The sequence below is a fragment of the Chelmon rostratus genome, chromosome 15 (assembly GCF_017976325.1).
Source record: "Chelmon rostratus isolate fCheRos1 chromosome 15, fCheRos1.pri, whole genome shotgun sequence".
NCBI lineage: Eukaryota > Metazoa > Chordata > Actinopteri > Chaetodontiformes > Chaetodontidae > Chelmon > Chelmon rostratus.
Window position 1 is genome coordinate 8,797,694 of NC_055672.1, and position 142,096 is coordinate 8,939,789.

General features: G+C 43.7%; 8 protein-coding genes across 11 annotated transcripts in view; 5 read left to right on the forward strand and 3 right to left on the reverse strand.

Annotated features, from left to right (window-relative positions):
• Window positions 1-17,462: 17,462 nt before the first annotated feature.
• Window positions 17,463-29,030, reverse strand: LOC121618678 (SLIT and NTRK-like protein 3). The gene is made up of 6 exons (XM_041954225.1): window positions 28,815-29,030; window positions 28,375-28,626; window positions 28,049-28,164; window positions 26,854-27,777; window positions 25,245-25,464; window positions 17,463-18,599 (listed from the first exon to the last, which is right to left on the reverse strand). The coding sequence occupies exons 1-6, from the start codon at window positions 29,028-29,030 to the stop codon at window positions 17,463-17,465; spliced, it is 2,865 nt and encodes a 954-aa protein (XP_041810159.1).
• Window positions 29,031-37,511: 8,481 nt separating this feature from the next.
• LOC121618040 (nardilysin-like) lies at window positions 37,512-60,017 on the forward strand. The gene is made up of 31 exons (XM_041953285.1): window positions 37,512-38,346; window positions 38,909-39,146; window positions 39,853-39,934; window positions 40,796-40,949; window positions 42,428-42,501; window positions 42,688-42,783; window positions 42,977-43,099; window positions 45,646-45,703; window positions 46,458-46,531; window positions 46,821-46,890; window positions 47,548-47,625; window positions 48,763-48,883; window positions 49,943-50,001; window positions 50,338-50,392; window positions 50,481-50,585; window positions 51,010-51,133; window positions 51,469-51,555; window positions 52,920-53,039; window positions 53,165-53,216; window positions 53,621-53,771; window positions 54,758-54,885; window positions 55,056-55,218; window positions 55,434-55,465; window positions 55,715-55,853; window positions 55,939-55,986; window positions 56,070-56,122; window positions 56,715-56,798; window positions 57,037-57,127; window positions 58,141-58,257; window positions 59,287-59,376; window positions 59,487-60,017. The coding sequence occupies exons 1-31, from the start codon at window positions 38,147-38,149 to the stop codon at window positions 59,700-59,702; spliced, it is 3,282 nt and encodes a 1,093-aa protein (XP_041809219.1). The 5' UTR covers window positions 37,512-38,146; the 3' UTR covers window positions 59,703-60,017.
• A 15,465-nt stretch (window positions 60,018-75,482) lies between these two features.
• Window positions 75,483-77,202, forward strand: LOC121618954 (protein FAM163A-like). Its single transcript, XM_041954600.1, has 2 exons — window positions 75,483-75,575; window positions 76,825-77,202. Exons 1-2 carry the CDS (start codon window positions 75,483-75,485, stop codon window positions 77,200-77,202), a joined length of 471 nt encoding a protein of 156 aa, XP_041810534.1.
• A 3,733-nt stretch (window positions 77,203-80,935) lies between these two features.
• Window positions 80,936-85,633, forward strand: LOC121618354 (rab GTPase-activating protein 1-like). Its single transcript, XM_041953818.1, has 8 exons — window positions 80,936-81,398; window positions 81,966-82,046; window positions 82,156-82,266; window positions 82,872-82,976; window positions 83,058-83,141; window positions 83,239-83,310; window positions 83,580-83,819; window positions 85,121-85,633. The coding sequence occupies exons 1-8, from the start codon at window positions 81,288-81,290 to the stop codon at window positions 85,334-85,336; spliced, it is 1,020 nt and encodes a 339-aa protein (XP_041809752.1). The 5' UTR covers window positions 80,936-81,287; the 3' UTR covers window positions 85,337-85,633.
• Window positions 85,634-85,825: 192 nt separating this feature from the next.
• On the forward strand, window positions 85,826-91,186 carry ebi3 (Epstein-Barr virus induced 3). Its single transcript, XM_041953819.1, has 6 exons — window positions 85,826-86,118; window positions 87,063-87,177; window positions 87,289-87,388; window positions 87,906-88,023; window positions 88,120-88,283; window positions 90,738-91,186. Exons 1-6 carry the CDS (start codon window positions 86,016-86,018, stop codon window positions 90,891-90,893), a joined length of 756 nt encoding a protein of 251 aa, XP_041809753.1. The 5' UTR covers window positions 85,826-86,015; the 3' UTR covers window positions 90,894-91,186.
• Window positions 91,187-91,279: 93 nt separating this feature from the next.
• Window positions 91,280-93,499, reverse strand: odf3l2a (outer dense fiber of sperm tails 3-like 2a). Its single transcript, XM_041954577.1, has 5 exons — window positions 93,451-93,499; window positions 92,999-93,109; window positions 92,766-92,888; window positions 92,195-92,336; window positions 91,280-91,625 (listed from the first exon to the last, which is right to left on the reverse strand). Exons 1-5 carry the CDS (start codon window positions 93,497-93,499, stop codon window positions 91,280-91,282), a joined length of 771 nt encoding a protein of 256 aa, XP_041810511.1.
• A 3,592-nt stretch (window positions 93,500-97,091) lies between these two features.
• Window positions 97,092-113,926, reverse strand: crlf1a (cytokine receptor-like factor 1a). Of its 2 annotated transcripts, none has more exons than XM_041954178.1 (9): window positions 113,555-113,926; window positions 109,144-109,422; window positions 107,735-107,864; window positions 106,516-106,685; window positions 101,371-101,528; window positions 100,195-100,269; window positions 99,589-99,682; window positions 98,194-98,382; window positions 97,092-98,083 (listed from the first exon to the last, which is right to left on the reverse strand). In XM_041954178.1, exons 1-9 carry the CDS (start codon window positions 113,625-113,627, stop codon window positions 98,067-98,069), a joined length of 1,185 nt encoding a protein of 394 aa, XP_041810112.1. In that variant the 5' UTR covers window positions 113,628-113,926; the 3' UTR covers window positions 97,092-98,066. The 2 variants fall into 2 exon arrangements, with proteins under 2 accessions (XP_041810112.1, XP_041810111.1); XM_041954177.1 differs by having other exon boundaries at window positions 97,095-98,083; window positions 98,198-98,382.
• Window positions 113,927-127,282: 13,356 nt separating this feature from the next.
• The window catches only part of keap1a (kelch-like ECH-associated protein 1a), an 18,374-nt gene continuing 3,560 nt past the window's right edge, over window positions 127,283-142,096 (forward strand). The window contains exons 1-9 of one of the 3 annotated variants that reach the window (XM_041954150.1): window positions 127,283-127,713; window positions 134,293-135,156; window positions 136,374-136,540; window positions 136,748-136,904; window positions 138,451-138,543; window positions 138,827-138,973; window positions 139,178-139,284; window positions 140,425-140,554; window positions 140,716-140,912. In XM_041954150.1, the coding sequence (XP_041810084.1) occupies window positions 134,944-135,156; window positions 136,374-136,540; window positions 136,748-136,904; window positions 138,451-138,543; window positions 138,827-138,973; window positions 139,178-139,284; window positions 140,425-140,554; window positions 140,716-140,912 (1,211 nt within the window). In that variant the 5' untranslated portion in view covers window positions 127,283-127,713; window positions 134,293-134,943. Of the gene's footprint in view, window positions 127,714-132,899; window positions 133,020-134,292; window positions 135,157-136,373; window positions 136,574-136,747; window positions 136,905-138,450; window positions 138,544-138,826; window positions 138,974-139,177; window positions 139,285-140,424; window positions 140,555-140,715; window positions 140,913-142,096 lie in introns of those variants that run through there. The other 2 variants (XM_041954148.1, XM_041954149.1) reach the window with 2 other exon arrangements.

Here is a 142,096-nt window from a genome sequence, read left to right on the forward strand (position 1 = left end):
GCCAACCAGAGTTCAACCTGCCCTGCACCACCAGAGAGCTGGGAGTCGTGTGGCAAACTTCAATATTTATCTCCTGCCTCGAACAAAAGTATCACTGCTTCAGAAGAAGTTAGTGAAACATTTTAAAGGCACACTGAGGCCTCTAAAGTTCACTGTACTGCTTTTATCCTTTTTTAGCCCTCGGCCACGTTTTTGTTCATCGCTCCTCGCAGTCAGATTTAGTTCAGCGCCGTCCGGTCTGGCGTGAGATGGATCCGTGCACCAGATGAATTTCATTCGCTCTTAAGCTACAATTTTATCAAGGATTTCAAGACACGTGTGGCTGCTGCTGGCACAATGGTGCTTTATGCTAGTTGCTAGCATTAGTTTAGTGGTTCGTTGGTCCAATAAGCTTCATCCTCTGGTAACTCTGGTAACCGTGATTTTTTTTTTTAATGGCAATCCAATTATTGTCAACAAACAATCAAAAAATGCTAGCATTGGTTAAAAATGTGCATTCCACAAATTATCATATTGAGTATTGGAAACTAATGGGCTGCTCATCAATTTTCACTTTCTTATCGTGCAATCTTCGCTGTTGTATTCAGGTCTCATCTTCAATGTTCTTACAGTTTTACAGATTCGATAGTCATTTTATTGTGGAAATACTAGATTTGGTTGTTTCTTTGCCTGAGGCTGTCCTCCAAACTTCATGAAAATCGTTTCAATATTTTTTAAACATATCCGTCCTTGGTGGAGGTAATAAAAACTCTCTAGATAACTCTCTATACTCTACTTTCTAGTCTACCCACCACTCAAAGCCCTTTACAACACAAGTCAGCATTCACCCATTCTCACACACACACACTCACACACACACACAGTGATGGTAGTAATTTGGGGTTCAGTATGAGATCAAACCACCGACCTTCTGTTATCCTGTTCTGATATCCTCACACATGTGGTACAAGACATGAAAACCTGGCCTGCACTCGACTCATATTCAAGTAGCAAACACATTTACTGCAGATCTGACTCCTTGTTAATAAGGTGCATTTCAAAGATTTCAGAGATGGTTTGGTTTCCACCACACAAAGATTTAATTTGAATCAAACCCCAGCAAGCCTCGTCAGCCTCAGAGCGGCTGCCACTGAATGAATTATTCATCGAGTTCTAACCTTTGCACCACATCAGAAATGTGTTATGTACAGAATGTGGAAAGACTACATTCAACTTTAAAAGACTTCTGAAAAACACATTCAGACAAGTCGCTGCTTTCAGCGGTTAGTGCTAACTTAGCCTCGAGCTAATTCCACTGCAGTTCTTGGGGCTACAGGTCACCTGCATTATTACTCAATGATGCAACACTGTCGCTGTTCAGTAGAGCGTGTATCAGCTGTCTGCTGGAGATACACTGGAACTGTTGATGATCACCACAAATTTTAGTACTGCTTTCATCCTGTAAGAAAGGTTTATAGGTAGTAACTAATGGCTTTATTAATGGCTAATAAATCATTTACTAATGCTATGTAACAATAATCTAGCTACTGAAGAGGGTGGAGCTCAGATTCATCAAGGTGATGTTGGGTACTTCCACCCACAAACCAGGATCGAGCAACATTTGAATAAAAAAGCTTCAACAGTTGTGTGGTTGTTTGCACATGTTGCCACGCCGCTGCCAGTCAAACCTGGTCCAACCTCGCTGTTGCAGTCCTAATGTCGACTTCTTCAGTGTTAATTAAAATTACAGAAAAATGCTAAAGATTTGAAAGTTTTCTGGGGCTTTGAGAATACGAATGTCATTATTAGTTAGTACTACAAAAATCTATCTTGGTGGTTAATTAAGGGGCAAAAAAGGCCAGCTGCTGGAGGAAGATGATTTTTTATGACTAATAAATATAACAGCTCATAACAGATGTACAAAGTGTTTGTTAAGCATTAGTTGAACCATGTAAACCATTTATAAAGAGTTCCTTATTAGTGCTAAATATTTTCTTGACAAAGTTTCCATGTTTGCCTGCAGACAAATAAAATTGAATACATTTTTAAAGTTAAAAGGCCTGCTGCTGCTCACCAAAAAACTCAACTCTAGACCAATTTAATAATTTCAGTGATCATCTTGCGTCTCTTTTTTGCTGCAGCCGACAACTGATTTTAGCAGAAAAGCTCTACAAACCGGCAGTACGCTTCCTGGCCAACATCGTGGGTAAAGAGAGCCGGATATTTCTCCCAGGAGCTGGTGGATACCAAAACCGGAGATAAAAGGAGAGGGTGTACTGTTTGCTAACACTTTCACCATATTAAGCTAAAAGGTGACAACATCAGTGGTCGCAGCTTGTTTCCACTGCCCAAGTGGATAATACGACTGTGCAGAAGATTTTCCCACACAACAATATTGTGTTTAAAAGCTGTTACTCTATAACTGTGGTTCCTATGATCCTCATTAATGATTTATAAGATATGCTCCGCAGGGAATTGTTGATAAAAAGTCGTATTGTTGTTAAGCCTGAACCATTATAAACACTTATGATCTACGCTTTGTACAGCTATATGCTGTTCACTGGGTACAGCTCACCGTGTGATCCTTCAGAAGAGCTAATTGCCTGTCTGAGCGACAGTGAAAACACTGTGAATACCTACGAGGACATAAACACATTGCTGCGACAGCAAATGTCAGAGGTAAAAAAAAAAAGATTGAGACTTGCCAAGAGAGAACACTGCGAAATTAAACTGTTCCTCAAAGTGAAATGTCACATAATTTCTAGTCCTCATTCAGGGCTTCCAAAAAGCATATTGGCAAGAGCATCACTTCTGTGCATAGAAATGTACAGACAGTGCAGCAAAAGATGATATTTAATGCTAAGATGCTTTCTGGAAACTGAGCCAAGGACTCTGAAGGGAACCAGAAGTGGTGCTGCTAAGTGGATTATCGCGGTCAGTTAAAGGAAATGAAAGTCCAGTCCGGTGCGAACGGGCCGAGCTCACCCCAAAGATCAAGTGTAAACAGGGACTCAGCGTCCAATTCAGCTTCTTCTTCTTCTATTTTCTTTCTCGATACCTCGTTTGATCCTCGGCGCAAGAGAACGACTTCAAGTGCGCGCCTTAAAAGAGAGTGAGGTAAATAGAGTGAGGCGGACGGCGAGAGGGAGAAAGAGAGTGTACGGTTCAGTGTTTCTAGGAGGCTGGGACGAGAGAAGGAGCTCGGAGGCAGTCAGGTGTAATACAGCAATAATCGAGTGATGAGAAATACTCGTTGAACAGGTGAGACTGAGTGGTCTTGGAAGAAGAGAAGAAGAAGCCTCTGAAATGACATTGCTGGTAAAACTGGGAGTCGTGTGTGTGTGTGTGTGTGTGTGCTGCTTCATGACCAGCCCGTTATTTGAGCAACAGAAGGCACAGACATGCAGAGCTGCCGACGTGCTAATGCTGCATTTACATTGCAACATTTATAAAGCCCTTCTGGGTCGGAATGAGTTGAACAGAGCAGCACATTCTGCTCTGCTGAGTCTGCTCAGCTGTGCAGCTTTCCGGTAGTTTGCTGCATATTTATTCAATTCAACAATTGGGTATCTGCGGCCGTCTAACCTCTTGCGAAGTCGCAGGGTAATCGTACTTATAATTGCAAATTCACTGTCATAAGAAGTTTTGTCGAGCTTGAAAAATGCAGAATGGAAATCGGCGCAGCATTTTGGTTCAGATCTGGACGGCTTAATATATTTTGAAATGATTTACTGCAGCATCTTCAATTGCTGCAGTCAACATCGGCAGCGCCCTGGTCTCCCATCGTCTCTCATCATCGTGGGAATGAGCGGAATTCATTTTGCCATCAACTGTCCACATGTGGCTGAAGTATACGAGAGCTGTTTCTATAGAGGCAGAAACAGTGGGGGTGAGGCAGAAGAAGGATGTCCCGTGGAGTGACGGAATGAAAGAGGAAAATAAAAATGAGGGCAAACGCAGCAGACTCCAAAAAGCATTTCCAAACAGAAGGTTTTACACCTTTCAGAAACACCTACAGCGTCACTCTCATCACTTCTCTCATCAAAACAGCACTGTAATCAAGACATATGAGCTTACTTATATCATTAAAGTTTTAAGTGCTTGGTAGTGATGAAGCAAGAAGCTGATTAAATAATTACTCAACAGAAAATTAATTGCTCACAATTCAGTTCATCAGTTGTTATGCACAATTGCTGGGTTTTGCACAGAAAATGTATAAATGTCACTGTGGACACTATTTCCTGACATCTTATTGGCTGAAGTGGTGGTTCTCAAACTGTGGGTTCTTGGTGCCCGGACTGGCTTCAAGCGGAACGAAAGATGGCTGGATTTGTTCTGTCACAGCAATAAGCAAACAGAGTGCTTCCACGCCGGCGGAGCCATCAGCATTCAGGTGAGCGAGTGTCATTCAGACAGCAAAACAACGTGTAAAGTGCAAGATGGACAGATTCTTGAAAGCATAATGTGCAACATTAAAAACAGCTAGACCTGTTTTATATCATTTGACTTGTGTTCTCCAACAATGTTGAAACGCAGAGAAGTCTGTTATTTTATTCAAGGTAATGGTGCATTTCATTCGGTCGCCTGTCAGTGCCGTCACATCCACTTTAGCCCTCTGAGAAACACAGGAAACACCGGGTGAAACTAGCTAGCTCACCACGTTTGTTGACTACTGTTTGTAGTGCTCACCTGGATGGAGCACGGATCCTCATTTGCATTGGAAGCGGCGGTTTATTAACAATGAGGACAACTACTCCCATGATCCCACACTACTTCACCACGTCATCAAACTCTGTCTCCTCTTATCGTTTCGATTGAGAGACCCCCTCGCAGCAGAGATTAATGAATTAATTAAATTAGTGGATTCAGCCTGGAGGCTCATCAAGCACTGATGACGGACGATGGTGATCAGTCAGAATCAAGTTCAAGAAAGCAGCCCGGAGAAGCTTCTCGCTCACCGACTCACTCTCAACGTCACAGAAGAGGAGGAGAGACCTCCGAGGCAGCGTTCAGTATGAGACCACATAAACATGAATGTGAAGACGACGCAGGAACGCTTAGGTCACATCCAGATCGACTCGAGTCCTGCAGCCAGTTTTCCATGCCATGGCGACGGCTCCACCAAAAAACATTTTTAAAAAACACGTTCCTGTTGGATTACTTTGTAACATGAAGGCTGTATTTCCCTACTGTTTCCTTTACGATCATTATTTCGAAAGATCAAATAGTTGTCACTGCGTATAACAAACTGTTTACTGTCTGATAAGAGTTTACATGCATGAATAGTATTTCACTGTCTCACAACCCCACCGGCACCGCCTCCTGCTGTTTTCATGGTCAGCTAATCTGTCAGTTATTTTCTTGATTCAATGATTAATCATTCGGCCTATTAAACATCAGAAAATAGCGAAAAATGTCCAAAACAGTCCAAAACCTAAAGTACTCAATGTATATCACATCAGACTTAGAAAACAGGCAAATATTCGAAAAAGAGAAGGTGGCACCAGAACAGTTGATGCAGTTTGCTTTTTTTAAAAAAAAAAGCCAAACGATGAATCAATTATCAAAATTCTTGCTGGTTAATTTCTGTTGAATGACGAATTGATTAGTCAAGTAATCATTTCAGCTGCAGAGACATTACAACCCAATTACGCCGGCGAGTCGTTTAAGTTGTTTCGGAGAAAAGCCGAGCTGATGGAAAACGGCGAGGAAATGTGCGTGTTCGTGATGATGTTGTTTCAATAAAATCACGTTTAAACTTAACTCATTAGCACAACATGAAAGGTTGATTAAAACTTCAATTACTACAGTGGGTTGGGGCCGGGGCATGGCAACCGCTGGACTGATCAATGACTCTATCAATCAGAGAATAATTAAGAGATTCGTCAAATCTGGGAATAAAAGTTTGTTGCTGCACGTTGCTCAATCATTAAGAAACTGACAAAGAGGACATCCGGCATCAAGATTTCAATATTCAGATGGAGGATTTAAGCAAGTCATCAAACTCATCAATCACATGTTCGCAAGCGAGTGTGCAGGAAGGAGCAGCCCGAGGAGGAACCCTGCACAAGCAGCGGCAGTAACATCCAGCTCATGAACTGCGAACACTCCCAGCCTCTGGGTTGTGTTTGCTATTGTGGCCCCCGATCCCATTGTCCCACCACTGTTAATGATAATGTCAGCGGTGACGGGTGTGTGAGGTGTGTGTGTGTGTGTGTGTGTGTGTGTGTGTGTGTGTGTGTGTGTGTGCTTTACAGTGTGTTTGCAGAGTGCGCAAGCCTTTGTGTGCACAGTGTGTAGCAGAGCAGTGTGTATGAGAGGTGTGTGTGTGTGTGTGTGTGTGTGTGTGTGTGTGTGTGTGTGACCAGAGGTGACCCAGTGGTGTCCCTGCTGGTCCGGAGCAGGGATAACACTCTCTGGAGGCGACGCTCATTAATCATCCCATTCAAAACCCACCGAACGTAATCCATCCTCCCATCCTCTCCTCCTCCTGCTCCTCCTTCCACCTCCTCCTCTTCCTCCTCCGCTCCGCAGCACCCGGCGCTCCGTAATGGGGTCACTGCTCCCATTTAACAGAGACAGACAGAGGAGAGAGAAAGGAAAAAGGGGGGAAGGGACGGAGTGCGGAGGGGGGCAAAGTAAAAACGAAGTGAGATTAAAGAAGAAGTAATGCGGGGGGACGGACGGCGAGGGAGGTAGAAATAATAAAAAGAGGGGGGAGGGAGATGGGGGAGAAAGGAAAGAAATAATTACAGCGGGAGGTGTTTAAAAGTAGGAGCGATTAAGAGAAGAGGGAGGGGAGAATAAGTAAAGAGGGGTAAAAAAAATGTGCTGAAAAACAGTAAAAGTCTTTCCTCCTGATTAATGTCGCACAAGAGAAGCAAAACATTGTGTTCTTTGGAAATGCGGAGAAGAATCTTTGGAATATGCCGCCGTGGGAACCCAGCACTAATTATGTGACTCTGTGTGTGTGTGTGTGTGTGTGTGTGTGTGAATCATTCTTGAGCTGGAGGACAAGCATGTGTACATAACCAGCACACACAGAGATGCACAAAAGCTGGTAGATGCACATAGACACACATACACTAGCTAGCGAGCAATGCCAGGGGACCTCGGTAGAAGTAGGTTCCTCCTCCTGCTGCATTATTCTCTTTGGAATGTTGTTTTTATTTCCTGGTTCGAAGCTGTGGTGCATTGCATCGCCCCCGGTTATCCAGCATCGCACGCACACATACACACACACACTGGCGTGCTTCACTCATCCTCGTCCCTGAACCACTTTCGAGAAAACAGCCTCTGACAGATGCCCCAAACAAAAAGGAAACTGGAGGCCAAAAAAACATCTGAGCCTGACAAAGAGCGTCGCTTTCTCTCTCTCCGTGTGCGTGCCCTCAAAATAACAAGTTCATTTTGTTTCGTGGTGGAGAGCGGCCCCCGTGAGAGGAAGACGCCCCTCTGATGCCAGAGCAAAAGTTAGACAATTTGGGAAATTCGCTTATTCGCTTTCTGGCAGTTAGATGAGAGGATTGATATCGCTCTGATGTCTGTATGGTAAATATGAAGCTATAGCCAGCAGTCATTTAGCTTAGCTTAGCTCAGTTAGCACAAAGACTGGAAACAGGGGGAAGCAGCTAGCCTGGGTCTGTCCAACAGTAGCAAAATCCGCCTGCCAGCACCTCTAAGAGCTGGTTCACACCTGGTACTAACATGCATCCTGGGTGATCCAATCACGAGTGGACAGCTTTAAGTGTGTCAGTTCACACCTGGCATTACAATGTGTCTCCACATGCATCTCGAGTGACCACTTGTGATTGGTTCTCAACATCCCTGCTCTACATGAAAACAAACAAGTATACCTCTCAACTTGCAAAGACCAAATGCATTGCTGTTTTTAACCGGCAGCTCAACAGAAGTGGCTGCACTGTGGGACAAACAGACACAAGGTCCTTCACACAAAGAAAGAAAGAACTTGACGTTTGGGTGATTCTCAGTCATCCAGGTCATGGTTATCCAAGGAGGGTTGAATCAAGAGCACCTGGACTTTTTGCCTCTCGTCTGAGGGCCTTCCTCGGCTCTAGCTGGCTGGCAGGGAGTCTCAGGTATTTCAATCAGGTGAACAAGTGAACGAAGCAGAGATAATTGTTTATTATGACAGACGATATGTGATAATTAAGTCTTATCGGAATGTCTTTGCCGCTTCGACTCCACGGGGAGGTTTTGTAATTGAGGGGCATCGCCCTGAGCAGCGGCGAGATAAATCCCCCCATGGAGTTGATGGTGGTGGTGGAGGCTGATGACTCTGCTGACTGACAGGCTGATGCGGGTGATGAAATGACGAAGCTGAAGATCTGTGAAGACCGGGTTGGTGATGGGGAGTTGGATGAAAGCAGCATGAAAGGACTAAGGCAGAGAGAGAGTCATATTTAAAAAGACAGCAGCGAGATGATAGGCTCACGGTGAGGGCGTGTCGCTGTGCTATTGGATAGATGTGACCAGCTGATGACAACAGCTGATATCTCAACTGACAGCACCAGACAGTGACAGCAAAGAAATGATGGGTGAGCATGCATGAGAGGAGGAGGGTTTGAGAAACAAGCTACAGGCCTAAGCATGCAAAAAGAAAAGAAAAGCTGAACTGAACTTTAGCCAGAGCTTCACTTAACCTCTGCAGAGTCGTGGGTGACGCTGGCTGTGTGAATGACAGTCGATAAGGTTGTCGACTGTGAAAGGCTGTGAAATCACCCGGGATGGGATGGAAGATAGTGAAGGAGGCCTAGAGAAAGCGTCCCTCAACAATCCCTGACTGCAGTTCATTCAGTTTTTTTCTAAAACAAGCTGTCACTGCGCTGTTTGAGTGAACTTCCATACGTACATCCGAAAGAGACACGAATCAGATGACGCATACGCCCAATGTTCAGCGCTGCTTCTTAATATAATTTTAATGGCTTACCAGCCTATTATTTAACGCTGATTTATCGGATTAGGATTGTTTCTGTGGTCTTTTAATAAGATTTTAACGTGGAAGTAACAGCTGGGTCGACAACAGCGCTCTCCATCACCAGCGAGGCGAGCTCCACTGCTAAATGTGATTGATTCTGTCAGCGACAATCAGCATTTCACTTTGAAAATTCATCGATATAGATTCGTTCACACGTGTGCTGAACGCCTCTAGGCGAAGGTGCTGCATGCGGTTAGGGGACAGGTGCATGCTGGTATTCTAAAAACAACAGGAAGTTAATTTGGTGGCTTATCAACACGGTCAATAGTTGAAGCTGCGGCAGCGTCTCTCTAACACAGCTCATGGAGGCAATTAAGCTTCTTTAAAACCCTCCTTTAGCGCCTGACTGCTGCAATTTGTGTCAAAAAATAGCACTCATAACTCAGTCAAATCTGAGGGATGATATCAATAATATCAATAACGGCATTAAACACACACACACACGAAACACATATTTTTAGATTCGATGTGACTTACACTTCCTGAAGATATCATTATCTCTGAATGTGCGAATAAATGCCCATAAATCCGCTTAGAAACCATAGAAAAGAGACACTCCAGAACTTTCCTGAGAACCTTAATGTTCTGAAGTTTTCTTCAGAGCCAAAGTAACCCAGAGATAGTTGTCTGTACATCCAGTGGTAGAGTGTAAACAAGAGCTGCTAATGGCTAATTTGGCATACTTTTAATGGTACCAATTTGCCAAAATGTGGACAAATATAGGCTAAAAAAGTCGGGGCTCATGTTGTGGCACATAGTGCAAATGGCAACATTATACTTTAGAGGGGAGCCAGACTATTTCTTGGCAGTTGTTCAGCAGCCAGTGAAACTCAAAAAAGTGACCATGCCTGGTCAATAAATAGCCTGGTACAAAACCCCTCATAACACAGCAAATTATCGGCTTTTACACTTGGTTTTGCCAGAAAGCGAATAAGCCTTTTTTTCCCCAAAAACGTTGAACTATTCCTTTAAGGTGCTGCAGCCGAGGAAAAGATCATGGCTGCTCCTTGTAGTCGCAGTGATTCCAACCAAGTCAGAGCGGAGAGGTCTGGGCATTCGGTGTCGACTCAGAAAGCTCTGTCTGCCAGAGACGAGGAAGCTAATTTATATAAGAATGGGATGGAGATTAAGACCTCTGAGGGTATTATGGATTTGGGGAATTAAGCATAATGGATTTCATGTAGGGCTTTCTTTTACGAGTCCCCCGTTGGAGAGAGGTACGCAGTCTTGAGAGCAGATCTGATTCATTCCACGGCTGGAGAACTGGCACGTGCATGTACCAACCAGCTCTCATTCACTAAAAACACAAACACACACACACATGCACACACACACACGTCTTTTCTTATGCCCGCATTCACACAAACAGCAGCTCCCGGGATGAGCCATGGCTCCTTAACTGTCAGAACTAAAATGCCTTTTGTCATCCCCAAGTGTATATTTATGAAGATTTTACACTTCTATTTCACACTGCTCTGGTTTTTGGAAACATGGATTGGTGGAAATCATCAAAACCACAAACAAATAAAACACACAGTGTCCCGAAAACACTGCACAATGGCTGGCAGCAGTCAGAGACAGGATTTTAAAAGTCTGGAAAGTTTCCACTCCAAGACGACCGTGAGGTAAAGCTTTGATATATGCCATTCATGTTGCAAAGTAATCGAATGGGAAGAGAATCGGGCAAGATTTTTCTGTAAACAGCCTTTAAATTGTTTCCCCCAAACAGGTTTTGAAGGCTAACTGTTAAAAGACAGAAGGAGTCGGACACAATAATATGAGTACCTGCAAAATCTCATGCTACCCAGTGCAGCGACATCACAAACCGAACCGTTACGAACTTGTAAATATTACCGATGAACAGTAAATGGTACTTACATGTGACGTGTGTACAAAGCATACTGGTGTTCACAAACACACACACACACACACTACTCTGTAGAGTAAAATAGATGAGGGAGATAAGGGAGAATTTGCTGTTTTCTCGAATTCTCCCTTATCTCTCCCTTATTCTCATTGTTTTAAGGACTGTTTTTTTACTGAGGCTTACAGCAATATGTCATGATTTTCTTGGCCACTTGGGGGCAGTAGAACAAGCTGTAAACACAACACTGACGTGATCACCATCGGCACGTTGATGTGGCGAATGTTAGCAAACAGTTGCCTGTTTACACATCCAGCAGACATGAGAAAACGCTACCATTCATTTTGAATCGTGTCTCTGGCCACCTGATGAATTTAAGACCAATATTCAATCTATTTTTAGCTCTAGTCTTGCTTCTATAAACTCCTGAGGGAAATATCAGGTTCTTCCGCTGCTAAACGCTCCGCCGCGTTCATCAGCTAGTCAATAACTTTGTCTGTCTGCAGTTTGGCCGTGCACAGAGGGTTTATCAGAGCTTTTTTCGCTGGAAATAGCCGCCTGCTGCTGCTGCTGCTGAGACTGAAACAAAACAATAAATTTTCGGGTCATAAAATCAAAACAATGAGCTTAAAGACGCTAAGAGCTGAGGGAAACTGCAGAGTCTGGTGATAAATTTGCGGGCTCATCACTACCTGCAACTCCTTTCACATTACACAAAGTCATTTGACCAGTTGTTAATATAAAAATATTGATTGGTGCAGCTTTAATGGTTTTGTTTGTGTGTGTGTGTGTGTGTGTGTGTGTGTGTGTGTGTGTGTGTGTGTGTGTGTGTGTGTGTGTGTGTGTGTGGTTCGCTAACTGTTTGGTGAGAGCTACATAACTCCAGCTGATGTCAATATTTTCAATCGATTCACTTGTTACTACATTATGATGGATAGGTTGATAAAACAGCAGCAGACCAGACAATGTTCCTATTGTGCTGTTGCACTGTATGCGTTTTAGATCTGTCACCGGTCATTTCAACAGCCGTGTGTCTGTGTGTATAAATAAGAGTCAGCTTGTAAAAAAATATTGAGTTTGGGGTATCATGAATCACGTAACCATGACATCTTAAGTTGTAGCATGTTAGCTCCCTGCCTCTCCTTCACTTCCTGTCTGCCTCTCTGCTGTATGCCATCAAAATAAAGACAACATAACCCAAGTAACAAGAAATAATGATTCACAGTACTCATGTCATTGTTTGCCCCTGCATCATCTTGACAGCTACAGTATGTGCTATTAGGGTAACATACCATTAAGAACACAACCCAAAGGAGATCTTTCTAGATGTGTGCACTTTGCATTGTGGCTGGGCGGATTTGGACGCTTGATGCCATCGCTCGGGCGAGAGAGGCCCCAGAATTCGACTCATAAATCACAGCTGCACCCCTGCACCCAGACACATAAACACAATCGCACTCCCCAATTTCAGAGCGGCACTTGGAGGGAGAGAAGATATTCTGGGTTATCTCAGCGAGCGGGTGCCTTCCCCTGGCTCCTACTCCACTCGCCTTCCCCGCCAGATAAACATGTTGTTCCAAACACTGGTTCAACACACGGCGACGGGCGGAGATTAAGGCCGACTTAAGTTTATCATAAATGAAGAGCAAAGTCGACAGTTGTGTGGCCCACTGCCTCTCAATACTAAAACCACCAGCTGGGGTATTTAGGAGGTGATGGGAGCTGTGCAATAGCAGCCACCAGGCATTCCAGTGCTGAGGTAGGCTCTAATCCTCTGCTCCTGGCTCACTCCTGACAGGGGAGGAAAAAAGTACAGGGAGACGTGTTCACAAATCAGAATTTCTGGTGCCATCGACGGTGTCTTGTAGTTGTTTCAGAGAGACACTGATCCTGAGGCTTTATGGTTTTTGTCGTAGCTCTCAATCCAGCAAATAATTCCTGCATAGTTCATATTTAAAAAGTGGAAAATTGAATAGAGAAATCACTCATACCAATATCCCAGTGACAATCTGATTTTGGAAATCCATTTGCAGCATAAAACATCTGTCGTTTAATCATTTATTGTTTTCGTATTACTTTTGGAGACGCACGATCAGCAGGTCATACACATTTCGCCCCATTTTTCTCTTCTGAATGCAGCAGGAAACCTGAGGCGAGTAGCGGCGTCTAGCAGCAAACTCAACACCTTTCGGATGTGTGGGGACTGAAAATCTGTTCGAAGCAATTCTTTCAAAAAGTATTCTTCAGAAAATCAGAAGAAAAAAAACAAAACGAGAAAAAAAAACGCCCTCCCTGGTTCTTCCATCCTCTCATCCATATTCTCCTTATTCTGCCTGTTTCTGATCTACGAACCTTGAAACTCACATAAACGCACACAGAGATATAAAACCACACGCACACACACACTTTGAAAAGTGCAGCGCAAGGCCCGTAAAGCTCATGTGATGTTTTCAACGTCAGCCAGTCCCGGTCCCTGCCATCTTAGTGTCTCCACACCAGCTTACTGCAACAGCAGAATGACACAGTAACAGACACATATCAGCTTACTATAATAACACCTAGCCAACACGCAGAATAATCCGCCATTTTGCTTCAAGACGCTGTAAATAAGTATTGTCATGTTACACTGGGAGGCACGGCAATCATCGTCTTCTGACCGTAACTGTTTGGCAGAGGCGTAATTGAGCCTTTTTTGGAGATCATGTGGGTGGCGTCGCGTGCCGGAGAGCAAAGGGGGGCCCAGAAATGTGTGGTTTCGCAGTCGGTCTGTGCCGGTTTCACACATCTACTGTAAGTTCTCCTGCGCCTCGCTACCTACTGTAACTCTCCTCACGCACACAAATTAACAAGTCCTCCAGCAGCCTTAAGCCTGGAAACACCCGCGCACTGATCTTTCTCCCCTTCTTTTCATCTCCTCCCATCCTCCCTCAAATCTCCCTCTGTCCTCTTTAGTCCCCTCTTTCCCTCCCTACCTTCTCATCATCCTCTCCCTTCCAGCAACCTCCTTGTACCCCCCCCCCTCTCTTTCTCTCGCTCCACCTCTACGTCTCTCTCGCTCTCTTTGTAGGCATTTCCCTTGCTGATGTTGTCCATTGAGAGCCAGCGATTGTCTGTGGGTGAGAGCGGAGCAGAAGAGCGGAGCCGATTACTGCAATGCAGAGCAACCAAACAACATCGCGGCGCTGCAGCAGACGCCGTGTGTTTGCATGTGCGCTCGTATGTACAGCTTGTGTACATATTTAAATGGACTTTGTTTACTTGTGCATTTGTGTTTGGAAGCGCGCACACATTTGCAGCTCTGATATGACGATGTAAATGTTTATGGGTGTGTGTGTGTGTGTGTTTGTGAGTGATGACCAGCTCTACCACAACTATTTGTCATGCCCAAACACCAAAGCTTCTGCAGCTATGCACCATGACTTTTAAATAGATCTCTTTTCACTGACATCAAACTATGCCCAACTGTGCATTTTTAATACCCCGCATGTTTATGCAGAGAAGAATATGGTTTCACGCTTTCCACACACGCACACACACACACACACACACACACGCTCGCTCAGAAAGGACCCGCCTATCGCAGCTCAGGCTAAATCTATTATGCAAAATGACAGTGTTTTAATCAGGCTAATTGTCCAGCTCCTCACCATGTCTCTGCCATCTCTACTTAACCGATGCCACAGCCGCACTGTTTTTTTTTTTTTTTAAAGGAATAAATGACACGGCGGTGGAGGAAGAGCGAGAGGCAATCTAAGCCACAGAGGCCCACAGGCGTTTGAAGTCTAAAGACTCTTTCATCCTCGACTCTGGGAAATGAATGATTTTTTTCACACAGTGACAGGACAGCTCTGACAGGACCCAAACACATGAACCATGGCAAAGCTGTCAGATAGTCAAACACACATACACACAGACGCATAGAGGGAAACACAGGCGCAAAATGCATACACACACACACACACACACACACACACACAGCTGGAATGAGTCCAGAAGAGAAAGTGTTGCAAAAAAATCAAGCGAGGAAGTGAGAAGGGAGCGTTAAAGAGTGAGAAAGAGGAAGAGAAAAGGACGGAGAGAATGATGCTATAATTAGTCGTTTGTTGCTTTAACTGGCATTTAGTTTTAACTGGGCTCCTTTGTCTGTAGACACAATGGGGCTGATGTGGCATGAGTGAACTACACAGCTTAGAGGATTAAGGCTGGACTGAGGCTGTGGCGCCGCACTCGCTCCCTCCGTCACGCACACACAAACAGACAGACTGGCACTCAACTAGCTGCACAAACACCCAGCTTCACACACTTTCTTAAACACACACACCTACAAACAAAGGCACACCCCTCTGAATACACACACACACACACACACACACACACACACACGCACAGACGCAAACGGACCCACAGGGGGATTATCTGTGCAACAGAGTTCTGAACACTGAGAGTGAGGAGGCGTCTGAAGAACTGCACTCATCACCGAAGGATGGAAAGAGCACAGCAGAAAGAAACACACACACACACACACACACACACACACACACACACAGGAACGAAGACACACCTCAGTGAGAGCTACCTGTGTGTTGAGCAGCATATAGAACAGCATCTTTCTACGTCTGTCCTGTGAGGCTGAGCTGACAGCCGGAGCAGCGCGAGAGAGAGAGGGAGGGAGGGAAGGGGAAATAGAGGAGAGAAGAAAGAACAAAAGAGAAAGGTGAGGAGGAGAGAGGAAGAAAGAGCGAGCAGCAAAGGAGGAGAATCAGATGGAGAGATGAAAGTGCAGGAGAGAAGGACGATGGAGAAAATCATTAAGACAGAAACAGAGCTGGAGAGTGATGGGGCGAGGCATAACCTTGGCCCCCGGGGGCCACCAGCCTTACTTGTCCTTATTTTACAAATAGATTGCATTGTTTTTGTGCTATTAATGTGGCAGATTTCACACTATTAGCCTTCATCTCCACCCTTTAGTGTGTGAGGAACCCTGCAGGCTCTCAGCTTTGCTCAACTTTCATCTCATCTCTCCAACACGCTGCGTGGACGAGCTTACAGGCTTAGCATACCTCGAGCCGCGGAGATGGAGAAAGTGAGTGCACATTTATGTGGGTCAGGGTGTGTGTGTTTGTGTGTGTGTGTGTGTCAAATCGCAACAAACTGTAGTAGCTGCCATCGCAAGGTTTTTACGTAGCACCCTTTATTGTATTTCGTGGGTCGGCGGTAAGAAGGCTGAACCAGATGCAGAATCATCCTATACATTAATATAACATGATCCCTTACAGGAGAGCTTCAACACGCAAAAACTAAGAATAAATATATTCACAACTGCCTCTACTATTGGTAGGAGATGAAAGCATAAAAAGGTACCTCCGTAAAAGATAATAATTGATAGTTGATAGAAGTGTCTGTTTTTTTTGGACAAAAAAAAAAGCCTTCACGTCCTGGTTTTTTTGTCCATTCATTTTTTTTTTTTTTTTTTTGCCATTCAATTTTCCTCTGAGAAATGCTTCAATTCAATACAATAACCTCTGTGCCTTTGTCCCGTGAGAGAAAACGTGGTGCAGAGGTCCTTGTGGCCACATTTAAGTGTGGCTGATTAAGAGATCCAAAACGCATCCATTGCCACAGTGTCCTTCTGTATGTCGGCCTTCCTTTGTTTTGTCTTGCATTAACAAAAATAATTTCTGTATCCTCTCCTCCGTAAAACCAGAACCTTTTATATAATTCTCACACAGCAGACCAACTATTCCTGGAGAAGTCCCTCATCTAGCCCTGTAAAAATTCAATCAGATAAGCAAATCAAGTTAACTGGATGAGATGAAAATGAACTGAACTGCATACAAACAACTCCAATATTGACTGGGTATATTATTATTTTTGGCTCATCCAGGGAATGCAATTATTCGGCGGCTTTGATTGGTTTCAGTCTCAGTCGTCCATCAGCGTCCCATCCGTTGGTAGTCAAACCTCTTTGTTTAGATAAATAGATCTGTATTCATAGAAAAATAAGCATTGACCACACTGCTGGCTGTTCATTGCTAAGGCACTTGGCTGTTTTCAGTCATTTCTCTCCCTCTCGCGTTGTCTCCACCTCACATGTCCGCCCAGCTCGCTCCACACCTTCCGGCTGTCACAGTTTATGACTCTGTGTTTGATGTTGCAAAGAGCTGGTGTGTTTCACCTCCGCGCAGGTCTTCCGAGAGCAATAATTTGAACATTAACACCCACCACCACCGCAAACCACGCTGTCTCCCGCTCAATGTGGCGCTAAGTAGAAAAACGGAGCCTCAGTGTTTTACGATTGTGAGGCGTAATTGAGGGAAAAATTCTGTAGTAGCTGCAGCTGAAGTTTCGCCTCCAGGCAGATATCTGGGATCAGCTAATCCTCGCCAAACACCAACCTATACGCCAGTAGTGGGGAAAATACAAAAACTGACCTCAGCTCGTTATCCAGGAATAAACATAGTGTGTAGTGTAGTGCCGCTCCCCCACAGGCTCCTCTCAAAGCCACGCCAGCCTCTGTACAGGAGTCATTGTTACTGGATGATTCATCACCAGAGAGGGAGATGATGAGGAGACAAGAGAAGAGGGGTAGCAGGAAGAGGAGGAAGAGGGGAAGGAGGCGTGTTAAAACTGGTAAGAGCGGTCCAGCACCTCCATGTAGTCTGGTGTGGTCCTCAGTCTGGCTCTCTGCTCTAGTGCCCCCTGCTCGCCCTGGCTGCTGTTACCACCGCCTGCTGTGGAGCTGGCGGTGGTGACCACGAGCGTTTGGTCGGGTCTAGCATCCTGCTTGGAGTCCTGGGGGTGGGGGTAGCGGGGCGGCGGCCTCGCGTACCTGTCTGGCAGGTCTCTGAACTCAGGGGCTGGGAGTCTGAAGAGGCAGTCCACCAGTTCGACCTTGGGGGTGGGGCCCTGGCTGTCGATCACGGTGGGGCAGAGGATGCCGTTCCCGTGGAGGCCGGCGAGCGGACCCATTGCTCCCGTGACGGTGTTGATGGGAGATGAGGACACCTCCAGAGTCCACTCCCTCTCCTTCTCTGCTGCAGAACAGTATCCTCCCTCGCTCTCTTTGGAAGCTGCAAACGTCTGCTGCTGCTGTGGTCGCTGTGTCACCGCTGCATCCTGCTCCTCTTTGTAGATGGGGTTGCTACACATGTGCGAGGCCGCGGCGGGGTTAGGACCTTTCGACGCAGCCTCCGGGGGCAAGATGGTGTCGTAGACGTGGTTGTGTTCGGGCGGCGGTAGGGGCGGCGTCTCCGGGAGGCCGTGGTGATGGTGGTGGTGGTGGTGCGTCTGCTCGGTGAAGATTCCACACTCCATCTGGATGCCGGCCAAGTCTACCTCTCCCTGGCGACGGAACGGCAGCTTGTCTCTCCTCCTCAGGGCGTAGGCGATTAGTGCCGCTGCCGCGAAGAATGCAGACACAAACAACACCAGCAGGCTGAGCACTAACACCGACAGAGGGATTGAATCCTTCCCTGGAGGGATCAGGGGCCCCAGCCCTGACCCGGGGTAGCCAACCGATACACTGTTGTCTGCGGCTGTGGAGGTGGCCGTCTGCTCCTCCCGCTCCTGGTCCTCCTGGGGCTCCAGCTCAGGGCAGAGCAGCTCCATGGAGAGGGAGCGGAGGTCCACGCCTTTGGTCTTTTCCGGGGAATGGCAGACCACCTCTCCCATCACCACCACTGCACTGAGCCCCTCCAGCCACCGCTTCAGCGGAGCTGCTTCACAGTTGCACTCCCACGGGTTCTGCTGCAGGTCCACCTGGAGAAACACATAACACCACGGCGGGTTGTCATTGTGTAATAGTAAACTAATTACTGGCCTTCCATGCAATGCAAACTCATGAATCTCACTGTGGAATGAAAACAAAAAATAGATAATTTAGGTGACATTCTTGTGATATATATTAGCAACTTGGTAACTGTCTCTTGTTTTGAAGAATAAGCCGGTAGCGAGCACTCTAATGAGATGACAACAAGAAAAATTGTGTTTTCTCTGCTACCTTTGCCTTTCACCAGCTAGAATATATGGAAAACGAGTTTTCCAGCATTTGCATAATAGAACACAGCTCTCCACGACGGCCAGCATTTTTAAATGATTTTTTGAAAAATGCAGGCGATGTAAAATACTGATGAACATAAATAATTTCATTATAGGGTCATCAGAACGTTGAAGTGCCTACATTTCCTGAATGGCTGCGCACAGGCATGATATATTCTCAATAATAGAGAGCGATCTGAGCAGTGACCAATTCAACTTCTACCACCCACAAGCGCTCTCTTTAAAACCTGTTCACACATGCACTACAGAAGGTTATGGGAATATTTCAGTTTACAATAAAGACCACTCAGAGTTTACATAAGTGGTTATTGACAAAACTCACCGGCAGGTTTTGTGTGACGAGCATGTGAGAGTATCGAAGCACTTTGTTTTCAACAATAGACAGGATGTGATGCAACTCTCCCTTGTGCTATAATCCAATAGGTATGTGCATAAATCCATTTTCTGGTTGCCAGCTAGTCCTATAACAAACTCAAATATTCACTTTGCATTACTCTGAAAAGGCTAAAGCAGATTATGCACAAAGGGACTCACTTACATCACGTAGTATTGTCTGCAGAACTGATCTGTTCCATATCTTTAGCAATGACTTTGGCAATGAAAGCTGATATTCTCTCTGTCACACTTTCAATGGGCTTGCACAAATGTTGTCATGCTAATTTGGTTAGGCCATCTCTCCGGCTTGCAGAAAGAGATGGATGCTTTTTGAGATGATTCAGCATTGCTGTTGTGGGAGCCATGGAATGACTACTTCCCCGTGGCTCACGCTGAACAACAGGATGCTCCTACACTTTATTGGAGTTAGCCCACTGTGGGCTTTTGTGTGGCTTCGATAATGACATAATTACGAGCAGAGGGTGAGTAGAAACAACACTGCCGCAGTCTTGACTCAGTTTGACCACCGAAGGTCCACTGAAAAGTGGAGTTTTCCATGTTTCAGCATGATTGTGACACAACTGGGCTGTAATTCAGCATGAATGCACATTAAAAAGGTGACATTTAGAATAAACACTGTATGACCAAAATGCCAGCTTGTTTTTGCAGTTTCATGACTTTCATAACTATAATCTTCCATCTGCTTGAAATTCTTGAAGCATTTTATTCCAGGTATTGTTTGCTTTCACAGAGATCCCAAGGGCTCTATCCCCTTCTCTTTTGCAAGCATCTGTCCAACATGTCCAACACCGTTTACAATTTATACGCCTGGTCACCTAGTGTGTGATTTGCTGTCAAGTTGTCAATCAAAGCTCTGTTGTGAGGGGAAATTACAGACCCTCAGTTAGCCCGACAGGTGCTGGTGGCAGAGAAAATGTGAGTGCATAAAACCATTATATATTCTTCTGTGAACAAGACAGGTTTTAGTAAAGTCCTTCCACTTACTTACAGTATGTTAATGATACTGTGCAGCCTCATTAACATACTGTACACTCAGTATATGCCAGCCAGCTTGAGTCTTGTTTAAATGTTACAGTTTTGAGTGCAATAGTCACTGTTTTGATGCTGCTTGTGATCTTATTCAGCAAGAAAATCATGAAAAACACGCAAAAAAACCCCCTCTTCTGTCAGACAATATATTTAGCCAGACTGAAATAATGCCATCAGTTTTGGGGGGAAACTGCCACGCTTTCTCCGCAGAAGAGTAAATTTTCTCTTGTGGGTTTTTATCATTATGACAGAGATCAAAGATCAAGCAATAGTTGTCCAAAATTTACTTGGGAGCTATAAAAAAATCAAATCAGGGGATAAATTCAGGAGGTTCTCAACGAGCCACATGTCTTATAATTGATCGCTTCGCCCAAACAGCAATATTCTGCCAGTCATCAGAAATACAGTCAATAAAAGCAGGTTTTGGACGTTCTGGTGCAGGGATAATGCTGTAGTCCCTGGTGATGAGATGCCCCAGAGCTTCAGTTTGCCAAGCCCTTCCTATACTGATGAATGTGCTTCATTGTCTTTTGAATAATACACAGAGATAAAATGAAAAGAAGGCATTAGAAGAAGAATCTGCAGCATGTGCAAAAATTGAGATTCTCTGAAAAATGTTTATATTGGAAAACTGTCTTCATGGATATAGTATGTTTTAGATGTTATACATACAAAGCTAGAGTAATGCGTCAAAGTAATTCACTCATGGACTCTCTTACACTGTTTTTATCAGTCTGTGATGTAGAGTGCATTCCAGGAGAGGTTTTTTTGAAGTGTTGTAATTCACTTTCGTAGTGTACTCACGCTCCCTTCGCCTGCCTCGTCGACTACCTTAGATAGTGATTTCCCATATTTCTCAGAGCGGCTTCAGCAACCCCTTGAGAGGGGGCATGAACTTGTTCTATCCAGCAGTTTGTGTTTCATGTAGGTGGAGAAAGACTGGTAGTAATAGCAAAGAGCAAAGAGCAAGACATTCTGGTCCATTGAGGCTATTGTCAGTAGAGAAATTGGCATCTCTGCCTCTGTGTGATTGCTGAACATCAGTGCAACATGGTGAGTCTGGAAAGAAGCCCTTGATCTTTTATTCTGAGGGAAAACAAATGCTGACTTTCAATGCTGCTGTATTAGATATCTGGATTTTCTGTGTTCGAAATGTGTCGAAAAGTGCTGTAGAAGTATGTAAACATGACATGATGAGTTTGTTTGCTCTGTTACTTGCAGAAAAATACCACGCTAGACAGCAAAATGAGCACAGGACTGGAGGTGTCTCAATCTCAACAGCATGACATGTTAGATATATCACAAGATATTGTCCCTTTAAAAACAGAATAATGCTATTAGAGACATTTACTCAGTGGAATAAAAAAATGTATTTAACTTTCATTTTGAATACTTTAGTAGATACAGCATCATAACATATTGATATATAATGAAGACTTCAACAATAAGTGCAATATTAATTGTGTGTGTATATCATCCACCCTAACATACGATTGGATAAAAGTGGTTATTAATACTAAATTATTGAAGAAATCCTGTTTGTTTTGGAAGTGCAGCAGCGTTTTGTGTTGTCAGCTGACTATATTGGCATTTACTAAATTAGAAATAGCAAGACAGATATCAATGAGACTGAAATCCATCTTCTGTCCTGAAATAGAAAATAAATTAGTATGCTTGCCAGAAGACTGGTCAACTTCCACAACTGCTAAAAGCCTGGTATTTCAGGGGCCTTTACTGAGCTAATGTTTTTATGTCTAAAACACTTATACTGGTCATATTTTTGCTGTGCTGTGCAGCTTTAAGGGAAATATTGGCTGATATTCCAAAAATATGTAACCACTGGTTTGTTTTGTGTTCAGGAGATATTTTCTACACAGGATACAAAAGAGCCAAATGAACATAACGGCTAAGAGAAGCAAAAGGGGTCCTCATCATCTTTTGATATAATTAGTCTCTATGTTCTGGTCAGGACAATAGTGATTATAATCAACTCTTAATTAACTGTATTACCTAACTATCACTTGAGTTTTAGATTCATATCAGCATTAATACAATTAAGCCCATGCTCAAATTAGCATAAGCCTACTGCAACTGTCCTAGCTACTTCCAAGCTGCTAGCTACATTAGCACCACTGCTACATTAGCACCACTAGCCACATTATAGCCAAATATTTGCTTTAACAGTAAAACTCTAAAAAGTCTAGTTGTGACATTCAGCAAGTAAAAGTAGTGGAAGTAGGTGGAGGTTTTTATCGGTTTTGTCAAAGCTTCATGTCACAAAGAGCAGAACAAAGTTTGTTAATTGTTTTTGAGCTAAGCGACAGCATCAACATTGATTGTTGGCTGTTCAGTTGAGTACAAAACTATGCAAGCATTGTTTATATGGCTAATAGTTCAGCAGCCACCCAGCTGCAACAGACTTATAACATCATGATGGTTTCTGTGGCTTTCATGGCCTTTAAATAAGCTTTTAACCAGGAAGTCATTTAGGCTTACTGTGTATCACAGCTCAGCAGCTTTGCTGCTAAAAGCTAATGGCTCAGTCAGTGATGATAATTCAGAATAGTCAGTTTAGCTTGAAGATTAGACAATAGTGCAGTGTTGCTGTTTTTAAACTCTATTTGTACTGATTAAACAAACCAGATATATATAATATATCATTAGTGGGCTTTTGGAGGTGCTGATTTTGTTACCTTTGGATAGAGCCAGGTTAGCTGTTTCCAGTCTCTCTAAGCTAAGCTAAGCTAACCAGCTGCTGGCTGTAGCCTCATATTGAACCGTGAGAGTGCTATCAATCTTCTCATCAAATTTGCAAGGAAGCAAATGTATTTCCCAAAATGTCAAACCAGTCCCTTAAAGATTTGTTCGTACCAAACACCTTTAAAAAGTTTTTGTCACTGATGCAGTCAAACTGTAGTGTACATAGGCTGATAAAGTAGGAACTCAAGTAAAACGGACAGCCAGGTGAATAGAACTTGGGCGTCACATGCTTTCCGGTCAAACCTGCCCCTGGTGAGTGAATACTGTGTTGTTTTCATCAATCTTTCCGGTGTGCCCGTTGTTTTTCTATCCGACATCACCCAAGGTGAGATGTAGCTGTGGGCAAGTTTCTCCATTGCAGCTGGCAATGATGAGAGAGTGAGCTGCCCTGCTCCACAACATGTTCTTTGCATTTACTGAGAGAGACATATGTATTCCTGAACTGTACATATTTCTGGCATCCACTCAGATGCTGATACACCTAACATGATTTGCTAATATTCTTTTCACCGATTTTCAAAGGGAAGACTCCTGCTCTGGTGTTGCTATGAATACATTAGTTTAAAGACATTATAAGACACCATAGCAATTTTAATTTTCTCTGTAATGTCTCGCTAATGGTTATTTTAAATAACAGTGACATCGGGGAGGTATTTTTCTAAAATATCAGTGCATGTAAGTGGGTGTAACTGCATAATCCTGTTCTTGATGGTGACAATGACTTTAAGCTATACATGCTGCTGCTTTATGATAATCAGAACGGACTGCTTTTTACAGCAGCTGTGAGCTTCACCCTGCCTCCATCTGTACTACCCTTTGATTTTACTGTGCAAACTCTGGCTCCAAAAACACACGACAGTGCCCAGAAATACCGCTTCCCCAGCTTCAAACAGGCCAGCAGTAAGTCAACAGGTGATATCATTGTCACATTATTTTCTGCAGTCCATGGGCAGTGCTAATGTGGCTTTGTCAGAGTAATAACAACCCTGGTAAATGAATGAATTCAATTACTGTGCTACAGATTCTGAGCACTACAATGGTGATACCGCTGGGCTTTATGAATATGGCCCACAGTGTACTTCCATTTGGTGAATGCTTTAATGCTCTTGGACATCAGAGGCGTATAACAGCACAAAAACATAATACACTTCTACATGGTTCCTCCAGCTCCATAAACCACTGTCGCCCTTCCCCTGAGCAAACATTCAGAAGCAGCCTCTGAACTGCCAGCCTCACCCACACTACCTAGAATCGGGAATTTTTCATGGCGCAAAGTAAAATGGAAATTCACAATGACATTCAGGCTAATCCACACCCACCATACCTCATTCTACTCTGGCTGTCTAAGAAAAGCCTGGTATACTAAATTTGCTGAAGTGAGAGGAGGCAGGATAAAAAAATGTAATACCTCGGGTTCGGTCCTTATCGGCGCATTGTATACAGCAACCAGTCACATAATGCTGCAGTCAAATATGCAAGGTAAGGTCCAACACCAGGTAAGGTCGAATTTAACACATACTGTCGTTTATACAGTCTATTTACTAAGAGGTGCGTTAATTACAACCATGCTCAAAAACTTGAGGGGTTCAGCTTTCTCTACTTTAGCTCCTGATTTATTAAGACCACTTATGCAAATCGAGTCAATTGCAATTTTCCAATTAGAATACCTGAGGCGCAACCATAGTCCCACATGCCACAGCAGAGCTCTCAAAACAACAGACGATGCAGATGACGGAGAAAACCGCAGCTGTGCCAGAGGCCAGGAGATCAGGGGCTGCCAGAAGTTTTAAATGCGGGTATGGCTTGATCCAAGATTTCAGCTTGTTTTGTTTCTTTCATCAAGCTGTGATAATGTAATGTGTCTTGGCAATCTATTAGTTGTTTTAATCTCATCGTCTGACATTTGAAACAAATATACTCTGTATAATTATGCACATTTCGTTTAGTAAACCAACGGGGGTGATCCAATACAATAATCTCCATTTTTCACTCTGTCACTGTCACTCAACAAAATGCATGTTATTTGGCCTAAATTTGCTAAAAGCCTCGTGCCAGGTATCTGACTCATTTACGCGCGTGTCAGCAGATCAGAATCGTTTTTACAAGCATCCACCTGCAACGAAACCCTCTCAGGCATTCAGCGAATAGGCTTGCACCAACCTTCACCAGTCCGGTGAGGTGTTCCAGCACGCCAACCATTGGAAGCTGCAGAAGGTGGTTGTTTCTCAGGTTGAGCCGCGCCAGATTAACTCCAGAAAACACGCCGAGAGGGAGGCTCCGCAGCAGGTTGGCGTTGAGGAACAGCAGCTGGAGGGACGGCATGGAGTCGAAGGTCCCGGGGTCTATCTCACGTATCTCGTTGTATTCAAAATAAAGGTACCTAAAGAGAGGAGAGGACAGTGTTACGGAGTCTCTGTATACATGGACTATTGAAATAGGAAGGTAGCTGCAGCGTGGTACCTCAGTGCTTAGTGACATCTGCAGTAAGGATACATGAAACATAATAAACACTACAAAAAAGCCAAGACCATCTGTTTATCTGTCTTCGTCTTAACTTTGTATGAATAAGTAATCCTTGATTAGAGTACAGCATAAATTTTCATATGTTTAAATCGATTTATTTTGAAGTATTGTGTAGATAATGTACCTCTGCTACTCCCCAGCATTATAATTAAATAAATGAATATTTATATAAAGACGTTCCTAATAGAAATTTGACTTAATCTTTCTCTGTTCACAGCAGATGAGCTGATCAGTATCAAATGACATTGTGTAATTTTTGCACTGATGGCTGCTAACACTTGCCTTGGTATGTCTGATCCTCGTGTCAAATTTAAGACACCGTTTTTTTTCCTTCAATAATAGAAATCAGTGTGAATTTAGGGAAGAATGACTGGAGACTTTTCCGTGCATGCTAGTCATCCAATATGCTTCCATTGTTGAAATAAGTAATAGATGTGGTTTGAATATACCGCTCACTTGCCCCTGGACTGACTAACAAAGGCTAACGAGAGGTTAAGAGGGAGACTTTTTGAATGTCCTGAGAGGATCTTGTTATTGATTAATAGTCAAATTAATGAGTCTGTCGATTTTCTGGACCTGATCTTGAAATATAGAGACAGTGCAGCTGAAAACTAAAGGCTAGATGATGTTGTGAATACAAAGATATTACCCCACGAACCTTCTCATTTCTTTGTCTAGCGGAGGATGAAAGTTGACCCGTTGTCCTAATCAAACACCACATTGTTTAACTCGCTGAATCAATACAATTACTGACGGTAGATATTTGCTGTATTATTTGCAGAAGAATTATCTTTGTAAGCTTAATCTGACAATGATACATACACATGGAGTCTCTTTCATAATAACCCTTTTTTCCAAAAAAGCAAATTCCTGGCATCATCCAGACGTCTCACCGCCTTATCAACACCTCTGTATGCAAATACAAAAAACATTAATTTTCACGTTGTCACTCATACTAGGCTCACACCTCAACTGAAGCATGCCATCAGGCAGCGTGACTAACAAATGACACTCCTGGAAGAGAATGGGCACCTTTCATTTCAATCAAACTCTGGCGTAATGGTAATCAAAATGTTCTGCTCAGTGCTATGCCAGTATTACAGTGAAATTAATTTCCACATACTTATAAACAAATGTCTAAATACCTAAGCTGACATGTGGTTTCAGTGAATTTCTTTGAAGTGCGGCGAAGGCGTCGTGCTTGAAATGCCGTGAGTGATCCAAAAAACAACAAAAAAAATCCTACCTCAGATTCTGCAGCCCCAGGAACATGTGGGGGCTGAGCCTCTCCAGGTTATTCCCATTCAGGTAGAGGCTCCTCAGGCTTGTCAGGCTGGAGAAGGCCCCCTCCTGGAGGTAGGAGATCCGGTTGTTCCCCAGGTGAAGCAGGTCGAGGCTGGAGAAATTCCAGAAGTCCGTGCGGTAGATCCTCTGGATTAAGTTTCCACTCAGGTACAGCTTGCGGCCATTGAGAGGTCGAGGCGTGAGCTGGGACACATTGAGGAAGCCGTTCTCCTTGCAGTTGACGGTCAGGCCCAGGTCCGTGATGTGCAGGTTGCAAGTGCAGCCCAGGGGACAGATGATGGGAATGGGGGGCCGTGTTTGGTAGCCAGCCACGGGGGGATTCTGGTTGGGACCGCGAGGTGTGGGGGATATTCTGGAGGGCCGAGGCCTTTTAGTCGGCCTCGGGTGCCTCTCCCTGTCTTTACGCTCGGCTGAGGAAGAGGATGACGACGTGGAGGAGGTATGAGTGTTTTGCCGGGAGCCGTGGACCATGGAGGAGGGTTTAGTCGGCCTAACTCGCCCAGGGTGGGAATTGGGTTTCGGGTTTGGGGGCAAATGTTGGGGCTGTGATCCTGCTGATGGACCACCTCCCTCTGCTTGTAGCTCTTTATCCGGGAGGTCAGCACACAGCTCCTTGCGGGGGATTTCCCTCAGGTCCTTGCCGTGAAGATGGAAGGGATACTCGCAGGTAACGTCCCCGACTACAGCCGTGTAGGGGATCTGACCCAGCCACTGCTGTAGCTGCACTGCCTCGCAGCCACAGTTCCAGGGATTCTCCTCCAGCTGTAGCTCCATCAGGGAGCGGCCGACGTACTCCAGGGTCCCAGCATATGCCAGGCTCTTCAGACGGTTTCCCCGCAGGTCCAGATGAGTCAGAGACACAGATCTGGAGCAGGAGGAGGAGGGGGAGATAGTTAGCTAGGTTACACAAAAGGACAATGTGCTAGTGAGTGAAAATAAAGGTTCACACATTCCTTTGCTGAGAAATCTGCTTTTTATCTGATGATTAATCCGTCTTTTATGATATGAAATAGTATGCCACAGAAACATTAATTCAACAGCAGTACAGACCAGCTAATTGTGTCTGACACTGATATTTCTACAGATCAGTCCCAGCATAATTCAAAAGCTTTGCAGTAAAATAATCAGAATCTAACCTGAACAGATGAGCAGGCAAGACAGGGATCAGGTTGTCGTTGAGGATGAGAACCCGGAGCTTGTAGAGGAACCTCAGAGCACCGCTGTCGATTCGTTTGATCACGTTGTAGTCAGCCTGCAGGTAAAATAGAAAATGTGATGAACATGTAATTGCTGCAATTGAAAGATAGACCGAATGCAGCAGGAACGCTGAGGCACTCCCGTTTCGAAAATGCACAGAGATCTTGAGAAGATTCTTTCACTCAAGCCACTGACTTTTTCTGTCACAGCTTTCTATTGCAATCTTGGGTGTCATGATCAACACGGATTATATTCTCAAGCCTACCTGGAGGTATTCCAGAGCCTCTAAGCCAGCGAAGGTATCATTTCTGAAGACCTCCAGCTTGTTCTCATGGAGGTACAGGCGTCTCAGTTTGGCCAAACCGTGGAAAGCTCCCACTCGGATGTCCTGGAGTGCATTGTTGCCAAGGTTTATCGACACTGCGTTGCCAAGGTGCTGAAACCCGTTGCTATAGAGACGCCTCAGAGAGTTCCTCTGGAGGTTGAGTTTGAAAGGGCGGACCCACGACTGTGACACCTGAATGATTAATTAGAGGCCTGATTAGTTATCTTATTAATTACATGAAGTTAACAGTTAGAAACAGCCGTAAGCCACATTCGAGACAGGATATTAGGCTTGGAGAAACTGTATGGTAATGAGCTAAATGGCGATAAAGTGTGGTGCAGCTCCATGTGCACGGGCAGACAAATGAACAGGGATGATACCTGGCTGACATTAGTGAAGCTCCGGCCATCGCAGTGCACATGCAGCACACCTTCTTTGACCTCGCACGTGCACGGCTCGAAGCACGGCTCGTCCACTTCCTCCTCGGAGTTGTCCACTAGAGGTGTGTGTGTGGAGGTGGGGGTAGGGGTGGGGGTGTGCGATGCCCAGGACAGGCACACACACCCCAGGGCCACTGCCAGAGCGACCCACTGCATCCTCCTGCTTCTCCCTCTCAGCTCAGCAGCCTGGGGCTACAGCCCGGCATCGGCCCTTCACTGCACTGCACGGTGAGGCACGTCACATACATGCATACATTAACACACACACACACACAGACACACATACACAGTTAAAAGAGGGCAAACAGCCAGGGAGGCAACAGCAGAAGTCAGTTCAGGATGAATCAGATTGATGATACATCACAAGCATACTAAAGCAGTCAGAAAATAAAAGTTAAATCACACAGACTGGAGGGCCATGGGGAAAGAATTACATTACATCGGAATAATGATGTATAGGCCAGCTGGAGGCCACAGTGCACAGTGATATGAGCAGAGCCAACCAACATAAACATATGTAAGATGCATTCAGTGCAGGAAAAACAAGGCTTTGGATTCACTGGGTTCACCAAAGCAGGAAATATTGATTTAAAAACAACAAGCGGAACAATCTCTCAGCTGCTACGACATTGCTTTTGAATAAAAAAATCCAAATTCTGACATTGAAAATGCAAAACAAAGGCAAACACGTGGGCAAGTTCACCTGTGAATCACATTTCTATCATTTTCAGAGTGGCTTTTTGGACAAGTCGGGGGGGGGGGGGGGGGGGGGGGGGGCGCTTGTGATGAATATATTCATCTGTACTCTCAAATGCCCGGTGAAGCTGAAATGTCACGCATGTGTTGTTTTAATGTATGCAATATGAATATGGGTGAATGCAAATCAGATTCATAATGCTCCTGTCTAATGAACTGCTCCATTTAATAAGATGAATGGCAATCAGAGAACAGAAGGAAGAGGCACAAAATACACCATACTATCAATCAGCAGAGTATGTTGGGTTATCAACAGCCATCAAGTTCTGTCATAATCATTATTGTGATAATGACAGTGGAGTGAAAGCATCACTGCGAATCCAAACTCTTCAGAATTTTCAAAAGGGCTGATGTGAAGGCAGCGCAATGATGGGCAGGAACATGAACTGATGGTGATAGTGGTGGTGGTGATGATGATGAGAATGGCACTGCAACAACAACAGAACGAGAACGGGGTTGCAGTAGTCCTGGAAACAAATGACAAAAAAAGGAAAACTAAAAGACTGAGATGTGAGTCGTGCATGGGGATATTTCCTCTCAAGTCTTAATGAGATCTAAATTGGATAAAGCATCTCGATCTGCTCATACAGTGTTGAACACTGCCATGCGAAATGCAATAATGATCATCATGGTATGGTAGCTGTAATCATACAGCAATAATCTAGCATCAGCGAGTTAGACAAGGAGGCAGCAGTGAAAACATCACCGCCCGGGAGAGGAAGAGCAATCACAGAGATGATTATGACGGGGAGAGATGAAGGGAGAGGTGGAAATGAGAAGAGGAGGAGGAGGAGGAGGAGGAAAAAAATGGGAACAAGGTGAAGGAATGGAGTAAAGGAGAGACAGAGAGATAAAGGAAGAGTAATGGGCAGAGAGTAGGTACAAAGGCAGAGGAAACGGGTGAGGTGGGAGAGAGGAGTGGGATTGCATAAGCAGTAAGAAGAAGTCAGTCAAGGCTGCCACTCAGGATGAGAGCTCACAGTGAAACAGCTGAAATCTGATATTGATTACATCAAAGCCCTCCTCTCGCCCTGCACACAATGTACGCCTGCCTCACAGAGAAGCAGCACTGGAGCCAAGTTACCAGTGTGTGTGTGTGTGTGTGTGTGAGTGTGTGTGTGTTGAAAACAATATGAGAAAGGTCAAACCATATCCAAAAAGTACGCTTTTATAGCCTGCCAAGTACAGAAACAGGTAGCTAGACACGTGTAGATGAGTGTGTGCTTTCATAACAAACCAGTGCTGCGCTGCAATACTTGTTGGACAAATCGTACGATAAAAGCACGAAGGGAAGCGAACGTGTTTTCCCCCTGCAAGACGAGGAACATTCACCCGTTTATCACAGAGTTCGGAGCACGCATGCTTCACGTCAGAAACACAGCAAAATCTAGGCCAACGGGCTCAATAGTATTTGACAAATTGGAATACAATACAGAATACAACCCATTCACAGTCCCAGCGGGCTGTCGTTTTCCTCAAAGAAAATGCATTCTTTATTGCCGGGCCCGAAGCCCCCTGTATGGAGGAGATCAATACCAGTCCAGATAGACCACTGGGATCCCTCCTGTTAGATTCTGCCTTGGTGGACGGCCATCTCTCCTTAATAAGAAGAAACACAGTCAACACTCAAGCCTCCTTCTCCAATCAGCCAAGTGGACTAGTCAGCAGTCGGCATAGCTCCGCATCATTATGGTAACAAGAATGGAAAGGGCTTAAGTGTTGACTGGTGACAGCACAGCAGAATTTAAAACTCTGCCTGTCTGACCATCTGAAAACAGGCCTGACACAGGTGTGGCTTCCCTCCCCTGTCTTTCTTGAGTCTCTCTGACTCTGAGTTTTTTCTTTTTTTTTAATTCTTTTTTTTATTTTTTTCCCTCCTCTCTCCTCTAGACCTGCACACTGACGCAAGCCACCCAGAGATGACGGTCACTGCTTATTCTTCTCCATATTATTCATGTCACATAATTCCAGTGTCTACCTCTCCGTCCTCTCCGTCCGTCAGAATACACAGAGCCTCGGCAAAGCTTCACACTGGCTTTTACATGGGCCCCTGCTCCCAGCACAGACCCGCACTATCAGAAAAGCAGCAGCATCACTGATCAAATGTATGGGGCTATCAGCCTGGATAGTCCACAGCCCTCCAAGAGAATCAATTAGCCCCCAACATTACAGCACACAAATTGTAATAGTTAGTAGAATTAAAGCATGAGCAATTAAACAGCCTAGTCATTAACAGAACCTATTAAGACATTTACCAGGCTATGTATGAAAATCCTTGGCAGAGTAACGCAATCCAATTGCATTCCCCATTGTCTGTCTCTCCCCACCAGCCTCTCTGATCCACACAGCGACGCTTAGCAGAGCAGGGATGCGGGTAATACTCACTCAGTCCGCCGCCAAAGAATTAGGGAACGACCGAGAAAACACTTTAGAGGCTGACTGTCGACATGTCGTTCACATTCAGCCGCACTCTTCTCCCTCTCTCCTCTCCTGTAGCGGCTGAGGCGGATGGGGAGGGAGGGAGGGAAGGGGGGGGGCGGCAGAGCAAGAGTGGAGAGGGGGGGTGGTGGAGGGGGGGACGTGATAAGACTGCAATGAGGTGGAGGATAAAAACCGGGAGAGAGAGAGGGAGAAAGAGAGAGAAAGAGGGGGGGGGAAAACCCGATTGGCTTTAGGATGCAGGTCCGCTTCTCCACAGTGCAGCCCGTGGGAGCTGCGGCACTGGACCGCTGGACAGGCGTGCAATGCGCGGAGTTGCTCCCTGCGCAGTGATGGAGAATCCTCTCTTCATCTCAAACACAACTGGCTAATTCATAGAGGAGAGAAGGGGGGACGGAGGCGCCGGAATTAATCATGCAATAAGGTGGCGCGCAACTGCCAGTTTGTATACGAGGCATAAGCGCGCAGGGTGGGTTCCTCCTCACCAGAGGAGCCACTCCAGCTCCTCATCATAAACAGATTACAGAAGACACAACAGAGTCACAGACAATGGGCCCCATAAACTTTCTCCTCACGTTGCCCGCGTGTGCAGTCTGGTAAAAATACCCCTACTGTTCAGCTATACCGACAATAATTTATAATCTCATTAGTTTATTCATCTCTCCTCTTGCCCTTAAGCACCGACTGATTTCGTGAAACCGGTGTGCGTTACCATGGCGACTCGTGCCAGCTGGCTCCGTCGCGCACGTACACGCGCGCGGCAGAGAGCTCGCGCGCAGCATCAGTCGGGAAAACTGTGGTGACTGTTATGAGGGGAACAGCGGAGATTACAGGGAGGCCTGGACGTCTGCGCGGCCTACATCAAAACACCTGTCCTGCCAAATGGAGGTGGTGGGCGCAACAGATGCCGCGGAGATAGGGAGCAGTGGAGCCCCCCCTTCTCCACCAACACTGAATTTAGCCTCCTACACAGGCTAATCACAGCCCATAGGTGGCCGCCGCTCCATCAGTATTGCCTGTAAGTGGCAGGTACGGGCCCCTCGTGAAGCCAGGGGTCCTCAGTGGACCAATGGCAGGGTCTCCATCAAGGACAACGTGGTGCCACACTCTGCCAAACAAGCGTTCAAAGGCGTTCAAATATCAGTCAGCCGGTTTCATGGCTATAGGAAAAGATTTAATAACAACATGTCTTCCACATTACTGAGCTGAAAGTTCAATTTTCAGTTCAATTTCACATTGATTTCAGCGTGCATTAAGGTGAATCACCTTGAGGAAATGGAGAGGTGCATCTCTCCCTCACACACACTCTCTCCTTCCTCTCTCTCTCTCTCTCTTGCCATACCTCACCCTACAGCAGTGGAGGGGAAAGCTCTCCCTGGAGATTCCTATCAGAAACAGTAACAGAGACGGTTCCAGTAATATCAGGAAGATGTAGATGATGGTTATAGATTTCAGGGCTCTCAGGTGCATTAGGCTGTATTACAGCTTCCCCACAAGGCTACTTAACGCTCACTTGCAATGGAAACAGGCTGGCAGATACAGGGCATGCATGCACAGCCGCATGCACGCATGCATTTGTGGAGATTGCTTACAGGCACGCGCGCACACTTAAGTCACCTCTAACATGCAAGGCTGCAGCTGATGTATATAAATAAGGTTTTGGCGCTGAGATATTATTTCCAGCTCTGTGATTGGCGATGCCAGATCTGTGGCAGGCGTAATGCCATCCCAGACCCGAGGCTGCATCGCCTACCTCAGAGCGTAACAACGCCCCGTGACGGAGAATCTGGGAGAAAAACACCCGCTTTCCTCAACGTAGTGTTGTCGCTGAACCGTGGAGGCTCCCTAAATTAAGAAAACAAACGGAGAGGAACTGAGAGAAGATGGTTATCGGGCGCCATCAGATACCTGCGTGTCTGTTCTCCAGGGGCAGGAGCCGCTCTGAGCACATAAAGCACTTTTTTGGAGCGTTGATGAGGCCTCTAAAGTAGGGGATCTATTTATACTGGCCTAGTGCTGTCTGTGGAGCTGTCCAGTGCTGAAATGGATGGGGATTCATGCTGTTTCACTTCAGCCACTTCTCCTTTCTTCCTCCTCCGCTCTCTCCTTCTCCAAAGCTTTCTCCTCTCTCCCATCTGAATCATTTCTGTCAGATCATACTAAGATTCCCTCTGTTTCGCTCCCCTTTCTTCCTTCCCTCCTTCCCTTCTCTCTCCTTCCCTTCCTTCCTCTACTTTCTACCTTGGATTCTCCTGTGGGCTCCTGTCAATTCAGACTGGCGCACATGCCATTCCGTCTTTGATTCCTCTCCCCTTCCGTTTTCCTCTCCTCCGCCGTGGACTCGCACTGCAGGAAGTGGTCATCCCATTTTAAGTAGATCTCTCAAATTATGCTTTTGTTCACAAGATATCCACTGGGACTGGCATGCATGGGTGAGAGCACACATGCTCAAGACTTGAGGACACACTGACAAGAGTGAGAACGTGGTTTGTTCCTCCCCCCTGCCAGTCCACAGGTCAAAAAAATCTCCTTAAAGCTACGCGTTGTTCTCACACTGTTCTGCTGTCCCTTAACACGTGTCTTGGTTTCTTTGGGGCCCGCGTTGCCCCCAGTCTCTAGTTATAGAGCGGGATGAGGCAATCAGAGAGGCAGGCAAGGGCACCCTGCACTCTGTGGGAAAGAGTAGAAAGTAAGTGGAAGAGAGCAGGGAAGGAGGAAAAGGAAAATAACGGGCCGGTTGTGGGAGAGTGAAAGGGAGGCAATGAGCAGTGGGAATTTGGGGGGTTGTGAGGGCTGGCTGAGATGCGTGGAGGACGGGGGGGTGGGAGGCAACAGATAGAGGGGGTAGATATAGGGGAGGAAGGAGGGTGGGGGGGATGGCCAGGGGGGCAGGTGGCTCTGTCATTAGCTCCAGATTAAAGCAGAGGGCAACTCCAGAAGACTCACCTCTGATTCACACAGCAGTCCTGCAGGCAAGGACAAGCCTCCCGGGAGACATGAAACATACACACACATGAGCACACATGCTGGAGACACAGCAGTGATTCACAGGATTACCCACAGGCCTGTGAACACACACACACACACACACACATATCGGCATATAACACCCCCTCCTCATTTAGCATAACTACACACACGATACGCCGTGACTCACGAGAACACGTCGACTCCCACACACATGCCACATACGGAGAGCCACGCAACACACACACACACACATTCATACACATCGTTGAGCTAATTAATCAAATCTCCCGTTTTAATTAGGATTCAAATCAGTTGCTCTGAGAACCTTGCCCCCTCGGAACGTTAAGGTAAAGACTTTTGTTGCCACTGCTGCCTCCAATGACTCTACAGGAGGCTGACAGGAGGGGACAAATTCATAATACCTGCAGTGATTCAGCTGGCTGCATTCTACACTGCGTTTTTACACAGACACATTTTTCTGGGGAGGCCCGAGGTCCCTGATCTGGACTTCAATTTGGACTCAGTCACAGAAAGGGGCACAAAAGTGGAAAAAATGTGGAATTATGACGGCTCACGTTTGCAGCCGCGCTAATACAATATAGGCTGCCTTACCATGAAAAGGCCATACGTGTTGGCATTAAAGGGGAGGCTCGTGGTCTGCGGAGGTCTGTCCAATCGATCACTAACTCCAGCCTGCCATTTTGCTCTAAAAGTTTTCATGTGGCGGGGCATGTAAAGGCACTTTCACACAGTCCTAATAGGCTCCTTATCCTCGCTATTACCGCAGCCTTGCAATTTCAGCCGAGCAAAGGCTCTGTACTCACGTCAGCGCTGCGACAGTGTGCCTGGTGTAGGAACTTTGCTCTGAAAACATCATTCATAGTGTTTTCACAAGGCCTCCATTAGTGATCAATAGGATATGTTTGTGAGGAATCAGCTTCGTACTCTGACTTTCTGTCTGGCTGCTTTGGAACACGTCGGAGGAATCAATATGCTAACATTTCTGTTAATCAGACTGAGGAAATATTTATTCAGTGACTAATAGAGCTCTATTTTTAAGCGATGTGGAGGTTTGCACTGTTTCATCTCACATGCTGATAGACCTGCCATCAGTTTATCTTAAAAGACGAGGATGAGACAACTCAAACTGTAGTGGGAGCCAGGGCGCCTTCATCTGTCCCCAGTGTCTTAATATCAGCTCAGGTGAAGGCTGGACTTGATGAATTAAAGGAGGAGAGGATGCCAAGTAAAGCCATTAGGATACAGGAACTCAGGCGTGTGTCTGGCTCGCCGGTTGTCATGGCTGCGGTGTTTATCACCTCTTTCTGCCGACAGAAGCCCAGGGGCAAATCAGATTGGCTTCAGACAGAGAGACAGAGAGCTGGTGAGTGAGGGGGAGGACATATTGGCACAGCGGAGGGGTGAAATGCCAACACGCTGCAGAGAGGAGGCTGAGGAAGGGCATTGGACAAATGTCAATGTGGCTTATTCATGATAAGATTTTGTTTTTAACCATTTGACTGTGATTTCAGGTTTAAGACACAGTACATTGCTGGAAGAATTCAGCCAACCCTACCTCTTTTGTTTACTCACCTGAGGTTTATTCACATTTTGATCAGCTTTTACTCAAGTTTTGCCTCTTTTAAAATAAACTTAAATGCTCACTGCTGTTTTTTTTTTTTTTTTTTTTTGTCTTTTTTTCCCCACCTGCCTTACTTGGATGTCTCAGAGGATCATTTATAAATATGTTACAAGCATTAATAAATGTATACATTTTTGAAAGCCTTTGAAATTCACTGAAAAAAATACAGACTGACAGCCTTTTAATAGGAACAGAGGAAGCATCTGAATCTTTGACTACCCTCCGAAATCAGGTATTAAATTTGCCCAACATCCCCCGTGGCCTATGCCTGCCACCTAGCGGCTCCTAAACCAATCATCTCCGTTTGGAGCCTTGTACAGGTGCATTAAGAGATGTGTGGGGTGCAATTTCCGTGCAGTACAGTGACTGTCATGTGGCCAGCTGACAAGACAGCTCCCATCCAATTAAATTCTGACCGCTTCCACTGGCTGAGGAGATTAAATAAAACGACCAATTATGACATTTACCGGCTATGACAAGTGGTCGGTTGAACACTCTCAATCTAGCCGTCATAATCATGAACAGATGGCTAGCAGCTGCTCGGTACATCCAGGTGGCTACTTGTCGCTGGCGCTGTCCTGTCCCTGCAGCTATTACAATGTAACCACTCCTGACTGAACGGCGCACACGTGTTAACGCGCAAGCCGCGCCTCCTTAACTTTAGAGCCAATCCGAGGGCGCCATGATCAAGCGCCGAATCTTCCCAGCGAATCAGAGCGCTGCTTGTTGGGGAGCCGCTCGCGTCCGCATATGTTGAGGGCCTTGCTGTCAGCAGAGAGGAAGGTATGGATACGTTGTTGTCGCACCGGCTTCGTGAAGTACTTATTAAAGTTTCGCTTCGGCTTTGCCTTGAGGCAGAACACTAACCGAACCCGCCGAAGCTCATTTTAAAGAGTATTTGTTGTTGTTTAATGACATTAAATTCTCATTTTAGCCCGTAGCACTCATTTTATGTTTTATCTTTCTCTGTATGTAAAGGATACTGGAGTCACTTCTTGGCTGTTTTTATTTTGGCTCCTGCTGGTCTGTGTTTGAGTGCAGATGAGAGGTTCAGGTTTTGGTTGGGGTCGCCTGGGTGGGCCGTATTTTAGCTGACATCCAGCTGAATAGGGCGAAACCACCAGACAGCCTGTGAATAGCTGTATTGTGGGCGCTGGCTGACTGGTGTGTGTGTGTGTGTGTGTGTGTGTGTGTGTACGTGTGTGTGACAGCTCAGGTTCAATCCTATAGGCCTCTTCCACAGCCAGGGTCTTGGTTAAGCTGTGTTCGGTCCCTTTGGTTTCTGAGCTATTTATTTTGCCATACTCGTCTGTCAGGGAGGGTCTTCATCATAGCTGTGTTCAGGCTGACACGGTGTGTTGCCGTGCTGAGGAGTAAATTAACGGTGACAGCGAGCTGTCCTGTTGTTTATGGTCGCGCCTTGCTGTCAGCCCGCAGTGCCAAAGTCTCATCATCTCTGCCGAGGATGCCGCAGACAAACAAATCCAGAAACGCCCCAGCGTGTGACTCCTCAAGCACGGCCCAAGCAGGAGCCTCAGCAGAAGATGCAGACCCGGTATCCCGGGAAGAGAGCCAGGCTGCAGGGGATGCAGGAGGAGGTGGAGGAGAGGACAACGTCGGAGACGGCGAGATAATCAAGTCCCCCAGTGACCCCAAACAGTACAGGTAAAGAACACCTCTGCTGCACAGCTTAAATCCAGATTCAAGCTTTTATACAAGATGTGGTCATTCTCCTGAGTATTTCTGTCATGCACTGTAGCCCTGCTGCTTGATTTATCTCCTCTGTTCTATGCTTTATTCTCAGTCATTGTTATTAATATTATTTTATGTGCAGTGATACACATGTGAGGATACCGTTTTCTCATATCCATGAGCGAGAAAGTGCTGAGAAAATGACCCAGATCCACTAACCCAGATCCAAAAATGATATCGAGCCTCTCTCCCTGCTGGATCAGTACAGTATTATTGTAGTCTGATCGGATGATTTCATGCTATAAGCACACACCAGTGCCTGAGGCCTCTGCGGGGCACACACGGAGAAATTTGCTGTGAAAAAACATAGAATAAGAGAATCACAGAGGGTATAAGATGCAGTCTGCAAAGAGAATTTTGATTTAACAGCCTGTTCGAAATAAGAAAAAGCAGTTAAAGCTGTAAAACTCCATGAAACAACAGTGTTTCTCAAAGCTCTCTGTGCTGGTTCACCTTGTGGCTTTACTCCCTCCAGGTACATCGTGTTGGACAACGGGCTGCAAGCTCTGCTCATCTCAGACTACAGCGGCCCAGCGGCGTCCGGAGACTCAGACTCAGAGGGTGAAGATGAAGGTGAAGAGGAAGAGGAGGACGATGAATCTGGAGATGAAACAGAGGACGAGTCTGAGGAAGAGGATGACGATGAGCAGGGAAGCCATGATGAAGATGATGACGATGAAGGGAAAAAGAAGAAAGGAAACGCAGAGAAACAGGTACCATTAGAAAGTATTTAATGTATCCCTCCATTTACTTAGATTAGATGTGTGATGTTTTAGAAGAGGAAAAAAAAAAGTTGAGTCATGTTGAAACCTCAATCCCAAAAACGTTGGAGCACTCTGTAAAGCATAAATAAAACAAAATGTGATAATTTACTCACCTCTTTGACATATATTCAATTGAAAACAGCACAAAGACAATATATTTAACATTTGACCTCGTCAGCTTCATTGATTTTTGTAAATATCTGCTTATTCTGAATTTGATGCAGCAACACGTTTCAAACAAGTTGGGACAGGAGCAACAAAAAACTGGGAAAGTTGTGGAATGATCCAAAAACACCTGTTTGGAACACTCCACAGGTAAACAGGTTGATTGGTAACAGGTGATAGTATCATGATTGGGTATGAAAGGAGCATCCTGGAAAGGCTCAGTTTTTCACAAGCGAGGATGGAGCGAGGTTCACCACTTTGTTAACACATGATTGGATAAAGGAGATTAATACATGGGCTCAGGAACATTTCTGATGTAAAAAAGAAGGTCGCCCAGGACGACAGTGAAACTCTATGGCACAGAAGAATAAGCTATTGGTTTTGGTCTTGCTATGGGATTCGTTAACAATGATTAAAACAGAATACCACCACTTTGTCCTTTAAGTGTATTGCTGGACTGAAACACAACCTGATATCCTGTTTTTGTCAGTCTGCAGCAGCACTGTGTGTTGGGGCGGGCAGCTTCAGCGATCCCATTGACCTCCCGGGCCTCGCTCACTTTCTGGAACACAGTGAGTATTCAACCAGGGAGGGTCGAGTCTTTTCTTTCAGAAGGAAGTTCTCGCCTATGCTTGGTCAAGGGTTAATCCTCCCACAGATGCTCTTGCATTGGTTTCTCTCACCTATCAATTTAAGTCATGTTTAATTTATATAGCCCAAAATCACGAATGAAACATTTGCCTGTGCAGCGTATGTAAAACACCCCATTTGGATCCGGATTTGGACGGGGGAAAACTCAGCAACCATATGTAACGCATTCCAGGAGTTATTTTGCTATTTTAAATTATTTAGCATAACCTCTTTTTCTTAACGTGTTTTGTCTACTTCTGCCTCAGTTAATAATTTCTGACGTTTCCCAAAATACTCTCCACCGAGCAACAGAGAGCCGACAGGAACTTGTTGCATTAAGGTTTTTTCCGGTCCAAAAAAGCAAGAGTTGCTGTCTTCTCTTGAAATGCAACATATCTTCTGAATTGCATTCCGGTCCACTGATGCTACTGTCAGTGGAGAAATTGTTATGTCTGTCTCCTCCACCGATATGATTGTTGAACATTGTTCCTAAATGGTCCGTTTGAAAAGAAAGCCTCATTCTTACAGACTGCCATCAAAACTGTCACCAAATGTTAACAGCAACATTTAGAGATATCTATTACAGCTATATCTGGAAAAACACTATCAAATTCTATTGTGGCTCAGCAGGAAATATAATGCCGCACCGTCTATGTTTGGCCAGCTGTCCAGATAAAAAGAAAACCACAAATGCAACGCGCATCACCAAGTAGCTTTTGTGGATTTTTCCTTTATTTTTTGATCTGCAACTGGTTTTCGTCTCTTCTCCTCCCTCACCCTACTGTTTTTCTGTTGTGCCCCAGTGGTGTTCATGGGCAGCGAGAAGTACCCCTCAGAAAATGGCTTTGATGCTTTCCTCAAGAAGCATGGTGGGAGTGACAACGCCTCCACCGACTGCGAGAGGACCATCTTCCAGTTTGACGTCCAGAGAAAAAGCTTCAAAGAGGCCCTTGACAGGTGAGAAAGGATCAGAGGGTTTTTTTTTTTGGTTTTGTTTTCAGAGCAGGTGCTTTTAAGAAGTGGACTTCTTTTACCTTTTATTGCACAGTTACAGTGAAAAGACTGACAGGAAAGCAGGGAGAAAGAGGTGTATGACATACAACAAAGGTCGCCGGCTAGAATCGAATTGGCGATGATTGCGACTTTGCAGCCTTGCAGCCTGTGCTGTAAACGTTCGGTTACCAAGGCCATCCCAAGAAATGGACTTCTTGACTGTCAACAGATGATTCAGATTCAGATAAACACAAAACACAGGAATAAGAAAAGGGGAGAATAAACTAGAAAAAGCACTTACATATTAAAACCAACCAACCATTAAAACCAACCAAATATTAAATACCAACTAGAGGATGACCATGACCATGAACAGACCACGTCAGGATTGGATTGCACAGCTTTTTGGAAATCCATTAATATCCATCCACTCCATCCAAAGTTCTTAGTAACTACTAGCTAGTTTCAAACTAGTGATTCACTACATCATGTTGCAAACTTAAAAAAAGTGGTAAAGACTTTAGTAATATGTGGCTAAATCGTTTGCTAGGAAGAATCTCTAGCGCAGGAAGTCACTGTAGCATCACAAGCTAGTAGGTGGGAAAATGATATATTAAATATAAGTGCTAAGCTAATCTTTTGTGTATGTAGGTTACATTTTATCTCTATACGCATACGTGAATAATATGTGTCAGAGTTAGTAGTATTTATGCATTTTAGAGTGAGTGGTAAATACGTGATTAGGCTAATTTAGCTCAGGTTGTTTAGTCATTTTTGCTAGCTAGCTAACGTTATTGACACATGTTGGAGTAAACAGCATTTTAATGAAGTGTCCTGTCATGTGTCAACACAACCCTATTCCAAATCAAACTTTTAGCTTACTCTTCAATTAGCAAGTCAACGTTAGCTTTGTCAGTTGGCTCAGTTAGCTACAGCATACAACAATTATGCTACACTTAGTGCTTACTGCATATAAGTATTTAGTTAATTTCTGTAAGAATTGGTTTGTGTGATGTGACTTGTTTTTAATTTAGTGATTAGTAAATGTGTTTTAATCAAGCTAAGCTTTGAACACACAAACTGCTGGTACAGCTGGTGTTGCACTGTATTCTGTGACCTGGGATATTAGCTAACTTGAAACTGCAAATGTTTTTTAATCATACTTGATTGCATGCTTTGTTTAACTGAAATCAAAATTCCATGGGGGGAGAATTTTTGGCAACGTACCTATCAAGATAAAATATTTGAGTGGCAAAAGGGCTGAAACTCCTATTAATGTCTATGATGGGTCACAGGACAGGGTGCAATCAACCGCCCGCCCGCCATTCTGCTGTTGTCTGTGGTGTTCAGTCTACGTCTGATTGTCTCTGTCTGACCTCTGTCCTTTCTCTCTGGCTGCTATGGCCCCTGATTATAATCTCTCTGCCTTGTCACCCTCTTAGGTGGGCTCAGTTCTTCATCTGCCCCCTGATGATCCGGGATGCCATCGACAGGGAGGTGGAGGCCGTTGACAGTGGTGAGTCTTGGTGCCCCTGCCCATCACTCGTCCGTCCTCAGAAGTTAAATTTGAGCTGTTGCACTTGGTGTTAATCTTTTCATTATCCTCATTGCTGGGTTCTCCTCGTGCAGCCCTTTTGCACACCAATGATCACCGTCTTTTTCTTTCATCTCAAGTTTTTCTGTCTCTCCTTCTGTCTTTCAGAGTACCAGCTGGCTAAGCCGTCGGACTCCCACAGGAAGGAGATGCTGTTTGGCAGTTTGGCCAAACCTGGACACCCTATGGGCAAGTTCTGCTGGGGTGAGTTGGTAAACACAACCGCTGGGACACATAATACACGCAGGGCCTCCTTGGGGTATATTCAGCAATAACAAACAGGAGTGCTGAGACAGATGCCAAGTCTCCTTTTCTTGCTGATATCCCTGCATTTGTAAACCATTTCTGCAGTGTTTTTAGTTCTACTGAATTGATTGCCCACTTGTGACAACACCAGGGAATGCCCAGACGCTGAAGGAGGAGCCAAAGAAGAAGAAGATCAATGTCTATAAGCGGCTGCGTGCCTTCTGGAAGAAACACTACTCTGCCCACTACATGACTCTGGCTGTGCAGTCAAAAGGTTAGGAAAATCTCTTCCATTTATTATACATCACGAACTAGCCCATTAGTAGATTGATGATTTCACACAACAAATGAACTGATTAATTAAAAAAAAAGCAATCTGTAGTTTAATGGACAGTTAAAGCAATCATTAGTCACAGCTCTAATAAGGATTCCCTTCATCCATGTTCAGCCAACTGTAGTCAATTATTCCTGAATCAGCTCAAATTGCAATATACAAAATATCTAACACATTTTTTCAGGGTTTCACAGAAAATATTACACAGCTAATTAACTGCTGCATGCAAGTAAAATGATGACTGGTGTTGACATTTGTGCTGAGAAAAATAATCCCGTACTGTTGAAAGCTCTTGTGCTACTTTAAGTAGCGATCTCTATCGTTGCAGTCGTGGTTGATTTGGCAAATGCAGTTTGATACTACAGGTCACATGACTTTGGAGGCAGCAAAACAAACTACTGTTGTAATAATAAAGAAGTCAGGCAATAACTGGCCTTTTGATCTGATTTTATGGTGCACACGCCATGAGTCTGCGAACAGCAGGGCAGAGTAAAACTGAAAGGAGTTCGTTACCTTGCTGAGAAATTGAAGTTGGTTTGCAGCCTGTCGCCTGCAGCTCTTCTTTCTAACAGCTCACTGCGGCTGCTCCTTCTTGTTCCATTACTCCCTGCAATATTTCAAACTGATCCGCTGTCAAAAAAATCCTGAGCAGTGTGTTGCTTTGTGAACACATTTTTGAGGAACAACAGCGAGAAGTGCTTCGAAAAACACTACACATTTCAAGAGACTACTTCATAATAAGAGTCAACTCATGGTTCGCCAGTTAAATGCTTTTAATGTGAAGCTGCAGCAGAAGGAAAAGCTTGCTTTGCATTTGCAGTTGCTTTATGCATAATTTTTTCAGGAATGTCGAGGCAAACGCCCAGTTCGTAATGCTGCAAATATGTGAGTATTGCCCAACTTTCACCAGCGGGCCATAGGCTCAGTCACCATCATGTGACCTCATAGAGCAGTAGAGTGTGACTTAGCAGACATTAATTTAGATAAAAATCTTCAAGACTAGAAAATAAAGTAGTGTAAAGTGATGCAAATGATTTCTGGATCCATTAGAACGTCAACATGTATTTACTACCAGCGTTTCACTTGGAAGATGATGCTGCATCGAACTACTAACAAAAAACTGTGTAGAAATTACATGACATGACATTTAACTGCTATTGTCTAAATTTTAATAGAAATGCCTCTTTAAAACAGCATTCGTTAAATGTCGACATATTCTCACCTTATAAAGATGATACAGCAAAGTTGTTGGCAGACGCTTGCTTTTTTAGACATCCAGTGGATATGAAACAACTTTCATTTAGAGTCTTTTTTCCAATGCTTATTCTGCTTCTAACTCCGTTTTTGGTCTCCACCAACTCCTGAGGCGAATATCTGGCTCTTCAGCTGCTAAATGCTCCACTGTGTAACTGTGTCTGTCTGATGTTCTGTGCTGGGCAGGAAGTGTACGGCGGCTTTTTAGAGGTTTTCTGCTGGAACAAAGATGGATGAGAGCTGTGAGAGTGAACCAAAGAAACAAAGTTGTGAGCCATGAATGAAAACAATAAGTCGAAAGTCAAAAATGCTCTGTGGGAGAACTGTGGAGCTGGAGCATCACCCTCTGCGTGTTTGTCACCATGAGATATTACTTTCACTTTACACATAGTCATTTGATCCATTATTGATACAGAACTTTTAGCTTTAAGCTGTAACTTCAAGATTTCAGCCGTGGTTTATTTGCAACACCCGCGGTTGGCAGTAACGGCTAGTATGTTTCAATAACACGCCCAAATCCATCCACTTTACACAAGTATTGATATCCGTAGCCAGGAAAACTCACCTTGAGCAGCTTCTTCGTCCGATTACTGCACAGCCAAACAAACTGGGCCAAAAAGAATCACGTTGTTTTATTAAAGAATGAATTCAATAACTGGCCTTTTTCCATCACGCTGTGAGCTTTCAATTACGATCTGATCTCATGCTGCGCTGGGCAGGAGTGCTTTTCTTCAAGCAAAGAATGCCTGCACAAAGAAAAGGGCTCATGTGTCCAAAACCTGACCTTATGTGAGATGGATCCTAACTTCATATCGATGCTATTACTGCTGTAGGTATCGAGACGCCTACTGTGGGAGAGTGCTCGGTAAACAGGGAGGCTTTCATCAATGAGACAGAATTATGAACAGTAATGCTGAAAAACATGTTTTTCTATGAATCCCTTGTGTGTGTAATTTGAATCTGCAGTTACAATGAAACTACTATAGAATTTCAGAATGTAATGTAATACATTGAATGCTTATTGCAGAAAAACTTACCATAAATAGTATCCAAGGCCCCACCAACAAAGTAAAAACAGGACTGGACAGAAACAGAATCTCTTATTGCTCCAAAATACTTTTTTGATTATTTTGCACAGGCTCACGCTAAACCCAGAATTTCCTTTTTCAGCCAGAATTATTGAGACGCACTCAAGCTCTAATTTATCCTCCTTCACTCGGTCTGTCCTTTAGAGAAGCTGGACACTCTGGAGGAGTGGGTGAGAGAGATCTTCAGCAAGGTGCCGAACAAGTGAGTATCGGAGAAGAGGCTCTCAGTCACCGTGATGAGGTGCCGGTGTGATATAGATTGAGTCTGAATATCCTTTGAGACTCTGCTCCAATGTAAATGTCAAGCTTCTCTCCTTCTCTTTTTCAGCCCTTTTTTTTAACCTCCCTTCATCTCAGACGGGTTTTTTTCTTTCTTTTTTTCCCACATCGTACACCTGAAAGGGATAATTTCTCCCTCAAGTCAAGCTGAATTAGTGTTTTCTTACAGAACTCCACTTCTGTTTGCTTTGTGAGTCACTGTGGCAAGAGAATCAACATGCATATCACTGTGATGGGAAAACCACATAACCTCCAGTTTTTAATGCTTTGATTTCATTATGTAACCCTGTATGGTTCGATGAAATTTAACTCATCTAAAAGCTTATGAAATATTCTTAAGCCTCTTTTAACTCCTTCAGATGAACCAAATTCAGTTTCATCAAGCTAAGAGCGTATAAAAAGTTAACATTGTGGAGTGACGCCTGGCAGAAACAAGGCGCTATTTTTGCTTTTAAACTTCTAGAATTTTTTTTCAGTTATCTCTGTTTTAAAAATCCAGTGTAATTACACCAGAACACATGTTTTTACATGTTTCGATTCGTGCAATTATGAAAAAGCATCCTGGTGGACATGTCAGGACATGTTTAGTGTGACATAGGGCCTTTGTTTGATTGATAGAGTATCAATACTAGTACTCAATACTCTTGCTCTCCATAATTCTGTTTTTGTGCCTACAGTGATCTGCCCAAGCCCGATTTCTCTGATATGCTGGATCCCTTTGACACACCAGCCTTTAACAAGCTCTATAGAGGTACTGATCAATCTTGCTGCGCATCTCTGAATACTGAAAACCCCTGATTTACTCGTTCTGTAGAGCAGTGGTTACCTCTGAATACACCTGAGGGGTTTCTTCTAGTCTTAGCTTTTTTATTACTTTATTATTTTACCTCCCCAGGCATCTAAAATGTGTTCAAATGCAGCAATCTGAGACGGATTGAGATGAAACAGGTTTTTGGTTGAACTTGACCTAGCCAGCGATGATGAGTTGAGTTACGGGTCTGCCCTGGTTTTTCTCTGACTTTGTGTCTGTGTGCTTGCAGTGGTGCCTGTCAGGAAAGTTCATGCTTTAAATATCACCTGGGCCCTCCCTCCTCAGGAGGAACACTACAGGTGAGTTACATACAGTAGGTATACAGTACATTAGGATTAGGCGACATATTAGACATGTGTCCGCCTGTAGAAATCTGGTAGAGATCTGGCAGCCCTTTAGTGTCTCTGCTGTATACTCACAGCAGGCTATGGAGCTAATCAGGGCTGGATTCTCGCTTGATCTCACGAATGCAGCTGCCTCGTTCTTGTGCGGCGTGAGAGCGACATTTGCTGGCGATAACGCTCACGGCCGCATAAAAAGAGAGTGACGAGAAAACATGGAGGAGGAGAGTGAAATTGTAAATACAGAGCAGGAGACATCCCAACCAACCTGAGATGTGAGAGACGGACTTGTTACTAACGCAGTCTGGTTACTTTGAAATGACACGTATACTGTTATATAAGATTTTGGCCGTATCGCCCAGCCCTACAGTACATATACAGGTTACAGACCATGCTGTCCCCTTGCTTGGAAGAAAGAGAAGAAAGAGAAACCAATATGTTTGTTTCTCTTTGTTTTTTTTTTTCGTGTCCCTGTCTCCTTCCCCCAGAATGGTGCCTCCTCATATAAACACAGAATTAGACTAGCCAAAAGTCACCATGCTTTGCTTTGATTGTAGAGAGATTGCATCAATGTGTTTTGTTTCTCCTTTTCATGATCTTCCCTTCTCTTTTCAGAGTGAAGCCTCTCCACTACATCTCTTGGCTGATTGGCCATGAAGGCACAGGAAGCATCCTCTCAGTGCTCAGGAAGAAGTGAGTGTTATTGCCTCTGTCTGTTTGTTTTTCTGATTCGAGGGCCCTCCAGAACCCAATTAAAAGGTCTTCAATTTGCCGGGTATACATGAGCTTTTTCAAGCTCTGCACGAGCCCTGAGTGTTAGAGCCCAATCTTCAATATATACACTTTGCCAGCCCACTCGACGATGTGATTCATACATTCTCATCGCTGGATGTGGTTGTACAAGAGCATTTCAGCCTCTTGTTGCTAAGTGGCAAAGTGATTCGCCAAACCCTCTGTCGTCCCACAGTACCAAGAGCTCATCCAGTAGTCCCTTTACCATCAGCACCACTTTGAGCATTTGATAGAATATTCCTATCTACTGTGTGAGCTGTTTTCAATTGTTGATAAATGACAACAGTGAAATTTGAGTGTACTCGGTCTCAATTCCCAGTCGAAGCAAACTGCTGAGGCAGTAGAGTGCTTGTTTTTACCGAGTTCAGACAATCACAACGTCAAGGGCCGAGAGGCTGGTTTGAAATGGGGCCATTGTTGTCCTCCTCAGTGAAACTGGGGAATGGTCTGTGTGTTTGTGCGTCCATCACACACTCCTCTGATCAGTCGCCTGAAATTTTAAAGTACCATGCCAGCCTTTTTGTAGGTTTTACTGCATTTAGTATACAACAGAATAAGTACGCCATACTTTTTTCATGCATTCCCCCCCCACTGCTGGCTGCAGTTCATTTCAGTGCAGCATGAAAACTTTCAGAGATATAAAACTCACTTGGTGCCATCCATCACAGTCAGCATCACTTCTAGTTGTTTGGTAATGCAGTGCAGACTTTTCAAACCGACCTTTGCCTTTCAGTGCATCATCATACCGCCAGAACATTTCTTCATGCAGATAAAAGCCGACATGATGTTCGCTGAGACGGATTACCCGGCTCAGGAAAGTTTCAAATCTCTGCAAGTTGCTTTTCATTTTTAAATGAATGAAGGGCTGCACGCAAGGCAGGACAAACACCTAACGGAGTGAAACATGTTCTTTCTTTGCTCACTGCCGCAAAGGGACTACAAAAGTGTTGTCTGCAATCAAGAAACGTGAAGTGACATATTTTCTACTTATTTTCCTGCACATGGTTCAACACTTAATGTGTGTGTGTGTGTGTTTAGGTGCTGGGCTCTGGCTTTGTTTGGAGGAAACAGTGAAACTGGCTTTGACCAGAACACCACCTACTCTATCTTCTCCATCTCCATCACCCTCACTGATGAAGGTTTCCAAAACTTCTACCAGGTAAAGAAAATCTCTCACTTTCTTTCATCCTCTGGATACACAGAAACCAGACACAAGCAGCAGTTTTACACATTCGTCTTCAGTTTGTAAAGTATCATCCAAAATATCGTTGTCAAGTCGTGGAGACCTTTGTCTTGTATCTTAGTCGATACGCTGCAGACATTGAAATGCTGACATACTTGCCAGTCTGTTCAGCAGAGACTGGAAACAGTAAGTTAGATGTGCCCTGTGTGGACCCAGATGGCCTCTTTGCCTTGCTTTCATTAATACAGCATGTTATTTTGAGGAAGCGGTCTGCGTTATCAGTTGCTATGACAATGCTTGCGCTAATCAGGGAGGCAGCCGGCGATCATTTAACAGGAGGACTGTTTTCCAATATGAAGTACTTATGTGGAAAAGTGTTTCAACTCAACAAACTTGCATTGATAGCTGCTGTATAATTGCCCCAACGGCCTTGAGGATGTTGTTCACTGGGATCATTCAGAGAGGATGAATCCCGAGTTATTTGGGTCACTTTATTGTTGTTTGTGTGTTCTTACTATCTTTCAAATGTCTGAGATGCATGTTGGGCAATAATTGTGCCTTTCCTGTTTATACTCTGTGACACGCACCTTTGCATCCATAGCAATGCTTACGTCACACATTTCCCGTGTTCTCCTCTGACAAACCGCTTTGTCAGGACTGAGGACTAATTTGTACACATTATTCACAAAGACAGCGGTGGCTTTTTAATTTGCATGTCTGAATGCATAGAGGAGGGTGAATAAAGACATGCATTGCTTTCTGTTTAGTATTTAAATAAAGACATCTTTTTCAAATGATTGTTGTAGCTTCTTCTAATGACTGTAATCAAACAACAATAGTCAACACAATTGGCAGCTTGCATCAGTGTAATTGTTATGGTAACGGTACGTTTCACTTAACCCCCATCACTGATAGCAAGAAAAGAGGCATTTCACAGTAATGTTACAGGAAAAATGAACGTGGTAGTGATTCATCAAAGCTGAAGGACTTTTAAGATATAGCGTCTAATCTCTTTGTGTCTGGGGCCTTTCACAGGTGACTCACCTGGTGTTCCAGTACCTGAAGATGCTGCAGACACTCGGCCCACAGCAAAGGCACTGTCACACACACACACACACACACACACACACACACACAAACACACACACACACACACAGTCTTATTAAACAGCACTAAAGAGATGTGCACAAAATCTGTAGTTTTCAAACAGAGCCTGTCTGGCTTTTTGTTAAATTGTAGGGCAGGATACTGCAGTATACTGCATATTGACAGGTTAATGCGCTGGGTCTGTTTGTTTGTTTATAGATTTATTATTTCTGTTTCTTTTATGCCCCTTAATCAGTCTTAAGGAGTGTGGATGTTGTGACATCTGAGCTCCTGTGTGGGATGAATAAAGGTAATATTTCAGTCTGTTTGTTCGTGCATTCAGAATATATGAAGAGATTCAGAAGATTGAAGCCAACGAGTTTCACTATCAGGAGCAAGTAAGGATCCAAATATTCATGTGCTGCTGTATTAGATTTGATGTTGTTTTTCTTTTTTTACCACTGAGAGCGATTTCCTCTTTGTCAGATTGACCCTATAGAGTACGTCGAGGACATCTGTGAGAACATGCAGCTGTTCCCTAAAGGCGACTTCCTGACAGGAGATCAGCTGATGTTTGAGTTCAATCCAGAAGTAAGTAGTTCAGTAGTTCGGGGAGTGAACCAGTTCAGGATTTTATTCTAAAATCCTATATTTCCTTTTTTTAGATAAAGATGTTAATGAAACAGGTCACTCAAAAGTGGAAAAATATGGGCATCTTTTCTGTCTGATGTGTGAACGATGTTATAGCTTTATACGCCACAAATGTGTTTGCTCGAGCTGTTGGCGACGCCTTTGATTGGTGGATATTACTTTGCATCAGACATTAGAGTCTAATTGTGCTTTTGCATATTTCAGTTTTGCTGCCTGCCTCTTATTGTGATTGACAGCTGAAATTGGTCTCACATAAACAAGTAATTTAGAAACAAAGAAAAAGATTAACTCTGCTCTCTTTGCTGAAAAGTTGACTTTATTTGTGTGTGTGTGTGTGTGTCTGTGTGTCTGTGTGTGTGTGTAGGTGATCGGCGCAGCTTTGTCCCTCCTTACCCCAGAGAAAGCCAACCTGATGCTGTTGTCACCAGAACATGAGGGCCAGTGTCCCCTCAGGGAGAAGTGGTTTGGCACACAATACAGCATGGAGGGTGTGTTTCTCTGCATGAGTGTGTGTGTGTGTGTGTGTGTGTTTGCTGTCAGTGTAACAGCTCCTTCCCACAATGTAGGCATTCAGTGAATACATTGTCTTTTTCCCCTTGTGTGGTGATATTCAGCCTGATATAATGCAGGCAGCCAGCAGTAGAAATGCCAGCATTTATCTCTGTCTTTTGAGATGGCAAACAATAGTGTTGGAACAGCATTTAAATACAAAAAAAAAAAACAATATTTCATTTTTGTTGGAATAAAGTCTTTAGGTCACTCCATTCAAAACATGAATCTCATCTGCAAGTATTTCTTTTGTGCTAATTTGCCCTTCACACAGACATCCAGCAGGAGTGGATGGAGCGGTGGACGGGAAACCTGGAGCTGAACGCTGACCTCCACCTTCCTGCTGAAAACAAGTTCATCGGTGGGTGAATAAACTTGCACTTTTGTTTTTACGCTACGGGCAAAAAAGTGGCTGCAGGTATCTGAATCGTGTCCAATGTGGTGATCATGAGCATGACTTCCTCCAGGAGTTTCTAATCAGATACACAATACCGATCCATTCATCCATTTCAGGACATTTTTTGCATTGTTTTCTTAGCTCATTGCACAATTTGACAATAAAGGATTGTGTTAACCCGACAGCTCACCCATTAGCACCAGCCAACTCAAACAGTGAAGACAAAAGTAGTAGGTGATTCTGTCTTTGCTGGTCTTCATGTGCATGGCCGCACTGATTTCATGTGTAGTGAGCTACATCTTTTTAGTACCATTTTACTTTAAAAGTGCCTCATCAACATTCAGAAAGACATTTAAATAGTTTGAGATTGTCTGTGCCTATAATTACAGATAAATAATACTCAGCAATCCACTGATTTAGCCTCGCACTTAACATTAGCGTTGTCAGACTCACATCTTAAAAATATCCAATGCAGCACCACCAGAAATTTTACTTTTTGTTCCATGCATTCTTCTTCCTTGCCTGCTTTACCCACAATGCAATTCCATTGCTGACAGTTCAGTAGGAAATTCAGGTGCGTTATGCTAGGAGAAGCTAATGTAGCCTCGAGCCGCTAGCCTCTGGTCTGGTAAGCTCACTTGTTTCTGACTTTTTTTCTGTCATTGTTGAACTTCTGGTCTTCAGCCCCAAATGATCCTGACTCAAGTGACATCACATGAGGCAATTTATCAGATTTCGGTAAATGCATACTGCTTCTTTCTAGTATGTACTTCCCGGGACCTGTGAAAAAATGATCAGCCCACTTGTGATGAGGATGACGTGGTTGTCTCCTTCCTTTCTGGATCATTGCCTGTCACTGAACCAGCTCCTGTAATATGCCAGTGGCTAAAATGCCATCCAGAACAACAGCTGTTATTATAATATTAACAGCCCTTCATCATTTTACTTAAGTCCAGTTATCTTTGCAGACTGCATCGATTGGGCTAATTGGAGTTCATCAATTAAAGGTCAAGATTTAAACACAAATGTGACAAACAAGGCTCCTCTGGTGCAATTCTGTTTGCCGTGTTCTGTTTTATACATTTTGAAAGGCCAAAGCACCAGATTGCCAATTCTGATACAATGTGGAGAGATGATGTGTCTTCACTTATCGGCCCAAGGGTTACTGAATCATTTATTGGGGAGGGGGGGACATCTTTTACAAATTTGACAGCTACCTGCAAGTTTATCCCGAACTGGACATATTGAATTGTTGGTGCTCACACATTATTTATGAGATTGTACCGAGCAGAATTATGATGTTTTATTGTTTATGTGCATTTGTTCAGCCACCGATTTCACCCTGAAGCCCTCTGACTGCCCAGACACCGAGTTCCCTGTCCGGATAGCCGACAGCGACAGGGGCTGCCTGTGGTACAAGAAGGACAACAAATTCAAAATCCCTAAAGGTGAGATGTGTGCGAGTGTGTGCGCCTGCACTGTGTGCATCATTTAGCATGCAAGATGTTTCCATAAAGACTTTTGGTATCATTAAGGGGGTGTTGACACTCGTTTGTCCTTTTTCCTGCTGCAGCCTACATCAGATTCCACATAATCTCTCCTGTAATCCAGCAGTCTGCTAAGAAGTGAGTTCAGGCTCAAATATGACCTTGTGAAAGTCGTGTTTGTTTTTTGCTGCAACGCTGACTAACATCGCTTTCTTTTTTTCACTCTTCCTTTTTCTGTTCGCTCCCTTCCTGCTCCTGCAATTTTACCCTCTTTTCATCACTTTAATCTTCATTTTTACTTATCACCTTTCTTCTGTCCTTCCCTACATCCATTTCCTCTTTCATCCTTCTCCTTTCTGTCCTCCCCCTTGCTCTTATTTGTTGCCGTCTCCATCTTTTCGATCTCCCCTGTCTCTTTTACTGCCTTGATTATTATTGCTCTCGCTTTCCCCTGCAACCCATCCTTCTCACCACCACCTCTTCCTCTCCCTTCCTTCCTTTATCTAATAATTTCCTCTTCTTTTCCTCCCCTTCTCCTCCAGTGTGGTCTTGTTTGACCTGCTGGTCAACATCCTAGGCCACAACCTTGCAGAGCCAGCCTATGAGGCTGAAGTGGCCCAGCTGGAGTACAAACTGGTGGCCGGTGAACACGGCCTGGTCATCAAGGTCAAAGGATTTAACCACAAACTGCCTGTGAGTGAATGCATCTGGAGAAACCAGAGATACACAAATACATGCATAAAACTACACACTGACCAATCAACAAACAGTATTTCTGGTAATCTATCACTCACTTCTACATTATCCAAGAAATATACTATTTCACAGTAACCAGGGAGCTGCATATGTGAAGATTAAGCTGTATAAGACTTTTCTTCCTGGATAGTTCTGTGCTATATGTATATAACTTATTTTAGATTGCTAAAATCAGTTTCTATAAAGGCAGATTTACTTTTGTCTATAAGTGGTAAATAACATCTTGGCAATGGTAATAAATCAAAAATTAAAGCTTTCTAGATCATTATAATTGGCCCTTGATTAGGATTACTGTACATTTTGGGTGGAGGATATTTACCATCTACTATTTGTCACAACCTGCCAACCAAATTGAACAAGATGATCCTATTGTTGGCTCACTATTACTTGCAATTGATCAAGAAAGCATTAAAGGAATGGTTTGATATTTTGGGAAATGCACTTAGTCACTTTCTTTCAGAGAGTCAGATGAGAAGATCGATATCACCCGTGTTAAATAAGTAGCTTGAGCCGGTGTTACCTTAGCTTAGCATTAAGGCTGGAGAGCTAGCCTGGCTTCAACAAAATCTGCCATACGAAACCATACAAAAACAAGAGCTAAGTAGAAGTAAGCTAAGCTAACTAGTTACTAGTTGTAGCTTCATATTCACCATACAGACATGAGACCGGTGTCAATCTTCTCATTTACTTCTTGGCAAGAAAGCAAGTGTAGTATATTATATTATCTTTCCTAAATTGTGGAACTTTTCCTTTAAGGTTTTAGTTATGTACAAATACTTTTGCTACTTTTAAAACCGTTTTCAAACTGTACAAATTGCCCGGTGACATAGACATAATGAAGCATAGTCACAGCGCATTGTCTTCATGGATGATAATGATGGGGATTCTGTCTGTCTGCCTTTCTCTCCATAATCTCTCTTCAGCTGCTGTTCCACCTGATCATTGACCATCTGGCTGATTTCTCTGCCTCCCCTGATGTCTTCAGCATGTTCGCGGAACAGCTCAAGAAAACCTACTTCAACATCCTCATTAAACCTGAGAAACTCGGCAAGTGAGTTGTTTGCCTTCTGTCCGTCTTTTTTGTCTTCCTCTGACATTTGCATCTCGCTCATCTCTGGCTCATCTTAAAGTCTGTGATGCCTTCTAGTGGTGAAATGTGTGACAGCCCTGAATGGAAAAACCTGCCCTAGTTGTCCTCTTTTCCCCTCTCCTGTGTCTCAGGGACGTACGACTGCTGATCCTGGAGCACTCTCGCTGGTCCATGGTGGAGAAGTATCAGGCTCTGACGGCCGGCCTGACCAGCGACGAGCTGATGGAGTTCAGCCAGAGTTTCAGGGCCGAGCTGTACGCCGAGGGGCTGGTTCAGGGCAACTTCAGCAGCGCTGTGAGTGGACGGCATGCTGCGCACGCACAAGCAGATTGATTAACAATAAAATAAGCTGATTAGTTAATGAATACCTTATGTTCACGTCTTGCACTTGCATCAATTGCTTCTGAGTGTACTTGACATTGTTCTTGTGTTTTTCTGATTTCCTCTCCTTGCTCTCAGTCCCTCTTACCTCTACCTGTTCATTATGCTTTATTGTGTTTTCTCCATAGGAGTCAAAACAGTTCCTGCAGTATGTCACTGAGTAAGTCGGCTATTACACTGAATGCACTCCCTAATGAGAACACCAAGACTATACAATCAAATGGATCTGTTTGCCTCCATACGCAGTAATTTGCATTAGCTTCAGTTGTTCCATCCATGATTCCCCTTTAACCTTCCTCACTCCTTCGTCCCCTTCTTTCAAACTTTCATCCTCCGTTCCTTCTTCCTCCCCTCCTCGCCTGTTTTGTTCCGTCTCTCCTTCCCTTCCTCCTTTCTTCATCTCTGATAGAAAGTTGCAGTTCTCCAAGCTGCCAGCAGAGGTGCCGGTGATGTTCAGGGTGGTGGAGCTTCCTCTGAAGCAGCACATCTGTAAGGTCAAATCGCTCAATAAAGGAGACGCCAACTCAGAGGTCACCGTCTACTACCAGGTGCCACATCTGGACTCTCATATCTTTCATTTTTGTTGCATCATTTATTTTCTGCACACCAACTCTAATTTTTCTTGTTGTGCAGTCTGGCCCCAAAGCCTTGAGGGAACACACGCTGATGGAGCTGTTGGTGGTGAGTGCTGAAGAATTGTGTTTACTTTCCTCCATTTATTCTGTCATTTCTTCACGCTGCACTGAGCTGTTGTTGTCTTTCAGATGCACATGGAGGAACCCTGCTTTGACTTCCTCCGGACCAAAGAGACTCTGGGGTGAGCACAGTTGTGTTTTCAATAACATTTTTTCTTTTTTAAGACATCTGGGCAAATTAAAATATGAAAAAACAACTTTTATGATGTTTCATCTCACCCACAGTATTGATTGTCTTGAATCTGTCTTTTTCTATGAATTGTGAAGCACATTTGTTTGTATGAAATAGTTCAGTTTCCACTCAGATGATTTTATGTGCACACTGAAGGTGTGGATGGAAATGTGCTTTCTGTTTCTGCCTGCATGTGTCTGTCTTTAATGTGGATTATTGTCATGCTTTCCAGAAGAATAAGCATGTGCTTCAATAAAAGCTTGTTAAGAAACTGGAGGACTTTTATTGGGCGTGTCTGAAATCCGCAAGCTAGTAATGATTAGTCCTGCACTTAACTGTTACATTTCTCCTGTTCTTTTTCTCCTATATAATTCAATTCCAGACTGGTTTTATAATAGACTGCAAAGTACAGATTGTCAGGACAGGTGTGGTATTACTAGTGGTACCACTAGAACTGCTAGTAGTTATTCTGATTGGTCTCTGTTTATCTGCTCCTCACCATCTCTCATTCTCGCTGTCTTTTTCCATGTCTCCCTCCACAGGTACCATGTCTACCCCACCTGCAGAAACACCTCAGGCATTCTGGGTTTCTCTGTCACCGTGGAAACACAGGCCACCAAGTTCAAGTGAGTCTGCTACGCAAACGTAACCTTTCATCCGCCCAAAAGCAACATATGATTTATCTTAACTCCTTTCCCAAAACCAAGGTATTATTTATCTTACTGTTCACCCAAAGCCAAGCTACAGTTTATCTATCTGGCCCTGGAAGGAGAAGCGAGAGGAACTGATAAATGACTAAAGGAATCAAATAGACCCTATAGCCTATAATATATCTCCTACCTCTCATGAACTTTTCTGTCTCAGTACCGAGCTGGTGGAGTTAAAGATCGAGGAGTTCTTGGCTTCATTTGGGGAGAAGCTCAATTCGCTGACTGAGGAGGCCTTTAATACTCAGGTCTGTGTCTCTGTGTCTCTGTGTGTGTGTGTGTGTGTGTGTGTGTGTGTGTGTGTGTGTGTGTGTGTGTGTGTGTGTGTGTGTGTGTGTTTTACTTTGTGTATTTGTGAGTTTTCCGTTGTTATGGAAAAGCCGAAAAGTTGCAGCAAATACTACATAAAGCCACCAGAAAGTTTGAGAAATGTCAAAAGTTGCTCCTCAGCTTACTTTAGTGGATTAACCCTCTGAACCCCAAGCAGTTCCTGCGCGGTTTTTGCTCCTGTAACATTTGTACTCACTGTGGGTTCAGTTTTCACTGCAATATATGGAAACTGCACAGTCATGGCTAGAAGAACTCATTCATGTCTTTCATGCAGAATAACAGTTATAATGCCATACAATCGTGAAAAATAAGAAATGCAAGGTGTATTTCTTTAATTATTTATTGAAAAAAATGATTTTGGAATGATTTTTCCAAGTGCTCACAAGCATTTACCAATATTGGTAATAACAACGCCGGCTCCACATGCTTAACAAAGTGAAATGTTTACATTTTTACAACCTCTAAGTATCTCTCTTGTCCTCTCCTCCTGGCTGCCGGCTCCTCCTCCTGCACTTCACTCGACTTTCTCTGAGTTGTTGTCATGTGACTGCTGGTCTCAGACTTTACAGTTGCAGTGATGAGCGCAGAATTTAATGTTTCTTACAGGATATATTTTTGCATGTAGATTACAGTGATCTTGGTGAAATATCAATATTTTAAGTTTAGAGTGAGTTATTTTTCTTGACAAAAAACATTTGTAGGATATGATTAATTTAAGGACCATTGGAAATTTGGAAATTCAATGCTTATTTCTGTTTTTACAGTTTCTGGCTGTGACCAACCCGGCAGGGGGTTGTTGGGTTCAGAGGGTTAATAACATGTTTTCTAACCATCTAACACATTCAGATGCTGCTGTTGCATGTTTAATGCTCAGATACAGTCAAAACAGCGTGCAGAAACTCTGTGTGCTATATATGTGTATTTTGTACAGGTGACTGCTTTAGTGAAGCTGAAGGAGTGTGAGGACACACACCTCGGGGAGGAGACGGACAGGAACTGGGCCGAGGTGGTTACACAGCAGTATGTGTTTGACAGGCTCAACAGAGAGGTAAGGGCAATGCAAACACACACACACACACGCACGCACGCGCACATGCACACACTCACTTTTTGGGACAATACATAGATTTACATTCATTTCCTGGAGACGTACCCTAACCATAACTAGAACCACTTCTTGCCTAACCCTTAACCTAAACCTTACCTGAATACAGCCTTACCTTAACCTTAACCCAAGACATAACGTAAATCATTAAATGTTAGGGGGAAGCCCCTGAAATTTAATCATTTATGTTACGGAGACTTGCGTTTTGTCCCCCTGAGGAAGACGAGTCCCCACAATGTGACAGCGTAAACAGATTTATTTATTTATGTCCTCAAAAAGTGAGTAACACACATCCACACACACACACGTACATCTTCAGCCAAATAGACAAATGCATGCACACTCTTTATGCTTTTGGGGTATTGACTCTGAACTCATCTTCTTACTTCCAGTCCTAACCTCAATCTTTACCCCCGACCTTTACCACATTAAATAAACACAAGCGTCTACATGGCAGCTGCTGGCTGTTACTGCATTCTCTGACAACTTCTTCCACTGTCAACTGGCCATTTGTGCCTTGTTCTTCAGTTTTCTTATATTTATATATATATTCAACTTATTTTCAATATCAGACACATCAAACAAACCTAAACCCTGTTTCCAAGTGCTGCGCAAATTGTACAAACAACCTTCCTGCCAATGTCTCATGGCAAATTTCACTCCTAATAATGCCAAATTAAGTATGTGCATTTTGTCCACTGGGGAGCAAAAGAGCTTGAAAACAAGACGACAAATACTCAGCATTGATATATTCTCCTGTTTTTTGAACATGTGATGGCAAAGTAGTAGCAAACTACTTCCCTTATGAATTTAAGTCCAAACTCTCCTTTTTAGCTCTGCTTTGGTCTTAGGAAAATATCTTCAATGCCCGTCTCTCTCCGCCAGCTAGAAACATTTTTTAACCAAACCAAAACAAGGAGCTAAAAGAGGCTCTGAAGTTCGGTGATAAATCTCTGTGGTTATGTCACTTAGATCGAGGCCCTGAAGGAGATGACCAGGACTGAGCTGGTCTCCTGGTTCAAAGAACATCGAGGACAGAACCGACGCAAGCTCAGCGTGCATGTAAGCCCCTATTCAATGTTTGTGTGAGTGTGTGTGTCAGCCAACGTTCAGGTTTTTCTTTCACTTTTGTGTGCATGCAACACACTAAACTGTATCCCCGTCTCCTGAAGGTGGTTGGATTTGGTGCTGAAGAGAGCGATGAGGAGGGTGGCGGTAAAAAACAAGAGGGCAAAGAGGAGGATTTAAGCGGCTCTACCTACGGCGAGGTGTCTAAGCTCACCTTTCTTCCAGCCTCACCCAAGATGGCGGGTTCCGTGGCCATCATGGACATTCCCGCTTTCATTGAAGACCTTCCCCTCTTCCCCTACCACAAGATACTGGAATAAACTCAGACTGCAAAACAGATGGCTGCACTTCAGCTCTCACTGAGCCACGTTCAGGGACTCGGCCTCATTAGGGATGCAGGCACTTAATGTGTGGAGGTGAAGGAAGGTTGAAACGGCTTCAGCTCCTCTCTGGACCTGGTTTCTGTCTCCAGGGCCCAGCTGTAGATTTTAACCACACTGTGTGCATAAGTAAAGAGTCTGGAAGTGGCTGCGTTTTCATGCACCAAATATTCTGGTTTTTGACCTTATTCCAAAAAAAAAAAAAACAATGTTCATACTAAAAGCATTGAAATAATGAACAATGAAAATTAATATTCCACTTAAATTCCTGTTTACATGCAGCCATGTAATGATGAACGTTCTACAGCTACACCCGTTCAGCATTCATTCGCTCAAACGCCTCCTCGAAAAGGTCGGCATGGCGATTTTTGTGCATATCCAAAAATCTGTTGATATCCAAGTCTTTCAAAACATTTCAAAGTCGTTGTGTTTCTCCTTCTGACCAGAAATGGGGTTTTTCTTCTATGCATGCATCTCAGCTCCAGCTTTGCAAACTGTTGGCTAGACGACGCACGGAGCTGACCGTAAACAGGCAAGAGAATATTGTGAATGTGCTCAAAGAAAGCTCCTAAAGCCCAAATCATCATCTGCATGTCTCTCATGTCTTCATCTGAAAAGGCTACATTCAGAATATCCAAACTGAATATGCTGTTTACATGGCCTGTATCAAATTCAGGATATTGACATATTCGGAATAATAGTGGAAAATCAGCGTGCATGTAAACGTAGTCTGTGCATCTATTCTGCTTCCTCACACACTTTTATTTTATAGCCTCAGAAACCGAGAGTATGGGAGCTCTCTATCTGTTTCTCCATCTCACACTGCCTGAAAATCTTTGAATCACGTTCCCCTTCATTCTCTGAGCTCTGCTGCAGTAACAGCTATGAATCCACGTCTTTTCCTCTGTCTGTGTGGGAGCCCAGATTGAGTTTAATAGCATTTAAAAACACGAATCGACTGTGAAAACTGCGGAAACATAGAGTCCTTTGAACTCCAGATGTGTGCATTTGAGTGATTGCGTGCCGGGTTTTCGAGCTCTGCTGTGCACTGCTGTTATTAGCTGACCTGGATCATGTCACGGTATGAAACTGTGCAAAGAAATAAATCCATGAGTGATGAGCTGATGAATGAAGCCACGTACTGACTGCTGAAAACACACTTCAGCTGATTAATCGTCTTCACAGTGAAAGCACACTCAAACGACTGACACGTTAAGACTGAAATTCAGTTTATTTTTATATTTTTAGTCCATTTTGACATTTTTTGACAAGACAGCGAGGTTAGAAGTGTTTGCATACTGGTGTCTCAGTATGGCACCAGCTCTTTTATTTCCACGGGTTTAACTTATGTGTAAATTGTACATTACTCACAGACTCTCTACCCTCCTCTCCCCGAGGAAAAGGTTGTTGCAGGCGACATTGTGTCGGGCTCGCGGATGGTGACACTCGGCACTATTGGATGTAATTAAAAACTAATCCGGAGCCCAGCACAGCAAAGCGCGTTAACAGAATTGACTAATACGCCCACAGGGAGGAATCCTACTGGAGCAAAGTCTTCACCTGCAGTAGCCTCATGTATAACGGTGACTGTGCCGCGATGGGTGGCAAACCAGCTTGTCCAAATACAAAGTACAAGCTTTATGCAGTGGTGGGATGTAACTAAGTAGATTTATTCAAGTACTGTACTTATACTAGAATAGTATACTCCAAATTTCGTACCTTTTTACTCCATTTGTCAGACAGCTTTAGTTACTTCTCATATTACAATGTTTCATAGGCTTCTGGTCCAGTGAAAACCACGTATCTCATGTAAGTGTTGCTTCATGGGTTGAGAAAACTCTCCAGCTTCTTAAAATAAATGAACAATTTGAAAAAATCCACTTGGATTAGCTCGAAAATGCATCTTTACGAAGCTGAAAGCAGTTTTTCTGGGCTCATGAATGGTTGACTTTTTAGAGATGCATGGTTTTCACAGGGCAGCGACACTACAAACATATGATAATCTTTGAATGTGATGCATTGCTGTAGATTTAAGTAACCACCAGTGTATAAAGTTTTAACTTTGATTGTCATGTTAAATTAGGAAAGAAATGGCCTTGAAGCAAAGTTGAAAGCACACTATTGTCTAAAATATTGTGAGCAACAAATAGTCCCCTTAAACCTGCAATAGCAAACAGGATAAGACCCAAAACCAGGATGCTGTTGGGCGATACGGCACTCAGTGATGAAAAATCTTAAATTGCTCCGTAGGGACATTGTGGCAAACATTTTGACGTGGCAAAACAGGTGAAACTCACTAATGAAGGCTGTGTTCCATCTAGATGAGCTGGTCCCAAGGTCGTGGTATTGCTCATGCTAGCTCACTGGAGAGGCTTCCTGGAACACGGACTGGAGCAGAGCCATCGTTCATGTTGGTTGAAGTTTGCTTGTTTTTATCGCCGGTTGGGTTAAATTCAGACATGCCCTTCAGATTTCAATCCAAGAAGTCTGCTTCAGGGTGTCACACCTTGAAATGATGTTAGCTAAAGTTGCCATTCTTTTCTTCTTTTGCTGAGGCATAAAGATAAACAATTAAAGGGCTGCTAAAAAGACATAAAGATCTACCTGTGGGTGGTGTTAGATGGTGGTGTTTCACTCCTTAATGATACAATGTGGAATTCACCTGACTAGTTCTGAGTATACGGTGGCAACATGCAGCTCTGTACAGTCCCACAGAGAATCACTTGATGGCGACAAACTGATGTAATTAGCTTTCAGTTTGTTGTGATCCGAGCTGTGCCTCCCTGGTCGATCAGCTGCCTTCATCTCCTCTGCGCAGAATGCAGGATATGAAGGATGAGACGACTTCAGTCCTCCTTGCACCTGAACTGCACCGTTTACAAGTCAAGGACATCCATAGAGAGGAGGAGCCTGCAGTTCTTTGAGGGTTGAAAATCAGTTTTCACACTCTGAACTCCAGGATGTCCCACACAGGCTTAGTGGTGTTTCAGTGTGGCGGGCCCGGAGGCCGGAGAAGGCACTTGGCTGTTGTGGTGTTTATGAAAACCCATTTGAAGACTATTTGGCCTTCAGAAGAGTGTTGACAGCTGGAGCCCTTTCAGACCTGGTGTAATGCGGCCTGACATTCAGCCTAATATCTTCAATTTAGTTACTTCAGGGTAAAAGCCTGTTTTATGTGATGTTTCTATTAGCCTTTTTCTGTCGAGGTGCTTTATATAAGAAAGGTTTTAGTGAGGAATAAATCAGTTTGTGTTTTTACTAGTATAACATGATTTGCTGTGGCTATATTCTGCTTGTCACTGTACCTCACTGGGTTGCAGTGGATAGTTTTTGCCTGTCAGGGGCAATAAAAGATTTCATAGTTCATCTTAAGCTCGCAGTGAGACGTTTTGAACACCTTCTCTTTTGAGAAATGCTTCACATTCACTCTTTTAGTGAAGAGGTTTCTCCTTTTGGAGACTGTAGCCACAAATTATTTGTTACTCGCAGAAGAGATTTTATTGGCCTTTCTGCATTCACAAATGCAAATGCTAACGGCTCTGTGAGGCTGCACTTGGGCACAGTGGTGATTTGAGCTAAACGCTGAAGTCAGCATGCTGATTTAGCTGGTTTAGCATTAGTTTCCTACGTCCACTAGCTCAGTTTAGCATTTGCTAATAAGCACATAACACAAATTACAGTTGCAGATGATTGAGCATTAGTTTTGCAATACTGGACAAACTGAAATTTCAACCTGTGGATGGCATTAGATGGAAAGATAAGGGATAATCAAAGTTATTGCAATTAATCCTGAGGGGAACATGAACATCTGAACCAAGTTTTATGGCAATCCATCCAATAATTGTAGAGAAATCTCACTTAAAACCTCAAGGTGGTGCTGAAGGAAAAGGGTCATTAAAGTCAGCAGGATTCACCCTCTGGGGAACATGAATGAAAAAAAGGTAGCATCCCTTTATCTTTCATGCATCTTCTGCTGTTATCTGTGCTTTTGATGAACATGAGAATCAGCTCCTTGCCTTTGTCCACCTGTGCAACAGGCAGCAGCAGCGTCTCACCACCTCCTCGGATCAGGAAGTCATAATTCGGCCTTTGGAGTAGGTAGCTGTGCCACAAGTCGAGCATCGGCGGTGAATTAGCCCAGCCTGCACTGTCAACACTAACCGCTGGTCCTGCTAAGAAAGGCTTTGTGACTCTGTCCCGGAGAGTTGCGCTCACGCTGTGTTCTGCTGTCGGAAGCCATTCTCTCCCATTCGCTCTCTGTCTCCATCCCTTACACTGAGTACATACGCAAAGAGGGAGTGTATCACAAATGCATGCAGACAAGCTTGGCCATGAATCAGAGAAGATTAGATTTGTTGAGCGCGCACACACGCTCTCGACTTCACCCCATGTAAACTTTACACGGCTACACTCTGTGTCATTCCCGTTGTCATTCTAATTTCATCTGAGGAGCCCTGCCAAGGCAATAATGAACTCAAGTCATGAGGCGGGGGGGCCATGCTGAGTGGTTGTGAGTCGTTTCGTGTGTGCGTGCACGCGCCCGTGTGTCTGTGTGCAGCACGGTGAATGAGAGGGAAGGTAAATGGAGGAGAGGCTGGTGTTAAAGAGAGGGGCTGGCCAGGTTCACACAAACAAGTGTGTGTGTGTGTGTGTGTGTGTGTGTGTGTGTGTGTGTGTGTGTGTGTGTGTGCGTGTGTGTGCTGTGTATAACATTGTGCTGGTTTTAAATTAACCAGTGCAGCGGGGTGTATCATCTAAGCTGCTGTAATGTGTCGACTCCTTTATTCAATTTGAGCTGTAATCTTAGAGCTCCCCACTGGCCTGCCTTCATCAGCCCCCTGCTACAAAGCTAGCTTAACGTAGCTAGAGAGGCAGAGAAATGCTAAAGAGATGAGCCACTTTTCTGGATCAAGATTATACTTAAACAAACGCACCCAGGCTAAATCCCCTCATTATGTGGGTATTATGGTCAAGATGGATCTTGTTTGCGGGAGCCGCTTGAGATGGTTGGCTCCGCTTGCTTTAGGGAATTAGAAAGATGAAGATAGTGGAGTGAAGATGTGTGAAATAGTCCTTTATTCACGTGACTCTGAGGTTCAGAGATGAGCGACCTTTTCCCACAACCGGTTTTGTTTTTTTTGTTTTTTTTTCTTTGAGACTTCACTGCTGTGACGTCAGTGGTCTCGTCTCACCTGAGATTTCAGCAGGAAAGTCACTCTAATGTAGTTTGCTCTGATTTAAAGTCAAACCTATCTTCTTTATATTACAAATTTCTCATAATGCACCCTTAAAAATGTAACTAACAGCTTTATAGACAGCTAATAAATCGTTATGTTTTATGGTTAAGTTAAACCATCAATAAGATGGTTGCCATCAATAAATATCACTGTATTTCTTCACTTTCAAAGCCTCCAACTCAGCTTGTCTTACTTGTATCAGCAGAAAGTTAGTAAGTCATTTACAATTTTAAATGAATAATTAGCTGCTTTTACACTAATTTAAGTTTGCACTTGTAAATGCTGTAAATGCCTGATTAAACACCTACAAAGACAAAGTGTTCTGCTGCGGGAGGATGATCATCAGCAAGACAGATTTTTCCCAACCTGGCAACCCAAACGTTTCTTTTGAATATGGATGAAAACTGACCTATAAAACATAGGTAAAAGAACTATTAACCACTCATAAAGCTGTTAGTTAACTTATAAACCTTTATAAATGCTGCAGTGAAGCTGCTCCAGCACATCAGTGGTTGGTTGTACTGGAGCGGCTTCAGGTGTGAACCCATTTCAGAACCCAGTACCTGAACTGTCTGTTTCCCATGAGCAGCTGTACTGGGAGCACTGGTTTTGCCTTCACTGAGGTTTTCTGTCAAGTTATCTTAAAAACGCGTGAAAGTTGGCTGAGATGTCTGCCATCATTCTTTCAGCCTCATGAAACCTGCTGACTCAGGGGCTCACAGCAGCTTCCAGGTAAGGATTAAGTCTATTTAACAGAAGGATGAATGCTGCAGCAGAGACACTGAGCCTCCACCTCTGAGCGCATCACTCCAGCTTTCATCTCAGGATGGTGACGACCCACGCCGCCGCCGCCCCCTCCCATCCTCCCGGTAAAGTGATACCACAAGGTTTCCAGCTGACACTGTCGCCCCCCCCCCCCCCCCCCCCCCCCCTTTGCTGCTCTTCCCACCCCGCCCCACCGGGACCGGCGGCAGCGGGTGCCAAACCGCCCCCCGGGAGCCGCGCTGAGGACGCGGCCATGCCGAGCGGTGACACTCAGCAGCCGGACTGCCGCCTTGTCTCATCCGTCTCCAGCGCTTCACAGAGGAGGAGGATGCCATGAGATTTCCCACAGGCCCTCACTGGCACCTGGCTGTGAGTGAACCGGGGGGACAGAGGGGATAACCGACGTGATGGTTCCGGCTGTGCATCGAGAACAGGGGCGCTCCGGGCGTCTTTAGTGACCGGCGCTGGGGAGCAAATCACCGGGCTTTACTGTGCGTGTGGAGCCGCGTACGATACCGGACCGACCGCAGTCATTCACATCTAAAAAAGAAACGGTCTCTCAAACAGGTTGCTGAGATTTCCTTCAATCTGAAAGGTAAGGCATGCTGGCCGCGCGACCCTCCGTGCGCCACTTCACGGCTCTGCCCATCAATTCATCCGCTTAATTGATTGAAAACGAGGCTAATCAGTGATGTAACGGCCGCTAAATTGACCTCCAGCCGCCAATTCGGCTCAAACACGAGCTGCGTGCATATCAGAAAAGTACTGATGACCGTTTTTCTGCTACGGAGAGGTCGCCTCTGCTGTAGTTCTGTCTTTACTTGCAATGATGTCCGAATTAATCTCATAATCAGGACAATGAAGTGAGAAAATGGATTTAAGGTGGGTTTATTCTTCAATCTTATTCCTGCTTCTGAGGATTCTCTAATTATAGAGAAATAGAGTTATTGAATCTGTACTTTACCCTGCATGAAAATGGCCACTTTTATACACATTTAGTGTATTTTTTGTGCTGTGGAGTTCATTTCTTTCAGTGTGGGATACTACAGTTTCTTGCATGTGATCTTTTATGAGCACTGACTGAAAGTGGTGGGTAAATGCACTGTGAGTGATCAATGACTGAATTTCAGATGTGAATGGAGACAGACCCGTCCGATAAAACGCACTCGTGTCCTGCAGCTGCAGCACTGACCACATCACTGCCGGGGCCCGAGGCGTCTCCTCGCCATCATGCTTCCAACTGATGTCATGTCTGTTTTTTTCTTTCTTTCTTTCTTTCCCAGGGGGCTTTGCAGCACAGTCGAGGATGCTGTCCCCCAGATGGTGACTTCTAGAGGTACGGTGTGTGTTTGAGCATGCTTTTTTTTTGCATTATGTCTCTCTGTGCACACTGTTTTGCACATGAGAGCAGGTCAAAAGGGGGGCAACTCTACGCCTTTTTGCCACCAGCTTGTTCCTTGTGGCATCTCTGATCTCTGCTCTGCACCTCATGGATCTCGCCTTGGGCGAACTGTGTAAGTTTCAGCATCTCTCTGCGGCTCATTTGGGTTCCCCCTTTCTTTGCAGCTTAGCTGAACCCCCACTCAGGCCTCACATCCATCTCATTCAGCCGCAAATGATCCAAAATAAATCACAGTGAGGTAATTTTGACCCCTTCAAACACAAGAGCGAGTGTACGTGTTGCCAGTCATATGGAAAAATTGGATGACTGAGTTCCGTTTAGACTATTTGAAAATGAAGTCATCCACCCCCTCCTCCACCCCTCCAGCTCTTTGCTGTCTTTGTTCCCTCCAGCTGTGGGTGTCTGTGTCCTAGATGTGGATGTGTTCCTCTCCTCACACGCTGGGATGAGTGCTTTCAGAGGCGGACCAGGCAGAAAAGTCCCGATTTTACTACCTGGCTAAATCGCCCCGTGATGGAAAAATATTGTTAAAGGAATGATACTTGAATAATTGAAGCCCCGGGGCTTTAAAATTGCAGGGACTCGCTGTGATTTCCAGCGCAAAGTTAGAGGCCACCTCAACGAAATATTCATATCATTATTTAAGAATGGATATATCAAGGAGCCACTCAGGTGCTGCCACCCTCTCGCTCCCTCTCGCTCCCTCTCGTCCTTCTCCTGCTGTGGAGTCATCGCTCTGCTCCTCTGTTACTTTTCCCCCCCTGAAATGAATTAAAACTCACCCACTTAATGACTCTGTCTCTATCTAATGTCGTCTTTAATGGGAGCTTAGAATTAAACACAGAGTTTGAAAATTAGTTTTGGAACATATTCAGCACAACGCCTCCCTCAAATAATTAGTTATATCCTCTGTATTTAGCTGCATTGGTGTAAGATAATGAGACTTAAAGCCAGGAGGCGTTTTAAAGAATATATAGAATGAAGTAGAATAGAATGGTAATACAAAGGGCTGCAATAATTAGTCGAATAATTGATGAGCTGATTGGCCGAAAATCAGTCGATTGATGCCAAACATTTGCTGGTTTCATTTGGCTGATTTTCTCCTTTTTTCTGTTATTGCTAATGGGTTTCAAGCTGTTGGTCCAGCCCGTCCTCACCAGGAAAACGGACATATTATTTAAATTGACTGTTAGGCGACGACCTCTAGTGGCCGTAGACAGTTATAACAGGAGCAAATGAGGGGTAAGAAAAAAGCAAGAAAGTCCGCATACGGAGAATGTTGGGGTGGATGGATGGATCAAACCAACACATGACTGTCATCCAAAACCGCTGTTCACGCCCCACAAGAAACCGAAAGTTAACGTTGACCCATTTTAGCTTTTATATCCTACGTAAGTTACATCACTTACGTAAAAGTAATGTACTTATTTTTACCCAGATCTTTCCCCCAAACCTAACCAAGTAGTGGAAATAGCTAGTGAGCTCTGTCCAAAGTTATGAAAATCTGCGGTTTACGTGTCGAGGCGGTCACTGGCCAAGACGTAGTCAGCACCTTACCCCACGTGAAACCAGGTGAAACCGGAATGTTTGCACACGTTGCTCTGATGAGACGTAGCGTGTCGATGAGTATGTTTTAGATGTGGTGAGCATTTGCTACCTCAGGACAGAGACGAACTTGCTCTTTCCCCTTGTTTCCAGTCGTCATGCTAAGCTAAGATAACCAGCTGCTGGCTCCAGCTGCATGGCGAGCAGATAGATACAAGAGTGGCATCAACCTTCTCATCTAACCCCCAGCAAGAAAGGCGATTTCCCAAAATATCAGACTCCTCTTTCAACTTGCAGATAAAGTTGGGTTTGCTAATTAAAATTTCCTTTCAAAGCCTCTCCGATTTTCGTGGCTCACCCAGGCCTCACATGGGAGAAAAAACTCTGAGTTTCAGAATCATCCCACGTGGAACTTTCCGAGGGGAGCGGTGTTTTTACCTCCCCAGCCTTCGATCAGGGATGTGTTCGGCGGCGGTTGTGTAAGAGTGTGTGCCGAGCGTGTGTCCGCGCCCGTGTGTTTCTGTGCGTTGGCATTTAGCTGACTGCGAGGATCGCTTCGTTTCCCACAGAGATAGCAAATTAAAATACGACACCTCTCTCAGCTGCCTCTCATCTCCTGCTTTTCACTGCGTCAAGAGACGACAAAACCGCCAAATATAGCTCCGCGAGTGGAGGGTGAAACCTCTCCATCGCTCTCAACATTTCTAAAATAATGAAGGTCGAAGCTAGATGATGATGTGGTTTGAACAAAGGCATAATCGTCTCACCAATCAGCTGTCTCTGAGTGTGACAGAGAGAGAGGGAAAGGGCCGGAAAAAAGCGTGTTTATTTATCTGTATGCTGTGTTTGAGGGATACGGGTAAAAGTAATTAACTAGCATATTCTCTAATTGTCATAAACATCATATGATTATCGTGTTATTATTTTTGCCAATTAAGGGCCCAAGTTCATATAGATTGTTTTATCTGACCGACAGTACAACCCTTGAAGGTATTCAATTTGCGCAACCAGTAAAACATCACTGAAATGATTAATTGATTTCTGTCCATCAACTAACCGATTAATCGACCGATCGCGTCAGCTCTGCTGTGACGTCCGTTAGCCTCTGCTGCTGTTGCTGTGGAGGAGAAGCTGGGCAGACAGCTGATCCAGAGCTGTTGTAGGTTCATGATGCTTTGTTATTTCAGCTGATAAACTGAATTCATCCAAAATTCATCTACAAGCGAACTGATTTAAACTGTTGACTATTTAATGAGGTTCGCAACACAATTTTAAGCTCTGTGATTAGGTGGTTTTTCGCAAAATACCGTGTTCAGCTTTTTATGAAAGAGCCAAATATTTTCCCACATCGATGGGCAGATGAGTTGAAGCGGGAGGCGCCTCGTGAGACAAAGAACCAGCTGCTCATATAACCCAGGCTTCCAGGGTAACGCACAATTTAACCGAATTTTCCATCCATTATCGCCATGGGAATACTAGAAGCGACTCATGATAAACACTTGGTGGCACTAATTTTCCAATCTGGTCTTTGCAAAACAAAAGATCTGACGATTTGATCTGCTTCCGTGGCATGCCGCGGTCATCACCACGGCGACCATTACCCCAACTTTTCCTCTTCCACCAAGTGTCAAAACATTTTTTTGCAACATTTAATTGTTTTTCTGATTCTCAGGCGTTTCCGTCCAGCTGTTTTTTTATGTGCAAATCGAACACACACATAAAAATATGTGACTGGAAACGCACCCAATGTCTATACAGAAAATGAGCCGTTAAATGACTTTTACTTCTGGCACCCTGGATACAAACTCCTCTCACTGAGCCTCTCTCTCTCTCTCGCTCTCTCTCTCTCTCTCTCTCTCTCACACACACACACACACACACACACATAAACACACACACACAACAACCCACTCTGTAATGTGTTCGAGCTTCGGTCAAAATCCCTGCAAATCTCAGAGATACAGATTTCTCTTGCACAGTGAATCCTTTACTTACTGTCAGTGAAGCTTTGACAGACACACACTGCGCAGCCGGAGTCTGCTGGTCACCTGAGAGTCCCACACTTAATTACATGAAAGGGGGGGGTTTGTGTTGTGAAAATCAGAGGCCTTATACCCCCTCTGAGACTGTCTCATCCCCCTTCATCCCTGTCACCTGTCCAAGTCAGCCCCTGACGGGATTTATGGCAGATCCTTCGACTGCTCTCGTGGCAGAGGGTCGTTCTGTGATCTAAGGGTTGTTATATGTGTGCGTGCACTGTGTGTTTGTGTGTGCTTCCCTGTTGAATCGGACAGCTGTGAACCCACTGAGAGTCATATATGAATTGCGTCAGTTAAGACGGTCTGACAGCGTTAGAGTTGGGTCTCCCAACCTCTTTCACTTGCCATCTTTGTCTCTCCAGTCTGTTGGAAACTCTCTAATCTGAGGCTTTACCTCAATGCTCCCTTTCTTGCATAATTTGGTTGCATGTTAGTCAAAATCACTTGTTTTTGGTTCTAGAAAGATTCCGCCGCTTTGTCTGCGTCGATATACATCAGAGAGGAGCTATAGAGTCTGCATTAATGCGCTGTAGCGGCTTCGGTAGCGAAACACGAGGCTTGTCGTGCCATGAGAGCCGAGGAAGCAGGAGGGGAGTGATACAGTGTGGAGAAAGAGAACGATATGGCTGAAAGAGTGAATGAGAGGCAGAAGGAGGACTGAAGACTAGTGAGGAAGAGAGGGAGAAGATGGAGAAATGGGGAGCAAGAGAGACTTCACATCGCTTTTAACGACATTACCGTGGCCCGTGGTGTATATAATTTAGTACGATGACGCAATGGAAGATACTGCATCGAGTGAGCTGTCTGGGAGTGAGGCTCACATGCTCATGTTCAGCACACACACACACACATTTCTCCCTGTGAGTGTGTCTGAGATCCACATGCATTCAAAATTGAATGTAAAGATTTACAATCCTAACCTTATTTTATCAGAGTTTTGGAGGGGGTGCACCCAACCCGCCGTGCGTTTTTGCTTCCATTCAGACGGTTAAAGAGCAGGCGAGACAGGGCACAGGGAAGAAACCTCTGGCTGGGTTTGACTGTCGGCAAGGTGGAGGGACATGTGGCTCCACAGACAGGCAGCAGACCGAACCACCCATCCCTGAACTACCGTATGTTTTAACTTCCTGGCTCAGATTTGACAGTTGTGACAATGCAAGTGCCAGAACGTCTGCGGCATTTCATTAGGCAGCAAGACAAAAATTCGCAGCAAATTACAGCCTTGGGAGACTCGTAGCTTTTAGAAAATTACATTAATACACCAGTAATGAGAAAGAAGCTTGACATTTTTTTTCCCATCAATTTAATTGGGATAATTAAATGTTGTTCCTCCACTGAGAAATATCTGGATGTTTCAGTTAATCAACTTGAACAGTAGATAAACAAAGTCGCCTGGTGTTGTAATTACTGTAATGGCAGTGCTTATAATGAATAACTCAACCTTGTAAATTAGTCTAAATTAATGTCAAAATCGTGCATTTTACATACTGATAGAAAAGGTCATTCTCTCTGAGTGTGTTACTATTTAGATCGTACGTTCGGTATTTTAATACAACTGCCAGTCCAAAGAAATCAAGGCGCCTGCACACATATTCCATCTCTCTTGCACGCTGCTAATTTATTACTTTCTGTCAGATAAAGCTGTTTAGAAGCTCTATCTGAGGCCAGGCAGCACATTTGCTGTGTGCAGTGAAAATAATTATGTGCGCGGACTCTTGATTTCTTTTTACTTACACTGTGTGACTCTGCCAATCACAGCTATTTCTTTGAGACTATTTACCTGCAATGCAAAGCAAACGCTGGAGGAACGTACACTTGACTGTAATTTGGCTCTGAGTGCTTATGCAGGTATCTATATATATATATATATATATTTGCCTGACTATGTCTGCCACAGCGACAGGAGATGCACGTACAAATCAGATTAGTATGCTGAAACTGTGCTTCACATATGCATACAACATATTGGCCATATGGCAAGTGCACACAGTAGGTGCTGCTGCATTCAGTATGCTAATCCGTCTACATCCTGAGTGCCTGTTTGCAACCCAAAGCGGTTCTGCTGGAAGTCACTCGCGCTTTGCAGATGCTGCTTTTTGCTGTAGTGAATCCAATTACGCACAGTTTATGGCAGTATTTGTGGATCGTGTTGTGAAATCAGATTCCATATGAAACAGTGGGTGTAATTTATACGCTGGTACTGAAACAGCTCGTTGATGAATCAGATATTTTTGACAGTCAGTTTAGAATTTTAAGTGATTTATTGTGTGAAAATCCCACAGCCACAAAGTGAGTTCAGCCTCACAAATACGAGGATTTACTGCTTTTCTGGTAGCCGTCACCAGTCATTATTTTCGACATTTTATAAACTAAATAATCACTTGATTAATCGAATAATGCATGAAACCATAAAGACAATAATAATTAACTGCAATCCCATGTTTCTCTCATCGTCTCCTGACAGGCGCCTCTTTCTTTTCCCGCAGGCGTTCCACTGAGAGGAGGATTTGAGAGTAACGCTCCACAGGCCTGTCATGGTTTCCTACCTGCTCACACTCCTCCATCACTGCATCTCCCGCTGTCTTCTAATGTAAGTGTCCGTCTCCTCTGTTAGTGCTTGGATGCTACTGCTTCACCAATGGATGAAATGATTTTTCATTCATTTAGGGAAATCGGCCTAATTGTTGTATTTCTGGGAGGTAGATGAGACGATTGATGCCACTCTCTTTTCTGTGTGCTAAAGACGGAGGTGTTGACGGGTGGCGATTAGCTTAGCTTAGCATAAAGATGGGAAGCAGAGAGAAACAGCTAGCCTGGCTACATTCAAAAATACACCAACCAGAGCCTCTAAAACGTGCTAATAAACATAATGTATCTCATTTAAATAAAAAGAAATGTAGGCAGTGACAGTTTGTGGTTTGAAGGAGGGTAATATGGTTGCCTGGCAACCACCCTGTGACAAAGATTTCAGCAAGAAATGGCCGAACAACAGCCCATTTCAACATTTGTGAACGGATAAAACAAACAAGATAATACAACATGATAATCAGGGAGCTTTCGGAGCATATTTTGAACTAGGCTAGCTGTTTCCCCCTCCTTTATGTCTTTATGCTAAGCTAGGCTAACTGACTGTCAGTTCAAGCTGTGTAATACTTAATGCGTTCATGCAATACTGGCAGAATGGGAAGAACAGGAAAATGTGAATAAATACAAATGATGAGCCCGTGTGTGTATTCACCCCAAAACAGCCACAATACCTGAACGTTAGCTGTAAGCTAATAGCAAACAATGGCATTCACTAACTGTGTCTGATTGTTACGTAAATTCAATTAAGAATCTGAGTAGCCAAACCTACCATACTTCATAGCGTGGTAGTTTTCTTCTTCTTTTACTTGCAACTACCATACAAACAAGAACAGCTGCCTCGCGAGACAAAACATGAGTTAAAAACAGGCCTCAAAACAGTAAAACTTGCATTATTTTAAAATGCAATCGAGGTGCATGAGAACGTTTTTCACAGACCCTGCGAGGCAGCTGGACTGCTGCATCGCACTGCCTGTACTCACAGACACATTCTCACAGTCGCACTTTATATACCATCAAACTGCCCGACTCTAGTTCAGCCTCTGACTGTGCTCAGCACTCACCAGAGACCCCCTCTGGACTCTCCTCCCCTCTCCTCTCATGGCTTACAGTACATGTCCCCTGCAGCCAGCAGTCGACATGGACAGAGGCACTAATTGCAAACCTGACAGCGGAGGTCGGCTCCTCCGTGGCTCTCTGCTGCAGACAGGTGCAGCGAGGGTGAAGATAAATCCACTTTTTCTCAGAATGGCTCCGGGTCAGACCAGAATCCAGTGCGACTGCGGGTATTTATTCCGCCTGGAGCTCCGGCTCTGCCCCCGGCTCTCTCCTGCAGAGCTCCCTGGGGCTCTGTCCGTCTGCTCCTCAACAAACAACACTCTGAAAAGTTCAACCGGTGCATGAATGACAGCAATTTCATGTATTCGTGTCACGTAATTTGCATCATTCGTGTCACCTGCTGCAAATCGACACAAATTGGCCTTTGTATGGCACCATGCAGCACCATTAGTGTTCAGAATGGGTTTTATTTATATTTAAGCACCAATGCATTGTAGCCATATGCCGATGGTTTGCTGACACTCGCAGTCCTGTCACAATTGATGTGTTCAGGTTTTCTGACGCTTTTTCTCTCAAACTATCTGACCAATAAGACATGAATGCACACGTAGCACACAAACAAAAGAGTGGCATCAATCTGATAAGTGGCGTTCATCCATCCTGTAGAGGTTTAGAGACTCTCTACACAGAGCCTCTTTCGTAGGTTCTCGGTGATTTTCCCTTTAATTTATCATCCATTCTGTATCCGTGAGGCCTCAAACTACCCCAGCTGTCTCTGAACAGCTGCATGATAGGTTGCAACATGTTTCATCAGTTGAGGTTACATCATGATGTTACATGAATTTACTAATTCAGCCTACATTGGTTATCTTTGCAGGCACTATAGAAACCTTTGTTGGACGTGAGTATGTTGACTACTTTGCAGTAAATTTTAGCTGAATCTCTGCCGCCGCAGAAATCCAAAGGTCTAATGAGCTCACTCTCCTTTTTCCTCCCTCTTCTTCTCTGTCGTCAAACTTCTTCATCTCTCTCTCTCTCGCTTTCGTCTCTATCTGTCTCCCTCTGAAGGGTTTGATGGAGAGCTGGTCGAATGTCAGCGGGAACTATCGTTATATCCGGAGGAATTCTTGCCGGAGTGATACTGCTGTGCATTGTGGCAGTGCTCTGTTACTGTAGACTCCAGGTATCACTGGCGCGCGCGTGCGTGTGTGTGCGCGTGTGTGTGTGAGTGCGTGTGTGTGTGGCCTCAGGCATTTGAAAGCAGGATGTTTGAATCTGGAATGAGGGACTTTTACAGTGAAATGAACGTCCGTTGCTTTCATGCCTTTGCCAGACAAGCTCTCACAATGCTGATTAAGCCTGTATTTCATAGTGTACCACAGTTTTTAAACCTGCATCTGTGGCGACATTCCCGCGCTGTCGCCCTGGCGATGCATTTTACCAACGATGATTGGTTTGCCAGAGCTGAAGGAGGAGCAACCGTAGCAAAGAGTAGTCTGTAGCAATTTGGAGTGTGGCGTAACAAGCATATCGATGCCGTTTGTGTAATTACTCTCACTGCCAGTAGGGGGAGACAGAAGCCCCACACTGCTGGTTAAAAATAAGAAATCCAAACTGTTTGCGTATAAAGCTTTAACTAGATGTCCTGTAAAAACAAAGTGATGGTGTATATGATGAGAAATTTGTTGTACTTTGGAAGCAGTGTCATTACAGTACTTTTGACAACAGTAATTTAGCCTTTAAAGCTATCTGTGTGCATTAAGTAAAAATAAATCCCATTCCTTTGTATGTGTATGCAAAAACAGTATTATCTAGTTTTATTTTACATTACAAGCTGACAAAATTGTGAATAATTGTCTTGGAGCAAATTTGAACTGCAGCCCAGAGGTAAGACTGGAAGCAGGGGGAAGCCGCTAGCCGGCTGAGTTAAAACATCTGGCTACCATCACCTCTAAAGCTCACTAATAAACATATTTAATCTTGTTTCTTTAATGTTACAAACACAGAAATGTAAAAACGTCAATGTATGGCTGCAGATGCAGTTCTGCAGTGTAACTATCTGTGTGCTGTAGAGCCTCATAGCTGGTTGCCTGGCACCCGCACTATGGCGACAGGACTCTGGGATGTCCCTGTGCATTTGTGTACAGAGTAAACAAACTTAATAAAACATGTTAATTAGTGAGCTTTGGAGCTGTTGGCAGGTATTTTTTTTAACTGCTTCTAGTCTTCAAGCTAAGCTAGGCTAATTGCCTCCATGCTCTAGCTCTGACGTGACATGTGAGTTCTCATTTTACTGTTTGCAAGAAAGCCTCTTAAATAATTCCCACAATGTACGATTATTCCTTTAATAGTCTTGATGTCCACCACACAGTGTGCTTTACAAGTATTAAACCCCCAACATCTCTCTCTCTCATCTTGTCGCCCCTCTGCAGTATTACTGCTGTAAGAAGAATGATTCTGAGGTGGACATGGGCTCCGTGGTGGGACCGGACCCTCTCTCTCACTTTCCTTGCAATGCCTGCAACGCCCTCGCCATGGACGGCACGGCTATCAGCCCCGTCTCTCTGGATCAGCTGGACACGGGTTCTCACCACAACCACTGCCCCACCTGTTCCCCGTACTCCCTCCGCTCTGGACTCGCAGACAACATGCGTAACGGAGGGGAGCGCCTGGGCTTCCACACCTACTACGAGAACCCGTCCGTCTCTCTGCCGCTGTCCGTCAACCCGCAGGGCTCCTCCCCTCTGAGTTACTACAGTCCCACGGACATGTTTCCTCCCCCACCACGCCCCTACAGCACCCAGGTCTGACCTCTGCTGCACCGTAAAGACACACACACACATAGTTAACCATTCGGACACACTAACACACACCTGACATTTACACGTCTAGCTCACGCGCTTTGGGACTAAATTCAGGTGATGGATTACAGCGCAGCACAGTTCTTGTGTCACCTGCACAGGGGGTTGAAAATTTTAAGCAATGCTTATAAGCCATGGTAATGATCAATTACCAATTAATCATTGAAAGCTTCGGAAATAATAAAAATGCCTGGGTTTTTTTCCCCCATGAAAGCTTATTTTAAATGATTGCTGTGCACAACCGAACTAAATTAGATACTTACATCATAAAGTTTTGTGAGTCATAAAAGAAATAATTTACTGAATAATTTCCAAGCAAGTTTTCTCGATATAACTGTGTAATTTAATGCCAATTATAGGAAAAATATGATTAGTACTAAAGCCCCCAAATGAAAGTCCTCAATGTATTTTTAATTATTATTATATTATTATTAATTTATCGTTGGTACCTTTATTCTGCATATGCAGTATATTCAGCTGTATGCCTGCCTGTTCATCTGATCTGCTCGCACTGACTAAAAAACCTCTCTATGTTACGCTAGCAATTAATTAGGATTAATTAATTAGTGTAAATGAACACAGTCTCTTTTTCCTGATAATTACCACCAAATTACAGGAAACTTAGTGGGAAATAGTATAAGGAAATTATTTCTGAATTAAAATTAAGCTAATTTTCTGCTCCTGCTCCATCTGCCGCTATTCACAAATGACACTAATAAAATTAGAAAGTTGCAGGACCTCAGTTAGATTAGATTAGACATGCAAGGCAATTAAAAAGTTCAGCCCATAGCCTGTCAAAAGATGGCACCCTACACAGTGTTGGATACACAGTAATGGATAAGATGTAAAACACCTTAGAGGTGCATATCCAAGGAGAGTTCGGAATAGTCACAGAATCCTCTTCTCCGCCTCGATGGCCTGGGACATTTGTTTTTTTGTTTTGTTTTGGGTTTTAATTTAAGCACCATCTGCAGAGCGTAAAATAAAATAAGATCTGGGACGCGAGAACCAGAGAATTATTACGATGTTGGCTGCAGCCTGTTGTAGCCGTACAGTCTGAATATATCTGGTCACGTGATACAGAGTCTGAAAAGGACCCGCACCTCTTTAGTTTCTGTTACTCTCTCCTGCATTGTTTCCGCCCCTCTCCCCTCGCTGGTGTTAATTCAGAGTTAGCCTTAGAAACCCCCTCCCCCATCCCCTGCAGCTTACTGTACATGAGGGCTAACAGTTTTTCTATTAGGTGCCAACAACAGAAACGGCTATTGGAGCTTAATCGTTTGTCTTCTACTAAAAGACGTGAAGACTGAAGGTTTTTTGTGTGTGCAGCAATAATTTGAAGGAGTTTTAGAGTGGTAGTGCCAGTTTAGTCTTTCTTTTCTGGTTAATTGTAATGAAAGGCTACTAAAAGGAGGCTGGTTCTGAAGCGTCTTCCATATAAATTGGTGTGTTTAACATTGACAGGTTGAGAAGGATGAAACAAAACAAAGCGTCCTCAGATTTTAGAGGTGTTGTCGGCAGAAACGAGACACTTAGGCTCATGTATCATACTTGTTGATCTTCAAGTTTAAGTTCTGTATCTTTTAAGCCATTATATCTGCTATACAGTACAGTGACGAGATGCAGTGTTATTCCACAGCGTTTGCCTGAATCTATATATTTTTAAGGGGTTTTGTGGTTTTTGTGGGGGATGTCAGGGTTTGAGTGTGTTTTAATGCGTTCGTGCCAAATTAGAGTTTTCCATGCTCTTCAGTTATCCTTCTATCTAGATTTTTCTCTGTGTTTCTGCCTATTATAATACGACAGAGGAACACAATGAGAAGAGAATGGAAATGCACGTTTGGAACGGGAAATTCACTTTGAGATTGTCCTTGAAATTTAGTATAACAGATTAAAGATTGTGAGTAAAAAGACTTATAGAAGATATTTATTCAGTATATTCTCACACCACATTGTTTCCACTGAGCTGTGAGCTTCATAATCACGTCTCCTGATTTTCCTCACCTCACATCCCATTGTTGTTCAGAGGTACGTGCTGAATTTTAACTGTAAAATTACTTTTTTTCTTCATTTAGATGTCCAGTCAGCACTGGTGTCCACTGCCACACAGCTAATATACTCACTGGTCCCCATAGTTTGGTGAACGGGGTTTAGTTTTTGTGCTCACCGGTTCTGTAATGACCACTTTGTTGCACACAAAGAGCACCACTGCTGTATCAGACCCGACCTGTTATTTTTAGATTCCCTTTCCTCGTTCTGACTGTTGAAAATTGTATTTTTCAGATATTTCTGTATGAAATTAGAGTAAGTTTTCCTATAATCTGATGCAGTGAGAGAAATCCACCAAGTTTCACAAAATGTTCCTTTTTTTTGAGGAGGAATAAATGTTTCTATCTGCCTGGACTTTCTTTGGTTTGTCTTCACTTTGAATGACTCAGACAGCAGATGCACAGGATGTCGAAATTGCAGCTTCTTGAAATGAAAGAAAAACAAGAAAAGCACCGAAATGCAGCGGGAGGTGTTAAAAAAAACACAGGGGGACACCAATAAAAACTAAACCAAGAGCTGAAATCAAAGGCAGAAGTGAGAAGTAGCAACACGCTGAAGCTCAAAGAAAGGGAAGTGAAACATGGAAAGAAATGAAACTGAGCTGTTGAATGGCTGAATGAGAGATTTCAGGACAGCCCGGAGGGATTAAGAGAAACTGCACCTGTGACACAAGAGTAAGACTGAGAACATGAGGGGAAAAATCGCGTCACTCCACAGGCGGAGGTGCTGAATCCTCTTTGTTATTCTACATTCATGCTTTGGTATTCTTTCACTTTACCTGCTGGACCCGTTCGCTCTCCTGTCAGGCAGCTCAGCCCATGACAACAATAGACCTGTAGGCCTGCGACACACTAACACCCTGCGGTGAAACATCACAAATACCACATCGTTCACTCGGCAGTCGGCGGTCTGGCAGGTTCGCACAGCATCTGTCCCAGCTGTTGTAAGAGTGAACGAAGTGAAAAGAGCAAAACGGATGAAAATTCAAGTCAGAATCAAGCAGGTGACTTGATCATAAACAGGTGTGTGTGTGTGTGTGTGTATTATCCATGTTGGGTTTTGTTTACACCATCATAATGTGGGGACTCACCTTCCGTATGGGGGGACAAAATGCACGTACCTGTACCATAAACCATTCAGTGAATGGGTGGAGGTTAGGGTGAGTCTCAAGGAAATGAGTGTAAGTTAATGACTGCCCCCCCAAAGTGACAGAAACACGACTGTGTTTGTGTGTGTGTGGCCATGTATTCCTCATGTTGCAGGGACATAAATGTGTTAACACAGTCACAATGGGGACAAAATGCAAGTTCACATAATGTCAATTATTAGATTTTAGGGTGAATGCTTGGGTTAAGGCTAGGGTGAGGCAAGTAGTGGTTTTGGTTAAGGATAGTGTAAGTCTACAGGAAATGAATGTAAGTCTATGTCCCCAAAAATGACAGAAACACAACTCTCTCTCTCTCTCTCTCTCTCTCTCTCTCTCTATCTGTGTGTGTGTGTGAGAGAGAGAGGGAGAGGTGATAAGACAGGTGAGCTGTAGTGGGTGTGTCTCAGGCTGTTGTTCTTTCAGATACTCTCAGGTCTCTTATAAACCCTGCTGAACCTGTTACTGCCCATTTACCTGTAACACACACTCCCTCACCTGACACTGTGTTAAAGAGGCTCCGACTACCACTTATTAGATGTTTAAGTGTTGCTACGCTTCACCCGTTGGAGTATCTCTCACTGTTATCCACCTTGGGACCATAAAGCAGAGCTCCTTTGTGTCGGCGTGGACTTTGTCCTGATATTTCCTGCTCACACTCACATGCTGGGCTGACCTCTAAAAGAAGACGACAGCACCTCTCTGGACTCGCTCGAGAGACACTGACAGGGTGTCCCGACGCTCCTGGTGGATTTCCCCGGCTTCTCCGATTACCTGCCGACGTGGTGATTCTTTGCGATTGTGAGCGTCAGCAGCGCCTGGTGCTGCATATCTGGGCAAGATGATGGAGGAGGTGTCCGTCATGATGGCGCACGATGCCCACCTTATGGAGCAGATGAGCGAGGAGGAGATCCTGGAGTGCCTGGTGGCTGAAACAGGACCTCAGTTCACAGTAAGAATCAGTGTTGCATGGATGCATTCAATGACATCAGATTCCACTCAGAGCACCACAGCTAATATCAGCAGCTCAACCACAATGACGAACCAGCACTTAATAGATCTGAAAACCACTGCATGATTCTGGCATCGGTCAGGGTGACTGCTACAAAACTTCTTTGCTTACTAAACCAGAAATAAGCTGAAACTGACAGAGTACAACAGTCTGCACGCTGCCGCACACTCCTCTGCATGACAAATATGCGATTCCAAATAGAACGAAATGAATTCTGATTGCTCATTTTAGATATTTGAGATATGGAAATTGTCATTTCAGGCTTTAAAAAAGAATCCTCCCCTCCGCTATTATTCCCTTGTGTATCCTAAAATTATCATTCCCCCATGTGCTCAGCTCTATCTTATCTCATTCTTATCCCCATCTCCATCTCTTTTCGGGGCCTGTTCTTGATTTGTCGCGCCCATGCGGCATCCGGCAGCAGATCTGTTTGGGGGCGATTGCTTTCTCCAGCTCAGTCAAATATGACATTACTGCATCTTATTAGCCTTAACTCTCTTGCCTCAGGTCCCAACGAAGAAAGCTAAACTGAGGGAAAGCCGGCTGCAAATAATGGAAGATGAAGAAGACCCTGTGGACAAATACCTGGTCAGAATTCTTGAGCTGCATTTCTCTCTCTCTGTTTAAAATCACCTGATTTCCTGAGTTTGTATTCTGCCGTGCGCAACAAACCCTGACAGACTTCTCTGTTTTGCAGAGGGAGAACCGTCGGCTCCAGCAGGCCAGCCTCCGTCTGGAGCAGGAGAACGACAACCTCGCTCACAGACTGATCACCAGCAAGGTCGCCCTGAGGAATGCTCTGGACAAGGTGCGATTAGCTTCTGCCCTTCACAGAAAGGGTGACAGGGCTTAATTAAAAAACTGTAAACTCATCTGCTGAATTTCTCAGGAACGAGAAGAGCCTCTCAGGAGACTGAACCTTGATAAAACTTAAACATTTGCAGCACTAGAATAGAGCAGATTTTTTGCCTCAAAGGCCCAAAAGTGAAACTTTAAAAACACCCATTGTATAGTTAAGATGCAAAATGGTACCAGGATCCCAAGTTGCCCGCCTGCTCAGATTATGAAAAATAATGAATAATTAGTTGACCTACTTATTTAAAGGACTAGTGTGTAGGACTTAGTGACATCTAGTGGTGAGGTTGCTGCTACCTGAATACCCCTCGCCTCCCCCTCCCCCACAGTGGGCGCTAAAAACACAAGAGGCTCTTTATGTTGCCAGTATCTGGTTTGTCCGTTCTGGCCTACTGTAGAAGCATGGAGGACCCGCTCCCTCTATGGACATAAAAAGCTCATTCTACATTCTAGCTGTCTACACAGCGGTCTGGATCTTTGGATCTGGGGGCCATGCGGGCTGGACATGGCCGTGTGTACGAGTCAATAATGAAAGCTAAAGAAAGTTGTTGATTTCAGGCAGAGGACAGAGTGGACGAGCTCACCAGAGACCTTCTACAGAGCAGACATCGACTGCAGGCTACAGAGGAGGAGAAGAGGGGGAAAGAGGAGGAAGCTGCGATGGTAAGATTTTTAGCACCTCGCCGTCATCACAGCTTGATCGCTGCCATGCGTGTGACTGAAGGGTTTCTCCTCTTCTTGCAGCTGAAGGAGGTGTTACGGAGAGAGCTGGAGAAGGCCGAGCAGGAGGTCAGGAGGTCGTCGGGAATCATCGCCGACTACAAGCAGGTGCAGATATCTGGCTCTTACTGTATTCCTCATAAAGCACATATGAATAAAGGATGCAGTGATGATTAATGATGTTGACGCTCCTTCTTTTCCTCAGATCTGCTCTCAGCTGACAAACCGTCTGGAGCGGCAGCAGGCCGCCCACAGGGAAGAGCTGGATTCACTCAAGGTGAGAATAACCCTCTTCCTGTGGAGCTCTGCTGTCACCTCTCCTGCTTTTATCTCCGCTTTTACTGCTGTCGAGCTTCAGCTTAAAAACCATGTTGTACGAAATCATTTTACAGCCCTTCCTAAAAATCTTTTAACCCAATTCAAACTTTCTTATGAATTATTTTCATTTCTAACAGCAGGTGTCAGGGCTGGATGTCGTATTTGGGGCAGAAAAGTCTTCATTCCGTCTCATTTTCTGCACGTTATTCTCATTCTCCACCTCTGCAGGGCGCAGTGAGGGCTTGCTCGCTCTGTCGATGCATCGTAGATTCAGATGAAGCATCCACCACAGCTCAGGACTCGACAGCGATAGAGGGCCACAGGAATGAGGACAGCGAAAGTCCTGAAAAGGCAGAGCAGAGGAGGGACGACCAGGAGAAGGAGTCCCTCAAGGCCCAGATCAGGGAGCTGGAGCAGGAGTTGGCCCAGACCAAACTCCAGATGGTGGAGGCCAAATGCAAGATCCAGGTGAGACCAGACCCATATTCGTACAAACAAGTCTTGGGAATCTCAGCGTGCAACATCCAGGTCAAATAACCCAGCTAATCATGTGCTGTCACTTTAATAAGAATGTAAATGAAACCTCAAACACACACAGAGCAGAAGGTCTGTAAATGTGGGTACTTTCCTGAGAATACATTCACTGCCTGACCCCTAATCTGAGAGACTTATTATTTTCAACCACCAACTTTAATTCAATGAGAAGAGACTTCACATGTGCAAGAATATCCATCAAGGTTAGCAACAGAGAACATTTCTGGCTGTTAGAGCCCGTCGATGTGAAGCACCCTCATTAAACGTGGGACCATGTGAAGACAGGAAGCAGGACAGGACTCCCCAGAGTCCAGACCCGGGTAGTGAAAGAACAGCGTCCAAGGACGGATTAGCTTGGAGCACATTATTACTTGTGGTGCTAAATTTGAAGCTGGGGTTGGAGAAACTTGATTTTGATAGTATTCAACTGATAAATCCAATCCTCTTCAGACCTCCCTCCAAAACCCCGTCCCAGAACACATGAAGGTGTATCGCCCGACTGCCCATGAGAGTGTTGTGACGAGAAGACCGGTTCTTTAAATAAATACATCAATAAACAACTCTGTTAGATTCCATGATAATATAAACTCACTGCTGTGGCTGTGTGCTACTGTGTGGCTATCGCTAGTGCTCACAGCTGTCAGGTTAGCATGTTAGCATTGGGAAAATGCTAATATGCTAACAAAAACAGTAAATAATAGCGTTCAGTTAGTACTTTATTTAACAGTATGCGTTGGCCATTTAGGCCAATAAGCACAATTACAGTATGTTTTCATATGAAGAGTTCTTCATGCATTGACTCACTTTTGTTCCAATTTAAAATATAGATTTTTAATACAATTTTACATGAAATAATGTTCAAGCACACTTAAATAATACTACTATAAATTATACTTAAATATAGTAATAGCCTGTTACAGCCTACTTCGATTGGAAGTATAATAAAACAACTAAGTGTAAGATTAGTACATTATTTAAGAGTATGCTTTTATCAGTTTAATTGTAATTACAATAAAGTGGATTTTTCTTAATACTGTTAGTAAGCAGACCACCTTAAGGAATTCATCTTTGTTAAACTTTTTAAAAGAGAAAACAATATTAGAGTTTTTTCAGATATATACAAGAACATTAACTGTATGGTTGCACAAATATGGACTGAATTTGACTTGTTTTAAAGTGAAGTTTACGTTTTCCCTGATGCATTTCTCACATACGCCTGTGTTATCCTTGGACAGGAGCTGGAGCACCAGAGAGGAATCCTGGCCAACGATCTCCAGGAAGCCAAGAACAGCTGGATCAGCAAGGCCTTCACCTCCCTGCGGACCTCCAGCGGAGGGGTGCTTCACAGCATCAGCGTTCCCAGAGAGGGGGCTCCCACCGTAGGCCCCCTCTCTGGGTGGAGCGCCAAGAAGCTGTCGTGGCCACACAGGGACAATCGAGAAAACGTCTGACAGCTTGGACTGTGATCAGATCTCGATCAGAGTGTTAATTCATTGTTATGTACAGTATGTATTTAGTACTCCAGCTGCCGTTTCTCATTTGAAACACTAGAGGGTGGTCTCGAGCACAAAACGAGCAGAGGAGAGTACCTGAGAGCACGCACAGGTGCTGTCAGACATGTGCCCTCTCGTCTGCTCACCACTTTCACAGCTACTGTTTCCCCGATGTAGATTTTGCATTTCTAAACCAAATCCATGTGCCATGTGAGTTTCTTGTAAATAATTCTGTCATTTGTAAAACAATTCAAATACAACATCAAAGCAAGTGTGACACCAACTTTTTTTGTGTATGACGTAAGGAAACCTGACGCAAGAGCACCATAGAAACGGTTCTTTCTGAAGGAGGTTTTCCTGTGATGCATCACATTCGCTGTTCCTCTTTCATTATGACCACCACGGCCTTTAAAGTGCTGATCGGCTGTTGCTCAAGCACACAGAGGAAGAGGAGTTGTCGACAGGCTGCAGCGCAGTTTATTATCTCTGAACTTTGACATGCCAAAGGAGCAGTCTGTTACAGAAGGTGACAGAGCAAAGAACAAAGAAAAATAGAGCACAGCGGTCGAACCGTTTCAATACAGAGCTATTTAGGGAAACTGCACTCTGGTAGTGATTTCTTCTGGCTGAAGTGCTGATGGCCGCGATGGTTGGCAGTGTGTGTGTCGCTGTGACTCTCCTCATGTGTGCTCCTGGAGTCCAAGCCATGGACCTGCTGAGGGCTACTGAAGCATCAGAGAGTGAGTATCAGTGTGTGTGAAAATATGAAAAAAGAAAACTAAATCACATCAGAAAGGCTTTGCTGTTTGAAAAGTGCAATTAGTAAATAATAATGATTTTATTGAGACATAGCTTTTCAGAAATGATTATCATCCGCCTGTGATGCTGCTTTTACATCTCTATGTGAATGTTTTTCTACCTGCCAGAATGGTTGTAGTCATTTTGTCACATGTCATTATTTTATGTTATTTTTTTCGTTTTTAGAGATATTTTAATACATATTTAATTGATAAGTCACAAGTAAGCATGAAAAAGGGGAATTAAACAAATGAGAACAATTAAAAACAAATAAGCAAGGATATAATACAACAATCCAGATTCCAAAAACTTGCGATGCTGCGTAAAACAGTGTCGTTTTTGACTTATACTTAAGGGAAAGCAGTACAAAGACAATATATTTAATTTTTCACCTCATCAGCGTCATTGATTTATATATATATATATATATATATATATATATATATATATCTGCTTATTCCGAATTTGATGCAGCAATGTGTTTAAACAAGTTGGGACAGGAGCAACAAAAAACTGCAAAAGTTGTGGAACACTCTAAAAACACCTGTTTGGATCATTCCACAGGTAAACAGGTTGATTGGTAACAGGTGATAGGATCATGATTGGGTATGAAAGGAGCATCCTGGAAAGGCTCAGTCGTTCACAAGCGAGGATGGAGTGAGGTTCACCACTTTGTTAACATGTGATTGTATAAAGGATCTTGCTACATGGGCTCGGGAACACTTCGTGCAACAGTTGTCAATAAACACAGTTTGTTTGCAGATGATTGCATTCTGTTTTTTTATTTAGGTTTTACACAGTTTCCCAACTGTTTTGAATGTGGGTTGAATATTTTCTGTATTTTACGCTCTGCTCACTTGCACATTAATATCATTTCTTCCTCCAGACACTCCCTCCATTCCAGAGGTGCGTTGCTGGTGTGCAAGCTATCCAAACGTGACTCTTTGCTCCTGGCCTGAACCGTCTCACGCCCCACCAACACACTATGTTGCTACCTACAGGTAAATCTGAGGAAGAGAACAACAGTCCTCCCCCCTTTCAGTAAAACACACTTCAGTAGTCTCGTGTCATTGAGGAGTTCATATATACATGTATGTAAATGTGTTTGTCAGTGAGAGGCAGAGACAGCCGGTCACCAATGAGTGCCATCTGATCCAACCTGGCTCTTCATCCTCATTTCTGACTTCTTCATCATCTTCCTCATCTGAACGGGTAACAGCTTTATTTACCTTTACAGCAGACACACTGCTCTGTACCTCCAGCTGAGGAGGGGTTTTCCAGAACTCACTCAATATGACTTTAGCCCAAAATTAAACCAAGCACAGGTCAGTCGTGACTGTGGTAAAAATTATGGTGGAAATTGTCAAATTAATCCGGATTTTATCCTGTAATACAATCCAAAAACTGGAAATTCCATCCATTTTCATACTGGTCACACTTGAGTTTTGGAAAACCCCTCTTCAATTTAGTCGCTGTAATAGACCACAGACCAGTTTCAGGTTTGTCTTGTGGGTCTGACGTAAACAGAAATAGGTTGGTAATAGAGGGGATTCTCCTCAGCATTCATCTCCTCCTGCACAAATCTAGATCTTATTGTATGTTTTTCTATTTACATTACATACATGAAATACATAAAAAGATGTAAAAAATCACACACATATGCAAAGCTGCAGATAATATATATTGCCCTGCATCACATATTATTATATGTTGTGTATCTTATTTGTAGGTCTGGCACTGCTACCTGCCCAACCTGAAACTTCTCACTGACTACATCATCAATGTCACAGCAGTTTATTCAGGTGGATGCAGCTCCCATCTATCGAGCTTCATGTTGGAGGATATCGGTGAGAACTGAAATCAGAAATAACCTAATAATGCAGAGAGAGTGATGACGATACCGCGGTGCTTACTGGTTCCTTTATTTGTCATTCTGTCTGCAGTGAAACCAGATCCTCCCGTAGACGTCCGGGTTTCCCCTCTTAATAGCAGAAGCTTGTTGGTGGAATGGTCTCCTCCCCCGACTTGGGCTAACCTGGACATCATCCCCCTAAAATACCAGATACTGTACCGGTGGGAAAACAGGGGCACCCCAAAGTCAGTCAGTGTAAGAATGCTATTCCTAATAACAAACCTTCAGTGTGACACATTACATACACAGATATCACAAGTGGAAGTTCAAAATTACCAAAACATTTAGGTAGAAACCTCAAAAATGTTTCAGAAAGTCCAGTCATCTGTGGAAATCCTTCTCTTTTCATCTAAACTAAGCTAGAATGTTTTTTAATTTATATTCAAATTATGTTAAGTATTTTATCTGTTTTTACTTTCAATTAAAATAGAGTTTGTCAAAATTTTGATGATGGAGTACCAATTTAGGGAGCCAGCATATGATTGAGGGCTGCACAGGAAAACCCTAACCGTAGCTAACATCATTAGCATTTAATGCATGTATTTCATGTTAGGTTCAGAATTCCAAATGTTTATTGGAAAGCAGTTTGTCTTCTCCTATAAGCCTACTATAAATAATACACTCTGCTCAAGTGTTAAAGTTTTAGTTTATCATTCTGGGAAATACACAATATTTTTATTTAATCTTTTAAAAGAGCCAGGCTAGCTGTCTCCTCCTGTTCCCAGTCTGCTAAAATAAGCTAAACTAAGATAAGCTAAGATGAGCTAAGATAAGATAAGATAGCCAACTCTTGGCAGTAGCTTCATGTTTAAAGGCTATTAATCTTCTCATCTAACTCTTGAAAAGAAAGCCAATAACTGTATTTCTCAGGCCGTATTAAATTTCTGATAGGGGCGACATACGATGTCTTGCCAACCCCACAGAACCTAAGTCTCTGGGTACAGGGTGATCAATCGTGCCCACTCTGCTCAGGTACAGCAAGTTTAAAGCACATTTTGTCAGGTTGTAGAATTAGCTTATCACAAGGCCGGTATACATGGCGGCATAATCAGGTGCTGAGAAGCTTAGCCGCAGGCATTGAAGAGAGAAGGAAGCAGGTGAATTCTGGAAGTTCTAGAAAGGAGAGGTTAGATGTGCAGTTTGTTCGAGAGGGGGAGAAAAATAGAGCTGCTAAGTCAGGGAGAAGGCAGGTAGGTGGCTGCCTGGTAGGGGCTGATGATTGGCAAATGCAGGTCGACTTGGGAGGAAAGCTAGTTGTGCCCCAGGAAATAGTTTATAGTAATCTGAGGCCAGACATTGTCTTATGGTCCATGAGTAAAAAGACTGTGTTTTTTATTGAGTTAACAGTCCCTTGGGAAAATTCAGTGGAGGCAGCTTATGAAAGGAAGAAGACTAAGTATGCAGATTTAAAGACAGAATCTGAGCAGAGGGGATGGAAGACCAGGGTCTGTCCGGTTGAAGTGGGGTGTAGAGGTTTTGTTGCAGGGTCAGCTGTTTCACTGTTGAGGGAGCTGGGAGTTCATGGGCAAAATTTAAGGAAGACAGTGAGGGAGATGTCAGATGAGGCTGCTAGGTCTAGTCAGTGGATATGGATCAGGAGAAATAATAGTAGTTGGGGGGTGAAATAGGGACAGTGGGGGGGGGGGGGACATGCATGCCTTACCCGGCAGGAGAAGAGGTTAAAGTCTGAACAAGACACCTCTCCTCTGCTCTGCTTTCCCCGCCCCATCTTCTCGCTCTGCCAATAGGAAGAGAACCAGGAAGAGTAAGTTTAGATAAGGTGGGGGTGTGGCCAGCTACAGTCTCTCTCTGGGACCATGCGGCCTGTTCAGGTGAGTTTGCGTTGTAAGGTACAGAGTTGGCTTGTTTTTTGATCTTTTTGGTTGTTTTCCTGTTTTGTTTGCTTCTTGAAGGAAATGTTAGGGTTTGTTTTCCTGCTCTGTTTGCTTTTTGAAGGAAATGGTAGGGTTTGTTGCTTCTTGAAGGAAATGTTAGAAGAGGCTGTTAAATCTAGTCTGTGGTTTAGGCCTCCACCTTCAGCACCCTCTAAATTTTCCACCCCCTACCTGAACAAGGGTCTGTATCCAATCCCTACTTTCATCTTTTGACTCTACCTCTTTATTTTCTACCCCCTACCCGAACCAGGGTTTGTATTCCCACCCTGCTTTTTTTTTTGTTGGTGCAGTTGGTGAGAGGCAGGTGTAGATGATGGTAGTGTGGCAATCGGCAGTTACATGTGGCATCTAGGCCTGTGGTAGCATTTTAGCAGCTAACAATAGCTAAAGCGGTGAGAGTATGATAGTATCTTAGCAGTTAGTATTGGTAGCTAGCAATTAACATTAACAGTATAGGTGAATCTAGCTTTATTGTCTTCTTCTGTTCCTCTTAGCAGGTAGCGGTTAGCACGTAACATTAGCTAAATGGTAGCATCGGAACTGTATTGTCTTCTTCTGTTCTTCTTAGCGGTTAGCATTAGCATTAGCAATAGTTAAATGGTAGCATCGGTACTGGCCACTACCTGGAGCATCTCTGAATGTCAAACAGTTCCTTTAAATCAGTTCATTCAAGCAGAGTCACTGTGTCTTATCTTGAAACTCTAGATGTTGACGGATGATTTATAAATGACATATCGCACATTTTCTCCTCCAGCTGGGTCCGTTTGAGAGCACCAGGATTGAGCTGAGGGGGCTGACGCCAGGGAGGCCTTACCTGTTCCAGGTGTGTGCGAAGGAGCTGCTGGGTCTGGGCGAGTGCAGTGACTGGAGCTCGCCTGTGAAAATAACCATCCCACGAGTGAAAGTGTAGAGGCTCCCTCTCACTTACTGTTTTATTCACCTCTCTACCTAAGCTAGCAGTGAAGTAAAGCTGAAGAACTGCAGACATCTTTATTGTTTTAGCTGCACAAGCAATGCAAGCAATAATTATTGATATTTAGTCTTATTTATAATAATAATAATAATAATAATAAATGAATATTACCTGTACAGTGTGCAATCACCATTTTATTGTCTTTTTGCTGTTGGTTTGTGTTGATCTTTGATTGAAACTGATAACACTCGTGACTTTGTGATAAGTGTTAATTAAAGATCAGTTTTTCCATCATCAATTATGACCATGTTTTTCGTCCTTGTATGGCAGCTCCACATTTGAGTGAAAAATTGCATAAAAACGAAGCATTTGTATCGAATCTGTCAGTCAGCTACATCCACCACGAGTGGGGTGACAAACTCTGAGTGTCTGACACCCAGAGTGTAGGACGGTGGTCTAGGCAGGTGCGAATGAATCTTCTCTGGGCTGTAGGTGCCGGGGCCGGGAACAGCAGAGGAATAATTAGGCCTCTTAGTCCGGCTCTGCATGGAGAAGGAGGGCTGGCGCTGGCGGTATATATCCGGGTTGATGCTGTTGTACTTTGCCGGTCCGGGGCTCATGGAGAGGTCTTCTGATGGTGCTCCGACTTTCCTCCGGCTGGAGAAGCTGTAGCTGGCACTGGAGGGTTTATTAGGGACATGGCCGCCCAGCAGGTTAGGAAGACTGTAGCTGGAGCGAGAAAACAATACCTGTATTAAAGTAGAGCTAGATGTTAATCTATAAAAACAGGTCACAAATATGTCATAGCTACATGATATCCCAAAAAAGATGGGGACTGTAGTTTTAGCAAACCGCACTCATGCAGGAGTAAATAGTGCATTTGTCGGGAACTACTACACAAATACACATGTGGTTTGCACGTGGGATTGACTCATGTCATGTGTTATGGACAACAAAAGAGTTCAATGGCACAGAGACAAAAGCCAGCGTCAGGCCACAGCAGCCATGTTTCCATGTACTGTAACTGTCAAGTGGATTTAAAGCGAAATGTTCCAAAAAAGCCCACAAAAAAGAAAAAAATAGGTGCGTTTCCATCAACTGGTTCGTCATGTATAACATAGTTTCATCAGAAGCTGGTGGCCAACTGCCAAGAAACCTCAAAGGAGAAGAAGAAGAAGCAAAACCAGCCGCCTTAATCATCTCTGAGAACAATGGAGAAAGGTCTTCAAGAGTTTTATTCACTTGGTTAAGTTATTTTTTCCTGTCTCACTACTTTCAGCCATGTTTTCATGCGTCACCTGTTTGGTGCCGGCACAGCATCCACACAGCGGTATCTGGTCCGGGCGCCGATGGTGTAGGATGGTGGTCTGTGGTGAGCACCGAGAGATGCAGTCTTCTCTGGGCTGTAGGCCCCCGGGCCTGGAGTCTGGTGCAGCTCGACTGAAAGCATGATAAGAAATTGGTTTGTTTGGAACGTTTTGTTTATCGCCTTATTGAACATCTGCCCTGCACAGAAAATGCCACTTAAGTAGAAGTATAATCAGGAAAATGTAGTTGAAGTATTGCATGTAAAAGTACTATGTTACACTATTATATTATTAGATTTAAATCACTCATGCATTAATGTAAAAGCAGGATTTTTGTATGGGACTGCAACTAATGATTATTTTCATTATGGATCAATTGCTGATTAATTTTTCTTGAACAATCTATTGTTTGGTTTGTAAAAATTCTGAAAATAGTGAGAATTCACATCTTCAAAATGCTTGTTTTACTTCCCCATACACCTGAGGAAGGTCAAGCAGACTGAAACGTCATAAATAAATAAATATACTGACACTAACCAGGACAGTTTCTTCATTCGCTCACCTTTATTTCCTGATCGCCTTCCTCTGCCTAAAATAGAGTAGGAGGGGGTTTCCATCCGGCCGAACCGGGTGAGCTTGGCGTCAATGTGGTACCTTGGTCCTGGGCTGGAGTCCACAGAGACCACTGCAGAAACCAACGAAGAAAAGGTCACCCGACGACACCTTTTAACCCCATTAAAATGAAATAAACCAATCCCAGACAGGTATTTAGCCTGTGAGTGAGTCTCAACTCACTGGCACTGCTCATGCGGCTGTGGAAGGAGTAAGCAGGGCTGCTGGGCTTGGTGAAGTCATGGTTGATGTATCCGACTGTAGGGGGCAGGGCGTAGCGACCGGGGCCCGGGCCTGACAACGAGAAGAGGAGGAGGAGGAGGGCGGTGATGAAAATGATGCAACAGATTCAGCGGTATAGCACGCCTGCTGCCCTCTGGCTCGGCCCGTACGAGCTCTCTGATCAGTTCCATATGGAGCTCTTCAACTTATTTTCTATGGTTATGCATTTTAGCGTTCCCCCTCTGCTTGTTTGGGAATGGATGCTAAACAAAGACGGAAACTCAAACAAGTGTGGAGCAATGGCTGTATAATTTCAGAAACAGTTCGGCTATAATATAGTCCATGTGGATGCATACACACACACACACACACACACACACACACACACAGGCATACGAATCTCTTAAACTGACCTCTTTCTCTAGCGGAGATTATCGGCCGTTTCTTCACCACCTCCTGCATGCTCCTGCCAGCTTCTTTTCTTCCTTCTTCTTCTTCTTCTTCTGTGCTTTTCCTCTTTGGGTCTTCTGTCACTTCACACACTTCCTTTTTTTGTGTGTGTGGCTCTCTCCAGGTGATCTGAATTATACATGACCGCGAGGTGAAGAAACCCTATCTTGACCGAGGCCCTGGGTACGCCCCAACCTGCTCTCCACCCCCTTTACCCTTAGGTCTCCTAAGGACAAAAGGTGCTCAAAGCAGGGCCAGGAAGTTAACTCTATTAAGCCTAAAAACAGGGCAACCAGCGATTCTCTATAGAGTCACATTGAAAGCTAAATGAGGAAGAAAATCAGGACTGAAGATGCTTTTGTGCAGCTAACCGTGCAGTGCAGATTCAGAGGGAAAGTATTTTCTTAAAGCACTGCAACAACATGTAATGTAGTTCATTTGTCATCCTATTCCGAGGCATTAGGTTACTGCTGCTGACCTGTGGTGTGCGTGCTGAACCTCTCAGCTACAGTATATATGCTGTAACTAATAGCATCTCAGCACACATGCTATTAAAAATGAAAGGACTTACACTGATCTACCGTTGCAAGTGGATATTTGACAAGCCCGACATTGCTGTAATGAAAACCACCTGGTGAGTATTAAAACTTTGCCGGGTTTTTGTTACTCTGCAAATATATTTGAGATCTGTGCAAAATGCTTTCTAACCTGCCAAAGAAAAGTGAGCAAATTTGGTGAGGTGATGTAACAGCGAGCCAAATAGCATCTTCCAGAATAAAAACAAATCACAAGCTTGAAAAAGCAACAGGTGCAATGTATTGAATTTTCCTAGTTCTAGTAAGCATTCGAGCTGCAGCCTATCCATTGTTTTTTGGGGGGGAAGTCCTGCAAAAAGGGCATTTCAGGAATGGAATCTACTGGAGATGAATGCATGGAGTTGTTTGGAGTCAGACTGGGGCAGGATGCTCCCAAGTTTGGAAATGGTAGAAAGTTGTAATAATAGCAGTGATGGGATGCTTAAGTAGAGTGCATCAATGATAACAACCAGGTTTTGACAAAGAAGAGGATTTAGAGGGTGAAAAAAGGATGATAATATGGATGCAGTCTCCTACCTTTGCACTTTGGAGCATACTATCATAATTCCACCCAGTATTTGGTGTCATCATTGCATTGGAAAAGCTCATTTACAGGACTGAGGTTGTGTGAGGACAGTGAGACATACAGCTGTCTGTCACCAGCATGGGAATGGTAGGATTGGACACTGTGATTCTATATGATGGCAGGGAGGGAGCATGTATAGGCTGAATAACAGCGGACCAAGAACTGAGCCTTGTGGAACCCCACAGAAAATGTCAATTTCTCCAGATGAGAAGTAACCGAGAGATACGTAGAAAGTCCTTCTTTTTAAACATGGTGAGAACCACTAAAGAACAGTTCCAAGTAAGTCAATACAGTTTTCAAGTCTGTTTAGTAGAACGTCTTGACCAGCCGGGCACCCGGCACTCAGGTCTTACTGTACGGTTTGATTTGAACAAGCGTGAATCTGAAATAGCTGCGACCACGTACGTGCATGCATCCACACGTTCATGCATTCCCACACACACAACCTCACAAACACTAGCCTTGTGGATGAAGTATAGGGGGCGGGGCAAACCGTGACCAATGAAAAAGGAACTCTGCTTAGTACAAAAAAGATCTAATTTTAAATTAAGTGCTCCCTTGTCTGTGTTGACATATGTGTGTGTGGACAGGGCAGTCCCTCTGCAATCACCTCCACCTGATCCTCGTGCCAATCAGCCACCACAGCTGCAGCCAATCACCAGCCAATCACCAACCACAGGATAAAAGCCTGGATCTCCTCACCAGTCTTCGGCAAATTGTTGATCCTGGCCACAGAGCTCTCTGAGTGCTTTCTTCTTGCTCCGGTTTGTTTGAGCTGCATGTTTCTGAGTTAATCAGTGTGTCTCTGTCTCTGATGTCCTTGTTTCTCAACCTGCAAAGTCTGTCCAGCTCCAGCCCACCCCCTGAAAACCTGCTGACTCACCTCACCTGCCCACTCCTCCTCTTACCTGGACCTGCACAGACCATCTCCCAGTGATCAATACACTCTTTTGTGATATTAATCCTTTTTATTATTCAAATTATCTGTATCTGCGTCCTGCACTTGGAGTCCAGCCATTTCCTCTGCCCTTAGCAGTTAACAAAAAACCCAGTGCTGGAGTTTCCTAATGGGCAGAACAGATTTGTACGACTGACACACTAACATCTGATATACAGTTAAAAGACAATGAATAGAAAATATAGAAGATGAAAGTATTTATAAATACGCGATGAAAAGCTGCATCGAAATATATTCCACAGTCGGCTACTCTGACTGCTAGTTTAGCACCCAGGCGGCATCTGAAAAGTGTCAACTATGGCAGAAAAGCCAAAAGGAGAATGAACTGGCAAATACAGAGATGTTTGCTTTGCAGTGTGAGAAACTCAGGTAGGAATTTGCTCTCTTGCGCTCCCAGTAACTAATTCTGTCCCTGAACACAGAGGTAACTAAAGCTTTTAGAGCAGAGTCATGACCAAGTTAAACCCCACGCTGGTTAAATATTAAGCACCGGTGATTCTGAGAGGTCAACAGGATCCGTAATAAGACTCTGCTGGTGGGCGCTGACAGGAAACACCACTGTCTTCAGTTGTCTGTGATGAACAGTGAGACAATGCAGCCTACAGAGTGAGATCAAAGACGCAGCTCGTGGTGGGAAATGATTTGTCAAAGATGTCAGCTTTTTAATGCCCTCCACAAACTTACGTTCATTCCTGTGTGTCTGTTTTTACTCACTCACAGATTTAGGCCAAGAAAGAAGCAAGAACTAAATAGATTTAGGTGCAGATAGCGCCGCCAAGTGGTTAGCACTTTCATGTTTTTGCTCCTAAATGTTAAACTATGAAGCTTTTCTTGGTAAAACATCACACCCATTTCCATCTTCACAAACTTTCTGCCACTGAGACCAGGTTGCCACTCTAAAAAAATACCCTTTCCCATTTTTTTATGGCTTCTAAAACACTGGAAGCTTGGCCTTATCGACATAAATCTAACCCTAACCCTGCCACCAGGTTTAAATGACGTGTGCAAGATAAAAATTTGATGAGTGTGACTCACTTGATATTTTGCAAACCACATCCCTTAAGTTATTATAAGTTGCTGGAGTTTGGACTAATTCAAGTGAGCACGTTTACATATCACTGCATCCTCTGAAGCAGATCTGGATCCAGCCGCAGATTAAAAACTTCTGCCTGAACATTTTCAGATATTCTATATTGACGAATTTAGTAGTGTCTTGACCCCAGTGAAGAAATCAATAAAATAGCATATTTAGAGGATTGTGCAGCCTTGGTGGAGCTATGAACCCCTGAAGTCTTCTGTCCACTTGATGCTGGCTGGCAAGGTGTGATGAAAACGCCACAGAGGCAACTTTATTCCCTCGTCAAGCTGTCTGTGAACTGCAACTTCTGCTTATTTTGAGGGTGATTTGAAAAGGACATTAAATTCTATGCATTTTTTTGTCCGTATAAATTGCTGTTTGGAAATCTGACCGAGGCAATCCGACCGAAATCCCTGCAGGAAACGTGTCGAGCAGTAAGCCTCACTCTGCAGAGCAACAGGGGAACAGTGGATGTAAAAGACAACAGGAGGAGCAGAGGTGTGTTTATCGTCGTGTTCGCTTTGTTACTGTAGCACAACTCATTTACAAAACCCCGTGTTTCTGACAACACTTTTATAGAACAACATCAGAGATAGATAAACAACTTCAGTCATTGATATTTCTTTACTAACTAAACATAACTTAGAAATAAAACATAACTTTATACAGTTTTAAATATGCTGGTACAATTCAGTACAAAAATAAAGGCAGTGAAACGTCTCCATTACACAAACACCATCGTGTCATCAGTCACATACTGTCGCTCGGAAACACGTGAACGCTGGGTGAACCAGTTTGGCACTTATCCACTTACATAACCAAGCATGAATTAGGAATACTGAGAGATAATTTGGGACTTTTTACATCAGGGCCACACTGGAGGCTTTGGAGTGTTCATGGACGCTGAACGGCCACTAGATGGTGCTTTGGATCCACAGGAAAGGAAAAAAAGGGCCACAGAATACTTTTGGATGCTTGCTCAACACTTCTAGCGTGCTCGAATCTGTTTGGATCACCTTTAGAGCAGGTACATGTCAACGTCTTTTCTGATGCCCGAGTTATTCATGCTACAACGTCCTCTGAGGAAGCAGAACAGCCCAGGATGATACCAAGACGTCCGTGGAGAGTCCACCTTCTCGGCCCCTCCTGGTCGCACCGCGTCGACTGGGAAGGATGAATAAATGAGGAAAATCCCACAGCTTCTCGGATGTCCTCTCACAGCCACGGCTGGTATTCGCACAAAATGTCCCGAGCAAAATGTCTTATAATTCCCGTATAAGAATACAATCTGTCTTTCTCTCACACACACACAGACAAAAACACACTCACTCGGTTCTTTCCTCGACTGGTTCTCTGCTTGTAAAGGCAGCGTGTGCTACGATTTATCCCCTTGGAGAACCTAAATTAAAACACAAACTCTGTCACACACAGTTGCAAAAACAGTCTTCACTTTGAGTGTGTATCCGAAACGTGACTGCACGTGTGTGACCCTGCATTAGTGATGCTTACCTACCTGGTTGCGAGCTTTGTGGGATTTCTGCATCAGCACCCTCCACTGGTCGTACAGCTTCATGGACATGCTGCTGCAGCCGTAGGCGTGTTTCCGCACCCAGCCGAAGAACTGCTTCAGCTCCCTGCGCAGGGTGGAGTTGGAGTCCCCACTGGACTTTGAGTCACAGGAGCCCGACATCAAGCGCTCTGCAGGGAGAGACCAGAAGGAGGGAGAGGAGGGGAGCGTTAAGACCGGCTATGGTGCTTGTACTCCGATTCTTCTGGGGTTCCCAACCTATGGGGTCAGGCCCCTCTAAAGGTCACAACATGAATTTGAGGGGTCGCAAGACGGTTAATAGGTTAGGAGGGTAAGTTCTGCTGCACAAAGTTTAGTCAGATGTTGATTTATTTGACCTCTTTGGGCTTTGAACAGTTATTCAGATGAGAAGCCTACAGGTGAAATCTCTTTCTGACGGCACTGCTTACAACTTATAACTCAGCGGAGCATTTAGCAGCGAAAGAGCCAGATATTACCCTCAAGAGCTGGTGGAGACCAAAAACAGAGCCAGAAGAGGCCAGAGACATCAGTCCAAATGAATGATAGAGCTGCTGAATGTGTTTTTGAAGGTTTAAATGCACTTAGCAACCGCAGAGCAAAGAAAAAGTGAGAAAGTGTTCAAGGCGTAAAGTGAACTCTGTGTGTGTGTGTGTGTGTGTGTGTGCCAGTGCTAGACACACAGAGCCATGAAAGGTTCAGGCTGATCAGTCTGGTACTTTTGCCAAAATTCCTGGCTTTCATTGGAAGTTCTGGGAAACCCTTTAAGGAAAATTCGACTTCTTTTACAACCCATACTTTGCTTTCATAGCCGTGGCCATCATTCCTATCAGTAATGATAACATTTTACTCTGCGATTTTATTGTTACGTCTGGGGAGATGACAACCACAGGCATCCACAGCTTTGCGGCGTCCAGCAGGGCAAATAACAAGACTTAAACTGCGCTGAGTCTCTTTCGTAGATCTTCGTGTCAGTTGTTCAAAAAACCACTTGCGTTGCAACTAAAACATTACATAATCAGTTTGGAAATAATTATTTTTGCTTTGGCTGTAATTTCTGATTTGATTTAACAAATACGTCTGCCATAAATAAAACTGCCAACACAATACAAAACAGGCTGGAAGAAGGGTAAAGAAGGGTGAAACATCATCACCACCTTCGTCTAAAAGGCTGCCAGTTTCCAGCAGTGGGAGAGGAAAGTGGGATGTGCGCTACACAGTGATATAAAACAAATTTTAGGGCAACAAATTGACTCTTAAAACGGATCAAAAGGTTCCCGAAAACTGAGAGCAAGAGGATAAAATGCCTTAAGAGTAAAGTTAGCCCCTGTGAACATGTGTGTATGAGGCGTTCTCACCACTGTGGGGTGTGGATGCTGCGGTAGGATGGCTCCACTCGCTCCAGATCCCGGCTTTCCGAGAGCCGTAGATGCCCACAGGGTTACAGCGAACCTGGAGAAAATATAACACGATGAACACATATCACAAATCTGAAAAACACTTCAACACACGTACAACCCGGATTCCTCAAAAGTGGATTTGCAACTTGCAATGTTGTTGCTGAGCGCATGTAGTAAAATCCTTTGTACAATCGTGTTCACAAAGTGGTGAACCTCCCTCCATCCTCGCCTGTGAGCAACTGAGCCTTTCCAGGATGCTCCTTTCATACCCAATCATGATGCTATCACCTGTTACCAATCAACCTGTTTACCTGTGGAATGTTCCAAACAGGTGTTTTTGGAGCATTCCACAACTTTCCCAGTCGTTTGTTGCTCAACTGTTGCTGCATCAAATTCAGAATAAGCAAATACAAAAATCAATGAAAGCTGATGAGGTGAAACATTAAATAAATCTTTGTGCTGTTTTCAGTTGAGTATATGTCAAAAAGATGAGCAAATTCTCACATTCTGTTATTATTTAAGTCTCTTTTGGAATCAGGGTTGCACAACCTCACGCAACCATACCTGAACAAAGTAGACGGTTCCAGGTCTCAGTCCAGCCAGTCTGCAAGACGTCTGATTCCCAACGTCATCCATCACCTACACAAAAAAAAAACAACAGACAAACACAGACGAGTTGAGCGCTGGAGGTCTGACCGCAGTATTAAATACCAATGGGCGCAAACTAAAACACAGGGCAGAGTCAAGATGTAGAGAACACAACCACAAACCATGTACAGACCCAAACATGCATGCACACCACATTGTTTAGTGGCTGCTGATCAGCGTGTTTATGAAAATATTTTGGTGTAATCATGCCTGCTGGGTAAAATCTGCTCTCTATTACTTATTACAGAGCTGCATATGCTGAGAAACGCACACAGGAGCGTGCGCAGGTACTCAGCCAGCGAAAATAAAGACGGGCAAATAGATAAGAGAGAAAAAAGCGCCCACGCACTGCAGCTAACAACGCCGTCTAATAGTCCCCACTTTCTCTCTGGCATTCAGTCTGTAAACACTTGTTCAGAGCGACTACAACAGAAAGCAGAACATGGAAATTACAGGCATCAGAGGGCTAATGATGTGACGTGGGGAGGCCAAATGGCTGAGCGTCTTTACAGCCATATTGAAGACATTAACAGCTGAGAAGTATCCCTCCATTCCTCGGCATGACCTCATGGTGAGGGCCGGTTCAGAGGGAAACAGCGTTTTGTTTTCACCACCAAACCCTTAAAGCCACTTGGATTTAAGTCTCCTCTCTCTTTCGAAGCGGTCTCATCCCTCCACCGCCTCTCTCCACTCCCCTTCTTTTCTTTTTCCACTTTGCGAGCAAAGACTTGCTTATATTACATCTGTGTAATTCCCCCTTAATTACTGGAGAATCTTCCCTCGTACCCAGAGGACTCGACTGAATTCTGGGAAGCAGCATCTGGGCGGCTGAGGGTTTTACACTGTGTTTTTCATTCATTAAAAGTTTGAACCCGAGGTATACACAGTGGCTCTGGCCTGTGTTTTTTCTCTCCTGATCAAAACCTGACTTCTCCTCCTGGCAGAGGAGGCCTCAATCAGACTAGATTAGAGGTGATTACAGCATTAGGATGAGAAACAGCTGGGACGCCGCTGGAGTGATCTATCTGTTTGCGTGGAAGAGACAAAGAGACCAGATCTATGTCCTTGTAACTGTGTGTCCTTGTCCTTTACCTTCCAGTCTTGGCTGTCCTCCAGCCTGTAGCGGATCTGGTATTTGGCCTGAAACAGGAAGTCTTTGAGGGCGGGCGGGGCCTCCCAGCGAACACTTAGCTGGTCCTCCAACTGCCCGACCCGACTGACGGTCACACCTGATGGCGGGTCCGTGGTCACTGGAGGAAGAGGAGATGGAGACTTAAAACAGGCCAAAATCAACTCCTCAGACATGAATATTACTACTTTCCTGAGTATGCTGTGATAGTAAATCCAATATCTTTGAGTTTTTGACTGTGAATGTATTTTTTTTTTTACTACTTCTAACATTTTGTAGACCAACGGATTAATCAATAAAATTATTTTTAGCTGCAGCCCTGATCCCAACACATCCACTTCTATCAAGTCAGGCCCAAAAGTGATTCATTCAAATGGGTCTGTAATGAGGTCTGACATTCATGATTATTTTCCTGACAAATCGATGACTTTATTTAGTAAAAAAGTGAAAAATTATCATTTCCCACAGCCCAAGTCATCTCATTAAATGTCTTGTTTTGTCTGATCAACCATCTAAAACCAAAAGATATTCACTTTACTATCATGTATGACAAAGATGAGCATCACATCCTCACATTTGAGACACAAAGAAAATGAATAAAATATCTATTTGATTATCTTAATATTTGAGCCAACTAATAGCTGTAACCACCATCAAAATGCTCTATTATTGCATACAGGCGGGAAAGGGGGCCCTTCAAGGCCCAAATACCCCCAAAGTTTGCAGGCTGTATGAGTTCATGGCCTGATGGCCGGACCTATAAACACATTTACCATCCAATAGCATTGCAGGGTCAAACAATCGGACCCACTGACTATGTTAAATGCTATTTCAAAAAAATTGCAGATTTTTTTGTTAGCATAGCTAAAACTGATGTAATTTTGCTATAGGGGGTCTTCAAGAGTTAAAGCAGCATTACTTGCTCTTATCACCATTTAAAGTTGCCTAAGTTAGCAGACACTTACTTGATGAATGTAAGTCCAATATTCACTCCCTTTTAGCTCTGTTTTTGGTTTCTATCACTCTACTGCGAAATACTAAGTGTAAACTTTGTGCGTCTGCTGTGTGGTGCTTTGGAGGTACTGTTCAGTTTCTATATGAGCTTTTGGATTAAAAACAGCTGCCGGCTGCTGCTGGAAATGACTCTGAAAACCAAAACAATGAGCTGAAAGACGCTAAAATGCTCCATAGCTTGTGTGCGTGACATAATGTCATAATGAGGGTAAAAACTCAAATGCACAAACAATGACTTCATGAGAGGCATAAACGGGGGTAATATCCTAATTTATTACAGCCATTAACAAGTATATTTCTGTCCCAAGAACTTAATGATAAACTTCTGGTGGACAGATGGCCCAGATTATCATTTTTAGCCAAAAATCCATGGCTGCGGGGCTTCTTTCTACATTGAGGACTTACGTTTGCAGGGTCAAGAAATCCAGTCAATTCAAGCCTGCAGCGGTAGGAGTGATGTCTTTATGTGTAACAGCACAGTGAAGAATTGCTCGGCGTTGGCGGAGGCTTGCGGTCTCTGAGTCCCCTCTAGTTTCTGAGGAGTTGACTTGTGCGAGCCGTACGAGGCTTTTTCATCTGACAACGATTATCTTTTCGACAAACAAACACACGGTGACAGACCATTATTTTAACTTTCCTCACGTTCTGTTTTGGGCTTTGGAGGTCGTTTCGATCTCAACTTCAGCTCCTTTACATAATGTCATCCCTTACCCATAAACAAACAAGGCGACCCGGGGGGGAAAGAAGAAGATGGGAAAGATTCAGCTGAGGGGAAAAGTGGGAGTTGACACGAGAGTTTTGGAGGATTTGTTTCTGGTCGCCAGAGATTCAGAATTATAAATGTGTTACTTCAGACAAGTCAGCTCGTACTTATGGGTGATTTTAAAAATTCAGACCCGATGGTGGATTAACCTCCATCTTGGAAAAATATAAGAATGAGGAGTAAAACTTGACTGAAAGTTTGGGACATATGCAAACAGAGTGAAGAAAAACTATAATTAATTGAATTAACTGATGCACTTGAAGCGACAGTTTCGCCTCTTTTCTGCATAAACACGAGCCTTTGAAATGCCATGGTTTTTATTTTTTTTGTTAAACTACTGAAAAAAATTCATTTCAAAGTAGGATTAACAACGATAATTTATCCAAATATCTCCAAGAAGAGTAAATGCTTTCCATGATCTTGAGTTAATCGCGTCTTCTCCTCCCTTTGTCTCCACTTCCAGTTTGATTTACTCACTAAAATCTCTCCAAACACACACTTCTTACCGACCATAATTCAGACGAGGAGTTGATAAGCGAAGATAAGTTCTCAGTTTTCCTACGATCACAGCAGCTAAGCTTTCTGTTTCCCAGAATTTCTTTGCCCCGAATTTTGCCTGTCAGGCTGACCAGCTGCCCAGCCGTCTGATTGGTGGATGTTTGGACCTGGCTCGGAAAGCAGGACTGCCGGCATGAGTAACGTCTGGAAGAAATACTTAAAAATCCTTTTTGACTGATTTGTAAAAAAAAGAAAAAAAGAGTCCACATCTTTTTTTAATTTTTGTTTTTGTCAATTAAAATGCAAGAGTTGAACATTATTTAAAGATGGGACGGTGCTCTATTTGTACTAACAATCCATGTTGTACATAATTTAACATAAAGCATAGCTTCAGCATTTCTAATTTTCACTACCACTTTGACTACCATTGATTACCATTAATTTGGAAAGCCTGAAAGCAGGTTTTCTAATAATCTCTTATTTGCTCTACAGGAATTACATTCAGACATTTTCATTGTAATTTTGAGACAAACGGGATATTCTATCACATCATTATTGTTTTTTCAGGACAATTATTCCTCTATCACATGAGAACCAAACATAACGAGATAATTAACTTGTGTAAGATGAGCGCAGACGCTCTTGGCTTCTGTAGATTGAGTGAAATGTGTTGTCCATGCACATTACATGCATTTGGCAGTAAAAAGTCAATGAGACATGACAAATCACAGATGAATCATCGTTAACATATGTTGTGCCGTTGCTCAACACATCCTCCTCTCGGAGTCAGACACCAATACAAGTTGCCTCTAGTCTCTCGGTTCAGAGGGTTCCCCGCGACTGAGGAATGCAGAGAAAACTGTAGGTGTTTCCGCCTCGCCTTCAAAACTGATTAGACATGACCGTAGACGCGAGTGACTCACGGCAGCTTGGCGCAGGTGTGGTTGCCTTGTTTTATGACCTGCTACTGTTGTGGAAACTTGAATGAAAAGAGCGGCCAGGGCAACCTGAGGGAAACAAAACGCACACACAAGTCCAGAAACCGCCTACGCTTCGCCTGCCTCTCTGCCTCTATACTGTTACCAGGCCCTGCCCTGCCCTGGGGGTGTGTAAACAGGTGTGTGTGTGCATACATTAGGGAACGGAAAGGGATTACAGTTTGATGGACGCTTGTTTCCTCGCCAGTGACGCGTTCACCTCTGAAACTCTAGACGGTTTTCTCTCGGTGTGTTTCCCAGACGCCGTTCGGTGCGTGTTAGGAGTGAGCCAGGTGAAGAGCTCCAAGCTAATCAGGTTGTATTATTTCAGGTCCAAGTCTTAAAGCCTCAAAAGCCCGAACTCCTCGGGCCTCGGGGGTCCGCAGCCGGCTCGGAGGCAGGATTAGGTTCGAGGATAAGCCTGGAACATTCCAAACGCTACATAAAAGGGGGTTAGCGAGTGTTTTCTGCGTGTGTGTGTGTGCTTCTGCGTGTGTGTCCAGTGAGCATGAGTAAAGAGAAAATGAGCTCATCAAAAGAGAGGGCGTTCCCATTCGTCACACACCTACGCCTGTCCAGGTGCGTGCATGCATGTGTGTGTGAGGTTTTTTTTTTTTGTTTTTTTTTAGTGGGATAACGAGAAAAGAGAAGAATGTGGACTTGTTGCATGCTCCGTTTGCTTAAACCGCACTAAGCCACGCAAGGAACCACAAAGCAAGGCTTTAAAAGGGAACACCACTCAGTTCCTATCAGCGCGGGGCTGGATGAGTACTCGAGAACCACTTTCTGCGAAAGCCAGAGGCCACAGAGCTCGAGCCAACGTCCTGTCTGTACGAGTTAAAGAGATGAATTCATAAAGTGAAGTGATGCTTGTCTTTAACATTTTAAGGATGCCCATTCAAGTCAGTCATGGTTCCCGACCCGTGGGTCACAAGATACACCTGAGGGGTTATGAGATGATGAATGGGAGTAGGAGTGAACCACTTCACCTGCAGTGTCCCCCCTTTTTTCCCCTTTAAGTTATTAAATCATTGTATTCCACACTGTCTGACAGTATTGCACATAGAATATTCTGTCAGCTTGTTCCAAATCTTTATCAGATTTATTTGAGATTATTATTTGACATCTTTGAGAGATTTCAAATATCCACTAGAACTTATAATACATAAATACAGTGAATCTGCTGCATAAGAACATATTTATTTTCTCGCATTTAGAATTTAAAATCCGAGAATAAAGACTGGAAGCAGCTAGCCTGCCTCTGTGAAAACTGCCGGCCAAGAAAACGTCTGGCACATAACCCCTCCGAAAACCGCAAATTGTCGCCGTTACACCAAAGTTTTTAAATGGATTAAACAAACAAGATACAGCGTGTTAATTCATATGCTTTAGAGGTGCTGGAAGGCACATTTTCATGTTTTGTCTGGCTGTTAACCCCTGATTACAGGCTTGATGCTAAGCTAAGCTAATCGCCTCGCTGCTGTAGCTCAAAAGTTATCACGGAGACGAGAAGAACAAGTATAACATCCCTTTTTTTGCATAAATGTATGTAAAATATTGTAGTTTCGAGATGATGAAGTGAACTGTTTATATTAAGTCCATATAATGTGGAGCCAAAGACCTGTAACCACGACGACACTAAACAGGGTTTGAATAAAGAATAAAAGAGAACCCAGCACTGATTAACTGTGACGAGGGGTCGCGGGTCGACGCTGCTTTGAGGGTCACGGGCCTACAAGCCGGTGTCCGCTGTCCCGGACCGTGACCCGAGGGCTCACCGACACTGGGATCTAAGCCCTACAAAAAAAACAGCAGCTCGAGAAAGCGGGTCAAAGTTCGCGTCTTCCCACACTCACCCACGTCTAGGATGTCGAGAGTGATGACATCAGAGGTGGCCCTGCCCAGCTGGTTGGAGGCCTCCACCCAGATCTCGTAGGGCGTGAAGAGGTGCAGGTCCCGTGTGATGCTGCAGGAGTAAGGCTGCGAGTGAGTGTAATCCTCACACTCCTTCTCCTTACCGTACCACCTGGGAGGAAACGGCGTGAAAATCCTCGATTAGTGCATGTGATTTAGAATTTATTGGATAATGTGCTGCTGGTTAAAAGTTAATCTGCCGCTTGTGGTTTTATTAACTCCTTATTGACACTAATGACTGAATATCTTCATGCAGTTAACACACCTGTGGGCACTGCATGTCAAGTCATTTCCCTTTCCGTGCTTTTAAATAGCTGATTTAAGAATTACAAAATGTGAACAGAGCTAACAACCCATCTGAAACTCATTTCTGAAAATTCATTGTTCCCAGAAGAAAACCTGTTTTTCCTAATTCTCATGAAATTTGACTTTTTTAAAGGGCTTCGCCCTCTGGAAACCACTGATGTTATTTTAACATGGCAGACCTTATTTCAAAATGAGGTCTGCCAAAGAGATATTTGGTATTTTATCCAGTTTCCAGCCACACTTTCTGGAGCTTTTTTTTTTTTTTGAGGATTGTCAGAATCATAAAAATATCTCATATGTTGATTTTGACTGGAAACGTTGGCGATGAGCTCGCCAAGTCGGACGTTTAACCCATTTAAACCCAAGGCCGCTCTTGCTTATCCACTCCTTTCATTTGCAGGCTTATGGCATATTCGCCACAACACACGTCTCTACATGCCGTAGCTTTCAGACATGCAGCAACAAAGAAATGCCATCAGCTGACCGCTCGCTAAACCCCAACTGCCCAAACACAGCTCAGCATCGCAGGCTTGGCGGTGAGAGCGATGCTCTGCACACACAGAGTTTGGAGGGTGATGTCTTTCCTATCCAAAAGCTAAAACGTGAGCGCAAAAGTGCAAGAATTTAATACAGTGCGGTTATTAGCATGTTCAGCTAACTAGCGCTACTTCCAATTAAGGAGCACATCGTTAACATGTGACATTCAAGGCCAGCAAAATAATAATAATTTCCCCTTCAACAGGATTCATTTCAAGAAAAAGCTGATTTTCAGCAGAGAGCTGAATGACTGAACTGAAAGAGGCTGCAGTGTGTGTGTGTGTGTGTGTGTGTGTGCGTGCGCGTGCGCGTGTATACCTGAGTTTGTACTTGAGTGTGTACTGTGTGCTAATGTTGGTCTCTCCTTTCCCTCCTGGAGCCCAGCTGCAAGTCAGGTCTTTGGTGTTCCTGGACCAGCAGGTCAGATTGACCGGCTTCTCTGGAGGCACTGGGACAGACGCAGGGATGGACAGAGGGACAGACGAGGGTGAAGAGACAGGAGAGCAGAACAGAGAGAAGGTGAGGGGAGGAGGTACAGAAAAGATGTAGGGTCATTGAAGTTACCTCCAGCCATTACTTCAGCCCCTTCACCCTGAGTATAATTCACCCCACCAGGGATGTTCCTCAGAAATTGGTGTTTTTTTTTCTTAATTGGTGTGTGTGTGTGTGTGTCTGTCTGTCTATGTGTGTATGTGTGTGTGTGTATGTGCTGTCTGATTTGGTCAGACTCTGGATCCCTGCCAACATTCCTCGTCTCTCAGAACACAGGGTGCTCAACACCAGCGTCGCACAGAGATTAGGATCCTGACTGCATCCCCTTGTGTGTGTGTGTGTATATATGTGTGTGTGTGTGTGTGTGTGTGTGTGTGCGTGTTAAAGCATGTGTTTCTTCATAGTTTTTCCTGACTCCTTAAAAGTTCAAGTTTCCCTCCAGGTAAAGGGGTTTAGATAATCTGTCTTGTTTACACCTGGTCTGATTTAACAGATTCATCGTTTAAAGCTTTGTTATCGTGTTCAGCGTACTGAACAAAAACAAAGCCAAGCAGCACCTCTATAGATCACTAATCAGCACACTATGTCTGTGTGTGTGTGTGTGTGTGTGTGTGTGTGTGTGTGTGTGTGTGTGTGTGTGTGTGTGTGTGAGTGACAGTGACAACAAGGATAAAGGAAGTCTAAATGCTAAAATAAGCTAGCTGCAAGATTCATAATGATCCTACAAACATGAGAGTGGTATCAGTGTTCCCATCTAATGTGGAAATAGTTCTTGAAGGCAGCTCAGGACTGCCCCTGAAGAAAATAAGGTTATTTTAAAGTTATTATAAGGCCCCACATTGACACAATCATCCAATAGAGCTCGCTGTCGAAGGGGCTTGGCAGCGAATCATGTGAATGCTGGTCCTCATAAGTCCAGAAGCACAAACACGTGTCTGTGTAAGATGTCTCATGGCCCTGTGAGTGATTGTGCAAGTAATGGACCACACAGGTGGCGAAAGCGTCTCACACAGCGACACACTCATAGAGGCCTCTCACTGGCCCGAAGGCACGAATACTCAACACAAAATACAAAATACAGCTAAAACTGTGTAAAGACACTTCAAATGTGCCCACTGCTTCCTTCATTGTTTCCCTTTATTCCCATTACCGTTACACTATAACATTAGAGAATAAAAAAACATGAATGAAACCAAGCTAAAAAACCACAGAATCGCCGACAAACTTCAACTCACTCCCGACGTAGAGGCAGGAGCCCGCCAAGATGTGCCCCTTGTGGTTGTGACAGACCAGGTTGTCGCCGGACGTTTGCCTGGAGGCGTTGAGTCCGGCCAGCGTCACGCTGAGGTTGGTCGGGCTCAGCACTCGGTACAGGGAGCTGGGCAGCTGCTGACCGTTCAGAGTCCAGAACAGAGAGCTGGCGTGGACACCGAGGTCGGAGTGGACCCAGCAGCTGGCGGTCAGGTTGGACCCCATGCGAAGGACGGGGTCCTGGGGGTAGATTACTGCTACATCTGGAGGAGGTGGACAGTAGAGGAAGGCAGCTGATCAATAATTTTACAAGGAAAGGTCAGTTCACTCGTGTGAAAACAGCTGTATTTCATCCTCCGAGGCTCCGATGGTGCTTTCCAAGGAAATAACCCTGATGATGTCACAGTGATGTCATCAGGGTTATGAGATTACGCTTTAAAATTCAAATATTGGGCAGAAAGTCTGCATTTTATGCTTCAAACGTAGAGTGTCTTATAAATGATGCTTCACAGTTGCATTGTGGGATATGTAGGATCCAGTGTTTTTGGAGCTTGACCCATACAAGAGAGTAAAGGTCGTGATATCTCAGTTCTTTTCTAGTCCCTCAACTTTATGGGGGTGTCATACTAACTTTCCCTTCCTGAGACTCTACATTTTGCATTCAAATTATTTATTCCATGTGCTAGAAAATGTTGTTCATTTAATTCAGGAGACAAACAATCGTAACATCATTGTAAAAAGGAGAGTGCCTCTGAAATCCCACGTGGTGGAGCAACCTTGAATGCATCAGCAGGCAGACCCAATTCCCTGCCTGATGAAACTGTGGCAAAGCCGAGACGAAAAATAAAGGTGAAGAAAGGATCGCTGCTCATGCTCCTGCGTGCAGAAAGCTTTTGCTTTTGTTTTTTTTATGTTTGTGATTTTTAATTTCCTTTTTATTTGTGCAGCTTTTCTACAGCTCTTTCACGTGGCTCAGAGTAACTATGTCCTGCTGTTTGCTTATTTTTCTCTGGCTTTAGGTTTTTAATCCTGTAAAACAGTTTGGATTTTTACTTGATATGCAGATCTTTTCCAACTCATTTCGGCTGATCGCAGATATACAGTCACATTTTTTTCCACCTACTGTAACTACAGAGAACATCAAGTCTGTCCTACAGTGATTAACATATTATTAAGACTGCACTTATCATGATAGCAGACGCAGACATGAAAAACAATGCTTTTCCAAATACACACTTTCACCAGGAAAAATCAGAGCTGGCCGGTTTTCCTGTCTCTCTTTTTTCTCCACACATTCGTCGTAACGGTCGGGACGAGGCGACCAGTTAAATCTGCAGCATCGGAGGATCTGGCTCTTCCTCACACGGCCGACACCGAGCAAACTTTGCAAACACCAGCTTTCAAACACCTCGAAACACCACAGACGCACTCACGCCGTGTGCACTCAATCAAAGCATCTCTCGTCACCTCTGCAGAAACATTCATATCGGGCCCATACTTTATCAGCCTCTACTGTTAACTACTGACTCATTCTGTGCATCCCTACAAATTACACTTAGAGACACTGATTTTTCTGAGGGACTTTTGAGTTTGTCAGATATTCTCATAATATTTGTGAAGCTTTTATTAACTGTGTGTGTGTGTCTGTGTGAATGTGTTGACTGCTGCATGTGTATATTTGTTCTCAGCTCTCTCTGCAAAAGACCTCTTGATCTTAACCATCTTCAATAAATAAAACCTAACTAACTATTGGACTTTTTGCTGGCAGCGCAGGTGAACAAAGCACCAGAGGAAGAAGAGATCTACAGAGCGAGATTATTTCTAATTGTTGCCCACCTGAGTTGACAGAACTACGAAAACATGCAAGTAAGAAGATCTCTACGAGCAGCGAGTGAGTGAGAGCATCAACACTTTGTCAGACCACTACAGATCTGCGCCCGGGGGCCACATCTCCGCAGCTGCCAGCCACCTCGCGCTCGCAGACACGCCGTGGTCCTTTAAAGACGGAGCCGCCTGTGAAAAAGTCAAATCAGCTGCAGCTACACACCAGTGTAAAAATCACAACCCCGACTGGAGCCTTCGCACAACACATCCACGCACACGCCAACACACGCACAGTGGGCGCCTGCCTATGTCACCGGATCCGGCGGACTGAAAGGGGCGCCGTGATTAGCCAATAATGTGCCGATCCGGCTGAATAACAATCAGTGTTTATGTACTCCAGGCGCAGAGGACGGGACTTTGCCCTGCAGCGGGGTGTGAAGCCCCCTAACACCCCGTCTTTACAGCTCAAACACTGCAGCGATAGACACAATTATTTCTGTTTATTGCCTCTGCTTGACACGCTGACTGGAGGAAATGGCTTGTAAAATGTTATTTGTTTGGAGAGGACGAGCTTCACCGTGCGATAGCGGAGGATGGAGGATCATTGTGCAAGTTGATTTAAGACCAGGGAAAATGGGAAATTTTCATTTAGGAGGCCGCTGACATTTACAGCTGATTTTTAAGTCTGAAGGCACTTTTCTTCATGCTGTCAGTCTTCAAAGCCTCATGACATGCTCGCCTGTTTTCTACAGAGCTGTTTACTCTGCACTCATCCGAGCGACAGCTCAAAGGAAGCCTATGCTTTCCTCCGTCTGCTCCACGACGGGCGTACATGTGGAACGTTTTGAGGGGCCGGTGCGGACGAGCCAAGTGGAAGAAGTCACGCAACATTTGGTGACAATGAGCCGTGCAACACCATCTAAGAAGAGATGGAGGAGACAGCGGAGGATGATTTTTTATATACATTTATATATATATATGTATATATATCCACATTCTGGGTATATTTAACTGATGCTCCTATTGGGACAGAGGAGGGTTTATCTTGTCTAACATCAAATCAAATTAGGACAAGCGCAGGCAGGAGAAATGGGACATGAGAAGCTAATTTCAGCCTTAAAATCTGTGTTTTTAGGACTTTAGAGCGAAATATTTGGTGCTAAGTGATCCCATCCAAGATGAATGCCTCTTTATGCGCTAACAGGACACATAAACTCAAACTTTATGGGATTATGTGCCGCACTAAAAACTAATTACATGTTAGTAAGAAAATTCCACATTTAAACTGTTTTATTTCAGTGGCATCTGTGAACCACAGCGCGCAGGGTGAAGGGGAAGCACCCGCCATCATTACAGTGAGTAAAACAGTAATGACTTATTAGGCCCTATAATAAACAGCGGGGCGGCTTCTGATCAAGGCCCATTGTCTTCTAGAAGCCCCTGAAAGCACACTTTCTTTTATTAGCGCCTTTCAAACTGGATGAATAGCAGGAGATCCTCCCCGAGGAGCTGCTCTTTGCCAGCAAGCTCACCATAAAAACTAATCCAGCCACTTAACGGGGGAAGCGGACATAACTTTGATTTATTTATGTTACTGTGCATTAAGCTGCCGGTTAACATTCTCCAAAACCCGAGCAAATGATGTCACTGTTTTGTTGCGCTCCGTAAAGCCCCCTTTGCCCTCCATGTGTTAAACGAATCATGGCCCGACTTGTTGAAATTCAGCCTCCTGGGAGACGATTCTCTCTGCAGGGATACAACCAGTATACTTCCGCGGGTGCACATCAATAACAGGAGGTGTCAAGTGGCGTTTGTCCCCCTCCAACGCGTCCAGAAACCCGGCGGATCCAAGCAAGTGATGGGCGAGAATCTGCTGAGGTATTTTGCATTGGAAGCACATGTCAAATAGAGTATTCCCCCATGACAGATCACTGTGAATCTTATATGTTCCTGTGTGGGATTTACATAATTTAATGCTGATTTATTCCTCCTGTGGAAACCCTGTATCTCTGGTGCTCTTTAATGGAGCAACATTTTAGTGTTTTACCCTCTTTAACATCACTTTAATATTACCATCAGGGCTTGTGGTATTTATTTAATGTTTACACTTCCCAAAATAGTAATTTTATCCCACATGGTATCACTATAACTATTCTTATCTGGGCTTGTAATGCTTCTGCAATGTTTGCATTGACTAATCCCCTTCAAAAACACATTTCTTATCCTACATTCATATCACTATAATATTCCAATTATATTCTTATCGAGGCTGGGGTGTTTGAACAGAATAATAACCTCACTTATCCCATATGATATCCCTTTAATATTCTTGTAGTTTATCTGCAATGTTTGCACTGGCTAATGTCTTTCTTATGTGCGTTATACTTTGGTGAAAATCCATTTTTTCCAACTGTGCTATCCTTCAAATCATGCGTACCAGAGCGGGTCAGTGTCACGCGGGGCTGTTTACAGCCAGATCTCTGGGTGACACATGGATTAAACTGATCCCAAACCAAAAAACCCCTTCCCCAGCCGAGAGCGCGACTCTGCGCATCGATGTGTGCAACTTACGTGTGGACAGGGACAGCACGCCGGGGGTGCGCAGCGTGAGGAAAACCAAGCAGATCTCCAACACGGCTCTCATTTTGCCCCCCCAGTCGGTTTTATCCGTCTCGGCGCCTCGTCCTCGCGTCGTGGTGATGTCGCCTTCTCTTCGATCCTGGAGAGGGATTACGCACAGTGGGGAAGAGGGGGGAAAAAACAGCCCGGGTTCAAGCTCGGCGCTGCGGATTTTCTTCACAAGGCGACTCTCAGGAGTGGAAGGAGGAAGAAAAAGTGGCCCCGAGAGGAGCCATAAGGCTGCTCGTCCTCAGGAAACGGCTAAAAGAGTGAGAAGACCGCGTCCCGTTTGCACTCTTTTCCCTTCTTCATGCTTCCTGCAGCTTAATCATACACAAGTTCATACTTCCTAAGCCCCTCCTCTCCGTCTCTTCCCACACAGTCGCCCAGTCATTTCCCCCTCTTTCCGTCCTTTCCCTGCTCCTTCCTTTCAGCCTCTCCCCCTCCAGTGATGGGTAGGGGAGTCCGGGCCATTCACTTTCACTGAATCACCCTGTCTCTGTTTCTTTCCATGCCTCAGGTCACTGCTTCACGGCTGTTCACCATAGGAGGCTGAGAGGAAAGGTTTCCAGATCCCAGATTCAAGTGTCCTTTTCTTGTTCTGTGACTCTCACTCTCTCTCTCTCTCTCTCTCTCTCTCTCTCTCTCTCACACACACACACACAGAGAGAGAGAGAGAGAGAGAGAGAGAGAGAGAGAGTGACACTGATCCTCTTTTTTGCACACAAACAAACCTCTTTGTACCCTCTTGAATTCCTCTTTGACTTGTCAGGCTTGACTCAGACATCATCAGCTGTGACACCATGGCAGCCCTAATATATCAGAACTATTCTTAACTAATGTTTACTATCTAGCCCCCAGTTAATTAATCCCTTAATGTCCAGTAATTAATGAGCCGATCAATAGTGTCTGTTCCCTCTCAATTCAGAGTCAGAATCGGCTTTTTTGGCTGAGTGTGCGTGCACATACAAGGCGTGTGACTCTGGTTTAAACGCTGCGCTCGATGTAGTTGCATAGGGGGAAAAAAGGCATGCAGCTCAATGAGGATGGAAAAAAAAAGAGTGAGCAATAAGTTAAGTAGTGCAAAAATATTGAATAAACAGTAAATAATATAAACAAGAATGATGAGGCAATAAATGAGAGCTGAATAAGCAATAGAAAACATTCAAACAGCCGTACTTGGTCTGGTGTGACCAGTAGCTTATGGTGGCTAAAGTTAGCTCATGTTAGCAAATTTTAAACAGATGCTGACGTTACTGAGTCATTTTGCTGGTCTACTTCTGCTGCTATTTTATGCTAATTTTTAGCATCTACCATCACTGTGTATTTGTGGCATAGACAAAGACAGACTTTTGAATTATGGGTAAATTAAAGCTACAGTGTGGGATTTATACATTTAAATGAACATCAGTTACGTTCAAGTTCTTTGCCAAACGAGTTCACACAATGCAGATTCAGCCTTTCAGTCTGGTGTCTTTAGATATAGATAGATAGATAGTAGTGATGCATTTTACGTCAACCAGCAATGAAGTCAGGAGCAACTACAGCAAAGGACTAGACTGAGAGATGTTCAGGGACAGAGAAACCCCACTGAAGAGTCACTTCCTGTGTCTGTATCACATGGGTTTCACCACTCAGACGCCCCTTTAGGAGACTTGCAGCAGGTCTTTTGTACCGATTCCGTCATTTTTCACAAGCTACACATTGGAGTTCTGTTTGTCTCAGTAACACATTCTTGCAAGATTTGGAGATCTGGAACGAGCATATTAAGCTAGCAGATGAAAACGAGTGGCGAGTGTTGTTAAAAATGCCCAATAGGGAAGAGGGGGAGGCAATCACAGCCACGCCCACTTAGGAGACAGGAAGTTAATACCATTTCAGGCCATTGGTAATATTGTCATTCTAGGTCATCTCTAGTAGACTACAGCAACTGCGACTATGGCAGAGCCTATGGCGTCATAAACACATCAACAGTGTTTGTGTCATTACTTTCTCTGCCAGCAGGGGGAGACACAAGCTGCGCGCTGCAGGTTAAAGACTTTTTTTCAATCTAAAAAATATGGCTGACCGAGTGACCGTGTCGAGCTGCTCGTCTTCCTTCAGGGAGAATTCACCAGTTACGAGGACATTACAGGAAAATTCACTCAGACTTTCCCCGACATCTCGTCTCCGCTGTACATTTCCATCAGGTTGCTGTCGTCTCGTCTCCTTCTCGTACCACAAACTATGAGCCACGTTTTCCTCTCTTTTTGTCATTTTGCGCCTCTGGTGAGCAGGTGTCACTGACTGTTGCTGTGGAAACGCGGCTCTTAGTTGAGCCGGAGGGTAGGAGGGCGCTGAAGACTGAAACATCTCTGTGAAACCGGCCTTTGCACACAGTCAGTAGACGTTACACGGTCTAGAAAGTTAACCCCCATCACTGTGATACTTTAAAACAAGGCCTTGTTTGTTCTAAGTGGATCTATGTTTAAGAAATAATGCTCTTTCTTTGCACGGTTGCCTTAACATAAACAATGACGTCACCTCGTTGTTTGGTTTGCTCGCCGTCCCATTGTTGTGAAAAGGCCTGCTCCTATTGCTAAATAGACAGTGACTAAGCATGAGTCAAAACACGAAGCCCCAAAACACCCACAAGTTGTCTCACTTACAGCTGATTTATTTCATATTTATTTAACGTGACCTCTCAGTCTAGATGACCTTCATCAAATATGTAAACAAGAATCAGCCCCCACTTAAACACATAGAAGCTGGACAGATTATCCGGAGGACCGCAAAGTCACATCAACAGGCAGCAGACTTCTCGACTCGTCGTTGTAGGAAAAGTACCGTACAAGTGTTTCTAATAACGTCACCGATGGCTGCGCTTTGTTCGAGTGTCCCAGCAAGTCGTGGCAGTGTGACAGTACCAGGACCCTGAAACTGCGGCAGCTGAATGGAAGTCAGCCATTTTTCATTTTATTTTTTATACTCGTGCTTTCCCTCCGTGGCTTCCATGAAAAAGGCCTGAAAATATGCGAATATTTCACCAACGTAAATGAGAGCAAAAGCGCTTATCCTTGCTGTAAACGGGAATCTCATTTCAGCAGCAGCATCCATATGACTTCATCTTCTGCTTTATTATTGTTCTGCAGAGAATTTGGTTTTGGCAGACAGTTGACGCTTGGGTCAGCGATCCACTGAAAGGTAAAAGACGGTAAAGCCACATCAAATCTTTTGATCAAGCCAAAGATGGAAACATAACTACCATCCTACATGAAAAATAATGATAATAAAGATTAAGACCCACACCAAATATTGAGCAAATTAGGTGCTGTTCTAAACAACAACCCCAATTCAAATAATAAGACAGAAATAACAGCATTGATCATTAAATTAATGCACATGTTTTTAGCATCCATGCTAAAACCTGTGATTTTAAGACATGCAGAACCACAAAAAAGTCACAATAAATAGCAGAACTAAAGTAATCAGTGCACCCAAATTAGGTAAAATTCCTTTTAAAGTTTTGTGTGTGAGCAGAAATCCAAATGTAAGTGCTGTCCGGATCAATTAAATTGATTATGGGAAAAAAGGTTTTTTTTTTTTTTTTTGCCCGAAGCCAACTGATAGATTGATTTTAAAAAATCCAGAAAGTAGACAGGACCTCTTGTCTGAGGAGTGATTACACATGACACAAGCACCAGGTTCAGATAATGCACCAGCCAATCGGCAGCGAGCATCCAGTAAGGCTGAAGGTAGACTTCAACAGAAGAAGAAGAAGAAGAAGAAGAAGAAGAAGAAGAAGAAGAAGAAGAAGAAGGGCATCCTATTTTTCCGCAGAAGAAGCGTTGCCTTCAGGCATAGTTTTGGTAGCGGTTGAGTGGGAGTCCTCTGACGCAGGAATCCATGAAGTCTGACATTAGCGTCTCTAACAGACGCTGGAGATGAGCAGAGGGTGGCGGGACGCCGCAGGGAGAGGAAATGCAATCACATCAGGTGACTGTGGGATTGAGAAATCCACATTTGGCCCCGGAGTGTGTCTGGAGAACAGAAACTCTCTTCATGTTCATCACCTAAATGGGCACCGTGACTAATGTTTGACTTATGGGGCCCACGACGTGTACAGATTAGTCCTGGTCGCCCTCCTCTGGTTGGACCAGCGGTGAGTCAGCAGGAGTCCAGGCAGAGCGTGAGCCCGACAGCCATGACGACCTCCGGGTCCCGGCCCACAATGTCCCCCTTTCTCCTCACTCAGAGGGGACTCTTGTTCGAGGGGCAGTTCCCGCTCGTGCCCTGCTGTTACCGTCCAGGAAATGTGAAAAGAATTCCGTGACACTGTTGTGTCACTTTCCGGACGCCTATTCACGGCGTCATAGTTCGAATAGTTGATTTATGACAGACGGTCGTCAGCGTCTTCGCCTCTTCTGTGAAAATGTTGTGTCGCTGCTGCTATTGTTCCACGTTTAATGCCCGCGCGCACACATCTTTCACATTCACATACGTGTAATCGTTCAGGAGTTTGCACGCACATACTCCCACACACACATGCATGCAAAGACAAACATACAGACTTGCACAAATGCATGCCATAAAGTAAAACACACACACACACACACACACACAGTGCCACTGCAAATACCACATCTTCCTACCAGACAGTCCTTAATCCAAAACACCACAGGCAGAGGGCGGAAGACAAAGAGTGGAGAAGCAGTGAAACACAGCAACGATGGTGACAAAGATCAAGCGAGCAGTTAAAGCAGTGCTGCAGTGAGACGAGGAAGGCTGCTCTCTAATAGTGTCAGTCATGTGAGGACAGTATGCTTTACGCTCTCTCATGCACGTAAACCAGTGAGGAGGACGCGCCTTTTAGCCATGTTAGGGGTTGTTCTGTCGGTCTGTCGGGAAATATCTGAAATAACTATTTCGTGAAATCTTGTTCCTGCTGACATTCATGGTTCCCAGATGATAATTCCTAATGTCTTTGGTGATTTAGCGCCACCATGAGGCTGCAGCCCTGATTCCAAAAAAGTTGGGACGCTGCATAAAACGCAAATAAAAACAGAAAACTGTGTTTACTGACAGCAAAGTGGTCCTGAATCCATGTAGTAACATCCTTTATCCAATCATGTGTTCACAAAGTGGTGACCCTCGCTCCATCCTCGCTTGTGAACGACTGAGCCTTTCCAGGATGCTCCTTTCATACCCAATCATGATACTATCACCTGTTACCAATCAACCTGTTTACCTGTGGAATGTTCCAAACAGGTTATTTTGGAGCGTTCCACAACTTTCCCAGTCTTTTGCTGCTCCTTTGCAACTGTTGCTGGCATCAAATTCAGAATGAGCAGATATTTACAAAATTCAATGAAGCTGATGAGGTCAAGCATCAAATATATTGTCTTTGTGCCGTTTTCAGTCATGTCAAAAAGGATGAGCAAATGACCACATTCTGTTTTATTTATATGTTACACAGCGTCCAGACGTCTTTGGAATCCGGGCTGTTTTTGATGGATTGCCATGAAATTTGGTTCAGACATTCATGTTCTCCTGTTGACTTGTGAGAACTTTGGTGATCACCTGACTTTTCATCAAGCAGCATCATCAGGTCAAAACCTCAACTTGTTCAGCGCTTTGGTTTAGGACCACACGCCTGTAAAAACTCAACTAAGATAAGATAATATAGGATAAGATAAGATACACTTCATTAACACTTAATTTATTTATCATTATGGTGAATATCATGAACATTCTACCAGCTAAATATCAGCATGGTAGCATCGTCACTGTAAGTATGGTAGCATGCTAATGTCAGCAGGAGTCTAAAATTATGGCTCACAGGTATCACTTTGACTAAATGTTTTAATTTTATGCTATGATGCATACGATTATTTTCTCTGAGAAAAAACAATAAATTAATAAATAAAACCTCGTAGAAGAGAAAATCAGCAGCTCCACAGAATCGACTACAGCAGGTTGCGGATCAGATTCCTCGTTGTTCTCTCGATGCTACAATCTGTGCCGTGTTGTAAAGAAAGCTTTGATGCACTTTATCATGCTGCCCTTTGAAATATTACAAAAATATTTGGCAATATTTGGCTTATTGACAAATTTCTCCTGAGCAATGACACAGTTTTAGGAGGTTTCCCTTCACTTGAATGACATTTTAAATTGCACCTCTCCATCAGCATTACAACTATAATGATGACTGTGTTTCCTATATTACACATTTTCCTACATCAGCCTTCCACTGTCTCTGCAATCTGTGGAATAAAGAGAATTTAAACAAAACAGAAGAAATGCATCGTCAGTAAGAAAGACTTATTTGGAGCCCCTACAGTTTTTGGAATAATATTAATAATAATTGGTTAACAAGGGGAATTTTGTTTTGAGGGATACTTTATCTACTAGATAAGTATTAGCTATTAGACTGCTGTTTGGGAAATTAAAATCTCTTAAAAGGTTTTAAAATGCCTTAAAAGGTCTCATATGTGGTTTTAAAGAGTAATTATGTTAATTTCATGTACGTGTGCCTTCATCCCTGTCACACATGTGTCAATTCATGAAAAGTGAACATGCGTAAAGTACAAAACTGAATCCTAACAGTCTCCCCGGAGTCTAGATCGGAGGACTTTGGCGAAGTTGTGCTGAAACAAAGCGGCTCATCATCGAGCGGCTGGAAAACAAAACAAAAAAAAAAAGGCAGGGAATATACAGCCGAGCGAGGCAGAAAAGAGAGGTTTGAGAATGGGTTAGAGGCAGCAGGAGAGCCAGAAGCCACTGAGATATTTGGAGAGAGCGCGGGGGCAGAGAGAGGGGGAGCGCAGAGCGAGGGAGAGAGGGAGTAATCAAGGAGAATCAGGACGTTTCCTCTGTAATACCCACAGGCCTCGGCTGAGCCCCGCTCCACAATCCTCCCTGATTGGAGGGAAGGGTTTGTTTGAAGAGGAGGTCAAGACCATCAGTACCTTGTTAAGGAAAAGTTGTGTCCAGAGGAATGAAGAAGGCTGACTCCTTCCTGAGGAATTCACAGGGGGATAGTGTGTGTGTGCGTGTGTGTGTGTGTGTGCGTGTGTGTGAGGAAAGAAAGCGCCCGATGTTTGAGAAAGAGACAATGTTTTTCTTGTGTGTGTGTTGATATAGTCACTAAAAAGGAGCGGCGGCGGAGAGGAGGAGGAATCAGATTGTGATTTAGGGAGGACCCATCAACCCCCTCCTCACATAGTTTCTAAAGCCAGGATAGCAGCGCTGGCATTCGCCGCAATAATGCATGACAGATGTACATCAACCGTGCTCGCTCTCTCCCTCTATCTCTCCCCCCTTCTTTCTCTGCCTCCTCCCATCTGGACCCAATGTGTTGTTGGTGATGGGCATCGCGCATCAAGCCGGAGACCGCTATAAAACTGAGACAGAGAGGATTGTGGTCTTGGTCTGAGGATTCCTCCAGTGACCCTGCAGGCCGTGAATGTTTGTTAGAGCCGGCATGGCGTGGATGTGGGCTCCTACTCTGCCTTCATCCTTTTTCTTTGATTATTTGTGCGGATCGTGGACAATTAAAGGCACGACCACCTGTTTCTGGCAAAAATTAGGTTAATAATTTCCATGAAATTGCTTCATAAACATTTGGACTGATGGAGCTGCTGAAAGAGCATTTTTACTGATGCTTCACTGAATCTTGTTAAATTTAATGTTTAGTTATGGATATTTGTATGTGATCAGATCTCCCTTGAAAATTAGATATAACTGAATGTGATAAAAACTTAGAGAGGTTAAACTTTCATGGAGGTCAGGCCACAGTCTGCTCTTGTCTTGTTTCAGCTTGATGGTATGATTGAATCATGATCATTTACTCCTCTCCCAGCCCTTAGATAAAAAAATAAGGTAAAAAATAACCCAGCTAGTCTTTTTTTGTGGCTATAATATTTCAGCATGTCAAATTTCAGATATTCTTTAAAAATCCCCCTTTATCACTGTTTACCTCATTTACCTCACTTACATTTTCAGAAAATAAAGTTGTGTCGTTACCTGATCAAAAGTGATAATAAATGCATGCAGGTCACATAGGAACCTTTCATCCTCATCATTTATTTATCCTGGCAGGTATATTTACAGCTACATTATTTATTATCTATCTGTAAGTACTGCTCTCACTAAATTAACAGCTGGTTTACTCACCATACTGTCCACAGTGAGCTGCTTTTACACTCACATTAACCTGCTTTGGAGATAACTGACTTTAGCCGTGTACAGTGTTGACTTTACAAGTACAGTGTTAATTACAAGCAACGCCACAGTGCAGAAATACTCTGTGAACACCAAGACTCATGCATTCAAAATGTTATCAAAGCAAAACCAAAGCTTGAGCAAAGTAAAAGCATCAATGTACCAAAATAAAAGCATTCATGCAGAATGGCCAGTTTAAGAATAATGTATGTTATAATATTGGATTATAATTATCGACACATTTACTTGTTCAGAATGCTTAATATATAATTGTAATTACTTTATATACTGCTGGGTATCTTAAATTAATCAGATTTTATTTGATTTTATTTTGTATTATTAATCTGAATCTGCAGATATATATACACACACATATATATACATATATATACACAATAGTAGTTCAGTGCAGTACTTGAGTACATGTACTCCTCTGGTTGTGGATGTATTGATATGACTAAGTAGCTTTGTAGTTCAGCAACACACAGAGACACAGACTCAGTGTAATATTTGCTTGCAGTTTGATAATTTGATGATAGATTTACAAAATAATACTATGTTTCTTCAACTTACTGCAGACTCGCAACCTGAAAAATACTACATTATTATATTTCTATTATTGTTTCTATTATTTATTTTAAACTTCCCCATAAGTACTGTAAATGATAGAAATGATGAATTTTCTGTATGCATTGTGGGCTAAAAAGGCCTGAAACCATCTGCACTAGTATTAAAACATCTTTGCAGCACTCAGTCCTCACGATGATGTTACATACAGTACAGTACGGATCTTCATGCTCCTTGTTTATGCAACACATGTCAGTGAAGTTCAATATGAAATGTTTGTTATCTAAACATGAGGATCTTGGCTCGAATTTGAAATCTCTATCTTCCTGTTCTCCTCTACCTGTTCTTTATTTTGAGTACTTTTACAAATTCGTGGTACTTGTACTTGTTTGTGAATTTTCTGCAGCTTTATACTTCTACTCTAATACATCTTAGAGGCAAATATTGCTTTTTACTCCACTACATTCGTATGACAGCTTCAGCTACTAGCTACTTTTCAGACGACAATTTTTCATACCCTTCCTGTCCAAGGAAAACCATGTATCTCCAACTTTGGTGATTTTTAATTTGAATTTTTCAGATAAATTGGAGAATCAAGTGTTTCTCTATGGTTTGACAAATATTTCCTGCTTCCTAAGGTAAATAAACTATACATGGTTCTCACAGGACAGCAACACTACAAACATGGGCTGATCTTATAGAATAAGATGCATTGCTGTAAGTTAAACTAGCCAACAGTATATAAAGTAGTTCAAATGAGCTCATATATAAAAGTAAAACACTGATAGGGAGCATTTTACTGCACAGTGAGTACTTTTTGTAGATTTTCCTGCTAAACACTAGTAAGGCTTTCAATACAGGACTTTTACTTGTAGTGGAGTGCTTTCATAGTGTGGTATTATGTAAGTAAAAGGTCTAAATACTTCTTCCATCACTGGTCATCTCCCTCCAGAGCCAAAGAAGACGCACACAGCTGTATTCACAGGCGGTGTTGAACTGCTTGCCATGAGTCAACTGAACTTCATGTGCAAAATTGGTGAATTGCCCCTTTAACTACAGTGTTTTTCACATTTGCTTGTGTTTCTGCGTTCAAACAGCAGAGGGAAGCACATTCACAGCAGTTCTTCCTCCAAACACAACCAACTCTGACAGGAACCCAGCAGTGTTTTCACATCTCCTCTTAATTTAAAAAAGTGTGTTCACTAACAAACACACAAACAAGGCCTGACATGCATGAGCTGTTTCATGCAGTGAAGTAAAATCTAACACCCCAAATAATCTGAAACTGTCTCTCATTGCTGCTCCCGTAGTGGCTGCAAACAGACAAGAGGAAATGAAGAGACAATAAGGAGAAATGAGGAAATAAAGAAATGACGGAGAGGTCAGATGCAGGAAAGGATGGAGGCGAGGAAAGGAGAAGGAGCAGCAGAGGGAAGGAGAGAAGAGTGATCTCTCTGACAGAACAGGAATGTGGCCAGCATTGTGCTGCGTCATCGTGCTGTTGTACTTTGCTTTATTACTTCCTTGTAGCGGTAAATGCCTGCAGCATAATGCCTGGGTGAAAGGTGCAAGCTCTGGTGTTAATCTGCAAGAAAAATCAAAGATGATCTGGCTGAATAAACGTATTTCATTCCATTTTCTTGACATTAGAAGTTTTTACTCAAGTGCTGTACTTTCTTTGACAATTTGAGGTACTTACACCTGAATATAGTTTAGAAAATACCGCCAGTTTGCTTACAATTTAATGCATCAGTAATAATAATCCAATAATATCACAAAACATTTAATCAGTTCATTAAATATTATTAAAATAGCTAACAGTGTAGGAAATTAGCAGAAAGAATACAACAGGGAAATGAAATCAGTTCAAAACTTTCAGATCCAAGAATTTCTCTGTAACATATTTTCCAGAAAAAAAAGAGAAACAACAATCAAAATGAATGTTCAGAGAAAAGATTATTTAATACTGAAAATATAATAATGTGTGAAAAAGAATAATACTGCAGATCTGGTTGATTTGTTTTCTTTTTTTAGGAGTTTAATGCTAAATTAATGGATTTGTAATGCTGGATTTTTACTGGTAATTTAGTGTCTTTTACAGTGCAGCATTGCTTTAAACTATTCCGTTTACTTAATAATCTGGCAAGTTAATATAAAACATTTATGGGAGCACACATGCACCTGCAGACACTCGCCACACCTTTATTTCCATACTCTATATCACAAAATGAATCATCAGATGTGAATCACCTCCCATAACATGTTTATAGGCAACAAAGTCTGTTACTACAAATGAAAGTGGTGTCTGTTGTTCATTACCTGAGTTAAGATGAAACATTTATCTTTATTGCTCTGGGAAGAGGCTCGGCTCATATTAGCTATATGATAAAATAGAGCTATAGACTGAAAAAGAGCAAGAAAGATTACCATCATCATGAACTTGCTGCTCAGCAGCCGTTAAACTGTGCAAAAAAAAACTCAAGTGACACAAACCCCCCTGATAAAATGATGCAGCTTGTCCTGATGCATGCAAGCCATTTTTGTTCTCGTGTTCTGGGCGGTGGTGGGTGTGCCGTGAGAATCATGACAATAATGTTATCATAAGAACATGCAGACTTCTTGAGTGTCACCTTGGTTGCTGTTGGAAATATGCTGCAGTGCAAAAACACACCCATCTGTAAGGGGCCTGAGACAGCGGCTGTAATTACTCAATGTTCAGATGAGGATTTGAATGAAGTGTGCACACTGAATCTAGACCGTAGATGTCGTGATGATATTCACAGCTCTGCAAAATGAAAGTTTAGTGAAGGATAAATTGAAGTTTGCAGCAGAAAGCCAGACTCTAATCACCATCTTTGTACCTTAATTTCTATCATTATCGCTTGTTAAAAGGTCTTTAAGTGTCTGTGTGCAGGATGAGGGTTTAGTTCAAATGTAATCACCTTCCTGTATCACAGGTAATGAAGAGATGGTGGGAAGCTGCTGAACGAGTCTGCGTGGGTTCTGGAGAACTGGGAAAAGCTTGTGGCTGCTTTTCATGAGATGGGGCGTTCACTGGTTGCTGTTGCGAGTCATTCAGCGGCTGCGTGCTCAGAGCGAGAGCTGCGTTTGTTCTCTTGGAATCAAGTCAAGCACTTTCAAACGTGGCCATCTGCCAAGGGTGTCACCTCTCCTGTTGTTTAAGATATCCACGGACAGGATGTCAAGGCACTCCTGAGGTCTGGCTGCGCTTGATTACATAAGATTGTGGTCCCAAATGGAAAAAGATACGAGGCGAGGGAGGGAGGCCGGTTAATCCGAGTGGAGGGGTTTATGTATCTTAGGGACAAAAGGATCATACAGGCAAACACAATAGAAATAAGCCATTAAGCTTGTTTTTTCTTCAGAATAATCCATTTAAATTTATGTCTTTCTTAAGGCAGTTCTGTGTGTACACTGACTGCCAGGCAGGCAAACAAACTCATTCACTGAGACCAGTCAAACGTCAGAGGAGGAATTCAGACTGTAGATGAAAGCCTGAAAACCACGTATCTCCAAAATATCAACTTCCCGTGAGCGTCCAATTGGTTTTTAAATAGTTTATTTATCTTCAGCAAAATCTTCTCCCATAAAAGGAAATATAAAAACCTCCAAATCTGGACATATGTGGTTTTAATTGGACAGCAATTATGAGTGTGGAAATTTATTCTTGGCCTTCAAATATATACAAAACAACCTCAACTCAAGCTCTTACAGGCTCTTTCCGGGCTTTCAGCTGCAGCTCATGGTCTTTATCACCAGACAGAGTTTTAGTTTTGGGGTTTTGGAGTTTTTTCAAACTATTGTTCCAAAACTGAGGGTGAACTTTCCTGTTAAATCAGCTCAGTGCATGACTGAGCAAACAGAAGAAGCTAGTTAAAGTTAAGAATTGCTCATCACACGCTTCAGGTAGAGTGCAGGTGTCGCCCTGACCGCCTCCCTGTGGGGGATTTCCAGGCAGGACAGAGCAGGAGGACACCCTGAGGAGGTCTAGTGGTCCGGTGACACCTGGAGATCCCCCCCCTCGATGCAAGAGGAGCAGGAGGAAAGAATAAACTCCTCTGTCAAGCTAAAAAAACACTGAATGGATTGTGGCCGAGCTGCTACCTTACAGGTGCCATCACACACCTGCTAAACCTCAACAGACGGGAAACATGGACGATAAGAACCGCAGCGAGCGGATGCCGGCGCTTCCTTCCTCCAGTAGTACTGCACTACTGTTTCTCTTGTTGGAAAGCAGTTAGCCAAAGTACTGGAGAGGTTGCATAAACAGCTGCCACAATCTCCCCAGCTGTGTTTATTAGGAAACAGAGCTCTATCACCACCTGGCAGACTGCACTGGCTCCTCCATCAGATTTGTTCTCCACCACTGCAAGAGCTGGACAAAGCCTGATCTTTACTGAACGGCTGAACACGAGGACTAATAATTACCAGGGACATTTCCACGAGGTTTGGTCTAATTCCAAGTAAATATGCATGTTTTATTTGCACTTTTTTCTGTTTATTGGTCCGAAATTAGATTACTTGACATGACATGATGCTCTTTTTTATCTACTTTGATGGGGTTAGGGTTATGATTTACTGTATCTCCAGCCTCTCACCGTCTTATCAGCTGCTATAGTGTCATTGAGATAAGTGTTGGACATGCTCTCATAGGCTTTGCTGTTGGCTGAAAGGTAAAACATCACCCTCAGCCAACGTGATTCATCGGGGCAGAAGTTTTATTCCTCCATGAATCATCAGGCAAACTTGGTCTGGGAGTGCTGCGGGTTTCCTCTGAGGCCTGCTCTCCTGAGTGGGTGTGGGTGTGGGTGGATGCATACGGGGAGTTTTCTCGCTGGGATCCGTGTTTCAGCAGTGTCACAGTTGTGTAATCGGTGCCTGCGTCCTGCCCTGGCCGAGGTTCAGTTTCAGTTTGCGGAATGCTGCTCCTGACTTGTTGCCATGTAGGTCTCTGTGCATGCGTACTGGCCGCGCAGTGTGCTGGAGAGTTGCAGAGTCATGTTGGGGAACAAATTCCTCCCCGCCACCAGCACCACCAGCACCAGCACCACCACCACCTCCGCCGCCGCCGCCGCCTTTGGACGTGTGCCCGCGGGGACGCAGAACAGCAGCGACGCTCGCAGCTCCGCGCATTTTAGCCTTCGGTGTGCACAATGAGTCGCTGCTGCTGGTTTCCGCGCAGGACGTGACGAGCCTCGGTCGGGGAAGACCTCCTGCTGGCGGGCGAGATCGTGCGTAAAACTCCCCGAAGTGATTCGCGCGAGCTGGTGCTCTCGTGCGATGGTGGGGTTTTAACAGCTGTCGTGGAGTTGTCGCTTCAGGTGAGTTAATCTGCAGCTGTTTGAACGTCAGAAAAGTGGCCGAGTGGACGCGCCCTTTGGAGAAATCACTGCGATATTCAGAGCTGGCCGTCGATCGTTTGTGATCTTCCAGCTGCGCTCTCGACATTTGTTGTGTTACTTCCCACCACGTCGCAGCGTTTCTAGACAGGAGCCTCGAACATATCCGGTAATTTATCGTGTTGTTGTCGCCCATTGGGTATATTTCCTCAGCAGTGCGCAGACTCCTGGAGGGGAATTGAAACTTTGTGCTCATTGTCCATTGTGTGTGTGAACAGTTTCATAAACACCCGCATCAAAATTACAGTGTAAGAGGAAACAATTAGTCAGGTAATCGATAATCGATCAGAGAAAACGAATCGACGACAGTTCTGATTATCGATTATTCGTTAAATTCGTTCTTCAAGATAAAATGCCAAAACTTGTCTGGTTGCAGCTTCTGAAATGTGACGCTTTGCTGATTTTCCCTTCATTATATTGTAAATCTGATTTCATGAGCGTGTACCTGTGACCCTTTTCACTATCATTATTATTAAACTATTATTATTAATTGATTAGTCAAAAAATAATCATATGATCATTTATAATGACAAATAACCGTTATTTGCAGCCTAAGAAGGTGCAGTTATTGCTGAAATTAGCGATTATTCTCAGCGCTGCTTGATCTTTTCACTCATTTTCTATTTCTATTTCTATTTTTGATTTTTTAGTCTAACATCACAGATTTTACAAGGTGACGTCTTCAAATACTCAATCTTATTCTAATTCACTTATTCTCATGTTTGGGAACCATCACAGTTTTGTAATTTTTGCATGAAAAGTAACTTCAATGATCAATCAATTATCAGCATAGCTGCAACTCAGTCAACCAGCTGAATAATCAATAGTTTCAGCACAATAAAATCACTCATTCAATCTCTGCGGGAAAATCAGTCATCATAAAGATGAAATAAATTTACATGCAAATGATGGTGAGCTGCAAGAATGGACACGCACTGCAAAGCTGTGGAGCGCCATGAGGTCTGTTTTTTCTGCTGCAAGCGTCAGCACTGTTCAGCGTTTTCCCAAATGTTTATGTGGGCAAACATTGCACCACAGATAACAATATATATTCTTTGTTTAGTGATAAGTGGGCTCGCTGTATATATAGTGTTTCTGATACGGTGAGTTTGTGGTCAGGAGGCAGCATTGTGCTCCATTTGTTCGTTCTCAAGTGCTGTTGTAGGTCACAGCAGTTGGATTCTGACTCTTTAATGAATCCCTGAGATGTTACATTTACAGTGCTCCTGTGGTGCTCGTGTCTTCTTAGGGAGCAGCCTTTGACCTCCGTCAGCCATCAGGGCAGCTGAAAGATGTCATGGCAGATAGGCTTATGTCACCGCTGTTGCAACACATTGTAAAAGGCGTGCGGTCGCTGCAGCTCAGCACTTTTCCGACAGCAAAGGTTGAGCGCGGGTGTCTTCGCTTCTTATACAACGTCCTGCAGTGTGTTGCATGCTCAGGTCCAAAGCTGACTGCACAGGCTGACGTGTTTCCAGACCATCTGCCAACAAGAGGTCGCCTGTCAATGGTTAACTCTCCCTCTCGCTGACTCTGTTTCTTCTCAGATATTCTGCTCAGAGCTGGGCCTGTTTATGAAAAGCAAACAGTCTTGATGAAAGAACCATCAGTTACAGTGACTTCAGCTTCAGCTTCAGTCCGTCAGGTTAACCTGACGAATGCAGCAGATTTGAGTTAAAGCCTCTGAGTCGAGACACATTTTTGTCAGCGAGGCTGCAGTAGAGTGCATGCTCTTCCTCTCACTTCCAAACAGCCAGCTGAGGAGTAAATCTGACGGATCTGAACAGCACCACCACCTGTGACGCTAACCGTCAGGGACCTCGGTCAAACAAGCATTACCAAACCAACTGAAATCAATAAACTGGCCAGAACAAGTGTCACAGTGTTCTCACAGTGTTCCTCCACTCTTGAGCAATGCTTTATATAGTAGCCAAGCTATCCTGTGGCCCTGTGTTTACACAGTAATTCACTGTTAACCCCCTTAAAGCCTGATCTGGAGGGCAGGACAGGCTAATATATGCAAACACAATGGCCCTTTATGGAGACCTGAGCCGTTGTACTGTATTAATGACTCTCACTTCCCTTCTCTCAGTCCCTCCTTGAACTGATCTCCCCCTCTTAAATCTTCCCTCAGCTAAATGTCGTTTTTCTTTACTCCTCTCCCTCTTTGTTTTTCCCTCCCGTAGTCGCTGCGTGTTGCCCTCAGAATCTCCCTGTTCTCCGAATCGCCCTCCCTCCCTCGCTGCCTCACACTTTTGGTCATATGACCGGCAGAAAAAAAGGGCTCGAGGCTGAACAGATTTGATTGTGCAACTCTGCAAAGCTGCACTCCAAACCGCCAGTAACCCTGTCCTGCTTTGCTCGGGAAAACACACACACAAAAATTGAGGGAAAGCAGTGTCTGATCGATGCTGGCGGTGCAGGAGGGCAAATGACGGGTATATATTAAACTGCCGCCAGGCGCTGTGAGTTTTACTGCTTTTCTCAAAGGGTCAGAGTGGTTTTGACATCAGGGTTTTGTCTCTTTGCTGCTAAAATGGATCTCCTGTTGTCGATTCTTTGAGTTTCTACACAGATAAAAGCACTGTAGCTACCAGGCAGCACAGCCTAAGTCACGTCTCGCTGATTTGTTCTGCTTAAAGCTGCAGCAGCGGGTGACACTCCGGCATGCAGAGGCTTCTTACGTTCCGATATTCAGCAGCTACAAGTTCAAACATCCTATATTTCAGGAATTTGTTGGTAATTCTCAAGCAAAATTCAATGTAAATATTCCAAAAGTTTAAATGATAAATAGCTGTACAGGTATGTGGAGATATTTACACTCACAAACTAGCGGCTACATGCTTTTGACAAGTACAGTGTGTCTGCTGGATCTTTATGACCTCCGCATTTCTAGATGCCTTTTGATCATGTGAGGCTTAAAGCTTAGAGATGCAGACCCTCTCAGGCAGCTGAAAGCTAACAGCTTGCATGGTCGTTCATTAGTCGAGCCCAACTGGCCGATATAATCACTAAATATAATTGCAGTGCAGAAATGACAACATGCTGTGTGCTTCATTTGCCTTCTTGCTGAGAGTTAGATGAGAAGCCTGATAGCACTCTCACATCTGTGCAGTAAATATGAAGCCACAAACATACATCCACCGTGTTTACACTGTTGTGCATATTAAACCTATTAAACATTGTGTGTTACTCAGTGGGATTTTGGTGGATTTAAGCTTCTGCAGACGGACATGTTCGGGGGTTGTTGGTAGAAGTGGGAGTGGATTTCTCTTTTATAACCACATGAAGTGTTTTTTGTTTGCCTGCAAGCTGCAGTTACCCATAGCACCCTTCTCTGCGTAGGGTCACGAGAGGTTTATGTGTATCTTTGAAGAAGCATCATTCCATAATTTCCCTGCTTCTAATCTTTACACTAAGATAAGTTTACGTTTCCTGGCTGTGACTTTAAGTGGTCTCTTTCTTTTTCTGGAGTTTATGGTGTCATGCGTCATAGTCATCATCAGATGTTTCTTTCCTCCCTCTACAGTAATGTACTAATGCAGCCATACTGCGTGTGTTACAGCACGTTTATTATTAAAGCACGTGTGTGTCATATTGCACCAGCAGAATATGCTAAGAATCCCCACGTAGCCCCTCTATTCGAAGAGAACCACACACCAAACTCCATTCAAAAATTGTGATGTTTAATGACTTCCAGCACATCGCCAAAACAAGATTGTCATTACATTTTCCTCTGTATTATATTGGGAAACTCAGTATATAGCTACATAATCCATGGAGCAGCACAGGTCGGTTAACAATAATGTACGCTGTTAACATTCATTTGTGTTGTCCACCACCAAAGTGCAATTTGAAAAGAGCTGTGAGAATAAAAGAGGAACCAAATCAAACAGATATTCAGCTCATCCGTGCCTGGAGAAATACAGGCACAGTGTCTTTGTGTTTGCACTGGTCCCATGAGGCATGCGCTGAGGGCACAGAGCAATATATCCGTCACAACTGTGAAGAGAGGAAGAGAATTTATGTTTGTAATGCAGCAAATGAAACGTGTAATTTTACATTCACACTGTTCACACTGTTTTAATAAGATAAAAGACCTAATAAGTTTGCAATTCTGTATTAACAAAACATTTTTAATAAAAACAAGAATAATCTTAACAATTCCGTTTACTACCAGTTTTATGTGTTACTTTTCACCCACCTGTTTGTGTTGCTTTCATCACAACTGGTGGGGTCAAAGCTAACTTCTGCTTAAAGTCGAATTATACTGAAGTCGTTCTACAGTTTCACACAAAAAGCACCTGGCATTGATAGTGCACACCTGAGCTGTTGAATGGAAACCAAAACTAAAACTAAAAGTTCAGTGATATATTTAGACGCTTCTATGAAAAAAAAAACTCCAGGCCTTAAAATAGCTGAGAACTGTAACTGTTGCCTTCATTTGGTATGTGTGGACCTATGAATCTAAAAACATGCTTTTGTACACTGCAGTTCCAAAGCAGAAGTGCTCAGCCGTGGTGGTGACTGCTTATTTTGCATTTGATAAGTCTTGTCGCACATAAACAAGTTTACGTTAACAAGGCTAAAAACTACATTTTTATTGGCAGGGTCTTTAAAATTTGTTTTATCTGCAAAGTGTTACTTTATCTGCCCTACCTGTATGCTAACTGCTGGGAGTGTTCCACTTGCGCTGATGGGCTTATTAATTGACAAGAATCTAATGAGACTCTTAATTAGCACATTATTAGAGATAGGTGCAGCATTTATACCCATACACAGTAATTGCATTAAACCCAGTTCCAGTGCTGCAACCTGAGGGAAATGATAAAGATCTTTCACTGAAACTCATCTCAGTTTACTTACACCTGTTATTTGCTCACCTTTTCTAGCTATATGGTTACTGTCAATGAATGCAGAAATACATTCCTTGAGGTCGAATCAGAAAAGTCACTATAAGGAGTGTTTGAAATCCTTTAAGTCGCTGCTTCCCTGTTTAGTCACAGGCGGATAATTGTTATTGCCGTGTTGTTTTCTCGACATATATAGAGCTCAGATCGACAGTCAAACAGGTTCCAGTCAGCACAGGGATGAGCTGCTTCATGACACCATCCTGCTGCCACGCCAGGGAGTGGTTTTACTACTTGCCCAGAAAAGAAACAGGGACATAGTGAATGTGATTTCAGGAAACAGTGGAGTGTTTGCTCGGCGACAGCTTCTGGTGTCTGGTAGGAATTCGTTCATATCTTGAGTTGCTTTAGATAGCGTGAATGTGTCTTCTGTGTATGTTTTTCAGCCAGCTCTCTCAGTCACTCCTCTGTGACTCACACGCTTTGAGTGTCTGTTAATAGTCTCCTGTTTGGAGGACGGAAAAAGAGTTTTAACTGCTCCTGACTGACAAGTACTTCTTAAGTTTATTGTTGATGGGCTGAACCAGCTCGGCGAGGATTCACCGATGAATCATTTGGTCTGTAAAACAATGAAAACTGCCCTTCACGTTGACCTAGAACACAAGATGACTTCATCACAGGTCCAAAACTCAAAAATGTTCATTTTATTACAGGTAGTTAAACCAAGAAAAGCAGCAAGTTCTCACATATGTGAACTTGGTACCATTAAAATGTGTTTTGCTTAAAGGTGTTGGATAAGAGAGTGTCAGTACAGTTGAAGATTACTTTTCTTTCAATCAGCTCATTGATTAATGGGCAAATAGTTGCAGCTTGTACTGATAAAAAGTTTCTGGTTCATCAGAATAAATGCTATAAAGATGAACCCTTTAAATGAACACGTTCAAAAAGGCCATGCTGTTGGGTTAGGATACCATTTTGCCAGAATTGCCTCTAATGGACATTTCTAGACCACGTATACTTTTGCACTTTGTCACAGTGACCAAGCAGAAAATGTGAAGGAACCGTACGTTCTCCTACTTCTTCAAATACATTTTATGTCTCTGCAGCAAGCTGTTAGTGTCTTGCTCCACGTCCAAGGACATACGACAAGAAAAGACGGCCCGAATGACTCTGTTTTCCACCAGTTCAAGATAATGTGTAACTCAGTGTGTATAAAACACTGACATCTCCTCTGTTCTGGGCTCATTCATTTGACTGTTGTGAGTCCGTCTGCAAATGCTGAATTTCTTACTTTCTGTACCTCATTTAGTTTCCATATGAGGCCTGACACTAAAATATATCTCTTTAAGCATCTCTGAAGAAATGAAATAGCATAAAAATGGTAGAACGTTAATTCCTGATTATATTTTACTGCTATAAGTGCTCATAAAGAGCGTTTCCGTGGGCAAAAGCTGTGGCATAAAGCAAGTCAACTGAAAGTGTCTTGTCTATTTCAGCTGCAAGGAAGTGAAACCTTGAGTGTGTGACACTCGCACACCCACACACACACTTACACAAGGGAAAAACGACATATTCACATGATTCCATTAGCTTTCTTACGAGCCACTAAACGTCTGCCATCTGTTGTAACCTGTTTCTTCTCTTTTTGCAGGATAAGCATCACAACAGAAGTGCTTCAAGAAATCCCTGCCAGGACACATGTGATTGAGCAGTTACACACACTTGCCGGCCGCTTCCTCTCCTCCTGTCGAGCTCTAAATTGCAGAGGACTCTGTGAGATGTCAGAATGGATTACTTTCAAAACCCTGAAACCTGAAAAGTCTGGACCAGCAGCTGTTTAATGAACGTGGTTTGACTTTGGGAAGTGTCTGAACCTGATTCAGAGGCTGTCAGTCATGTTGGAGCCTAGGTCTGTGGATGAGGGACCAGGCTGCGAGTTTGTTTACCCGCCGTGTTTGTGCAGAGAAACATATGAGCTGAACGGATTTCATGTAGCAACTGGCTTTTTCTCTGGACTGCTCGCTCTGTGTGGCTGGGATCACCAATGGATAATAAACTGCTCACTTCCCTAAGTTCTTGTCTCCTTTCTGAATGGATTTTTTTTGTTAAACTTCAGCCAAAATGGAGGAACTGAGGACATCTGCTCACTGGAGCCTTTACACGGATGAATCAAAGACCAAAGGAATTTCCTCTGTTGATCGTCTGACCCCTATGGGATAAGAACTTCACTTTTTGAACTGCACAAGACTGTAAGACTGAACAGGTAATTTATCGAAAAGATCTGAAGGACTTCTCTCCCAGAATGCATTGCCCCATGAGGAAGAAACGTCCCACGCGTGACTCTGATTTCTCGGCCATCGCGGTCCCCTCCATGCATGGGTCCGGGTATCTGGACTACACGGTGGAGACCCACGCTTCCAGATGCCTCAAAGTCATGGAGGAATTCAGACGGCAGGAGATGCTGTGTGACCTGGTGCTGCATGTCGCAAACAAAGACAGGACAGTGGACTTCAAGGTGAGGCGCCCTCCAAATTCAACCATCTGAACGCAGCTTGTGCCATGTTGTGGGATGTTTGAAAGAATCCAACTTTATAAAGTACTAGTAGCAGAGTATGGATCCCTGAAACTGACTAAATGTAGTGAAAGGTTATCAAACAGATCAAAAATACAGCATCAATAAAAAGTTCCATGGTATAATTCTAGTATATTTCTTGACAATTAGCAGTGTAATTTTATGTACGAACCGTGAGCCAGTACCTATAATATAGTATACTGCAGTGTAAATTCTGTTTAAGTTCCCAGATTGTTACTCCTTTACTCCCTCACTTCACACTGTGTTTCCTTGTACCTAAAACATTTAGGAGGCTGCTTGAATAAAAACAGAATGCAATCATCTGCAAACAAACTATTTTTACCCACGACAGTTTAACAAAGTGTTCCAGAGCCCATGTAGTAACATCCTTTATACAATCATGTATTCACAAAGTAGTGAACTTCGCGCCATCGTCGCTTGTGAGCGACTGAGCCTTTCCAGGATGCTCCTTTTATAGACAGTCATGATACTATCACCTGTTACCAATCAACCTGTTTACCTGTGGAATGTTCCAAACAGGTGTTTTTGGAGCGTTCCACAACTTTCCCAGTCTTTTGTTGCTCCCGTTACAACTTGTGTACATTGCATATATTCACAAAAATCAATGAGGTTGACGAGGTAAAACAATAAATATATTGTCTTTGACATCTACTCAACTGAAACAGCACAAAGAGGATTAGCAGATTATCACATTCTGTTTTATTTATGTTTAACACAGCGTAAAAACTTTGTTGGAATGAGGGTTGTAAACATTGGTACTGTACTGGTACACCGTCAGATAAAAGTACACATAAAGCTTTGTAATTTTCTTCTACACACACACACACACACACACACACACACACACACACACACACACTAGTCAAAGACATGAGACATGAATTTGAAAATGAGGATAAAGTTGAGGATAAAAGCATGGTATCTATGCATTAGCTTGCTAGCTTTGTTAACATAGACTTGCCAGATAAAATGCATTAGCTCCTGAAAACAGGGTAAAACAATTGGTCAGTCAATAAAAAATGGATAACCTTTTACTACATGTAGTCATTTCCAGGGCTCCATAGAGGAGGGCTGTTCATTGTAAAGTAAAGGGACTATAGACTATAGTGTCTGTATCATCAAATACATCTTTTATCCAGGTGCACAGGGTGGTACTGGCCTCCTGCAGCCCCTACTTCAGAGCCATGTTCACCAGCAGCTTCAAAGAGTGTTGCGCCTCAGAGGTCACCCTGCGTGACGTCTGCCCCCAGGTGGTGGGAAAGCTTATAGACTTTGCCTACACCTCCCACATCACAGTGGGAGAGAAGTACGTGTTGCACCTTCTGTTGGCTGCTATGAGGTAAACAAACAGCAGCACTGAAAACAGATGAAATCTGAATACAGACACAGGCTTGACTTCTTTATTCTGACACACTGCCTAGCTTACAGGATTAAAGTTAAAATAACATCTGAATCATACGTTTAGGTGGAGAAGATCCAAGAGGTAATGAATTTTGTTGTTGTTCTCTGCAAGGTATCAGATGGAGGACGTGGCCAAGACATGCTGTGATTTCCTCACCAAGCACCTGGAGCCTGCGAATGTCATCGGCATCGCCCGCTTTGCTGAGGAGATCGGCTGCTCAGAGCTGCACCAGCAGAGTCGAGAGTACATCAATACACACTTCAGTCAGGTGAGGTGCAAATAAAGCACAAGCTGGCCTGTTTTCCTTTGAAATACGGTCAAGTCAAGTCAAATGTAGTCTTGCATGGCCAGCCTCCACAGCGCTGTGTTAGGTTAGGGTTATGGTGACTTACCATTATCAGCATAGATCAGCATGTAGGTTGCTGGTTCGGAGGTTGTTGTTGTTGTTGTTTCCCGTAGCGATGAGGATTTTGAAAACTAGCAGGCAGATAGCGGAAAGGCCTACCTTAAACCCACAGTCGACATCCGGTGTGTCAGACTAGGTCAAAATGTTTTCAGTGAAACTCATTCTGCTGTCATTTCTGCTTTACTTTATGTAAAACGTGTGACATACAGCATTTTTCTTCAGTATCTAAGACACTCAAGCAAATTCCGCAACTCTGTGTCACGCAGGAAGATGCATTCACAACCCTGATTCCAAAATGTGTAAAACATAAATAAAACAGAATGTGATAATCTGCTATTCCTTTTTGACATATACTCACCTGAAAACAGTGCAGAGACAGTATATTTGATGTTTGACCTCATCAACTTGATTGATTTTTGTAAATATCTGCTTATTCTGAAATTGATGCAGCAACACTTTTCAAACAAGTTGGGACAGGAGCAACAATAGACTGAGAAAGTTGTGGAACGCTCCAAAAACACCTGTTTGGAACATTCCACAGGTAAACAGGTTGATTGGTGATAGGATCATGATTGGGTATGAAAGGAGCATCCTGGAAAGGCTCAGTCATTCAGAAGCGAGGATGGAGCGAGGTTCACTCAGGAACACTTTGTAAAACTTTTGTCGGTAAACACAGTTTGTTTGCAGATGATTGATTCTTTCTTTATTTACGTTTTATGCAGCGTCCCAACTTTTTTGGAATCAGGGTTGCACATGGCATCGCCCTCAGAGAGCTCTTTAGTTGATCTTGTACAATGCTGCACCCATGTGGTTGTTTTTCCGGATGTCCGTGGCATTAAATCTGAACAAGGAGAGACCTCTGACAGGCTGTGAAGATAAATGCATTGTAGTACAAAGAAACCGACGGAGAGCTTAGAGAAATCTGACAATGAAGTCCCCATAGAAGCTACAGAACATTCAAGCTGATGTGCATTTTTTTTATACGTAGCTAATTAGTCCTGCCTTTGCAGCACATCTAATCTCCCTGCTCTCTATCTGTCATACTGAATAAGCCACATACATGCTGTGCTCATGTGTGCAGCTGCAAAGACCACTGATCTCGCTCTCGGTCACACTCGGCTGCATGTGGTTGCATCACAGTAGCAGTACTTTATGTTGTGTCGTGAAATGATGGAAACTACCTTAGTTAGCGTGTGAATGCGCTCTCTGTGTTGGCGTCTTGTCTACAGTAGTTTCCTGGCTCTAACACCTTCCTACCTACCTAACTCTGTCATTTACTGGATACTACTTGAAAAGATCTCCATGTGAGAAATTAAATCAGAAAAAAGGACTAAAATGTGAACATCCAGTAGTTAATTTGCTGTTATCTGACTGTGCTCTTGTGTACTGTTGCGTCCTTCTGTCTTAGGTGACTAAAGAAGATGAGTTCTTCAGTCTCTCTCACTGCCAGCTGCTGGAGCTCATCAGCCAGGACAGTCTGAAGGTGCTCTGTGAGTCTGAGGTGTGTGGGTTTAAAAGAACTTATTCAAACTTAACAGTTTTACCACAGTCACAGAAAAAGGTAGAAGTCAGGGAAACTTACAGTAATTGACATTCAGCCTTTAAATCTGGTCTGTAAAGACAGAAGACCTGTGGGTTTGTTACCATGTGTGTCACACAACAGTCATCTCATGCTAAAAAAGTTCAGCATCCCTGAAGAACTCTGCACAAACGCTGTTAGTCCAAGTACATCTACATGTAAATGAGAAACCACACATTGATATGTCTGAATAAATCCACACCAGGTGTATAAAGCCTGCACAGACTGGGTCCGCTGGGATATGGAGGGTAGAGCCCAGTATCTACATGCCCTCCTGAATGCGGTTCACATCTACGCCCTGCCTCCTAAGTTCCTGAAGAACCAGCTCCTGTCCTGCCCCATCCTCAGCAAGGTAAGCTCCAGCCTCGTTTTCTCCTGGTGGAAATGAACGGACATATGAGATTTGTACTCACAAAGATTAACTAAAGTTCTTCATTGGTGTTTATGTCAGTAAAACCTGTGATACGTATATTCAAAGTCTTTTTTTTTTTTTTTCAATATTCATCAGTTACCTGCTCAACTGGTTTAAATTTTCTGCACTTTCTTTATACTCCAGGCCAATTCATGCAAGGACTTCCTGTCTAAAATCTTCCAGGATATGACACTGAGGAAGCTTCCTCCTGCACCTAACCGTGGAACTCAGCTCATATATGTGGCCGGCGGGTACTTATCTCATACAGTTTCCTCAGCGACAGTGATCTGTTCTGCAACGCATTACCTTTTACACACTTATTGGAAGACACTCTTTAGGTCATAACAATCATGTTGGGACCTATTTGTGATATTGATTATTAGAAACTGATGTTTATGAGTGAACAGTGTTCACTGCATACATACAGCGTTCACTGTCCGCTTAAACTTGTGTGTACTTGTTTTCATCAAAACAAATATTTGACAATGGCTGACTCTATTGATTAGATGCAAAACACTGCATGGGTCCAGAAAGTGTCCCATTCTGCCACCTGGTGGCTGCTACGAGGTGATCCATCTGTCTTCCTTATGGATGGGCTTTCTGGGCTCATGTGTGCACCCTCCTTTTCTGGAATCCCTTTTTATATAGTGGAATGCTGTTTGTTATTTTCCACTGTCATTAAGCACAGTTGGGTTTCTAACCATAGTTACAGGCATTGGTCTACCATTAATGCTGTGCTGCTTGCACTATACTATTCCTTAATTTAAAGGTCCATTGTGTAAGATTTAGTTGGATCTATTGGCAGAATATAGCAGAAATGGAATATAATATTCACAAGTATGTTTTCATTCGTGTGTAATCACCTGAAAATAAGAATCATTGTGTTTTCATTGCCTTAGAATGAGCTCCTTATATCTAGAGAAGGAGCAGGTCTTATTTGGACCACTATGGAGTCCACCATGTTGCACCACTATGTTTCTACAGCAGCTCAAAATGGACAAACCGAACACTGGCTTTGGAGACTGCCTTTCACATTTTCCAGGTTTTTTTGGCAGCCACGATAGGGTAGGGGGAGGCAAGGGGATGCGGGAACGTCACCACTAGATGCCACTAAATCCTGCACACTGGTCCTTTAAGTAATTTGGAAAAAGGCTGATGTAAACGCCCAGCATTAGAGTGTATGATGTGTTTTTGACTGACGTGGGGGAGATTACTTACTACTACTTACCTCTCAAGCCCCTCTGTGCACAGATACATGTATCAGCAAATTAAGCCACTGGCCTTTTCTTGTGGGTCTTTCTGTCCACTTCCATGTGCTTTTTTTAAAGAATGCGTCTCAAGAGAACATCTAGCATGAATTCCCCCCTCACCGTTTCCTTCTCTCTGTTCAGATACCAGCAGCATTCACTGGCCTCCATGGAGGCGTATGATCCCAGAGGGAATGTCTGGCTAAAACTGGCAGACATGGGGTCTCCGTGCAGCGGCCTGGGAGCTTGTGCACTGTTTGGACTGTTCTACACTGTAAGTTGCACCAGTTACATGAAATCGCCAAATGACATGTCATTGTAAAATATTCTTTTTCTCACCTGTCGGCTTCTACCTGTCGATCCTGATTGAACTGTCTGTTTTGACAAGTAAAAGAGATGAGCACGACGATCCGATCCCCCTTTTTGTGAATCCAGGTTGGAGGCAGGAACCTGTCGCTTCATAACAACACAGAGTCCAGCTCCCTGTGCTGCTACAACCCGATGACCAACCAGTGGAGCCAGCGAGCCTCCCTCAACATCCCCAGGAACAGGGTCGGGGTGGGCGTGGTGGACGGCTGCATCTATGCTATCGGAGGCTCCCAGGGCTCCACGCATCACAACACGGTGGAGAGGTGAGGCATGTCTGAGGAGATCATTCATTTTGTGTGTGGATTTATATATTTAACCAGGCACTCGAGACGTAATTTGATTTTAATGGCATATTATTTAGAATGAATGTAATGAGCATGGATTTCCTCCCCTGTATGCACATTCTGAGAATATACCTCAGCGTAAGTGTGGATGATAGCGCGAGAGATTTGAAATGAATAGTTGCCATTCAACCTAAAGAGCAGTCGAGAAGTTTGCAGGTATTCCTCTTGGCCTAATTAGACAACAACAAGATCTCTTTCAAAACATGTCGAGACACACCTCCCAGGAATGCCGATCTGGTCGGGAATGCTTTACATCTTGTTGCTGCCGAGCAGGGAGGAGTTTCAATACTGTTACAAATCAGGTTCAATCAGTTAATAACAAATGACAGTTTCTTTTGACGCTATTAGCTTTTTTCCCATATCAGAAGAGCCATGCTTCAAATGCAACCTCGCTCGCTTTTTATATTGAAAGGTATAGATTTCTAAAAGATGCTCGCCACAAGAGAATTATTAGAACTCATCAGACGCCACTTGGAAGTCTTTTCACGAGAAGCTGCTAAATATAATGAAAGCTGATAAAACTGTTGAAATGAAAATTCAATGTGAAACACATCAAAGGAGATTACGCTAACAATGGCTGGCAGAAAAAGGCTCCGCTGCTGAGGATGCTTCCCAAATGAATCCGAGCAACATGTGAGACATTCAACAGGGAGCTGTGCCTCCTCTCAATGGCTCCAGTGTGCTAAATTCAGATTGTGTGTTATTGTTTATCATTGAAATTTGTCCTGCAGCATGTAGTAATTTCAGGGTTCAGAGCACAGGGTCAGTGTCAGCACAGTGACTCTAGAAGTGGCCTGGACTCGTTGCTTTTCTCAAGGGCACTTTGTCAATGTTTGAGGGCAGCTGATGTAATATCAAGCACCCTCCTATCAGCAGTTTACAGCTGGAATACACCCAGTGCCGAGAACACAGCCAACAACTTTTTAATCATTAACCAGACAGCGAACATGCAGCCCAACCTGCCTCATCATGATTCACTTCTAGGCTGCTGTTGTTAGACCTCACAAAGTTTCCAGTACTGAAAGAACAGTTTGAGAGATATGCTCATAATCTTGCCAAGAAGCTTGATACCAACCTCATGTCTGTCAGTTAAATGTGAAGCT

Coding starts and splice junctions, on each gene's coding strand:
- LOC121618678 (XM_041954225.1), bottom strand. CDS start 29,030: ATGCAGTGGGTCGCTCTGGCAGTGGCCCTGGGGTGTGTGTGCCTGTCC. Junction 28,627..28,814: donor GCTTCACTAATGTCAGCCAG/GTATCATCCCTG, acceptor TTAATCATTCAG/GTGTCACAGTCGTGGGTCCG. Junction 27,778..28,048: donor TTGCCTGCTCATCTGTTCAG/GTTAGATTCTGA, acceptor CTCCTGCTCCAG/ATCTGTGTCTCTGACTCATC.
- LOC121618040 (XM_041953285.1), top strand. CDS start 38,147: ATGCCGCAGACAAACAAATCCAGAAACGCCCCAGCGTGTGACTCCTCA. Junction 50,393..50,480: donor AGTTTCACTATCAGGAGCAA/GTAAGGATCCAA, acceptor CCTCTTTGTCAG/ATTGACCCTATAGAGTACGT. Junction 55,987..56,069: donor CGCTGATGGAGCTGTTGGTG/GTGAGTGCTGAA, acceptor GTTGTCTTTCAG/ATGCACATGGAGGAACCCTG.
- LOC121618954 (XM_041954600.1), top strand. CDS start 75,483: ATGTCAGCGGGAACTATCGTTATATCCGGAGGAATTCTTGCCGGAGTG. Junction 75,576..76,824: donor TCTGTTACTGTAGACTCCAG/GTATCACTGGCG, acceptor GCCCCTCTGCAG/TATTACTGCTGTAAGAAGAA.
- LOC121618354 (XM_041953818.1), top strand. CDS start 81,288: ATGATGGAGGAGGTGTCCGTCATGATGGCGCACGATGCCCACCTTATG. Junction 83,142..83,238: donor TCATCGCCGACTACAAGCAG/GTGCAGATATCT, acceptor TCTTTTCCTCAG/ATCTGCTCTCAGCTGACAAA. Junction 83,820..85,120: donor AGGCCAAATGCAAGATCCAG/GTGAGACCAGAC, acceptor ATCCTTGGACAG/GAGCTGGAGCACCAGAGAGG.
- ebi3 (XM_041953819.1), top strand. CDS start 86,016: ATGGCCGCGATGGTTGGCAGTGTGTGTGTCGCTGTGACTCTCCTCATG. Junction 87,178..87,288: donor CACTATGTTGCTACCTACAG/GTAAATCTGAGG, acceptor TGTGTTTGTCAG/TGAGAGGCAGAGACAGCCGG. Junction 88,284..90,737: donor GCACCCCAAAGTCAGTCAGT/GTAAGAATGCTA, acceptor TTTCTCCTCCAG/CTGGGTCCGTTTGAGAGCAC.
- odf3l2a (XM_041954577.1), bottom strand. CDS start 93,499: ATGCAGGAGGTGGTGAAGAAACGGCCGATAATCTCCGCTAGAGAAAGA. Junction 93,110..93,450: donor AATCTCCGCTAGAGAAAGAG/GTCAGTTTAAGA, acceptor TCTCGTTGTCAG/GCCCGGGCCCCGGTCGCTAC. Junction 92,337..92,765: donor AAGGCGATCAGGAAATAAAG/GTGAGCGAATGA, acceptor TCATGCTTTCAG/TCGAGCTGCACCAGACTCCA.
- crlf1a (XM_041954177.1), bottom strand. CDS start 113,627: ATGAGAGCCGTGTTGGAGATCTGCTTGGTTTTCCTCACGCTGCGCACC. Junction 106,686..107,734: donor ACACTCAAGTACAAACTCAG/GTATACACGCGC, acceptor GTTTCCTCCCAG/GTGGTACGGTAAGGAGAAGG. Junction 98,383..99,588: donor AGCATCCACACCCCACAGTG/GTGAGAACGCCT, acceptor CTCTCCCTGCAG/AGCGCTTGATGTCGGGCTCC.